This window comes from Odontesthes bonariensis, chromosome 4 (genome assembly GCF_027942865.1).
Source record: "Odontesthes bonariensis isolate fOdoBon6 chromosome 4, fOdoBon6.hap1, whole genome shotgun sequence".
In the NCBI taxonomy this organism is placed as follows: Eukaryota; Metazoa; Chordata; class Actinopteri; order Atheriniformes; family Atherinopsidae; genus Odontesthes; species Odontesthes bonariensis.
The window spans coordinates 34,624,403-34,768,581 of NC_134509.1; the positions used below are offsets into that span (position 1 = coordinate 34,624,403).

The 144,179-nt window shown below is 41.1% G+C and overlaps 3 protein-coding genes and 1 long non-coding RNA gene across 7 annotated transcripts; 3 read left to right on the plus strand and 1 right to left on the minus strand.

Moving 5' to 3' along the window:
* Window positions 1-3,290: 3,290 nt before the first annotated feature.
* Window positions 3,291-6,024, plus strand: LOC142379443 (uncharacterized). The gene is made up of 3 exons (XR_012769688.1): window positions 3,291-3,346; window positions 5,539-5,617; window positions 5,901-6,024. It is a non-coding gene; the product is annotated as an uncharacterized LOC142379443 (long non-coding RNA).
* A 4,911-nt stretch (window positions 6,025-10,935) lies between these two features.
* gtpbp2b (GTP binding protein 2b) lies at window positions 10,936-36,191 on the plus strand. 2 transcript variants are annotated; one of them, XM_075464083.1, is made up of 12 exons: window positions 10,936-11,298; window positions 12,493-12,519; window positions 18,447-18,631; window positions 21,304-21,415; window positions 21,846-22,043; window positions 22,743-22,917; window positions 25,712-25,931; window positions 26,260-26,395; window positions 30,070-30,128; window positions 31,475-31,646; window positions 32,783-32,947; window positions 33,028-36,191. In XM_075464083.1, exons 1-12 carry the CDS (start codon window positions 11,110-11,112, stop codon window positions 33,226-33,228), a joined length of 1,839 nt encoding a protein of 612 aa, XP_075320198.1. In that variant the 5' UTR covers window positions 10,936-11,109; the 3' UTR covers window positions 33,229-36,191. The 2 variants fall into 2 exon arrangements, with proteins under 2 accessions (XP_075320198.1, XP_075320199.1); XM_075464084.1 differs by lacking the exon at window positions 21,846-22,043.
* A 207-nt stretch (window positions 36,192-36,398) lies between these two features.
* LOC142379021 (apoptosis-stimulating of p53 protein 2-like) lies at window positions 36,399-68,297 on the minus strand. Its single transcript, XM_075464082.1, has 18 exons — window positions 67,937-68,297; window positions 56,135-56,282; window positions 55,511-55,624; window positions 54,213-54,289; window positions 53,885-53,986; window positions 48,305-48,479; window positions 46,854-47,044; window positions 46,330-46,494; window positions 45,953-46,172; window positions 45,633-45,755; window positions 45,176-45,282; window positions 44,476-44,872; window positions 42,116-42,894; window positions 41,874-42,011; window positions 40,963-41,096; window positions 40,699-40,865; window positions 38,539-38,738; window positions 36,399-37,617 (listed from the first exon to the last, which is right to left on the minus strand). Exons 1-18 carry the CDS (start codon window positions 67,943-67,945, stop codon window positions 37,576-37,578), a joined length of 3,288 nt encoding a protein of 1,095 aa, XP_075320197.1. The 5' UTR covers window positions 67,946-68,297; the 3' UTR covers window positions 36,399-37,575.
* Window positions 68,298-81,007: 12,710 nt separating this feature from the next.
* Window positions 81,008-96,905, plus strand: rrp36 (ribosomal RNA processing 36). 3 transcript variants are annotated; one of them, XM_075464087.1, is made up of 8 exons: window positions 81,008-81,144; window positions 82,013-82,489; window positions 88,885-89,017; window positions 89,182-89,248; window positions 89,350-89,454; window positions 89,631-89,708; window positions 92,820-92,937; window positions 96,053-96,905. In XM_075464087.1, the coding sequence occupies exons 2-8, from the start codon at window positions 82,087-82,089 to the stop codon at window positions 96,202-96,204; spliced, it is 1,056 nt and encodes a 351-aa protein (XP_075320202.1). In that variant the 5' UTR covers window positions 81,008-81,144; window positions 82,013-82,086; the 3' UTR covers window positions 96,205-96,905. The 3 variants fall into 3 exon arrangements, with proteins under 3 accessions (XP_075320202.1, XP_075320201.1, XP_075320203.1); XM_075464086.1 differs by having other exon boundaries at window positions 81,009-81,144; window positions 82,071-82,489; XM_075464088.1 differs by lacking the exon at window positions 81,008-81,144 and adding an exon at window positions 81,172-81,466 and having other exon boundaries at window positions 82,071-82,489.
* The last annotated feature ends 47,274 nt before the right edge of the window (window positions 96,906-144,179 follow it).

Consider the following 144,179-nt stretch of genomic DNA (forward strand, 5'->3'; position numbering starts at 1 on the left):
AGGTAGTCGACAAAAAAAAAGATTTTTTGTCATATTGTGAATGTTTGACTGAATAAACACTACAGAACATTTGATCATGTTGTGACTTGGTGTGTTTTTTATGTTTTCTCATTGATCCCTTAATAATTTGACTAAGATTATACTGTAGATATCAAGAGTTAGGGTACTATTTAGTGGTACTAAGGTGTTCCAGCAGCACAAAAACATAATTGGCATAGACATAGAACCAAACATGAAATTTATGGTGGTTAAGGATAAAAATACAGAATAATACAACAGAAAAACTAATTGAAAGAAATATATATATATATATATATATATATAAAGAGCAGTGCGATAAAGTCAAAATGAAATGATAATGAAATAGCAGTGACTTACTCTATAGTACACAATAAAATGTACAGTATAGGCCTATGGCATCTTGTGAGATGTTGACTTATGAATATGAGCCTAAGAGAAAATGTGTGCAGTGACTAAACAAAAGCTTACAATACAAATAAAAACAATAGACCGGGAATTGATAGATTTTATGTCGTACTGTTAACTAATTAATTCATTTGTGAGGACCTCTTGAAAAATATAGCGTTTAAAATCGTTTAAAAATACGTGCTTCCGATACACACGCTTTTATTTTGAAAGGCTTCGAATCAACTTCCGGTCCTCACAGTGCACTTCCGGTCCTCACAGTGCAGGTGACGGTCTGCAACAGGGTCCTGACAGTGCAGGTCTGTGGGTCCTGACAGTGCAGGTCTGCAGCCAGACTCTCTTGAAAATCTCAGACGCAGAGGCATTTGTCGTTCAGCACCATCTGCAAAGAGGGGAAGTGCAGCACCTTTTTTCTCTGTAAATGCGCAGAGAAAATGCTCATCTGTGCTTTAAACGCATTTAAAGCACTGATCATGTCGGCAACAGTCTTACCTTTGCCTTGCAGCGCACAGTTCAGATTGTTCAGTTTTCCAGTAATGTCCGTCAGAAATGCCAGGTCAAGTAGCCACGCAACGTCCTCCAGCAGCGATGTGTCTTCGTCTCTAGATTTCATAAAATCTTTGATCTTCCTCAACAGCGACAAAAACCAAAGCAAAATCCGTCCTCTGCTGAGCCATCGGATGTCCGTGTGGAGTAGCAGGTCCCCATATTCAGCCGACAGCACCTCCAACATCACCTTGAAACTTCGGTGTTGTTTAGCTTTGGAACGGATGCTGTTTATGATCCTCACAACAGGAGTCATGACATGCTCGAAGCCGATCACCTTACAAAAAAATAAATAAAATCAGTCTTACTCAAAGCACTTAAAAACAATAACCAAAAAGTGCAGTAGGCCTAGGGTAGGTCTACAAGCAGATGCGGAAAATATGCCCAATAATCATAATTACAAATAGGATAGTAGGCCTACAACAAGGATAAAATAAATCAATAAAATACAAAATGAAAACGCACCTTTGCACATAAGGCGTGCTGGTGAATGATGCAGTGGTACTGTACGAATTTCGGGAACGCTGGGTCGCTTTTACACCGGGCGATGAACCCTGCATGCCGTCCGGTCATCGCAGGAGCCCCATCTGTGGTAATCGACACCAGCTTTTCCAGTGGTATGTTTCTGTTGTTGAAAAACTCCTTCACCGCGTTGTAGATATAAACCCCCCTTGTGCTGGTTTTTAGGGGGAGTAGTGTGAGAAGTTCCTCTTTTGTAGAGAAATCTTGAAACACCATCCGAACAAACATCATCAGCTGCGCCGTGCTGCTGCTGTCGATGGACTCATCACATTGGATGCTGCACCTGCACTCCGCGAGATCCCGGTCCAGCTGATCGGTCAAGTTGTCGGACATTGCTGTCACTCTCCTGACCATTGTGCCTGCCCCCATTTGAACATCAGCTACAGAGGAGAGCACTTCCTTCCCATATTGCTCGTCTTTAAGCACAGTGTTCAGAACTATCATCATAGTTTCCTTGAAAAGGTCTCCATCTGTAAATGCCTTCTTCTTCTTTATCAGGTGTTCTGTTGCTCTGAACGAGGCTTCGGTAGCTTTCTGAGATTTTTTAGCTGGTCTTGTGAAAAAAGACTGTTGCTTGCACAATCCTGCCTTTAGCTCACTTACTTTTCCCACTCGTAGTGCGCTGCCCGGTGGGTAGTTAGCATATAGCTTGCGTGAGAGGTCTTGAAATGTCTCTCAACATTGTGCCGCTTTGGTATCGCCACAGTCGCCCGGCAAATGAGACACACGCAGGCATCTTTTACAGTGGTAAAAAATAACTCTTGCTCACATTCACTGTGAAAATAATACGTTCTCTTTCTTTTTTCTGCCATGTTTTCGATTCACTGGTAATCATCCGTTCATCTTGACTTCGCTTCACTGCACTGGACTACTGACTCGGTCTCCACGCAACGGTTGTCGTGGAGACCAGCTAGGTCCAATCTTCGTAATCTGAAGCATTTTATTTTACACAAATTATGTTTTATAAGTAGGAAAATGTTTATATCCGTGCATACTGCATATTGTTATCTTCTTACACGCAATGCCAGAGATTTAAAAATAATAGAAAGTTTAACAACGAATAAAATAAAGTTGTGTCACGTCACGTGAGAACTATTTCGCGCCTCGCGGGCGACTCGAGTAGTCCTCGAGGACGCCATGGCGCCCGCGGGCGACGCGTTGGTGACTAGTGCCTTTGACATGTTCATTCCTGCCTTAATCATCATCAATGTCGGGATAATCTCTTTTGAGCACTATGGTCAGCCGCAGGTAACGCGTGCTCACACACACCGCTGATGGTGATGAAAGCTCCAGCCTTTTCAGGTTAAGGTATTTCACCCAAATTTTAGATTACAGCTACTACGGGTTCACCCTCCTCCTGATCGGTGAAATGGTGCTGAAGCTGATTGCTTTTGGCTTATCTAAAGAACAGGTAACACATTGGAATGAGGGATAATTGTTGTTCCTCTGCGTCTTTTTTGTTGCATTTTAAGACCCCGACATCATGTGTGTGTGCCCTTATGTATGCCTGCGTTTAGGTGGAACTTGATGGACATGGCTATCGACGATAGCCATGCTGACGAACATGATGGACATGCTGACGACGGAAACTATCACGATAGGCTTCTCGGCATTATGGGGATGAGCCATATGATTCCCTTTAATCCCAGCACCCTGAGAGTCTGCAGAGTCTCCAGAGTTGCACAAGGTAGACAAACAAACACACACAAAAACAAACATTTTGAAATCTTTCATGATAAAGGTGTGTACGCACACAAATGAGAGAATTTTCCTCAACAATCCCTGTCTCTCATCAGTGAGGACCAAGAGGTTAGGACTTCTGATAAATACCATCAGCAAGACACTGTCTCAGGTAAACACACACACACTGTTTGTTAAGGTTACGGCAGTAAAGTGGACATGAATTAATCGCATAGCATTTATCCCATTCAAAGCTCGAGTAAAGCCATAAAAGAACTGTGTTTTAAGTGTGCCACAACTCATAATATACGTTAGCAACCATTCGGTTAAACGGAACTATAAAAAGGATTGCTTAGTATCAAATTAAGTGTTAAAACCTGAGAGAATGAGTTGGGTTCTCTGCTGTTTGTTTGGGCCATTTTCCAGCTGTGGACACATTTATCCAGCACAGTAACCTCTAACAGCACATCTGACATTGAACATGAGTGTGCACTGCAGACAAGTGCAGTACCAGATGTTGGCAGGAGAAAGTGTGAAGAAAGCCACAGTAATGACCCAGTCATCTTGAATTAGTGGATGTGCTTGGTTTGGTCTTTCTGGCCAGCAACACGGTCAAGAAAAAGACAGTTTTATGAAAAAGGCCCAGCACAGCGGCGGCGTTGTAGGGAGACTGAAGGCTGTTCCGTCACTAAAAACTAAACTGCCAGTGGAGATTAAACTTTCACCAAATGGAGACATTTTTAAATCCAGGTTAAAAACATTTCTGTTCTCATGTGTCTATGCATGAAATCTGCACGATATCTTTGAACTTATCTGGACTGTTGCTTGTTTTTAAATTAATTTAAATGATTTTATTTGTTTCTCTTTATATTCTTTTATGTATTTTTAATGCTTCTTCCACTCCCTGCTGCAATGCTTTTATTTTATGTAAAACACTTTGAACTGTTTTGTACATGAAATGTGCTACAAATAAATTTGATTTGATTTGATTTAAAAGAACACAAGTCTGATCCGCAAACTGACAGCGGATCTGGTTCAAATGTTCGTGGTGTCAGTAGTAGACTGACCAACGGATTTTAGACCAAACGTCATGGTTACGCTGAGTAAAAAGGCAGCTAAGGGGGCTGACAGTAGCTCTGCTGTAATTGTCATTGTGGCGTTTTTTTATTGTTTATATGTGGTTATAGATTCCCAGCTGGCAACTGGAGAGCTGTGCGTTCACAAGTCCCCGTCGTCCCCTCGCCCGCCACCCGGGCAAACCTCCAGAAATTCGACCAATCAGACCACACTAAAGCCAGATCCCCTCAGTCTCAGGAGGAACCTTCCCCACAAGAGAGCTTTCTCCCGTTCTAAACTAATTTCAAACTATTTGGAGTTAAGAAGTGTGCGATGCTAATCTAGTGGTAGCCAGGATTAAGAATTAAACTGATGGAAATGATCGTGCCATGTCCGCTTTATTCATTTTGATTGGACAAGATTAGAAGCGTTAAAAATCATGTCCCTTCACATGTTTTCAGACTTTAAGGCAGAAAAAGTGGTAATCATTTTCAGATCCTACTCTGTAGGAGTGGGTGAGTAGTCACAGAATCACATGGCTTATCAAAGTGTCACAGCAGTTACACTGGAAAAAATGCCCCTCCAAAAATAAGTAAGAAAAACAACAAATACGTTTTTGCTTGAAATAAGCAAAAAAATCTACCAATGGAACTAGTGAAAATCGGCTTGTCAAGATTTCTTGAAATAAGATGTGACATTTGGGACTTTTGAGATAAAAGTGATCTTGAAATTAGCTTAAAAACCTCTTCAAATGTCAAAAAAAGCTTGTTTCAAATGAAATCCGACTCAAAACAATTTGTTTTCAAGACTTTTTCATTTAACAAGATATTCAAGATGTATTGTCTTCAAACAAGTCCCTATATCTGGCTGAAATAGTACTTGTTAGGCAGTTGTGTCTTATATCAAGTGTCATGAGATATTCTGACTAGAAATGAGACAAATATACTTGGTAAGATTTTGATTTTTTCCAGTGTATGATCTGCGGCACAAATAAGCACCTAATTCTGCACCCTTAGCGTGGTAGTTGTGGCTCAGTTTCCACAGTTTAGTTGACCCCTACGCATGATCAGACTGAATCCAGACCTCTTTTCCAAAAAAAGGATGCGGATCGTGCTGTTCTATCTGATTTCAGACAGAACTGTTGTCCGTTCCACTCGGTTTCCAGCATCGTTCGGATTTTTCTGTACATAGTAAAGCTGTACATTCAGTGCATTTGTCCTTCTGAACTCTTTGCAACCAAGAATGATAAAATGTAAACGCTGTGACAGAGAATTTACGGAGGATTTAACGCAAGCTTTTTTTTTCCAGGTTGGAAACATCTGTCTGCTCTTCCTGTTCTTCTCTTTCATCTTTTCCGCGCTGGGGGTGGAGCTCTTTGGCAACTTAGGTGAGTCCCAGTAGCATGACAAGCATAAAAACACAAACTTTCTGCAAAGGAACATGGTCGGCTAGATGATTTTGTATTTGCATTGCAAATATTCTCCAGTATTGTGGAGAAGAGCTTTAAAGAGTAGCCAAACACCTTAGTCAAACCAGATCTTCTTTTAAGCAGTTTTGTTGTGCTAAATCATTCATATCATTCAGTGGAGCTGAATTAAAGGCCTGTTCCCGTGGAAGATCACAGTTCTTTCAGATCTAAACTCTGCCTCAAAACTCTCTGTCTCCCTTAGGACAACCATGAGAATCTCCATCAGCAGCAGAGGAGCAGTTAGAATAACTCCAACCGGGGCCACGCCAGGGGATCCATCAACACATCAACACATGTGAAATCAACACATCAATATATATATATATATATATATGTATATATATATATATATATATATATATATATATATATATATATATATATGTCAGTAAGAAATGTACATAAATAAAAACATATATATATATATATATATATATTATCTGTCTTATCTCTTTTGTGCCTCCTTTTTTTTCACTATTATTGTTACATTATTGCTTTTGTTTTACTCTAAATTATAAATGATGCCTCCACACCACAGTGTACTCCAGTTTAAAACATGTATGGAAATATGGTTTTATCATTTCTAACCAATGATACGAATGATTACTGATGATTAGCTGAATCACCATGACTGGATTTAGTTCCATTTATTTTGTATTAATGTGCTGACGTTGTGCTCTTGGATTTTATGATTGTATTTTATTAGGGACCGAAACTGCAAGGACCCTATTGTAACTGAAGGAGTTATTATTATTATCATTATTAATATTATTATTAATAATAAAACTATGATTATATGTGCGTGTTCAGGCTGGGTCCAGCATTCACCGTATGAAGTTTGGGACAGATTGGATAATGTATGTGGGAGTTAGCGACTTCATTTTTTTGTGGCGAGTGATGGCGAGTCATCGAACTTTGAGGCGTCGCCACAACCACGCCCTTTAAGTTGAAAAAAGGTTTCTCCATGATTCTTTCCCCCCATGTCTTAAGAGTAACCTGGCCAAGTTTGAAGTCTGTAGCATTAAATCTGTAGGACGAGTTCGATCTTATGCAAGGCGTGGAATCGGGCAAAAATGGTACCAAAACGCACTTTCCATCCAAAATGGCCGCCTTCCTGTGGACGTGGGACCATGGGACCAAATTTGGGAAACAGTTTGGTTCCAGCAGACGCTGTGTCCTGTTTCCCCTGCAGACAACTTCAGTGCAACAGTGGCTATAAGGATTCTGCTTTTACCAGCAATGGAGTACGAGATGGGAACAATATTTCAGTCAAGTTACAGAAACAGGAACAATCAGGACACTTGTTAGTATTGGAAATTAATTCCACACCGTCACCGTCATGTCCTCCTTTTTGATTTTGAAACAGAATCCTTGTGTTGTTGCTATTAATTATGCTAAATAACTCGTTTTTACGCCATTTTTGGTTAAAAAAATAAATAAAACGTTGATTTCGGTGCATTGCCAAATGTCGGGCTCACCCGCCGCCTATGCAGGTGTACCTGATAAAGTGGCCGGTGAGTGTATAATGAATATATGTGATTAATGGCAGTAGTCCCAGCATTGAGCCCTCAGACAGTCCTCCACTAATAGGTCTGAATAACTTTTAGGATTCACTGTGTCACAAGCTTCATGTAAACCTAGAAAATGGCTGTAAAGTGTTGCTTGTTGTCCAAGGATTCTATTAATTCATTAATTCATTTGTTCCAGTTATGCAAAGATGCTGTTCATGTGCAACCTGGAGTAAAGAGCTGGTAAAAAGCAGCTACAACAGTTTCCATTGCAGTTAAAACAGCACAGCGGCACTAAGGGCGACCGTTTAAGCACTGATTCGAACACCCATTTCCCCTGCATATCAACCTGCTTTGGGAGGAAATGAAGTCTTGTTTTACTCAAGGTGTCCTTTAGTTTGAAATGGAGTTTTAAGGGAAAATGTGACTGATTGTTTTGGATGCTTCCCATGATGAAGAGTGGCTATGCAGTTAGAGTTAATCACAAGCAAAGCTATAGAAATTCTAGAGCCATCTGTCTGACATCTAAAGTTTGGCCAGCATTGTGTTATGCCTGTGTAATTATATGAAGAACCCTGGCAAAGAAATGAATAAATAATGATTAAAAAAAAGATTTGTACAGATGTTATTGCGAGGATCAAGGACCCAAACTCACAAACTTTGAATAAGCTTCCAGTTGCAGAATAGAAAGCTGATGTACTATCAGTTGCCCTATGGAGTCCATGTAATTTAAGAAGAGAAGCAGGCATTAAAAAAACTCTTTAACTAAACACCTTTTTTTGGGAAATGTTCACTTAATATATTGTGTATGAGTTGCAGTTGAAGAAGTTGAAACAAAGAATTGTTTTCAATCCAGAGAAATAATGACTGTGAGAGGACTCAAGCCAAAAAAACCTTGAATAACTTTACAAATCTCTGCTTAGAAATGAAAAATAAAGTTTTATGTTTGCTTCAAGGGCTTTCTTCTTTGTTTTTCTGTCTAGAACACGATCTGTTCAGATATCTCTGCTTGGGTTGTAAAGCGTTGACTCTGACCTCACTTTCTCCTTTTCAAACATGTTAATCAAACAAGCAATCTGAGCTGAATTAAAAGCGTTTGGTGTGGGTTTTTTTTAAAACTCACTCATATGTTTGTTATGAATCTGCATGGCTGCTTTTGCTGGGTTTACAAAGCAGTAACTCTCGTGGGATTCAAACCCACAATCATCTTTCATTTATGAACTGAAAGTCCAACGCAGAGCCTGTTCCTCCTCAGGTAAGCCTCTCAAAATCTCATCTCAAGATACTTTAAAGATACATTCCACTTCAAGCCATTTACAATCCAGTTCTTTATAAAAACAATAATAATAGAACTAAATCAAATTCAATAAATTCCAAATTACTCATGCAGAGCCAATTAAAAAAAAAAAGAAAAATAGCCTAGCAAAAAAAAACAACCAAACAAAAAAAAACATGCGTTAATAATTATCGGCGTTACATAATCAATGCGTTAATCCAATAATAACGGGTTAACTCACCCAGCCCTAATTAATGCACATGAAAAAAGGACACAAATGACATAGATTAGTAATTTTTGAAATGATCTATAAACTCTATGTCAGTCATATCCCATGTTTGAATCCACATCAATGCAAATATTGCTGAAGATAGTGTTGTTCCCCCTCTCTCTGCCCCCTGCTTCCTGTCTCTCTACACTGTCCTATCTAATAGGCATAAAAAGCTCCCCAAAAAAATAATAAAAAAATATATATATTTGTACTAAATTGTCATGAAATGGCAGAGCGCTTACAGAGGTGTTTCCCACAAAGAAAAGCTTAGAGATGCCGTTTGACTTGACTGGTCAGCTCCGGTGGCTTGAGCAGCCATTTCCAACCATTCTGCATCAGCTGTGCTGAAACACTAAAGTTGAAGAAGCATTTTATTGATTGGGAGCCCCAAAGAGCACGGTGAGAAAATGTCAAATAGTAGAATACAGTTAACAATACTTACAAAACAATTTTTTGTCATCATTGCGTACACCAAAAGCGACATGCAGTGCAAGACTTATAATATAGAAACATTTAACCATCAAATTTTTCTATACTCGCTTCATCCAATTCGGGGTCCCTGGGAGGCTCAGGTACACCCATGACGGTTACACTTCATCAGTACTTCGATTTCATGGAGACTCGACACCAATAATGATAATTTGTCTTGACTTTTTTCACTCGCTAGTTTGTGTGGGCTGCATTGGACTGGTGACCTGTAGGTTCCAGCCCACCCGAGACCCTGAACTGGATTAAGAGATTTTCGAAAAATGGATGTTTAGTTTAGCCAAATGTTCCTCTTTATAGCTGTTCATCACAATAAGAATAAAGATTGACAGATCCTGTGTAACCTGTTTGCTGCTCTAACATATTGTATTTACTCTGTAATACCTTACATGATGAGTACAAATGGCTGCTGAACCAAATATCAGGCTTCTGGTCTGTAGAGAAACCTCAAACACACCATCACTTATTGCTTAGTTCCATCAATCATCTGTTCTCCTCTCCTCTCTTTGACAACAAAGTGAATCTTGTTTGGACGCAAAACAATTACGCTGGCTCTGTCACAGATACAGCCGCTGAGTGCCTTCTTTTCTCGGAAAGAAAGCCAAGTTTTTGATGCGTCTCCCTGCTTTGTTCCACTTCCATCGCCTCAGCCGTCTCAGCTATCGCTGTTGGCCAGTCGTCCTGCTATTTGAGATGTGCTCCCCGTGCCTCTGTCTGCAGGGAGTCTGTGACAGGCTTATCTTCCCTGATGCTCACTCACCTGGAATAAAGGAGAAAAAAAAGTAGGGCTGAAGGGTTTTGCAGCTTCTCTGAGCGCCTTCTGCCAGAGCTGAAACCCACACATGAAAAGAAAAAGTCAATTTCATTGAGAATTAAGTCGGTACAGTGAGACATGGGAGGAATCAAAAGCTAAACCAATGAACAATAAATGTAATTATCAGTCTTTTTTTCTTGCTTTCGTTTGCTTTGTTGAAAATATATCTGGAAATATTAGAAAAAGTTACCGCTGAGATGCAACATTTCAGTAATTTTGTTTCTTAAGGTTTTTTTTTGCTGTAAAAGAAGCCAAACAGACTGGAGCTGATTCAGTTTAAAGCATCACACATCAAACAATAAAAAACTGATTCATCTTTTATTTTTCACTTTGTGAAAATGTTCCCTATTCAGCGTTTTTTCTAACAAACTTTTCCATTCCCAGTGTGCCAAATACTGCTGTTTTGTCAATGCCAATGGTGCCAGTGAAACATGCACAAAGTGTCATTGGAGCAGAAGTTGGTTTTGTCCTGGAGACCTCAGTTTCCACTCACAAGCAGTTAATATGACAGCTGACTTGTTGTTTGGCTATGTTGTGTATGATGTGGTTAGTACAGTCTATTTCGGATAAGTGATCAGACTTCATCTGTTGTCTTTTTTTGTCTCTTTATTTCTTTCAAGGCTGAAGAGGGAAACATCGAATATAAGGTAACTGATTATTTCCTCATCCTATTTGGTGCAAGTTAAAAAATAAAGTTTTTAATTTCTTATTTTTAATTTTAATTTAATTTCATTCTATTTTTATTTCTATTCTGTTGCTTTCAAATACTAATTTCTTATTTTATTTTGAAGATAATAGTAATTTCCGTTTAACGCATTTGCTGGTGAAGAATTGTGAAAGTTTCATGCGGAAGCTTGATGATATTAATGGAATCTAACTTAACAGCGTTGGTGATGCTGAGGAGAGAGCATCTTCCGCTGCAGGTCTCCACACAGGCGGGCTGTGTAGTGTAACAATGCCATGTTAAAAGGAGGATAGTGCTCCGTATCGTTACATATTATTTTGATAGAGTTAGATGTCCGGTTTCTTGCTGCAGCTGACACCTGGAACTCAGCAATGGTGGATTTGCACGATAGCGTTGCCGTGTCTCCCGGATGTAGTAGATATGGACAGGGCTCTGGCTCTAGCAATAACGCGAAGAAAACATCGAAAAAGACGCGAAGTAGAAGAGGCAAAAGAGGCAGGAGAAGACGGAACAAAAAGAACAGAAACAACAAAACACCGCCACCGTTTTTACCCCCGGAGGTAGCTATCCCCATTCTGGTCCGCAGATTAACGGGATATCAACAAACCAGCTAGCTAGTGCTGCCGAGCTGCGCCAAGCTAATCGTATATTGTTAATACCCTTACCAATGAATACGTAAAACATTGTGAGGAAACTCTTATACTCTTACTGTGAGCTGTACTGTCAATAATAACGCCAACCTCTGCTCTCTTGTATGGAGAAACTTCATCATTCAAATATCCAGATAAACATAATATCCGCAAGTATAAAGCACAGAGAAACACAGACATTTTTTTTTTTACTGATAATTTCCAGTTATCGGTTTGTCATATTTTCGATCGGTACAACAACTGTATTTTACAGTTTATGACTATAGTTGTTAGTAGTTGTGTTCGGTGGAAGAAACCACGACTGAGGGACATTAAATAAACCGCATCCTCTAATGAAATACCAGATAAATAAGCCGCATTAAATCCTGTCGGCATAGACAAACGTCCTCGCGAAGAGTTGTGCGAGTATATAGACCTTGTCATCCTTTATAAATACTTCATTTACACTTGTATTTCATGAAATGAGGCTAACATTTTCTGGCTCAGCCTGTCAGCACACACATCACATCAGTGAGTAATCAGTTCAGACATATTTACCCCCGAACACCAGAACATTTTGAAATGCGTAACTTCGGAGGAGAGTTTAAAACTGTCTGTCCAACTGAACATTACAGTTTAAAGAGGATCGTGATACATAGTGAGTAACAATTGTGTGCCCTGGTTGATTATTTTTTTTTAGTTTAATACAGAAGATGTACTATATTGAAAAGCTTAGAGATTGAGACATAGTGTCTAGATGTGCCAACTCTTTAAAGTATAAAAGGGCTGATAACTTTTTACTGATATTTCCAAACTTGACCAAGTTTAGTAATTAGTTCGCTCTCTATTTTGTCTAATACAGATAGATCCAAGACATGCAAAAAACTGGACTGCTCCTCCTATGAAAAGTAACAAATCCACTTTTCTTATGAGTAGAGAAGGTTGGAGTTTTAGAAGATTAAAGTTGTATGATATTTATATCTGACTATAGATTGGTATGCATGTTAATATGACAGCTGACTTGTTGTTTGGCTATGTTGTGTATGATGTGGTTAGTACAGTCTATTTCACATAAGTGATCAGACTTCATCTGTTGTCTTTTTTTGTCTCTTTATTTCTTTCAAGGCTGAAGAGGGAAACATCGAATATAAGGTAACTGATTATTTCCTCATCCTATTTGGTGCAAGTTAAAAAAAACTGTTTTTAATTTCTTATTTTTAATTTTGATTTAATTTTATTCTATTTTTATTCATTTTTTTTTTTTTTTAAAAATTAAAAAAATAAATAAATCATGCGTTAATGCGCGATAAAATATTTATCGGCGTTAAACAATTAATGCGTTAACGTGATAATAACGAGTTAACTTGCCCAGCCCTAAAAAGTTTTTTTATGTTGTTTGTGTTAAGTACATACTGTATGACACCTTGACTGAAAGATCTCAGATCAGCTCAAATGAAGATTGTGAATGTTTTTGGTCACTTTCCAGCCTTAAACCAGTTTACCAATATTGTTTCATTGTGTAACTAACTTTCTCATGGTGTATGTATGTCTTGCTGTAGATTCATCAGATATATTGGTAAGTACACTAGCAGGGGAAGAGACAGATGTATCAGTGTGTTGATGAAGATTCTCAGTCATCCAGGTCGTGGTAATCATGAGAGCTTGAATAAGGGCAACTGGACTTCCTTTTGGATCTTGAAGACGTTTCACCTCTCATCCAAAAGGCTCTTCAGTTCTGAACTAGATGGTGGGGAGCATCAGCTTATAAGCAGGGAGGGTCGTTACAGTCACATGTGTCACTGAACCCCCTGACCAATGTGCATGTTGTTAGAGTCATTATCACCCCTGAATTGTCTACCTGCCTGAAAGGGTGAGGTTTGGTCACAGGATCCAAAGTGTGAATGATTGTGAAACTGCCTGAGGAGGAGAGACAATGGTGCTGGGAAGTTGATACCTGAGAGCCCCTCCTCTGTTCAAAGATGGTTGTTCCAGTTTAACATAGATGGCTTCCTTGACTCCTCTCTCAAACCATCTGTCTTCTCTGTCCAGAATGTGTGCATTACTGTCCTTTAAAGAGTGTCCCTTCTCCTTGAAATGTAGGTGCACTGCTGAGTCTTGACCTGAAGAGGTGGCTCTCCTATGTTGTGCCATGTGCTTTTGGAGCTGTTGTTTGGTCTCTTCTACATAGAGGTCTGCACACTCTTCGCTGCACTGCTCTGCATACAGTCAGTTTGTGTTTTGTCCTTTGGGTGAAGCAGTCTCTGTCTGAGGGTGTTCTTGGGTTTGAAGGGCGCTGGAATGTCATGTTTAGAGAAGATCCTTCTAAGTTTCTCTGAGACTCCTGATACATCTGGAATTACAGTATGCTTGCGCCTAGTGATGCTCCGATAAGCATTTTTTGGACTGATCACCGATCACCAAAATCATGATCTGCCCGATTGCCGATCACTGCCGATCACGGAAGGAATCGGACGTTTCCATGCCTTTCATCTAGCAGAGAGTGCACCATTTATAGAAATTAAACCGCCAGAGGTAGCTGGGGACATGTAGAACAAGAATCTGGTGGAGTTTGCAGAAAACAATTGTTTTTTTTATTTTCTATTAATATTTTAATCTGCCCATATACATCATCCATTGGGTATGATTTCAACATCAGATTATTAAACAATGATGCAGTGAAATGACTTGAAAATCACCACAGAGGTAGCTGGGGACATGTAGAACAAGAATCTGGTGGAGTCGGCAGAGAACATTTTGATTTGGTTCTAAATGAAGTTTTCAAATCTGACTATGCAGAAATGAGTTTGATTCTGAATATGCTTCGATAATTTTGTTCTATCATTTCGTTTTAATCATTAAAAAGAATGTAGTAAAAAAACAACCAAGTAATGACAGGTGTATGTATTCCAACAAATGAAAAATCAACTTCGATGTAGATTTCTGAGTTTACGGTGTGCACTGGAATGCACCATAAATCCGCTCACACGCTTTACCGTACGACGTGATGGAAACGGGCACTCGATTTTCAAGTGTAGCTAGCGCGACCGTGCCTCTCTCTGAAGCGCAGATGGCGTGACCGCAGTAAGTTTCACATCTTTCTGACACACTTTGAAGAAATTCCAGACAGGAGAGGTCATGTTGTCGAGATGCACTGTAGAGGTTTTGCCTGTTCGGTCTGTACACACGTCACGTACCACATTAGAAAGTGGTCGCTAGTAATTTACGTCACGTGATCGGTTTTTTGATCGGCATATTTTTCCGATCGCCGATCAGGCTATTTTTGGGCATTATCGGCCCATCGATCGGAGCATCACTACTTGCGCCTGCTCTTCTTAGCTTCTCTAACAGTGGGGTTTGATCCATTTGCTCTTGGCTGATTTGACAAAGGCTCAGTTTGGGTATCCACAGGTTGGAAGAGCTTTCTTGAAGTGCTGATGTCCCTTTTGTTTTCCCTCAGCTTTAGTAGGTACACTCTCAGTCCGGTGATGCAAAGTTCTGATGATAGCCAGTTTGGCTTCTAGTGGATGATGTGAGTCAAAAAGCTGTGTGGGTTTCCTGTAAACCTCAGTGTTAAGAGTTCCATACTCTTCGATTTGCACGGCAAAGTCCAGAAAGGCAACTTGTGGTCTTTTGCATCCTCCCTTGTGAACTTTGCTGTTGCTGTCCACTAAGTTGATGTGCTCCGTGAAAGCTTCAACTTCCTGAGTTTTGATGTTGATCCAGGTGTCATATCTTCACATATCTGAACCAGTAGCTTGGTGTTGTTCCTTTATGTGAGTGCAGTGCTTTGCTTTCCACTTCCTCCATATAAAGATTAGCCACAATGGGGAACACTGGAGATCCCATGGCACAGTCGTGCTTCTGTCTGTAGAAACCTTCATTGTATTTAAAGGAACAGTTCGCCTCTTTTGACATGAAGCTGTATGACATCCCATATTAGCAATATCATTTATTAAATTTGACTTACCCCCCGCTGCGTCCTGTGAGCCGAGTTCCAGCCTCATTTTGGCGTTGACGAAGGTAGTCCAGTAGTTGGCGGGGGCCACAAAATAAAGCGTTTTGCTTCTCAAAACAATATGCGTTCAAAAGAGTAATACATTTGCATCACAAAATCGTTCATCCAGAAAAAGTCAGACCTCACAATTGCTTGGCGCTTGACGATTTTGTGATTCAAATGTATTGCTCTTTTGAACACATATTGTTTTGAGAAGCAAGACGCTTTATTTTTTAAGCCCCAGCCAACTAGCCGGACTACCTTCGTCAACGCCAAAACGAGGCTAGAACTCGGCTCACAGGACGCAGCAGGGGGTAAGTCAAATTTAATAAATGATATTGCTAATATGGGATGTCATACAGCTTCATGTCAAAAGAGCTAGAACTATCCCTTTAAAACAGGTGGTGGCGAGGCAGAGGTTCAACAGGACACTGATCTGATCAGGAGTGAAGTGAGTCATCTTGCAGCAGCTGTTTCTTGACAGTCTGCATTGCTGCTGAAATCGGTATGCAGGTAAGAAGTGAGGTCACATCAAAGGACACCATGATTTCACTTGGGGACAGTTTCTGCCGTTGAATCTTCTTCACAAAGTCTGTGGAGTTCAGTACATGATGCAGAGTGTTTCCTACCAGGGATGCCAAGATGGAGGCAAGGTTTTTAGCAATGTTATAGGTGACCGAGTTGATGCTGCTGATAATGGGTCTGAGTGGGACTCCCTCCTTGTGTATCTTGGGATAGATAGATGCACGGTGTAAGGTCTGTGGAAGAAAGAGCGGTCAATAACTTTGTCCTTTTCCAGGTCAAGTCTGTGACTTTGTTCTTATAGTTGTTTGTGGGGTCCCTCTCCGGGGCCTCATAGGTGATGTTATCACTCAGTAGTTTTGTATTATCAGTGTATCCCTTCATCCCAGTTGTCTCTGGTAAAAGATCATAAAAGTAACGTCAGAAAAATTGAGTGCCCTGTTGTTGGTGATCCTCCACTCCTTATAACAGTGTCTCTGCAAAAATTTGTTCTCTAAAGATTCAATCCTGAAATGAATCCAAAGTGGGTTATTCTAGTGAGTCCAGCCATAACTTGGCTTTTAATTCACTAAGCATCAATTGTATTGGACTGAATTTAATTAACTTTTTTTTTTATTATTTCCACCCAAAATGAAATTTTGGAGTGTACATTTCTGTGAAGAAATAATTGAATTGATAAATAACAAAATAAAATAAGAGAGCAGTTAACAAACTGATGGAACTGAAGCGATTGGGAGTCTATTTTTTGGGCTTCTGCAAGCTCAATTAGGTGCTCCCATTTGTAAATAACTTTACCGTTGGCATGGTTACACATTTTAACTGATGTGAGCAAGTTCCAGATCTCCAGCAGAAATCAGTCTTGCTGAAAAATTAGCACAAAAAAAAATGCTTAAAAATTCAGTGTTCTCACTGAAAAAAGCTCAAAAGTCCAGTAAAGCTCGGGCTGTACAGTTCAGGACATCCCTGATGTACAACTGTCAGTTTCTGTTGAGACTTTTGTTCACATGTGAGAGCTTCTGAAATGTGACTATTCTCATTATATTCTCATATTTATTCATAGGCAAATGATCGCTAAATGTTAAAAAAAAACAATAGCTAATGTGATTTGAAAAGAAGTTCATTTGAATACTGAATCTTATTGATGGGGATTTTTTTCTGTGCCGCTTAATAAATAAATAAAATAGTGTTGCACGATATTGGGGAAAACAAGCAATTTGCAGTATTATGAGTTAAATATTGGAATAACTATGTGACTTGCATAACATAAACAAACACTTCAATATATGATGCTTATCTCAGTTGAACCTGTGCGTGCCAGTTAGCTGTGGAAAATGCACAAATGCAGAACTTCCTCAAAGTGGAATGCTGACCTCCTTAATACACATGTAATTTTTCTATTTCAAGTCAAAATGTCTTTGCAATATTGCAAGTGTAGAAAAAGGGCTAACAAAAATAAAGTCATGGTTTGATAGCAACAAACTTTCACTTAATTTGAACAAAAGAAAATATATTATCTTTGGTAACTGGAAAGTTCAGAATCAAATTGAAATTAAAATAAACTATTTAGAACTTGAAAGAGTGACTGATTACAAATTTCTGGGTATTTATATTGATGGAAAATTAAATTAGTGTGTTTCAAACAAAATTAGCTAAAACTATAGCCATAATGAACAAGATGAAAACTTTATTAAGTCAAAAATCACTTTATCTTCTTTATAACACTTTATTCCTTCCATACTTAAACTACTGTGGGGAAATATGGGGAAACACTTATAAAACAAATATAAATAATATCTACTTACTTCAAAAGAAGGCCATCCTAATTGTTAATAAAGTTAATTATATAACACCAACAAATCCTCTTTTTATTAACCAAAACGCACTAAAATTTCCTGATCTTGTTAAATTGAACACTGCCGTAGTGATGTACAAGGCGTATAATCACATGCTCCCATCACCAGTCCAGGAGCTCTTTGAGCAGCGAGAGAGTCAGTATAAACTCTCTATAAACAGGTATATTCAAAAAGATTAAAACTAGAACGAGTAAAAAAAGGTTTTGTATTTCTATTCAAGGTGTTAGTGTGTGGAATAAGCTAAATGAGTACTTAAAAAGTTCTGAAACAGTAGAAAATTTAAAAAAAAAGGTATAAATCATTATTAATTGAAAATTATAAAACTATAGTATGATTGATGGACATTGTTTAGCTTTAAATCTTCTGTCATGTTCAGATGTTTTCTGTAAAGTTGTAAAATATCGGCTGCAGTTGTGTTTGCTAGTCTTGTTTTCTTGGAATTATATATAACGTGTGTAATAGGGCTAGGCACAATAAGTTTCTTTTTACTTCAGCCTAGACCCTTTTGGTCATTACATAATCAAAGAAATCGATTGATGTTTATATTTTGTTATGTATTATAATGACCAAATAAAATTACCTTACCTTATCATGCATGCTGTTATTGTGACAACTATATATATATATTGTGCAGCCCTTATTTCCAGTGTTTTGTGCTCTGTGGATATTTACCTATTGCACAACTATGCTTATCTCTCATGATGCTGTAGTTGAAGCTAGTCAACCCCACTCAATATCGCTTTGAGCATTTGGCCACGCAGCTGAAGTGGCGTCTACAGGAGGGTCGTGGTGAAGCTGTCTACCAAATTGGAGTGGAAGACAATGGTCTGCTGGTTGGCCTGACCGAAGCCGACATGAAGGCTTCACTCAAAACCTTAAAGAGGATGGCAGAGAAGTAGGTCACCTCATACTTGTCTTTTCATTTGTTTTTATTTAAAAACTGTTTTTACCTCAGTAGAACGTGAGCTCCTATAAATAGTTAACAGCTCACTGGCATCAGGCATTTTTCCCAAGTCACTAAAGACAGCTGCCATTAAGCCACTCCTAAAGAAGAGAACTCTAGATGCCTCTATGATGAACAACTACAGACCTGTCTCTAATCTCTTTTATATCCAAGAGTATTGAGAAAGTTGTATTTAACCAGCTCAACGACTTTCTGAATGAAAGTGTAAGTCTCGATATGTCATGTTGCCTTTAAGTTTTCGGACCCACATGCAGAATCAATACGGAAAACCAGTAGATTTGAATGCTTTTATTGCTGGGACAACAGGGATCCAGAAAACAGGACAAGGGATGTTAAATGGTGGTGAAGTCTGAGGAAGGGAAGCAGACGGATTAGTGGTTGTAGATGGGTCCTTAGCAGATGACTGAAGGATAAGCTTACTTGGTTGTTGAAAGGGGGAGACGTGGACGGGGTGGAAGACAGATGTGGAGGGTCTGCAGAAGGTTCCCTTGGTGTTCCAAGGAGGGGGGAGAGAGGGGTCCGGGAGGATAAAGTCTGCTGGAGGCGTCGCACTGGAGAGTGGGCAGGCAGAGGAAGGAGGTATGAGACAGCCGTTTGCTCGTTGCGTCTTTGAGGGAAGGTTGAGGACAGACTGGGCTCTCGGATTGTTCTGGAGGGAAAAAGTAGATTCCACATGAAAGTACAGAAGTTCGGAATTCACAAGGATGCAAAAATCTTATTTAGACTACTCGATACACGTTCTGGCTGGAAGTACCGTCTGGGTTAATCATCCGGCGGCGCAAGGTGATCTTCCTTCTTCTTTTAAGCACCAGCCAGCTTGATGATGGATTGGCCTCAGGTGTGCAACCACTCAGAACTGGCTCACTCTCCAGTGAAGATCCCCTCTGCAGCCAGATCGCTCACTCACCCAAAAACATCAAATCCTAACACGATAACTTTCAATCAGGCTTCAGACGTCATCACAGCACTGAAACAGCTCTGGTCAAAGTGTTAAACGACATCAGGTTGAATACTGATTCGGGTAATGTTTCAGTCCTGGTTCTGTTGGACCTCAGCACTGCGTTTGATACTGTAGATCACAGAATCTTGTTGCACAGGCTGGAAAACTGGGTTGGACTTTCTGGAGCGGTCCTTAACTGGTTCAGGTCCTACTTAGAGGGCCGGAGTTATTTTGTTACAATTGGCAGCTATGAATCTGAGCGAGTGGCCATGACTTGTGGAGTCCCCAGGGGTCAATTCTTGGACCTCTTTTGTTTAACTTGTATATGCTCCCTTTGGGTCAGATATTGCAGAACTTTATGTGTCTCTGTCACCAGATGTTTGCAGCCCAGCAGATCTTGATAACGGAGTGGCTTTGTCAATCTTTTGAGCTCCAACAAAAATATAAGCATTGATTTGGTGAAGAGAACATTTAATAACGATGACATAAAAAGCTAGAACAAAGTGATATATTACCCTTGATTTGTTCATCTTCCTCTCGTTCAACATTAATAAAAAAGATAGATTGAATAATATTGATTTCATTTAGGCTTTCTTGGTGAAAGAAAAATGCACCACTGCCATATCCAATGTTGGATATTTACCATTACGAATGGCCTGTTTAGTTGGTAAGCAGAGCACTTATGCTGCATATACATAGAGCGTCATCATGGCACTTGCATTCCGTTTTTTCCAGCCTTATACATGTTTGTTTCTCTCCTACTCTTCTCTTTGTGCTCCCATATACAATACATGACCACAGCCAATAAAGCTTCCCTCATTTAAATGTGTTTTTCTGTTTCTTCTGTCACATGTGACAAAACGGGTATGAAATTGAAAAAGAAGCCCATTAAGACTGCATATTAAGTCGTAGTCTCTCCAATAATATATCCAGACTGCTGTTCGGCTCTGATAAAATTAATATATTATGACCACTGCAAATTGAAGAAATATGCCATCCAAAAAAAGGCAACATCTGTGCAGCTATTTTGGCTATATTTACATGTATTCTGATGTCCCAGTGAGAATGTTACAACGACAGAATGCCTCTAAAATCTTTTACTCACTTCACAGACACCTATAGCGTAGTACAATACTGCTGAAGCAGCTGATAGGCACAAAGCATTAGGAGAAAGGCAGAAAGATGTGGGGGGGATATAAAATTTCCAAAATTGGCTCTGTCTTTTTACCCCATAACATCCTAAGTTTTTTTTTTCAGTGTCAGAATAAGGAATTAGTGGCATGACAGTGAGTGAAGTGGGATTTGTGAGTCACATTCGAAGCAGACTTGAAAGCTCTGTGTGTATGTTGCTATTTATTTACAATCACTTATTTTTGTCAGCAACCACAGTCATCGACGGAGAAACTGATAAGCTCAGGGGTGTACGATTCTGATGCTTTGGAAAATTTGGAACTGGTTCTTGAGTGGCACTAATTCTCAATTCTAATCTTTAGTCATGGTTAAGCTACAGCTTTTGACAAGTTCCTAGTTGTATGTTGACGTTTATAATGTGTTGAAATAAACTAAATACTCTTGACTTAAAGGGGTAAAAGATTGAGTATCTGCATTATATTGTCTGTTACTGTACCTGATCAAGCATTGGTCTTCCTGTCTTTCTCTTCAGAGTTGGGGCTGATATCACTCTCCTCCGAGAAAGAGAGGTGGACTACGACCTGGACAGAAACACTAGAAAAATCGCTGAGGTGCTTGTTCGAAAAGTTCCTGATGATCAGCAGGTAAGAGTGTGTCCTGTGAGGTCCAGACAAACACAGCAGTATGTCCTAATGCAAGTGCTCTGAAACCTAGAATTCCTTGTTTTGGTCTGAAATCTGTTGTTGCGTTATTAAGCTCGTTGTGTCTTTTTGCTGGTTAGTAGTGACAACAGACTCTGGGTGGAGCTCTGGAATTCAATATCAGGGTAGTTATCACAGTTCAAGTATGATAGCTGCTTTTAGATCAGCTCAAACAAAAATATTCAAAGAAAAACAGTCCAGTTCAAGTTGCAGTCCTGAAATATTAAAGGCATGTAAAAAAGACACAACAGCACGCAATTTAAGACAACTTTACCTGAAATATAGAAAGCACAAGGCTTTCTTTAATCGTCCCAATCTGATTAAAACGATGACAATTAGTTTTGCCCCATCGTGCTTTTTTGACTGCCAAAAGTTTTTGGACCTGCGGGTGGCAGTGCTGGGAAACGTGGATTCAGGGAAGTCAACCCTGCTGGGTGTCCTGACCCAGGGCGAGCTGGACAACGGGCGAGGGCGAGCACGGCTCAACCTATTCAGACATCTACATGAGATCCAGACTGGACGGACCTCCAGCATTAGCTTCGAGATCCTGGGTTTTAACAGCAAAGGAGAGGTATTTACATGAACACGTCCTACTGATGATACAGTCAACGCAACCGGTAGTTGTATGTGATATAGTTTAATGCTTATCTTGATACAGTTTGATGTACATATGATGTTCATTATGGATTGCTGGATGTTTGTACCTAAATAATTTGTACAGATCCCCATAAGATATAAAGCAAAAGTTGAAATTGCCTAACTAAACCATACAACAACCGAGCTGTTTAGAATTATTATGTAGGCATCTCTAATACCAAAGGGAGGGAGCAGGGCCTTGCCACTGCTCACACCACATATTATTTAGGGTCAGAATGTTCTCTGTCAAGGGGAGAATTTTACCTTTGCAGCCTCTTATGGGGATTTTATTTACAGGAACGACACAGAAACATATTACATGGCAGCATACACAGAATTCCCAATGACAGCAGCTTGTGAGATCATCTTATACTTTCTGATAACATTCTGTGTGTGTGTGACCAAAACCCACCACTGTGTCTGAGATTGCCACAACATCTTCCGTCATCACCTTCACAGAAAACATTCTGACCTCTAGATAATTAGTGGCGTGAGCAGTGGCAAGGCCCTGCTTCTTCCCACATAATGACAACTGATACAGTTGCTGTAGCCTCCTAAATTACACACCTTGTTTTTCACAAGAATTAATGATGCTTGTTCTGTCCTCACTTTCTTGTCATCCTACCACATGCAGGTGGTGAACTACAGCGAGTCTCGAACAGCTGAGGAAATTTGTGAAAGTTCATCCAAGATGATCACTTTCATTGACCTGGCAGGACACCACAAGTACCTGAAGACCACCATCTTTGGCCTCACCAGCTACTGCCCAGACTTTGCCATGCTGGTGGTGAGTGCCAACACTGGCATAGGTGAGCTGCCGCCACACACTGAACCAACAGGGAACAGCAGCATCAGAACAACACTGTGCTAAAATTAGTTCTGGCTACAGGATGCAGTGAGCGACTGGTGAAATCTTCAGTGTTGGCATTTCTAATTTAATATTTGGACATTAGCAGACATTTTTCTTCATTCAGATAAGTTCTTCATTATTGTCAATATGATAAATCCAAATAATTATTATATCTGTTAATTTCCCATTGAATCCTTCAAGTAAACACTGGGTCTATAAAGTATTTTCTAAAAAAGTCTTAAATTGACCATCATATTTACAATTTCTGGTCAAACTGTAGCTGTGATTGTCACTTTTATGTATATGTGACATTATTGTGGTCATTAACTCGTGTTTCCCTGTTCCAACAGATATCCTTTGAATGGTGTTACAGTGCCGCCGCACCCCCCCCCCCTTTCTGTCTTCTCAAACCCCAGCTGGTCGAGGCAGATGGCCACCCTTCCTGAGTCTGGTTCTGCCAGAGGTTTCTTCCTGTTAAAAGGGAGTCGTTTCTCTCCACAGTCGCCTCAGGCACGCTCAGGACGGGAGATTGGACCGAAAAAGAAAAAGTTTTCAGTGCAATCTGTTGGTTTCCTTAGCTAGGAAATTGTTTTTGAATTGGCTCTATATGAACGAATTGGATTATTTTATGAATAATTATGATTACAATGAATTGAATTCCAATTGGCTTGAATTGGACTTACTATCTAAGTGCCTTGAGATGACATTTGTTGTATTTGGCGCTATATAAATAAAAATGAATTGAATTGAATTGAACTTGCAACAGTGGGTCGACGTGATGAGATTAATTCAATTACTGTATAGCTATAGTTGGGTTATGCTCCTTATTAGTTTCAACTATTGCTAATACACTTCCGGTTGACCGCTTCACCACCACCAACAACAGCAACAACAAACTCAGGCATTCGAGAAAAATGGCGAACGAAGGGCAAGATAAGGCTACGTCCCTCTACATTTCGTTTGTGATGAGCTGCTTGTTGCACAAACGCAATGCACAACGGAGCATTCTCCATCGCGTTGTATGTTTCTTTCTGACGGCGACAACAACAGTAATATCTCCTTTGACTTCCGGTTCCCGACCCCGGGAAAAAAATCTCAAGAACGCAAAGTCTAATTCACCACATGCTTCACCGTCTACATGTACGTTTAATTTGACTTTCAACCGAGTTATCTCGGGGTCTTAATCCGATCGCGAGTAATCTGATCCAATTTCTTGTCAGATTAAGGTGTATACATGAACTTAATAACTCAGTCTTGCTGTAATTTTCACCTTTAATTTACAGTGCCATATAACCCCACCGATGCAGCAGTGTGTTTGTTTAGCTTTATTTGACAATGATGACAATGACTTGATGATGTTGCACCTCTATGGTTTGGTGAAGAACAGCTGTCCCTAGTTCCAACTAGCCTAAAGAGCTCATAAGTTTGCACTCTGTTGGAAAAGATTTTTCTTCTGCTGCTGACCATGTCTGTAGAAAAAAAAAAGTAAAAAAAATTGATTGATAATTAAAAGTATTTCAATTCAATTCAGTTTATTTATATAGCGCCAAATTACAACTAATGTCATCTCAAGGCACTTAAATAGTATAGTCCAATTCAATCCAATTGGAGTTCAATTCATTGTAATCATAATTAATTTCAAAATAATCCAATTACGGTAATTCATATAGAGCCAATTCAAAAACAATTTCCTAGCTAAGGAAACCAACAGATTGCACTGAAACTTGTCTTCAGTCCAATCTCCCGTCCTGAGCGTGCCTGAGGCGACTGTGGAGAGGAACGACTCCCTTTTAACAGGAAGAAACTGTAACACCATTCAAAGGATACCTGTTGGAACAGGGAGACACAAGTTAATGACCAAAATAATGTCACATGTACATAATATCATTTGAGAAATTAAACGGTGGGAAAAAGAGAGTAAAGTGAGGAAAGGTGTGACAGATGAGGCCCCCCAGCAGTCTAGGCCTATAGCAGCTTAACTATGGGATGTTTCAGGATCACCTGAGCCATCCCTAACTATAAGCTTTTTGATAAAGCTTATAGTTAGGGAGCTGATGAAGGAATGATGAAGTTTCTCCATACGAGAGAGCAGAGGTTGGCGTTATTATTGACAGTACAGCTCACAGTAAGAGTATACGCGTTTTCTCACAATGTTTTACGTATTCATTGGTAGGGTATTAACAATATACGATTAGCTTGGCGCAGCTTGGCAGCACTAGCTAGCTGGTTTAAAAAAATAAATAAAAATTATCTGGATTGTTGCTTGTTTTTAAATTAATTTAAATTATTTTATTTGTTTCTCTTTATATTCTTTTATGTATTTTTAATGCTTCTTACTCTCCCTGCAATGCTTTTATTTTATGTGAAGCACTTTGAATTGTTTTGTATATGAAATGTACTATACAAATAAATTAGATTTTTTTATTTTTTTTCTCAATTACTGAATTTATTTATATACTGTTTGTTCTGACAGATCAAAATTGAAGGTTTCCTCTCCTCTAACTCCTCTCCTTTCATATCCAGAAGCCGATATTTTATGTAAATTGTTTTGGTGTAGAGAAAAAATTATTGATAAATGATGAAAATATAGTAATTTTGAAATGAATATTTATTTCACAATTGTTCTTATTTTTGATTTTTTTTTTCAATCGCAGCACTCTACAACTAATAACTGACAAAAATAGTTCCATTATACTGTATGATGGATGATATATATGAGCTTTCTCATGGTGTTCCTCCTCTTCTCCATCCAGCTGGTACGACTAAGGAGCACCTAGGCCTGGCCATGGCACTGAAAGTTCCCATCTTCATTGTGGTCAGTAAAGTGGACCTGTGTTCCCGTGGCACTGTGGAGCGAACAGTGCGGCAGCTGGAGCGAGTTCTGAAGCAACCAGGTTGCAACAAGGTGCCCATGTTGGTGTCTAACCCCGATGACGCTGTGACTGCAGCGCAGCAGTTCACTCAGTCCACGTGGTCAGTACAAATACTACTGATGCTACTGTAAACACTGCAGCCGTTCACTCAGTCCACGTGGTCAGTACAAATACTACTGATGCTACTGTAAACACTGCAGCCGGTCACTCAGCTCAGATGATGAAGCTGAGTTTGTACTGTAAATGGCAACGCCACTGAGACTACTGCAGCAGTCTGCATATGTGGGTCATTTTGAATATGAAGACTAACAAACTTTTAATCAACTTCTGCATTCTCAGCAATGTCATTTCTCGATGATCTGTGTCCACAATGGAAGATCTACTTGAAACACTAGTTAGTAGAATTAAACATGTTTGTGTGTGCACAGCATCACGCCAATCTTCACCCTCTCCAGTGTGACTGGAGAAAGCTTAGATCTCCTGAAGGTTTTCCTGAATATCCTCCCTCCATTGAGCAACAGCAAGGAGCAGGAAGAGCTGATGCAGCAGCTCACAGAATTCCAGGTACACACACAGACACACAGCTGCGTGTCCACATCCTCAGAGGACAAAACATTGACTTACATTCATTTCCTGAAGACTTAATCTCTTAATCCTTAGAGTAATCACTTCTTAGCAACCATTACCCAACTTTATTCTAACCCTAAACTGACCTCAACCCAGTGGTTATTTGGTGGCATGCCTTCCTTCACAAGCCAAAATACATTCACTTCCCTCCAGCCAATAGTTTTGTTAACCCATTATGTTTATAGGGGAAGCAGTCAAGAAACATTTTTGAATTTGTATTGTAAGAAGACATCCCAATAAATATAGATTTTTAAATCATATTCATTCAACTTTTACTCCAAAATTTTCCCAGATACCCAGGACATGGTGTGCCTGCATATGTCATGGCAGTGGTTGTGAAACAACTCATCTTTAACCTAACCTCAAAGCTGAATGATGTTTGCCTCCACGTATTTCTACGCTTCTGAGTTAAACTATATCACTGCAACTATGTTACAGGGACCGCCATCCCCCAAAAAGCCAGTCAGTGATTCTGAATTTCAGAAAGTCTTGAACTTAAGAAAATTAATATAAGCACCCGAGTGCCCAGGAAGTAAATTCTAAACTCCAGTCCACTATACCAGTCAACAGGGTTCCAAACTCATTTTCAGTTCCAGTTCTGATACTCAATTTGGAAAATTTGTGGAGCATCAGAACTAAATTTCACTTACTGAATTAACATTTAGCACAACACTTTTGTTTTTATAATTTTCACTGCATTATTAACCTGCATTATACGGAACAGATGTGGCAGTAAGAGTCAGAAAGCGGGTGTGACTCAGGGACAGGAAGTAAAACGACGAGATGGACGAATCAAGTACTACAAAGAAAAAAGCAAGAAGTGAAGTCATCAAAAATATAGGTCAAAGAAATAGAGAAAAGACTAACAAAACAGGGAACAACAGTAATTAACGTATTAAGAAGAGTTCTAATCTTAAAAGGAGACACTAACATAAATGAACATCCATCCAAGAAAAAAAATATACAAAAGGTCCTTTTCTTTTTCTAACAAAGATCATCTCCTGTCAACTCATCTCAGTCTTATCACAACTCAACCACAAGGTCAAAGGACCAAACAAAAGGGGCATAGGACTGAGTTTGTAGCCCAGACTGAAAGCATGCCCTGTTTTATTCTCTATTTTACTTTAAGTGTGGCAATAGTTTTTTACTAAATGAACCTCAAGTTGCACTGAAGACTTCAAACTTGTAATTCTGACCTTAAACTTAACACATAACAAATCAAGTGAGAAGCAAGGTCATTTTTTCATTTACAATCTGCCTACTTTTGTAAACTACGGTGCTGCCATAGAACTGTCCATTAAAGCCCTCACATTGTCTTCAGTGTTTTAAACCTGGAGAGAACATTCATCTTTTATGTACAGAACCCCACAACTGTGTTGGAGGTTGGATCAGAGTGAGCTTCATTTTGCTGACATTTTTATAAATAAACCAAATAAAAAAGAGTTTTCTCAATGTTTTGAGGTTTTGCTGAATAAACTCCCTATTGTGTTCAATGATTGCTCAAAGAAATAACATGCAAGACAGAATATAAAAACCCCTGCACGTGTAATCTCATTTTTAATTTTCACCTCATTGTGGGTATATCAGCCTCTGTCCCCCACACAGTGAGACTGCAACAGGTTTATCATTTCCACAACACACCAAAACCTTTAGATGTTTGGTATTTACCTTTAACAGCAAGCTTTGAGATTTTAGAACTCATGCACTGTGTTTGAAACCGCATACTACATACTTGCATACGGCATACTGCATACTCATCGATCAGACAGTATGCAGAGCGTTTACCCACAATGCATTTTGCTCCTGCCCGAGCCGAAATCAGCCGGCCTGAAGCTGATTTCACTTAAGCTCTAAACTTTGTAAACTTAGGTGCTGTTTACACATACCCGGGTATTTTGATAAACGAAGACCTTTCCCTTCGTTTGTGCCTTTCGTTTATACACAAATGGAGTCTTTTCCTCCGAAAACGAAGCATAAAAAAAACTCCGGCAAAAGTGGAGATTTTTTAAAAACTCCGTTTAGCGTTTGTGTTTAAACTGGTTGAAAGAGACAAAAACGGAGTTTTGGGCAATTGAGAATGAGGAGTTGTCGTCATAGTACAGAGCCCCGCCCCTGTCCGCCATGTTGGCAGGATGCTAGCGTGAAAACGCCATTCTCTCCGTCCATTGTTTATCTGGCAAGCATGGAGGTACTAGCAGCATTTCTGTTGTTGAGAGCTATACTCGCTTGTGTGATTTTGAAAATTACAGTCATACAATTTTCAGGGCTTTAGCAGTTTTATAGTCCAGCGCAACGTTTAAAAGTAACTCAGTCTCGCTGTCAGTCCACACACATGAGCCTGGCGCCATACTTTCTTCTTGAAAAGGATCCGGAAGTTCTTCCTGTCAGCGGCTCTCTATTAGGCTTCTGATTGGCTTGTGTGGAATTCTCATTGTTCTAACACTGCCACCGTCAGGTTTGGTGTAATTTAACAGCTCTTGATAGCGTTTTTATGCTGATCAATGTAGACGTGTTTTTTTTAAAAAAACGGGGCTGTGTGCATCTAGTTATTTTTGCAAACGAAGGTTAGAAAATATGCGTTTATCAAAATACCCGGGTATGTGTAAACAGCACCTTAAGCAACATGAAACATCTTCAGGCGCGAAAGTAGTCGTTTAGATCCCCAACATGTTGAAAATCTGACAAAATACCGGCTATTTACAATTTTGTTCCGACAAATTCGGCGCTACTAAAGCTAGCCGTAGTAAGTAACGCACTTCCGGTTATTTTCACAAAATAAAATACCCGTTGCCTTTTATCATAGGGAAAGCCATTACGATACAATTGGTGCTTTTGTTTTGAAAACAGGAAGTGAACCTACCTTTGTTATATTATATCTATTATATTATATAGTACTGCCGTTTTGACAGGAAATGACGATCGGCGACGTCACGTTACGTTGCATGTTGGGTAGTTTCAGTATGAGTAGTAACCTCATGATGCATACCCAACATTTCTGAGAATCTAGAATGCATCTTGTATGAACTTTTCGCTTACTCAAACTCGCATACTAACTCAAAAAGTTAGTAGGAGTAGTAGGAGAAGTACGCGGTTTCGAACACAGCCATGTTCTATTCGGTGGAGTTAGGTGGCAATGTTGGAGGTCTCCTAAAGCATCCTGGGAATATTTCAAATAGTCTTTGTAACTTTGAAAAATAAACAGGAGAGAAAATAAACAGAGCTGCCCTGAGAAATTCTGAATATTTTGCTAGAGCTGCTCACCCTGGCTCACATCTGCCAGTATATATAAAAAAAAAAAAAAGCTAACCAGCAGCTGAGGATCTTTTATACAACTAGCTATTAATGATTGAAAACATCCTGGAAACTCATCAAAAATGAGTGGCAGTGGTCTGTGATTCTTTGTTTTTTAAGGTTTGAGCAGCAGTTGATTTCTGCTATTCTTACAATTTTTAAATAATCACATACAGATTGACAAATACTGTTTAAGTGAAAACTCTACACATATGAAAGAAAATTCTCAGAGCAATAGTAGGTTTTTGAAGCTGTGAGGAGAAAACCAAATTTGGATACTGATGTTCCATCTTGTCTGTGTGTGCATCTTGTCTTGTCAGGTGGATGAGATCTATTCAGTTCCTGATGTTGGGACTGTGGTGGGAGGAACTCTGTACAGGTGAGAACATTAAGTTAAAATAAGAAAGAGTAAATTGTATTGGTAATGCAAGTGACCCATGAAGTCTAAAAGCATTAAAGGAGACATATATTGGAACAATTTCCTGAGGTCTTACTGAAACGTATCAGATAGGCTTTGGTGAAAATATCTGTTGGATTAAGCACAGTGGCTGTTTGTAGGGGCAAAAGTATGAAACTAAGGAACATAAGAGACCAGAACTCATTGAGAAATGATCTTTTTTGCACTGTCAACTAATCTGACAGGTATCGTTTCCTTAAATAAAGTTACTGTAAAGTAGGAGAATAATTCTTCTACATGAAAAAAGTGTTTGATTTGCATTTATTGTCTCTATTATTACATTAATGTGTACAAGAGGCCCGAGCTTTGGTAAAAATATCTGTTGGATTTTGTAGGGGCAAAAGTATGAAACTAAGGAACATAAGGGACCAGAACTTTTGAATGTTAAAATAATTTAAACCTATGTCAATAAAGGCATGAGTAACAAAATAAAGAAATGCCTGAAGTGTGATTAAGATCAGATTTATTGTCATGCATACACACAGAATTTGTCACATAGAGACAGATGCCATACACTGGCCTTGCTCACGGCACCTCAGCCGTGACAAGAAGGTGGATTGACACCCCTCCAGCTGTCAGTTTCTTTTTGAGTGGCGAGAGTGGGAATTGAACTGCCAACCTTTTGGTTAATGGACAACCCACTCTAACCACTGACCCACAGCCACCCATGTTGATGTAAGGTGGGATAGAAATGGCCAGTGGCAGAATCAGCATATGCCACTACAGCAAGAACTGGCCACTTTTCAATTGGTGCAGAGGAGGCAGGGTGAACCTCAGGACTGTTGTACCAGGGTTATGTCTTTTATGAGCATAAATATATGCTCTCAAGTACAGAAAGGAGATTTTTCCATAACATGTCCCTCTTGAATCAGTCTTTTTGACTAATTCTTTTTTACTTTTATATTGTATGTTCAAACCATTGTCCGATAGCGTGCTAGATCAGATTAAAGCAAAGCCTTCAATTCTGCCGGTAGTTTTTAATCTTGAGACGGTTACATTTTCTAAATAGAAGATGTTCACACATTCAGGATTTCTTTTTTTTACAAATACCACCTTTAAAGTCTGTCTTTTGCTTTACCCATAATGGCTCCCTCAGTAGTCACAATGGTTAGGAATCATTGCTTGGATATCTGTGGTTTCTGTTTGTTTTTGGCTCCAGGAATTAAAAGGACAGCCTCTGAAATCATCCTCTTCTTTGTTCACTGACTGGCTCTCTGTACTGGTTTGAACCACAGTAACTGTAGCAACACTCAATGTGTGGGTTTCAGCGGAGTGTGTAGGGAGGGTGAGCGCCTGGTGGTGGGTCCCACAGACGAGGGCCGTTTCCTGCGTCTGAAGGTGGGGAGTATCCAGAGGAATCGCTCGGCCTGCAGGGTGCTGAGGGCTGGACAGGCAGCCACTCTGGCTCTGGGAAACTTTGACCGCTCACTACTGCGCAAGGTTAGAGGTTGCCTAAACCTAAAGACATACAGGCATTTTGGAGGTGATTTGAAGCTAACGGAGCCACCACAGAACAAATGAAGGGATTGGTTCACATTTGTGTTATCTGTTTTAAGACATGGGTCCCGTTTTCATGTGTACATTAATATTTTTAGTTTTCATAGCTCTTGGTCAACAAATCCCTTCGACATGTGATTAACTGTTCTCAACTTTAGCTAATATGAGACTGAGTTCAAGGAATCCGACAAATCAAGTCTTTATCTTCTAAACTGAAATCCCTACTGGTGTGAAAATTCCCTGTTGAATAAAACCAGACTAATTTTGGAAAATACCAAAGTGATTGAACACTTTTGCCTTTTATTTCTTCCAGTAGATTAACTCTCTCATGACAGGGTCTAGTAAGAATGGATCTCTTCTTTGGGGCCCAATTATAGTTGCTTGCAGATGTGCACAAGGACACTGTAGGCACCACAGAAGAGTAGGGGTCCTTGGTGGTCCATTTTCTATAAACACTATTTCTGAAACTAAAAATAAGAATTTTAGAATGTGACCTGAACTTTAAACTCCTGGAGAGTCCTATCAAGCCATGTTTCATTGAGAAATGATCCTTTTGCACTGTCGACTAATCTGGCAGGTATTGTTTCCTTGAATAAAGTTACTGTAAAGCAGGAAAATAATTCTTGTAAACGAAACAAAGTGTTTGATTTGCATTTATTGTCTCTATTATTACATTAATGTGTACAAGAGGCCCGAGCGTGTGAGTCCAGATGTTCAAAGTTGCCGATATGCTATTTTTTTAACAGCTTGTGCACTCTAACAGTTGCAGTGTGAGAGTCATTTATATGCTTCCTGTGTGACAGTATCATGCACGTTGAAGTTTGTTCTATGGATGTGCATTTCAAGTGAAAATACAATTCAAAATCACTGGGGAATTGTTCATCCATCTTTTGAGTTTTACAAATTTCTCTTTCAAACTTTCCTTTATTTTTTTGATGCAAGAGTGCTGTTGAAATTATTTAAAATGAAAAGTGTGATAATGTGGCAGCTAACACTTTGAAAGAATACAAACGTTCCATTTAGGCTTCATCATGGCCTTCACATCGAAGGCCACTAACATGCAACGTCTAACACTGCAGGGCATGGTGATGGTCAGCCCCAAGATGAACCCGACCATCTGCTGTCAGTTTGAAGCTGCCATTGTTCTCCTCTTTCATGCCAAGACATTCAGACGGGGCTCGCAGGTGACCGTGCATGTGGGTAATGTCAGGCAGACGGCTACCGTGGAATGCCTTCATGGAAAGGTTGGTGTAATTAGGGAATGACTTTCGGTCCTTGTTCTTGTCCATAAACAGAGAATGTGACCGCTTCTCTTCTGCTGCAGGATGAGCTGCGAACGGGTGAGAGGGCTGTTGTTCGCTTCCGCTTCATAAAACACCCAGAATACCTGCGCCTGGGTGCCAAGCTGCTCTTCAGGGAGGGCGTCACAAAAGGTATCGGACACGTCACACGCCTCCTGCCCCCCTCCCAAAACTATGACCAGAACCAGGACCAGAACCATGACCAAAACCTGCAGGAATATTGAGGACTTCATCCTTCGTACTTACCACTGATCAGCTGACCGAGTTCTGGAAAAACTTCAACCAGTTGAAGGTCACCAATGTTCTACTAATCAGTTTGCTCCTCCCACCACGTCAGCACATTGATCTGCCACCTAAACCTATGTTTTTGTCCTCATTAACACCTGTTCAGTAAGTTCATCATCATCATCCTTTTCAGCAGGCATTTGGGTCTTGAGTTACATCTGGATTACCTCAGCGGACTTAATGCTGGAGAGTTAATCTGATGCTGTGCCACAGATGGATATGAGAGGCATCTTTTTTAATCATTGCAGCCACCATAAGAAGACAACAGGATTATTTGGGGGGGGGTAATTGTTTTTAAGGAGTATGGTGCGTGCTTGCCTTCTGGTGAGGTGAGAAGAAGTAAGCAGGTTGTATGCTCCAGAGGTCAGACTGACCTCTCTGGAAGTTTGTGAAGGCAGATTTTCCTCAGAGAGAGATGTGGTTGCTTCCCATTATTCTGAAGTGGCTTTTCTTCCTTCAGTCATGCTGTCAGATATTTCATACCCAACTGCGGGGGAGCTGGAGCCTATCCCAGCCATCAAGGTCAAGGTCACGTTTATTTATAGAGCACTTTTTAACAACCTAGGTTGACCAAAGTGCTTTACATAAAAAAACAAAGAACAACAATCTAATCCAAAGATAAATTACATAAAGACTATTTTTGGCAAAAGATATATATACACACACAAAGACAACTTTCGTCTCACCCAGGCCCCAAAGCCTGAGAGAAAAGGTGAGACGCAGGGTACACCTTGGACAGGTCGCCAGTCCATCACGAGACAAACGACCACACACACGCTCACACTCACTCCGAAGGACAATTTTAGAGACACCAATTAACCTAACATGCATGCTTTTGGATGGTGAGAGGAAGCCGGAGTACCCGGAGAGAACCCACGCATACACGGGGAGAACATGCACACTCCACACAGAAAGGCCCCAGCCGAGAAGTGAACCTGGAACGCTGTGAGGCGACGGTGCTAACCACCACACCACCGTGCAGCCTTATTTCAGATTATTTCCATTTTTTATGTTTTAGCCCATCAACTTCACTTTAGGAACTTTTTATTACTCACATTTTACATGACTCGTCTGCATTTTTGTTGGAGACCCATTGGGGAGTGTTTGATGTCATTTCTTATCAGTTTATGTGGACTAAAAAGTAATTTTCTTTCTAAAATCAGGAACAGTTCACTGTAGAAGCAGTCATCAATTAACTGGTTGTGATAGTTACTCTGATTAGTTGTGGAGGAGCCTTCATACTGTTAGTGACAGAAAGCGGATACTTGATACGAACATTCTTATAAATTCTCCTCTCATGCCCCTGTGTTCATTTTGAGATTTATCCATTCATTTTCTTTTTGTCCTCTGTCCTCTTATCATACCCTTTTTCTCCAAGAAAGTTCCCAGATAGTGTATATTTTAAAGTTTAATAACTGATGAAGAGAAGCAGCCAGTGGGAGCAGCACGTCACATGCAAACCCCCACAGTGCAGCTAGAGGATGAAGAGAACTTCCTCCCCGAGTCAATTTCATATGTAAAACTAGCTGAAGTTACAGCACAACCATTGATTTTACTTTAGTTTGAGTTGATTTTGTTGTGTGCACATTATAAAATCAAGATTTTAGCGCTTAAATGTGGGATAGGGCTCAGTGACGGCAGGTTAACACACAACGGACCATGCTCCTCTAAAGATTTCAGATAGCAAAATCTATAAACAACAACACCATTACTGTAACCTCGTTGTATATGTTAGAACACGAAGTGCAATAGAAGCGTTGCAGTGAAACACAAAACCAACAGGAAACACAATAACCTGCATCTAATGTTTATTTCTTGGATTCAAATCCATTTCCAGGTTTTCACAGTGTCTGATTGTCCTTCAGCTTTACATTTTCAACATAATTCTGGCATAATGGCAAATTATCAAAGCAAATAGTAAAACGACCCATCATAGCTGGACAACTCGCTGCTCCCTGCAGCATGGGTGATGGCACGATGAGATGTCCCCAGCTTCCTGCTGCTTCTTTATTTGAGATCACATATTATTTGTTATTAATTTGTGTGTGGCTGGGGAGGGTGTAAGATGACACTTTTCATATCCCAATCTGACCAAACCACCCGCTGTTTGTATCAGCACGCTCTTGCTTTTTGCACTTTATTCAAATCATTCTGGTGAATCCTCTCTCTCCACTTGGCTCTGAACAGCACATACAGATACAAACCGAGACTTTTTCCCCTCGTTCCTGCTTAGTCATTTACAGTTTGGCCTTGCAGAAAAAGTATCATAAAAGTAAAAGACAAAAGTATCATCATATAAATGTGTTGGTATAAAAGGATGACGTATCCTTCTGTACTTTTTTTTTTTGACTCTTTACAGCCTTACATTCAGTTTGTTGACATTAAACTTTAATTGTTGATGCTTGCATTACAAATGACTGGCACTGAAATCTTTGTATTGTGGTTCCCAGTTTGTTTTAATTATCCATTCAGGTTTCTTGTGGATTTGTAGGTTTGATGCACCAGACAGCTTTGTGCAGCTAAACATAACCTGCATGCTGTTTGACTGACAAAGACTCTTATCCCCCGTTTGAAATATAACAAATGTAAATGATTAAGTGTTGATGCCGTTTTAAACTTTTTTTTTTTTTTTTTTCGAGGTTCTGTGCAATTAAATATTGAATGTAATCTCTGTGATCTTGTGTAGATTACTGTTCAAACGGACTTACTGTTAACGTTGCACTTTGTATTGACAGCATGTGTGTTGGACAGCTGGGATTGCTGATTTTGCAGTACAAAGATCACAGGTCAGTGTGAGACAACCTCACACACAAATATTACAGCAGAACACTGAAATAGTACAGTGGATTAAACAGTTTGCTTTTCCTGACCATCCATGTTGCTCTTAAATAAACAGTTAAAGTGGAAAAAATGTCTGAATTATTTTGTTTTTCCATTGTTAAAAAAGAAAAAAATACTGTTTCCATCTTCTTCATGTTCAGTATGGGGACAGCTTAGCTTAGCACCAAGACAGGAGGCAGGAGAAAGATAAGAATCCATTTTCATTCAAGGGTTCTGTAACAACGATCAATTTCAACACAGCACATACTCGTATGTGATTAGAAATGTAAATTTTCTCATATGACGCATATGCTGGTGTAGACTAATTTCTGCAGGGAATCTAAAGCAGTTTCTGGCTTTACGTGTTCATTTTTAAAAATCAGGAAATCAAAACAGGAATTCTTGTAACCTAAAGATGAATTCAAGTAATTATAGTAACAACAGTAACAAAAAAAAAAAAAAAAAACTTCCATATTATTTCAGAACAAATGCTTTCCTGAACACAAACAGCACATCCTTTCAAGCAACTTTAATGTCAGCCTGTTCACTGAGCTGAGCTGAACCTGCATGTCCTGAGCTGGATTTGGTTAAAGCTTCAAAACAAAATCATGCACAACAATAACTGGGAACTTATTCACATAAATAAGATTAAACAAGGCTGCATGGTGGTGTGGTGATTAGCATTGTCGCCTCAGCGAAAGGGTTCCAGGTTCAACTCCCGGCTGGGGCCTTTCTGCGTGGGGTTTGCATGTTTTAAATATGTATTTTAAACCAATTTCAACAAAATATTATTCTTGCCGTCTGGTTGACTCACAGCACTGTGCTTGTAGACTTTAGAGGATTCTGAGGCTGAGCGACAGCAAGACATAATCATGAACAAAACTGCCAGCTGTTTGACATTTTGCTACATTTCCAAAATCTGCCAGTCTCAAGGATACGTTTGCTGAAAATAACTCGGTTGAGGAATTGCAGTGGCCAGTTAGTTCAGTTGTAAAAATTCCAGCCTGGGCGACATGTGCAGTATGCATCACCCCCAATAGTTCACGTCTTCATCAGTCAACTGTGACTTTACAAACTAAAAGGGAAAGTAAAAAAAAAAAATCTTAAGAAACCAAGGCATAATCCCATTTTTTTGTCAGTTTTTTAGCTCTGCAGAATGGCTTTGTTGGAGAAAATTTAAGTAGAAATCATCAGTACAACTGATACTGTACAGTGTGGCAAACTGATTTTTTTTCATTTAACAAAGGAAACAGGTAAAGTCCTATTTTTTCTGTCTTGCTGTTTCTCCTGCTGTTCTCGTGTGATACATTCTTTGTGCTGAGGTTGAATATTCAATAGATTTCCAGTGGCAGTTCAGAAAACAGTTTCCTCCTCATCAGCAGTCTCACACTCTGAGGGTTTATTCTGCTGCTGCTCCTCCTTTCCAGAAAACATTTTGGCCCTTTGAAGGAGACATCATAGGCCAGTTAAGCCAGGCTCCTCTGCCGCAGCTTGATCCTCAGATACAGCTGGAAGAAAAAGGGAAAAAGTTTCTCATTAACACATTAAGATAAATGTCTTGCATAAGACTGCTGTGTGACAGAATTTTCAGAGCTGCTTTTTATACTTCATGAAAACAAATGTTGTTTGGAGACAACTGGACAAAGCTACACTGCCAATGCTTCATTCAACAGTTAAACAGTTTCAGACTAAAATCTTTTTAAAAAGGTGGTCAATTTAGACATGCCTTCAGAAACTCGTGTGAATGAGTGGCACTGCACAAGAACCAGAGACCGCCAAGGAAACCCAGAGAACTTTATCTTTCAACATGTGCCCCAAAAAGTTGGGCAGCTGTGTACAATATGAATACAAACAGCGTGCAATTATCTGCCAATCAATTAAAGCTTGTGGTTACTCCTAAGATAACAAATCTGAAACTGAAAAAGCTTTTCTTTTTAATATACTTGGCATTTATAGAATGAAAAATGTCACAAAATAATCCCTTAACCGTTAAGCAATATTTGGAAAACATCTTACTTTCCAACCACAGCACGTGTTGTAATGGTAAGTAGACATGAAAGTGTATGTTAAAAATAGCCCCAGCATTATTTTCAGTTATTTGTAAATCATGCATCGCATTTGCTGCAATATGGCTTGTATGCATGTGAAATTAAACTACTAGTTTGTTTTTTTAAGATCGGGAAGCCTGCTGGTGTAGAAACTATTGGCATGACTACATATTGAAAAAATTGCTACTCATTTGATAAAAATGTTTCTGCCTCAATATTTTGGAATTTTCTAATGCTTCTCGTGTTTTAAGGCTTCAATCCAGAAAGTCCTTAGGAATTTGAATATTGAAAACCAATACCTCAGTAATGAGCATTTTCAGTTTACAGTGTTTCTTTGAGATCTAACAGCTACTGGAAGGAAACTTGACTTGGTCAGCTCACCCCCAGCAGGTTGCGGGGGATGTATCCTTCATTATCGCCACATCGCGCCCACCACCATTCCGTCTCGACCTCATCCTGCCTTCTCAGCACAGTCATGCAATCACCCTCACTGAAGCCAAGCTCATCATCATTCTGAGGTTTGTAGTCCCACAGTGCATAAACCACACCGCGGTTCATCACACCCATCTTCTCCTGAACACCTATGGTGACACAAAGAGAGGCAAAAAAAAAAATAATAATAATTAAACCAGCTTGTGAAAATCAAAAAGTCAGAGTCCAACTTTAAATGTCGATATTTTTGATGCATGTAAGAAAAAAATCCTGGTTGAATAGCATCAGTTCCTAATAAATCCTTGAATCTGATCTATGACTCCTGGTAGGTGAGGAAAAAAATATGTGACGAAAATGAGCATCCTCGTCTTTAATTCGATTAGAATTAGCTGAATGAATTGGCATTAAACCTGCCTCACAAATATTTCCTTTGACTTCTTGAATATACCATTTTGTTGAAGAGCCAAGCAATCACTCTTGAGGGCTCAACGGGGAAATCAGGCGAATGAGGGGAACCTCCAGAGCTTCGAGCTGGCCAAGCTAGCTAAGCCAGCTCTCAGTCAAACAAGAGGCTCACAGCTGTAAGGTCCCCATGGCTCCAGAGATCAAGAATCAATTCTCTGGAGCTAGCGCAGCTAGATTCTGAGTTCCCAGCTAGCTTTCTACCATGCAAATCCAGATCTAAGGAGCTACAGAAGCCCAAATGGCCAGCTTACGTCTACCAAGCACTAAGCCAAAAACTCCCAAGCTAGTTGGCAGTGGAGATCTAGATCTGCTTGTTGCCTAATGTACTGAACATTGTTTTCTGTACACTCTCCATTGGTGCCTCACAAACTGCCCCTCCAAATGTTCTGGAGTTTTGCTGTCACTTGGGGCCAGTCAAGTGAGTTGTGAGCTGTTGTTGGCTGTGTTAGCATTGTTGTTGTTGTTCCTTTAGCTTTAATTCAAAGTGGACAAAGATCTACTTTGTGACTGAGTAAAACTCCGTGTTAAATGATGAAGTTTGTTCAATTCATCTGTGGTCATTTTCTACCACTGTGCTTCTTTGCTTAGGTTTTTAGCATTTTATCCTCTTAGTTGTGAGTTTTTGTCAGGGCCTCCTGGATCTAGCTGTCACAATCATGCTTTGTTACAGCACTAGTCTTAACAAAAGCTGACTCAAACTAACTTTCAACCAATAAGGTTTCATCACAGGAGCCTGCGCGTTGTTAACTTTTTAAAGGCCTGCATGTCCATCTGCGTTAAAAAGGAAATGGATACCTCTGTGACGGTATAAAATGACCAGCAATTGGCCAGCAAGCAGTGCCCTTCTAATGTTGTTTAAAGCCATAGAAAGTGATGAACACAATACCATTCTGATACTTGGCATGCAGAGATGTGGGCGGGACCAATTAGCATATTAATAGATTTCAAATTTTTTTTTTGGGGGGGGGGGCAGTTATGAGTTTTCATAACTGCCAGAGCGGGACTCATTGAAAGCATTGAAAGCTTCCTAAAATATCCACTGGGAATCAAAGCGCGGGAAAACCGCTCAAATCCTCTTATTGACTTCTCAACTTCTGAAAAAATTGGAGTTATGTAGTGATTTTCCTTGAAATTACTTTTTTTGAAATTCCTAAAACTGCTTGAACTCGTGTGTCCACCCACGAATCTCTCTCGGTGACATAAAGTCCATGAAAGGTTATGAGAAATTCCTTTAAAGCATGAAGTCCCTAAAAACCATCAAATTTTTCATAAAGCACAGAATGTAAGTAAAGGGCCATGTAGGCAATTACAGGTTAAACCTATTTTCTATCTCTTCTAATCTTCTAATCAACAAACTTATCTCATGAGCTGACAAAGAAAATTGTCCTGTGCTAGGAACTGCTATGGGATTCTCAAGAGTTGTTTTTGAAAAAATAAATAAACAAATAAATGTTGCGCAAACTATTCAAAATGATGAACAACACTACACATCCTCTGCACAATTTACCTATAAATCAACAGCGTCTCAGTCTGAGGCTTCTTCAGCTATGCTGCATTAAGGACCATCCTCTGAATTCGGTTTTCACTCATAATGTTACATATCATGTATATCCGTAATGCAAAGCATTATGATTTAGGTCTCACCGTAGAGGAATTGGGAGCACTGGGCATAGCCATCCTCCATCTCTTCACACTTGTCAGCAGCTGTCTGCATGTCACTATATGTAGTGGCGAAAACAGCTGCCCCCGACTCCACCAGGAACTTACAGACCTGAACGTTGTTGCAGGAAGCAGCACAGTGAAGGGGGGTCCTGGAAATGGACATAGGTCATTTTACACATGGACATGATGGCAGATGTTAACTGCAGGTGATTGTTAATGGCCTGGACTGCTCTGGTTCAGACTCACCAGCCGTCGCTGTCGGCAGCATTAACATTGACGCCAAACTGAACCAAAAACTTTACAATCTCAGTGTGGCCAGCACAGACAGCATTGTGCAGTGCCGTGATGCCCTCATCATTTGGCATACTGGGGTCCTCCACCTGCATGACATACATGGGATTTGTCACAACTACTGTATCCATCTGAAACCAAGAATTTGACACTGATATACCTTTTATGATGGAAAATTTCAGGCTCAAATGTTCTGATGTTATGTAAATATCAGTTACAACTTTCCAACAAAAAGATTCAACATCCACAAAAAATAAATACAACCTTTGACATTTTACAGACATAACAAGTTCTTCACAGTTTCTGTGTTAATAAAAATGTTAGTAGATTTACAAGTGTCTCTAAAGCCGTGTTTCCACAATGCAGTCCGGATCAGAACGGTTCGCTTATTTCAGTGTTTCCACTACCGCGAAAGCGTACCGGTCCCATGGAACCCGTTACCATTTTTGTAAACCTTCTGCTTGGGGTACCGAGCACACAGGACCGGTTCCAGGCTCTGCTCTCCGTTGTTGGTGAGGAGGCTGTGCAGCGGGAGCTCGATGGCTCTGTGCGAAACGAAAAAGTCTTCCAGCTGATTGCCGCAAAAATGGCAGAGAGTGGTTTCAACCGGACCGCGAGACGGTGTGGCATTAAGCTGAAGAAGCTTGGAGGTGGTTCCAAATTATGGATGTTATTTGTTATTTACGCTTCGGCACGCACTCCGCCCACCCCTGAGGGTCCCTTTGTACAGTGGGAACGCAAGCTGACCCCAAAGCGATCCGACCCGACCCGTACCGATACAAAGTGACCTGAACCGTACTGACAGTGGAAGCGAGGCTTATGCCTGGTGGGTCTACAGAGTAGGACCAGACAGCAGTGAGACTCACGTCATAGATGACTCTCTGGACGAGGTCGTACTCGCCCTCCAGGGACGAATCCAGCAGAAGGGCCAGAGGGTTGAACTTCACCCGCATACCGTGGTCAGTCCGCTCTAAGCCTGCTTTATGGAGGATCGACTTCTTTCCCTAAGACATGGAGCCGAGAAACAGCAATTTAAAAAAGCAAATTCTTTTTGATTGTTGTAATTTAGATGAACTGAAAAGTTAGGTACAAATCAAAATCTACACACAGGCAGCACTGTGACCTGTCCCGTGATCTCCGGCGGCCGCAGGTTGAGGCTTTCATCCCCCTGCTCCACCTCCCTACAGCTGGGATACGGTGGGGGCGGGTATGGAGGGAACTCCTCTGGGAACTGGTCCTGGTGAGTTAAGATAGATGAACATTTCTCCTCCTCTTCCTTGCCCTCCTGTGGGGGGGGTAAGGAACAGCAGCTGCTGGTATCAGAGATGGGTGAGCGTGGGGGCAGTGGGGGTGGAGTCACGCTGCCCTCTGGGCTTTCAGCTCGCTGTTGATTGAAGTCAGTTACACTGTTGTCCTCAGTCCTGGAAGTTGCATCTTCACTGACATTCCTATCATCAGCAACTGTGAGCTGAATGTATGTCCCTGCTGGACTAACTGTCTCCATGGGGATTGTTTCCATGGCAGCCAGAGTGGTCTTTTGGTAGAGGAGCTTCTGGATGTTGGGTCCAGCTGGGCCTTCAGGCTCTGTGATAGAGCTGCGTTTCTTCAGGGGCCGGGGAGCGTGATGCAGGCGGCGGCGGAGAGCTTCCAGGTCAACATCGCTGGGGTTCCTGTGAGGGTTGAACAGGAAGGGGAGGAGCTTGGTGGGGCTTAGTGGTCGAGGGGTTAGACGTTCTGTTGTGTCTCCTCCAAGTCCATCGCCTGTACTTGGGAAGTTGTTGTCACCTTCGCTCCCATCAGAGCCACAAAATCCAGAGTTCAAGACAATGTTGTCTGAGCCAACCGACTGCTGCCCCCCACTGGCTTGGAGGACCGGTTTTCCATACACTGTGGAGGTAGAGAAAGTGAGTAGTGACACCGGGAGGAGTTTCGGAAAAAAGGTCAAGTTTACTGTAGCAACAATAACCCTCAAGTCAGCTTATAATCTGTTCAATGTAAGACATCCTTTGATCTTAGACATTCAACAAACAAAACGGAACCTCCCTGCTGGACATAATGTGACACGCGTGGCCATAATCATAATATTATTAATAACCAGGTGCCCCAGTTTCTTCCCACAGTCGAATAACATGCATGTTAGTTGTATTTGTGATTCTAACTTAGACACAGGCATGAGCGTTCATGACTGTCTCTTTTTGCTACAGAACGGGGGGCCCATACAGAGAATGTTGTGGCCATTTATGTTTGTAAATCATAAGTTCTATCAATTTAGTTTTCTTTGGGCAGGTAGAATATACTTTAGTTAGTTTGGAATCATAATCTGTAATTCATTTTTATATTTGAAATTGTTTAGATTATTTTGGTAACTTTTAAACCCACCCATTAATTAGAGAGATTAAAGGGGAATTCCGGGGCATTTGAAGCGCAATCCCATTGCTAGAGGTTGTCAACAATACATACAATACAACAATACATGCCCAGTAATATTGTTGTAATGTTTTAAATACTTGAACGCAGTTTTTCTAGAGAAGATAATTGCTTTGTATATGGGAGTATCGTCCATTGACTCTTTTCGGCTTTCACATGTGCGCGCATACCGACCACCGGTGAGTTACATGCTGTTTATAAAGTTGTTTTGTAACGTCCCCATGCCAGTAATGTGAGAACCATGCATATGGTTTTGATGGTAAGGCTTGTGACTTTATTGTCGGATGGTTTATAAAGTGGTGTGATGTTTCTGCAGTGTGCAAGTTGTTGTTTTACGTGGAAGGTTTATTATTTGCCCCTTGGCCACCACGTATTTGGCTAGCATGACAGGCTGCGCAAACAGCGCAATCTCCGCACAGGGAGCGCCGATTTGCACCAGTCTGTGTCCTACTGTCAGTATTTGACAACCTCTAGCAATGGGATTGCGCTTCAAATGCCCCAGAGTTCCCCTTTAAGAACACACCAGGGGCGTGTTGGAAGAGCTTTTTGATTGTCAAATGTCCGGTGTGAAGATGGGAGGTTTTGGTAAAATGATTTTTTTGAGCCTGTAAAATCAGATTAAGTTAACTTTCGTTTTTCATCTAAGTTGTAAGAGATTTTTAGTTATTGTTTTGCTCATATTTTTTGTTGGAAATATACTACATATATTTTTTTAAACAATCAAGTCAGAAGTGCGTGCAAGAATCAAACCACCTGTTGCCACCCACGGCCTTTCTTAGAAAATATAGTTTGGAAATTTAAAAGGACGCAACAGAAAATATTATCTCATCTTCTCAGCTGTGACTAGCCCCAGCACCCCCACTACCCTGAAAAATATAAAGTAGCTACATGAAATGGATGGATAGGATTTTTGCCATTTTGTCAAAAAGTTTTGTGTTTATGTAATGAGCACGAACATTATGAGTCTTTTGGACTATACTTTTATACTTTTTTTTTTTTTTTAAAACAGTAAAAGTAGCTGCATCTGAATCAGAGCATCACCTCGGGTCTGGCTGCGCGGCAGTGTGCCCTGGCCACCCAGTTGGTAGCCCTTTCCAGGTGTAGCCCGCTGTGTGTACATGGAGTAGATTGATGAAGCCGCTAAAGTTTGAGGCTTCTGCAGCACAGGAGGAGGAGCGTCTGAGAGGTCAGGGGTATAGGGTCGCACAGCAGCAGCTGGAGGACTCTCCTGTTTGTTGGGCAGAGGGAGGGTATTGCTGTGGCTGGAGAGAAGTCCTGGAGGCCGGAGGTGACCCCCAATTGCCTTGACCTTACCAGGGAAGGTCCCAGTGCTGTAGAGGGGCTTAGAGAAGGTTGGTGGGCCAGATGAGGTGAACGGTTTAGTCTTGCTGGGAAGTGGAGGAGGTACTGACATCTTGGACAGACCTTTTCCTGAGGCCTGAATGTGAAACAAAGAACATACATGACAACACAAAGGATTAACGTAAACATTATGTCAATCAAATGTGGAATGATGCACTGAAATACAAAATATCTTGTAGTAAAACTGGATGTATTTTTCCAGATCCCTTGTATCCATCCACTTAATTATCCATCCTTGATATCCATCCCCAAGATGAATTGTTATTGTTAATACCCGCTGTCATACAGAGATGCTGATCAGATTTCAGAACTATCTCTATGTTCATTCTTTTTCACCATCCAGAAGATTAATGAGCATGAGGTGAAAGTCAGCTGATACCTGATTATTCCTTAGTGGGTTCCCAGTGGTGTGACTGGACCGTGAGGGGACAGGGGGTGGGACATCAGACTCAGAGAGGCCCTTGTGGTCTTGGACTGTCTCACCACCTACAAAGAAAAGTGATATTCACCAACGTGTTCTGGGAGCTTTCTTAAACTCAACCTGTCCTTCTTCCAGACAGAAAATAGCTTCACTGCATCCCTTCAGGTCTTCCTTATCTTCTGTTTTATCAAATTAAATACACATGAGAATAGGGCTATCTATGAAAGCAGACCACCCTCAAATTGGTACTGTCACTGTCTGAAATTATGGTGCCACTATGTAACAATGTAGACTAAGAATTTAGCTATCAGAAAAGGACAAAAAAAAAACCATTAAATGCAAAGAAAAGGCGTAGCTTCTCATCAAAGACTGAAACGTGGTGGAGTCTTCCCTTAGCAAAATGACACCAACTGACCTGAGTCGCGGCAGCTAAGGCTGAACATCCGAGGGAGAGTGGAGGCGTGCCCGTTACCTCCCCTGGACTCAGAATACGAGTTGCTCCAGTCAGAGATTTTGTTCATTTTTGAGGTGCTCAAACCTGTTAAAAGCAGAGAAACTCATATATAATTCATTGTGGGTACTAGTTCTGATGTGACTGATACATGGCCAAACAATGCCTCAGGATGTTTGGACCGAGTCAAAGATGTGTAGGTTGCGGTTAAATAACTAACTTCTTATAGAAAAATGTCCTTTTCTCCCTATCCTATCTGAAAAATGTACCAAAAAGTTACATACTTGAGGCAGGTTTGGGTGGTCTGGGTGGTGGCTTCAGGGATGAGTCAGGCATGGGCAAGGTGGCAGTGCCGTCTGGGTATGCCGGCTTCACCAGCATCTCTTGGCGGGCTGGCACCGGAGGCCCCTGGGAGCATGGAGTAGAAGATGACAGGATGTATGGCCCCACTGCTGCCACTTTGGAGCTAACACTATGCTGAAAGGCCACGCCATCTGAAGCCACCTATACAGAAAGGAAGCAAATAATTGCTACAGGTGGAAACTTGTTTTTGTCAGATTCCTTAAGAGAAAAAAGGTGATGGAGATGAGCTATTGTGTTCGTATCAAAGAATGTTGAAAAAGTTTTTGTGCCTAATTGTATTTTGGTTAAGTAAACTCACTGGCAGATTCTCCTTCTGCTGCAGGGCAGCCTTCTTTTTCCAGAGCCGCTGTCGGAGCTCAGCCAGCCGCCGGTCCATTGCAGCCACCTCTTGGTTCCTCTTGTTTAGGTTATCTCTATGCTGCTGTAGCCTGACACTTTGATCCTGGTTCAGCTTGTTCCTCAACTGAGAAGGAGTAGGGTGCCAGGTTAGGGATAGAAATTAAAATAGGATTTCTGCAGGGGTTCACTAAGTCAAATCCAATTTCATTTATGGAATTTCACAGCAGTTGGCAGCGCTGACAGCGTTTGGAAGGGCCATTTCTACCCCCCCCCCCCCTTCGTTATTTGACCTTTGACCTGTAATTTCATCAGTTTCCAATAAGTCTGAGCTCTAACATAATCTCTGTGAAAAACAAATAGAACTGTTACTGCATGAACACTGGCTGCATCACACGTACTCGTCATATATAAAGCCTAAAAACCAAAGCTTTGAAAAAAAATAACAACCTATGCATCATTTTTCTCATGCATCTGAGATCTCACCTGCAGTTCTCTGTAGAGGCGCTCCAGCTCAGCTGTGGATGACATGTCGTGGTGGAGAGGAAAAGGAGGTTCTAGTTTATTGCTCCTCAGTGCCTCCAGCTGGTCACCCAGCTCCTCCACTCTGGCTGCAGCCACCAGCAGCTCCCTCTGCTTCTGGTGGAACAGGCTGGTCATCTGCTCGATCTCCTCCACTGACACAGATGAACGCAGGCAAACAGTCATTTCAGTCAAAAGTGAGTATGACATCAGGGGACAGAATTAATCATTATTTTGAGAAAGGTGTTTTTTTTGTTTTCCCAACTTTTTATAACCGTTTCACAAAAATTCAAAAGCAACAATGCGTTCATCTGCATTTGGTGATGAAATATAAGAAAACTGGGCAAAAGGAAACTGAAGCTGCATATAAAGCACCCTGACTTTTGGCTTAAATGCATTATGAAAGCATGAAAGGCACAGTTACATCTGAAAAGGCCAGTGACTGAATGCAAATCCTGTCATTTTCTTTATGGTGACTCTGACATACGGTCAGATCTATCTGATCTGCTTGGTGCTGTCTGATGGAGAGTTTTCATTAATTCCACTTCATATTCCAGGACATCATCTGCTCTGTCAACACATATGGCTCTGAGAGGATTACCGTTGAAGCTGTACACTTAATACATCTTGCTGTTGCTGATAGTGATTTTGCATTTTGATTACAAACTGCATGTGATACAGTAACTTTCAACTGGGAACCTCATTACCCAAACCCAGACTTTTGTAGCCTAATGGGAGCCAATCTCATTTTTAGAAAATAAAAGTTATTTTTATAAAATACAAAACAGTTGTCCTACTCTTGATGCTTGCCACTTGCTTAACCCAACAAATTTAAGAGCAGTGTTTAATTTGAAATGTTTCAATATTGTCGCTGATATGTAAAGACATTCCTTTACTGATACCAAAACAAGTTTTTCCCAAGAAAACTATTTCTTTCTGTATGAATTATTTTGACAAGCGTCTGTTACATTACTGAATGTATTCACGCAATCAGCCACACAACATTTTACAATCATCCAAAAGTAATGCTTTAGTTTAGTAAAACAAACGCATACAGTATAAGCAAGCTTTGTTTGGTGCTCTTGTATAGTGCAGTCTAACTCACAAGTCTGGCATCGAACAGAACTGAGCCATCATTGAGAAACTTTTCCGCACTTTTAATATTTCTGCCATTACCAGTTAAAATGTCTGCTGGCAAAAATGTGTTTTGGCAGTAACTGATGGCGTCAGGTTTTCATATTATTCCAAACCAAGACACTACATCCATGTCCCGGTTCACAGTCTTGCTACACTGCTGATAGGACAGTACCTGCATCCACAGTTTAGACCAATACAACTTTTAACACAAAATGTTAAGAAACATTGGTACAAAATTTGTGCACACATAACCCCAGCCTTTCACCCAGCCTTCTTACCGAGTTTGCTGTTGCTGAGACGTTTTTGCTCCACCTGGCCCCGGAGCGCCCGGACCCGACGCAGTTTTGCCTCCTGGTTGTGTGCGTTCTCTCTGAGCTGTCTCAGTCGTTCCTGTTCAGACACCTCCTGATGCTGCTGCTGATCCTGCTGCTTCAGGTACCGCAGCTGCTGCTCCTGCAACACACAGACGTACTTTCAATAAATGGACAAATTTAACCAGAGCACTTGCTTGGGGCCAAATCATTTGAAAACTTTATCTGGAGCTTAGACAGGACTACTGAGATCTCAGTTATTTAAATCATCTAGATACATTTAAAAATATAGCTTCACAGCTACACTAAAGTTGCTTTAAGATTAGGTTTAATTCTTTATTTTTGATAGAGCTTATAGATAAGGATGGCTCAGGGATAACCCTAATCCACGCCCTCAGTTGTGAATTTTAACTGACACACGTAAATACGAGCATATTTCGCCCATTTTAGCCTCACTTCACTGGCTGCCCATACATTTTAGGATCGGTTTCAAAATTCTTTTATATACTTTTAAATCCCTCAATGGTCTCGCACCATCCTACCTCTCCGAGCTGCTACAGCCCTATACACCCCCCCCCCCCCGCTCCTGAATGTACCGAAAACAAAGCGCAAGCTCAGAGGTGAGCGTGCCTTTGCTGTGGCAGCTCCTAAACTGTGGAACAATCTGCCTCTCCACGTAAGACAGGCTTCCTCTCTGTCTGTTTTTAAATCCCATCTTAAAACACATCTCTTCTCCATGGCTTTCGACAAGATGGGAGATGTTGAATGTATACTTATTTTTATTTTTTTTATTTAAGTATTATTATTGTTTTAAATTATATAGCTGTTATATAGCTGTGTGAAAGGCTGGGGTCTGTTGTATTTTATACTTTTAATTTTTATTTTTCTGTACAGCACTTTGGTCAACTGAGGTTATTGTAAAGTGCTTTGTAAATAAAATTGGATTGGATTGGATGAATCTCTTGGGTCTATTTTTCTCACTAATACATAGTGAGTAAAAGCACATGTCATTGGTGTAGTTAATAAATTCTTTCAAGCGCCCTCCTTTTTTCCCCCTTGCTTTGTAGGTATCCCTTGCATAGGATTTTGTGTTTGTCTCTCTGTCCTATCCTCTCATCCTCCAGCTGGTCCATGTAGATCAGTGATACTCACTATTTTTTTCACAAGAGCCACATTGGCAGAGCAAAATCAAAGGAAGAGCCACTTTTACAACAACATACTAAAGTCACCTTTTGCAAATATGCATTTCTACATATAAAACATCCCACAAAAAAAAGAAACAACATTTTCAATTAAGACCACATTTACCTTAATACTGGGATGAGCGGAAGCTAGGATGCATGTCCTTGACTTTCTTCGTGTTGTATTTGTAGTTTGTTGTTGTAATCATAGTGAGACATTCAAGATGAGCATGTTTTTGTGCTGGTTTTTGCCCTTTTTTAATTAAAAACCGATCCATTGTGCCTGCATCTCGCGCTGGCTAAAGGAGCTAGCGTGCACTGCGGTCAAGTGTAATCAAGTGTGACCAAGGTTTAAGCGGGCTGCGTTGCCAGGTCTAACAGTGCCCCCTTTAGGAAACACCATTAAGCCTTAATTAATACTTAATGAATACTTAATACTACAAAAAAGAAGACATGCAGGAAAGGGCCGTCCGGTGCGGGACTCGAACCGGGCAAGCTGCAGCGAGGACTGTAGCCTCTGTACATGGGGCGGCTGCTCAACCCACTACGCCACCGACCGCCCCAACTGGATTCTAATTTGATAATAATTCGATTTGATTAATGTCACACTTGTTTAGATACATTTTACATTTACTTTTTTGCATTTAGCAGATGCTTTTATTCAAAGCACCTTACAAGGAAAAAGGAGAATTAACAATAGCATATATTTTAAAGAACAATTTACAATAAACAGTTACAACCTCAAGAGGCAGCTAGATGAAGAGTGCTAATGTTTAGGTTACTTAAGTGCAGGTGAAGAGATGAATTGGAATGGGGGCGGGGGAAGCAGAGTTTTCAAGAGCTTCTTGAAGATAGAGGCGCCCCTGCTCTGGTAACACTTGGCAGGTCGTTCCACCAATGGGGGACTATGGATGTGAATAGTTTGTAGTGCTGCGCACGTGGGGGTGGCAGCGCCAGACGATGTTCCTTGGAGGGGTAACATGGGTCTGTATGAGAGCGTTGAAGTAGGTGGGAACAGACCCAGAAATTGCTTTGTGGGCTAGCATTATGGATTTGAATCTGATGCGAGCAGCTACAGTTAGCCAGTGTAGCTCAATGAACAGAGGGGTGACATATGTCCTTTTAGGGAGATCGAAAGCCAAACACGCCGCCGCGTTCTGGACCATCTGTTGCGGTTTTATTACACAAGCTGGGAGGTCCGTTAGAAGGTTGTTGCAGTAGTAAAGGCGAGTAATTACCATGGTTTGTACCAGGGGCTGGATTTTTGTTATGTTGAATAGTGCAAAGCAGTAAAACCTGGCAACAGAGGCCAGATGTTCAGAGATAGTCAATTGGTCATCAATCATGACACCCAAGTTCCTTGCAACCTGAGAAGGAACAAGCGATAAAAAGTTGATTTTGACAGAGATATTGGGTTGTATGGTTCGCTTGGCCGGTAAGACCAGCAGTTCTGCTTTGGAGAGGTTGAGTTGGAGGGAGGTGCTCTCTCATCCATGTGGATCCAGTTTGAAATTCACACAGAGACCATGGACTAGCTCCCATCAAATGACATATAGAGTTGGGTATTATCTGCTTAGAAGTGATACGAGAACCCATATGAGTGGATGATCAGGCCTAACGAGGCGTTGTAGATGTCATAGAGAAAGGTCCCCGAGCACCGAGCTTTGGGGTACCCCTGTGTTGAGACAGTGAGATGCCAGTGTTTGTCCCAACTAGGACACTTTGAACGATCGTCCAGTGAGCTAGGATTCAAACCAAGGGAGTGCTTTGCCCATCATGCCCATGTTCGAGAGTATAGATAAAAGGATACGGTGTTTGACTGAGTCAAATGCTGCTGATCCATCAAGCAGGATGAGCACCGAGGATTGACCTGAAGCTCTGGTTTCTTTTAAGACTTCCATCACAGCACAGTGCAGGAGAAAGCTTTTTTAGCAGCGTTGCTACTCGTGCCCGTTTGAAGGCCGAAGGAAATATTCCAAAGGGCAGTGCGGCGTTAAGCACATGTGTGACTGTTGGTATGGCTTGGAAGAAGTTGGTTGGAACAGGAACTAGAATGAACGTAGTAGGTCGGCTACATGTTAGGAGTTTTAAAACCTTGCTCTCAGAAAGAAGGGTGAAAAAGTGAAATGATGCAGTAGGACATCTGCATTTGGAGTTTGTTGCACCCTTAACCAGGGAATACAGAGAGCAGGATAGTGCAGTAGGAATTCTGCATGTGGAGTTTGTTGCACCTGAGCCGGTAGACATGTTGGAGGTTCTTAAGGCCCTTGACCGAAGGAGACAGTTTGTGCCCACGCAGGTCAGTGATGGACGTGAAGTATGAATGAATGTGAAGTTGGGGGAGAGCAAATCTGGAGTAGCATTATTTTCTGTTTTGATCCAGGTCTCAGTGGGAGCCAGGATGTCCAGAGACCGGTGGTTAGAATAAGCAGCAATGAAATCTGCTTTGTTCACTGCGGATTGGCAGTTCCACAGCCACGACAGAGAGGAAGGCTCCCGTGAGTGTGGTTTGTCATATTTGGTGGATGTTAGCCAGGTTATGATGCATGTTGGCAGTTCTATGCCATCTGAACAAACCGGAGATAACAGGAATTGGACAGTGGCACATCGCTTTGACAATAGGACAGCTTTCACTGATGCTTCAGCAGTCAGTGTTATAGATACCTTTATCATACACGGCTGTTCTCGCATTTCAGTGATTGCGCCCAGCTGAAACCGCCCACCGAACACAGACAAAGGTATCGGCCATTAAAGGGAGTGACTCGGCAGTTCACAGCCCTGATTGCTTTTGGATGGCACAACCGTAGAAACAAGTGCTCCCAATAATGGGTTTCACGTGAATTCAAATCAGGTAATTTGATGCAAGGACAAGTCAGAAACTCACAATAGAAAAGAATAGCACACAGAGCAAAGCTTGAAAAAAGTTACACAGACTCTCCTTCAAGCCTCTATGTAGCTTACATTCTGTCTAAAGTCTCTTTAGATTACATATGTTGTGAGTTGGTGCTTTAAAGGATAAGACCGGTTTTTTGACATTGGGCCCTTGATTTCACATTATAACATGATGTTCTACTCACCCCTGCTTGTTGTTTGTCATTTGGAGCTGTTCCGAAGATATTCGCGAGGCGTCTGGCTGCTCTCTTGAGATATTCGGCCATGAAACGGTTTCCTATGGGCAAGTTCATACAGGCACAAACTATGCTGTTTATAATTTATTAATTACTCTACACCAGCACTGATAACGTGGAGGTGCGTCGCTTACTTAAAAAAATCCGGGTTACTAATTTTGAATTTTAGCCGAATGAATAAATAGGCAGCAGGTCTGTGGGCTGTCTGTGGTAGTAGCACGACGAGGACGTCAGTAACACCCACTTTACGACAAAAAAATCAAAATTACAATAACCCGGATTTTTTTAAGTAAGCGACGCACCTCCACGTTATCAGTTCTAGTGTAGAGTAATTAATAAATTATAAACAGCATAGTTTGTGCCTGTATGAGCTTGCCCATAGGAAACCGTTTCATGGCCGAATATCTCAAGAGAGCAGCCAGACGCCTCGCGAATATCTTCGGAACAGCTCCAAATGACAAACAACAAGCAGGGGTGAGTAGAACATCATGCTATAATGTGAAATCAAGGGCCCAATGTCAAAAAACCGGTCTTATCCTTTAACAATAAACCGAGTTGTTACTAGAAACAGAAGCAATGTACAGTAGTAATGATATGCTGAACAGCAGAATGAATATGAGCAGAAAGCAGCAGGAAAAGCAACATTAGCGTAATTTTACTTGTTCTTTCAGGTGACTTAAACACGAGATGTTTATCCTACGGGTTTTTTATATGGTAAAATAGTTAATAATGATAAATATTTACAAAGTACATTTTAAGTAGAATAGTAGCCAAATGGCGTGCTTCCACTATGCAGTCCGGTACGGGTCGGGTCGGAACGGTTCGCTTATTTCAGTGTTTCCATTACCACGAAAGCGTACCGATCCGTACCGTTACCATGTCTGTAACCCTTCTGCTTGGGGTACCTAGCACACAGGACCGGCTCCAGGCTCTGCTCTCCGTTGTTGGTGAGGAGGCTGTGCAGCAGGAGCTCGATGGCGCTGTGCAAAATGAAAAGGTTTTCCAGCTGATTGCCTCAAAAATGGCAGAGTGGTTTCAACCGGACCGCGAGCCAGTGTCGCATTAAGCTGAAGAAGCTTGGAGTTGGATGTTATTTACTATTATTTGCTATTTACGCTTCAGCACGCACTTGAGGGTCCCCTTTGTACAGGGGGAACGCAAACTGACCCCAAAGCGACCCGACCCGTACCGCATAGTGGAAACAAGGCTTTAGTAGTAGCATGCTGCGTGTGTTGTACCTTGGATGCCAGCAGCTGCTGCTGGGCTGTGATCTGCTGCTGCTGTCGGGCAGCCAGATCCTGCAGCTCATTCAGCGTAACGTCCAGACGAGAAGCTGTCAGCTGCAACACACAGTCAGTCAGAGATCACCTTCACATGACCGCTAACTTCTGAGGCACATTGTCCAGTGCAACCCTCACATCAGCGCAAGTAGTAGTAGTAGCCGTGATGTGCAACTTCCAGCAATGTTCGCGGTTTTACCCCGCTTCCAGCCATTACACTAAGCCAAACCAATCTGGCTGTACCGGAAGCTATACACCTATCGGACATTGATTAAAAGTCTCTCACCCCATTCTCTAGACATCTCTCCACAGAAGCCTTCACCTGGTTCCTCTTCATCATCTGATCTGCAGCTCTGGATCCATCTGGACACAAACACATGGTGCTTGATAGTATGTTTTGGGAGAAGTCAGACCTGATTGATGCTGCATGAACTTGGAAGGGTCAGTCTTGTGCTATATGGTACCAGTGGGTTCAGAGAAAACATAGGAGATCTCAACATGGCACCAGTATGTCCACCAGTTTCCTTACAGGAACCATATAAAGAAAATAACACCTTAAAACCGACATGTTGTTTTGCACGTAGCTTAGGGTATGAATAGGACCTGGTTTCTTTGTTTGAGGTCTTTACATTTTGAACCACCCCACTGGCATGACCCTGAGGATACTGACATGGGTCTGTCACTTCAGCACCTCAGTACAAAATATACCAATAAGGACTTAATAAATCACAGTGAAATTTCATGCAGATGGTTATGGTACAGGAAAGATAATTCCTAATTAATCTTATCATTATCTAGTATCACCAGCATGACAAAGTTTCCACTTATCCAGTGAAGTAATCTGGTTTTGGTCTGCATACAAAATTGACTGTACTGTACTGTTTAGCAGCTTGAGTCAGGGCGGCAAAAAAAATTGCAATCTACATGCACACAGACGTGTGCACACACACACACTGTCACGCAATTGCACACTTGATTCCTTTCAGTCATAAGCTGATTACAGTCTGTGATTTACTGTAGTTATACGCAGGAGCTCCTCAGTCTGAGCTGCAGACCTTCCTGCTTATCTGCACCATCAGTACCGCGAAATACACACAAATAACTGAGCTTTAAATGCTCAAAAGATGGTAGCTGTGTGATGAAAGTATTTACACATCCCCCTTTTTATTGATCTGAGCTCAAAATCAGTCACAGTTTAACTTTGAGTTGTTTTCACCATCTTTCTAAAGAGAAATTTCCACATTTCTAACAGAGTTTGGTGCTTATGTACAAGTCTACCACATTCCTTACCACGATGGCTCCTGTCGTGTTAGCTCTTTTACAAACACACTAACAAACAGATAATATGCAACAACTTTACACGTAGGGATAAAACCACTACAGTTATTAGGACTTTTAATTCAAAGGTAAGTGTTAGAGCTTGATTGTTGGAAAATAACACGACAACAAGGACAAGATCTCAAACTGGCTTATCACCAACAACTACTTCCCTATACATTTTCTGAAACACACTAAGAATTAGTGTGTTTAATCATTTTTTAAATTAATTTCCACCGCCTGTGGTAGTGGAAAAGTGTTTCCTACCCGACTCTCGTCCGGGAGCTCTTTGGTGGCGCAGGATGTAACGTTCCTCCCCTCTCTGCTGCCCCCATCGCTGCAACACCTCCAACATACGCTCTCCTTCTCCAACAACACGCTCTATGGTTAGAAAAGAACATATTCTGTGACATATAGAATTCACACAACTATATTATGACGTAATTTCATCATTAGACTAAAAATATATGGAAAATAGTTGAATGATGTATCTGTTTTTTGATGTGTAATCCCTCTGACCAACAAGTTCAACTTGTCTGTGTCATATTTGGTGTCTATGATATACGAACCTCACATTGTGTCTACTGTTAGTACCACAAACCTTTAAAACCAATCTTACCAGTCTTTAACTAGTAAGCGCATATTATTTGGTCATCTCTGTTTCTGTTTTATTTAGCTGTTGTTTTTTGACATGATTATTCAAAATTTTACCTTTACTAATTTGAACTGGTTCTTAATCATACATACAGTGAGTGTCACTTTGACCATTGTACCTAGTTTGGGTATTTACTTATTATAGAATGTTATAATCAATATAACGGCCCTTCCCTGATCTTGTGAAAAGTTAAGACTTTTTAAAAAAAACTGTAGTTGAGGCCGTAGGAAACTCACCTGAGCCTCTCCACATCTCAGCCAGATAGCAGTCGGCCTCGCCAGGCTCCTTACAGAGCTCAACCACATCTCTGCACAGTGTCTCTGGCATGATGGGAACCTCAGTGAAGTGCTGCTCATTGTTGCTGAGGTACACAGTGAGGAACATCTTCAAACAGAGAGCAGATGACCCCGTTAGAAAAAAAAGAGCGAGGTCAAGTAAGGAGTCCAGGGTTCCTAAAATAAGATCTAAATTACAGATTAGTGATGCTTTAACATATTAAACATGAAAGAATTTCTCCGGTTGACCCAAATATTCTGGATCAGAACGTTTTTCTAAAAATCCTGTAGCATGGGTTAAAAAGCAGTTGGCATTGTTGTCGGTTTTCTAACTATCTGTGTTGAAACAATGTCGTAATAGTCCTTTAACAGATTGTATTGATAAGCAAACTGGTACGTAAAGCGATTAGCTCAATCCAAAGACGAGTTAAAAACAAAAACCTGCCTTCTTCACCTTTATGGCAGCTTTGAGTACTATTTAAGACTATAACAGATATTTGTGGACTTTATTCCCATGATGCATTAGGCCATCTGTTTCTCCAGCAGGGTACTGATAGGCCCATAGCCAGACTGCCTCTCACAGCCCGCCAACCTTCATGGAGGGAGTGTTCAGCATTTTCCAGCCTATTTTTATTCTGTGAAGAAGAACAAATACCGAGTGGCAGTGTCATCGGAGGCTGCTGAGCTTCATTTACTGTTCCCAGTGTATCTAAAGAACCAGGGCCAGCTGCAGCGAGGACTATAGCCTCTGGTACATGGGGCGCCTGCTCAACCCACTACGCCACGACCACCCTTAAGCTGCCTTCTTTAACCTTTCTGTTGTTTTTTTTCCTAACAGCTCTCAAAGAGTACAGTCTTATTGTGCTGTCCTTCGCATGCAGATTCAGTTGGTTTTTACTCCAGCTGAAATTAAGCTCAAATAAGAGGGAAGAAATAATACTTCTTATGCATGGGTGAAGAAATAGAAAAGAAAAACAAAGTGAATTTAAAGAGGAGGGGTAGAGCTTTTTTTCTTTAAACTAAATCATAAAGTTGACACACTAATGTGCTCACAAAGATAATTTGTGGTGATGTTTTTCATGTGTAATGTTGATAATTTTCATAAAGTTTTTAATTTATTCAGTTACCATATATGTTACATCCGATTCAGAGTCTAACTTAAAGGGGAAGTTCGTTTTTCTTAATCCTGGACCTTATTTCTGGCATAAAATACATTCATCTACTCAACAGTTTAGTGAAAGTCGGCGTCCTTCGGAAGATATTTAGATTACTTGTGTGTTGTTGTTAAGCGGGGCTATCGTGGAGCTTATAGTCAAGTCAAGTCAAATTTATTTGTATAGCACATTACATGTACAAAACAATTGCCTACATAAGTGCCTACATAAAATAAAAGCATTGCAGCGGGGAGTGTAAGAAGCATTAAAAATATGCAAAAAAATATGAAGAGAAATAAATAAAATAATTAAAATGAATAAAAACAAGCAGTAGTCTAGATAAGTTAAAACATACCGTGCAGATTTCATGCATAGACACACAAAAATGTTTTTAACCTGGATTTAAAAATGTCTACATTTGGTGAAAGTTTAATCTCCACTGGCAGTTTGTGTGTTTATGTGAAACAGATATCATACCTCAAAGATAAACTCCGATGATTGTGCTACTAGGAAAAGATGTTACAACTATCTCTGACGATGGTAATCCATCCAGAAGTACGTCTGTCAAAAGTTCAACTTGTTGAACTCCTAAATGTATTTTAGTAAGAGAGAGTTTTGAGAGCAAAGAGTCTGTTATACAGATGTCATTGAATCCGTTGCAAAAATTCTCAGCTGCAACAAGACAAAATTCAATTAAAATAAAATGAAACGCGTCCCTTTTCAATCATGACTGCACATGCCACCTCCACATTACATCCACCATGTTCTGCAACGTCAAAAAGTTCTGTTTACGACCAGAAACACCTTTTTCCAGGTACTATCTTCCAAAACCAAACTGATACACTGTCAACATAAACATATGTATCTTTATTTATCTGACACAAAGCAGCATTTTGTCAGGCTTTGGAAAAACATTACATTATGGTCATTTTGCAGACGCTTTTATCCAACGCGACTTACAATAAGTGTGTTCCACATCGGTAGGCAAAAGAACTTCAGGTCACAAGAAATCATAAGTGCTTCCAAAAACCAAACAGCTAAGAGCATAACTAGTGCTAGCGTAAGTGCGGTAAGTTAGGTACCTAGACAAAAAACACTATAGTCACCACCAAAGAGCTTAAAGAGGTTTTTGATCTCTTTCATCAAAGCCCTTTAATGCTAGTTTTTACACACTCGTGAAGTCATGGATGGGTTGTGCTGCAGCTTAATCTCTACAGTGTTTCCCTTTGTGACTCCTAATTACTCTGAGAGAGTTTTTTCAAGGTAAAACTCACTTTGTCAGCTCTTTCCAAGTTCAGTCAAACTAAAAGGTTACCAGACGGCCACAGAGGACGCCATGCTGTTCAGCTGCAAAATTAGGTGCCACATCCAAAATAGCATTGTTAAATGCTTCAGCCCATTAGTTCTTAAAAGGTGGCTCATGGGAGATTATTCTTGCTACTGTCAGCAACCAATGTCCTTGTCAACAGAAAATCCAAATAAACATATCTTTAAATCTCTCTTTATTCAAAATATTCAGTAGATGCTATAAGTGAAGCAGCGACAATCCTTGACAAAGATGAATTAGTCTGTGCGAGATGTAGCCACCCAGCCAGCGTGCTGTCCCACATACAGCAGAACGAAAAGTGGAGCAGCACCGTCTTCCTTCAGGTTCATGCAGACGAAGTGGGTCACTGCCGTCAGTCACTGCACCAAGGTCAACCAAGAAATACCTCAGCCAATCAGAGACTGGGGAGGTGAGGTATGTCCCTCAGGACGCCAAACACGCACGAGGAGTGAGACAAATGAGGCTGCTCATCGAACCCCAATGAGTAAAATCAGAAGGGCTCTAAAAAAAAAAAAGAAGGGTTTACTTGGCACAGTGGGCTTATAAATGAATCCTGAAACAAAATGAATCCTGAAATGATGTCAGTGATAAAACTACACTACTGATAAAAAATAAAAATACAGCTCACACCAGGAAAAAAGGTGTCTGAAATGCATCCCTTACATGCACTTGTGATTAAGGCTGAAATCACTGATTGCTGATATGCTGTTAAGGTAACTGAGGATATTCCTTTTTTTCCCAGGCAGGAAAAAAAAAAGTAGTTTCAGCCATGAGAATGAACAAACACAGACTCAAGCACACAGACGCTGTGTGAAGGATATTTAACATTAAACAATGATCAAACATAAAGGCAAGTTTAAAGATTTTATGTCTCATCTATGTATGTAGGGTATTCAAAAAGTTGGTAAGTGATAGTCTCTGATACTAGCTCTGCTGGGTTTATATTCTCTGAACATATCACAGATGTATTTTGGGCCTAAACCGTTCTGGGATTTGTAAACCATCAGCAGGCTTTTAAAATCTATTCTGTGACTGACTGGAAGCCAGAGTAAAGATTTTAAAACTGGTGTGATGTGTTCAGATCTCTTAGTCCGGGTTAAAACTCTAGCAGCAGCGTTCTGGATGAGCTGCAGATGTTTAATGCTCTTTTTGGGAAGTCCAGTTAGAAGAGCATTACAGTAATCGAGTCTACTGGAGATGAATGCATGGATGAGTTTCTCCTGGTCTTTTTGGGAGAGGAAACCTTTAATTCTGTTGATATTTCTGAGGTGGTAAAAAGCTGCCTTGGTGACAGCTTTGATGTGGCTGCTGAAAGTCAGATCTGAGTCTATCAACACTCCGAGGTTACGAACCTGGTCAGTGATTGTAAGGGCCCGAGTCTCAAGATATTTACCAACGCTGACCCTCTTCTCTTTGCTCCCAAACAGAATGATCTCAGTTTTGTCTTCATTTAATTGTAGAAAATTCTCTCTCATCCAGGTGTTTACTTCCTCCAGACACTGACACAATACGTCTGCTGGGCTGCAGTCGTCCGGTGACACATAAAGTTGTGTATCTTCTGCATAACTGTGATAATTGATGTTAAAGTTCTGCAATAGCTGACCCAAAAGGGAGCATATACAAGTTAAACAGAAGAGGTCCAAGAATTGACCTGATACACCGTCTGGGATACTGTCTGATTGGGATAGTTCGCCTCTTTTGACATGAAGCTGTATGACATCCCATATTAGCAATATCATTTATTAAATTTGACTTACGTTTGACGCTATTTTCTTTCCCTTCATATCACTGCGTGCTGCCGACAGCTGCACCTGTTACGGTGTTTACTGCTCGGTCTGCACTTCAGTCTGCACGGTTTACACAGCACGCAGTGATACGAAGGGAGAGAAAATAGGGCCAAGCGATTGTGAGGTCTGACTTTTTCTGTTGAACGATTTTGTGATGCAAATATATTACTCTTTTGAACGCATATTGTTTTGAGAAGCAAAACGCTTTATTTTTGTGGCCCCAGCCGACTACCTTTGTCAACAAAAAACGAGGCTGGAACTCGGCTCACAGGACGCAGCAGGGGGCAAGTCAAATTTAATAAATGATACTGCTAATATGGGATGTCATACAACGTCTTGTCATAAGAGGCGAACTATCCCTTTAAGACTCACAAAGCACCTGAGGGTGGTCCAGTGCACCAATCTGTCAGCAAGTCAGCAGACCAGGGCCTTGTTAAAGTCCTGAGACTGCAGCCCTTAATCCAGCCAGGAATTAGCACAGCATTACACTGCTTAATACCACCAAGCAGCCCCCCCACCCCCTCGCCATGAAAGAGGAAACGACTGATCCAGCCACAGTCTAACAGACAATAGTAGCTCCTTTTAAACCAGGAGACTCATCAACATGGAGCCGTCACCTAAACCTGTTACTGATCAGTCAGGTACTGGGACATCACATCTATCACATGTATTAGTACAGACCGCTCAGTGGGTCCACCTTAACCAAAAATAAAATACATCTCTCATATATATACATATATACATATATTTCACATTAGAATAAGTCTGTAAGTGTTCTTGCATTTGAACAAATGAATACTCCTTATGCCTGCTTGTTGCCTGTCAGAGCTGCAACCTCAACGCTTCCAGATGATGACTCAAAAAGCTTCACAGTAGCAAGTGTCAAATAAAGTCAAACACTGGGAGCTGACATTCAATGTCTGATCAGATTGAGAATTATATTTCAGCACTTCTGGAATACAATTCTGATTATCATTTTAGAAGCTATGTGTTTTATCTGAAAAGGGTTTTGTGTAGAACAATGTTTATATGTTTCACTCAACACGGTTACATGCAAGGTTCTGTTACAGCTGAAGTGGGCCATTTTACTGGACTGCTGTTCTTGTTCCAGCAGGGGAGCAGAATGGAGTTTGGGGTTTAAATGCTGTGGACCGTGTGAAAAATGTTTAAGACATTCTGCTGCTTATGAGGGAGATCATGGTACATGTGAGTACAGCTGAACTCACTGCACAGAAGTTGTCTTTATTTTACAAGAATGATGATTTTATCGATGACACTGTGGTTAATAAAATCTAGATTTTATTAGAGCTGAGCGACAGTCTGGAAATGCTTTATGTGAATGGTAGTTGACACAGTCTTAATGGGCTGATTTGCAGTTTCCGACACATTTAGCCGTATAATGCGAGACAAAAAATGGATGTGAAGCTGCTTTATTAGGGATTCAGCTGTATTCATTTGCACTTTATTAAATGAAGTGTGAAAATTGAAAAGATTGAATTTTAGAGCATGTGCAGAAAGCCTAAGCCCATTTGAATTAAGTCATGTATGTATGTGCAGGAGCGATGCAATACCCAGCCACATTATCTGGGTGTGTTGAGAAGCTTGACCGTGTACAATTTCAGGTGGACATGTTTACATACAGTTTAAAAGTCTGGTGTTGGTCGGACTAACACAATCATTTGTTTTTCTCCGGTATCAAATAAGGGCTGCACTGGGGTGTAGTTGTTAGCACTGTTGCTTCACAGCAAGAAGGTTCCTGGTTTAAACACTGCCCTATCTGTGCATATGGGGGTTGTCTCTAGGTACTCCATCTTCCCACTGTCCAAAAACATGCCTCTTAGGTTTCGTGGTGATTCTAAATTGACCGCAGGAGTGATTGTGTGTGGTTGTCCGACTCTGTGTTGGCCCTGTGATGGACTGACGACCTGTCCAGGTTGTATCCCACCAACTGGGATAGCCCTGCAGCCCCCCTGCGACCCTGAATTTGATTAAGTTGGTATAGAAAACCATCTTGTAAGCATGCTTTGTAATAATGATAAAAAAGATAACTAATTCAATTTTAGATGTAAAACAACAAAGCTGCAAGTTTGAGAGATAGAGACTGTTCAGACCTGCAAATACCTGGGGGTGGTGCTGGATAATAGACTGGAGTGGTCTGCCAACATAGAAGCAGTGTACAGGAGGGGCCAGAGCCGTCTCTTTTTCCTGAGAAGTCCTATCTGCAGTGATATGATATGCATGTTTTATCACACTATCGTTGAGAGTGAACTGTTCTATGCTGTTGTCTGCTGGGGGAGTTGCACTACAGACAAAAACTGTAGGCGCCTGGACAAACTTGTGAAAAAGGCTGGTTCTGTTGTAGGCAGAAGGCTGGACCCTCTCAGTGCTGTGGTGGAGAAACGGATGAGGAGGAAATTGTATTCTGTTTTGGAGAATAATAAAACATCCACTCCACAGCAGGACAGAGGAGCAGCTGCAGTGAGAGGCTCATCTCTCTGCGCTGCAGGACTGAGAGGTTCAGGAGGTCCTTTGTCTCCACAGCCATAAGGCTTTTTAACAGTGACTGCTGACATGTTCTTCTCAAATTTATTAATTAAGTCATTTATTATTATTATTAGTGTTATTATTATTGTAAATATTTTTTTTTTTAGCTACTTGACTAATTTGAATTTGGATTAATAAAGTATTTTTCTAATCTATTCCATTCTATTCTATTTAAATAAGAGGACGCATCATAAATTCAAATTGTGATCTGTAAACAACAGAATTTAAAAGAGAAGGAAAAAAACTGAATGGAAATTGCTTTTGGAGTCAGAAAGCCTCACGTAAAACTGAACATATATTTTACGGTTTGTCCAGTGAATGATTTCTGTTTTCATTTGGTCCTCGTGTCTGTTCTATTTCTGCTTGGGGAAACATGGTGGCAGCTGGCACGCTGCAGGTCACATCCCATGTGTTTTGTAGGCAGCGTGGACAACTGGAGCCATATGGCCGACATCTCCACGTGATGCACCAATACTAGATTAACCACACACACACGCACACACACACACACACACACACACACACACACACACACGCACTCACACTCAATACACACACACTAAACCCTGCCTGCTGATCAGAATTCTACCACAGTCAACAACATAAACACAGGATATTTTCAAGCTTTTGTTGTTGAAAGGACATCAGATTGGCAGTCAGCTTCATGTTTTAATCCTTCATCGGGATTATTGTCACATAATTAGAAGTCACTGCTTAGCTCAGCTTTTTGTCAAAGCCTGGCATGTTACTGTGATGTTGGTGTTATTCACCAACAATGGATAAAACAATCTGGCCTTCCGCCCTAGTTTATATTGGACACCATCTAAACTTTGAAGAGTACTTAGCATCATCAGCATGTTGCACGGTGCCCGAAACAACTTCTCAGGTAAATATGCTTATACGACTTCGTACTAATTCATCCATTTACATTTCAGAGAGAAATATTCACAGCTTTAATCAGATATTTTATAATAAATCATAGCTTCCAGTCACACCACGCCTTCTTATCAAGTTAAATGCTTTGTTAAAGGCTTGTTTGCCCTTTCTTGAAATTGAAGTATATTTAAACTCCTCAGATGATTTTATTTAAATAACTGTTCGAGGCCCTGTACTTTTCAAAGAAAAAAATGTGCAAAAAGACTAAATTACTCTTTTTTTTTTTCCCTTTCGTAAACATCTCACATCTCACAGGTGAGAAATCTGGCCACATGACTGGGAACTGATGCATCAAACCAGCCATGGCAAGATTTAAATGCAGGGCTTTTACTTTAGTAGGAGTCTGAGTACACTGGTATACTTCTACCAGCAGTAGTAAGAGATGTTGGCACTTATTCTGTCGCTGGTCATCAAAAGAATAATCTCATTTCAAATGTTCAAACATTACCATCCACAATGTTGAGAGACAGACAATACTTTGAAGTGTGCACACATGCTTCCAAAACGCTTTGCAGCTTGTAGTCAGACTGTATGAATAGACAGTAAATCTAAAGTATGCACCGTTTAGTCATGTTACAAACTTGTACACCCTGTCTGGTAATACTTTGATTGTCCTTGTTATGTATCATCGTGGTTTTAATATTCAGATTACAAATACTATTTTCAAAAGGATTTTCTTAAAAGCCATCTGTAATTTGTTCATTTCTTTGAACTTTGATTTTAAAGACAAAAGTACAACATTTTTGACAACATGAACTTATCGAATTTGATGCAGCAGCACACTAAAAGTTGTGATAAAAGTGTGTAGATATATGGCTTCCTCCTTTTTAATACGGTTTCAGGTTACATTTCTGGATGCAGCCGTGGACTGTGTCAAGTGAAGATAGTTTTCCAGGGTCCTCCTGAGCCCATGTGACTACACAGATCATGGACGCAGTTACTCATGCAGTGTTGCCTGAGGGCTCAAAGGTCACACTCATCCAATGGTGGTTTCTGTCCTTGGTCTGTACACAATGAGGTTGCCCCAGACTCCCTGAATCTTTTCACAATATTTTGCTCTGTAGATGCATATAAGCTAAAGTTCTTTGAGAAATCTGATTGAGATATTGTTATTTGTTTATTCATCTGTTTTGAGCTGATGGCACATCCTTGCTGGTAAAGATGAAAGCCTTTAGCTTTGGTGGATGCTCCTTTTAAACCCAACCCTGACAAATCACCTGTCACACCGTTACTTGTATATTCTTCAAGGTTCTTGTCTTTTAGTCTTACTTTGCCATATTTTTTAGTGTTGCTTGAATATAATTCTCATTTATATTTTCCTAATACAATAACGCTGATCAGAGAACTCACTGAAAATCACTCCCTTTGTACTGTTTTAATAAGTAAAGTTTGCAATGTGTGTAATATGACATACCTGGTTATTTGCATCCCTTTACGATTCCAACATTATCCAGAACTGTTAATCTGTGCTGGAGTGTTTTTGATACCTCTGCTAAGTCTTTATCACTTCTGTTTTAAGGAGTATCATGTTACCACTCCCCTAGCCACTCATAGCACACAAATCAGGCTATAAAGGCTCCTAAAATATCAGTATGAATGAGCTTTGGCAGAAAAGCTGGGAAGACAGTTGTGTAACACAGCTGCAGATTTAATTAAATACTGAGGCATTCAACCAACTGCCGTACTTTAGGGATGAGTTCCCCGGAATGGCACTGAAACATGCCACACTGAGCACAGTTTGGTTCAACTTATCCAGACCAGGAATAAAAAGCAGATTATCATTTGTCAGCTTTGGCCTTGTGCCTTTTTACAAACCAACCAAAACCAATCAACAGGAGTAAGAAGTTTCTGGGGCTGGTAATCAACTTTTGGAGCTACACACAGGGAAATCAGACTCTGTTGATTTGAAAGCAGGTCACTGCAATTTACTGAAAGTCATGTGCTGAACTTACACATACTAAAGTCATGTGATTTATCTTCTCTGATCTCATAAAAAGCTCACCAACAAATTAGCTGTGAGTTCCTGTTGGCCAGTGTTACAAAAATATTACCACAGGTGCAGGTTTGATGTTTCTTGCATTCATGTGGTCACACTCAACATTCACACTCTGCTGCGCTCAACAGGAAAACACAGCAGGATTCACGTGTAACAAACCACTGAGAAGACCACAGAGTGAAAAAGCGAAACCGCTTGCAGTTTTTGGTTGTACGGTGAACGTTAAAGCCTTGCGGTGCTGCCTGTATGAAAACAATGCAATTTAAATGTGACCAATGAAAGAGAATGGGAATAAAGTCAGCGTGAAAAATGTCAGCACCGGGGGGAGAGTTTGAATTAACATGAAGGTTACAAATGCTTCAGTCGTTTTACGCCTGAGGAATGCTAAACTAATAGTCTATCTGTATGACCTTGGGCATTGTGTTCGTGTGTGTGTGTGTGTGTGTGTGTGTGTGTGTGTGTGTGTGTGTGTGTGTGTGTGTGTGTGTGTGTGTGTGTGTTTCTGGTCACTGTGGCAACAGTTACCAAGCAGCACAGTGAGCTCCACTGAGCCCTACCTGCAAGATGATGAGGACACAGTATAATAAGCAGGGTGTGCTTTCTTTTGCCAGAAGCAGCTGTGAAACATATCACCATCCTTTCAATGCCTGTGTCACTCTCAGACAAATCTGGAGTCCACACGCACGGAGAGATCTGCAACAAATTCTCCCTCAGCTGAGAGATACAAAGAGGTCTGCTCACAAAAACTTCCTCTACTTGTGCTGTAAAGAAATCACGATGCAGAAAGTAAAATGTACTATATCGAGAACAATGAAAAAGCCTGTAAATGGTGACACTGGTAAGAGAAGCTCAGCTCACGGTTTCCTCATTGATCAGCTCTTTATTTCCTCAAACACACCTCGTCAAGTTCCTCTGCCATTTATCTTTTAACAAGCAGCAACGGGGGAAAAGAAGCAGCTTAAAAACAAACACACATCATTCCTCATTCCTCTGGACAGTTCCCACCTCTGCAGATCTGCAGGAGACGCAGACCAAAACAAGAGAAGTGTGACATTACAAAGGTCCAGAAGGAAACCACGACATCACTCTTAAATCAAACCTGCCACTGCAGTGAGAATGAAAAAAAAAAAATAATAATAAAATCAACTCTTTATAGGAGTAGCTATGCAGAATGAGCACAATGGTACAACTGGAGTTGTCTGCTAATAGTAATGATGTATATATGAAGCTGATCTCAGAGGATCAGATATTGTTTGTTGTGGGCAGTTTCAGTGACAAACAGAAAACTGCTTTATCGCCTCTCAAAACCAAATGTTTTATGTCACCAGAACAACATTGCTGCTGGATGCCCCGACCTGCACTGCCCGAGGTCGTATTATCATTTATTAAATCATTTCAAATCTCGTCCAGACTCTTTTCTTTGTTATACGTAACGGTTGAAATGTCTACCACCAGACTCACTCACTGGTATGGTATCTTGGTATCTTATTTACATGATTAGTTTTGGTCTACTTTTTATTGCTTCATTTCAGCAGATTTATACCACAAAAAACAAGTAGTTACTATGTTAGCTTCCAGGCTACCTGTTCTCACAGCCTCACTGGACTAGGATAAGCAGCATTAAAGTACACAGATCAGTTGCAAAAATACTGATCCCAGAAAAACTAATTTAAGGTAATTCGTTGTGACTTTGTGTGAAATTCGTCACAATGAATATGTTTTCCCTGAATTACACTCCCTCTAAGCAATCATTTCCAATAATGTTGGCGTGACAAATGTCTTGTAAATTTGGCGTATAAACTGCTCCATGAATATCTCTGTAACCTGTTAAACTGTACAGGAGAGTTATTTTTATTTAATTTTTTTAACTTAGATATTCCCCAGTTAAAATGTTCAATCGGTTCTGGTCAGGTACTGACCTGATTTAAAGTTGTGGAAAATAATCAAATCTGCGGCTTACTGCTTCTGATGATGGGGGTGAGTGGATATTAACAGTAGAATATGTGATTTTACACTCACCGGCATCATGTTGGTTTATCTCCGCTCTGTCGCATCCACACTGCAGCTGAGAGCATCAAACCAGCCTCCTCAGCGGTTCGGTTCTTTCTGTCCGACCCACTGCCATCACATCTATGACTATCTCTAAAAATTTCAGCTCCTTTTGGACCTGTTGCAGTAAGCCAGCGGGCCTCTTCACCTGTCCGCTGTCCGGATCCACCACTGGGGCGGCGAGAAAAAAGGATGATTTCAGAGAGAAGCTGATAGAAACGGCGTCTGTGGCGGATGGGATGAGCAGAGCCGAAAACAAAGCGCGGCGGGTGGAGCTGAACCTGCCGCCCTGCTGAGCTCTAATCCTGCTCTGCATCCGAGATCAGTCCGCCTGAGCGCGTGTCTGGAGCGTTCAATCAAGACGGGTCGTGAACAGGAACATCACCGGTAAGAACAAACTTCCGGTACATTTCTTTCAAAATAAAAAGAATCAGATCCAGTACACTGGAAAAAATGCCCCTCCAAAAATAAGTTAAAAAAACAACAAATACGAGACGTTTTTGCTTGAAATAAGCAAAAAAATCTGCCAATGGAACTAGTGAAAATCGGCTTGTCAAGATTTCTTCAAATAAAATGTGATATTTTGGACTTTTGAGTTAAAAGTGATATTGAAATTAGCTTAAAAACCTCTTCAAATGAAAAAAAAGCTTGTTTCATGTGAAATGACTCAAAACAAGATGTTTTCAAGACTTTTTCACTTAACAAGATATTCAAGATGTATTGTGTTAAAACAAGTCCCTATCTCTTGCTGAAATGGTACTTGTTAGGCAATTGTGTCTTATATCAAGTGTAATGAGATACTCAATGAGACAAATATACTTGGTAAGATTTAGATTTTTTCCAGTGTAGCTTGATTAGTCAAAGTCACAAGTATAGGCCGTAAGGTGAACCTCGAAAACTCCTTCAGAACACCAGGCTTGTTCCGCGCTCTCCGAACCAAACACGCTTCAGCTCATAAAAAGATTTGAGTTATGTTGAGGTTTAAAAAAAAGTTTCGCCGCTCAGAACACAGTACTTTTTTAGTTCGCAACGTTTAAAGGAAACACCCAGCTGGGGCCTTTCTGTGTGGAGTTTGCATGTTCTCCCCGTGTATATTCTATTCCATTTGTATCATTTCTTTTATTATGGTTATGTATATAAGTTTATGCCGGTTGATGTGTATGCCCTACTTGTTTTGATTTTGTTATGTGTTGTATAGTTATTAGTGAATAAATCAGTAAATGAATACCTGAATGGTAAATGGCTAAATTGGCTCAATTCAGAAATACATGAATGAGCATTATCGTTGATAATTATTATTTTATGTTCACTTTAAAATTATATTTTGCGAGATTCCTTTCTGTAGGTTAGTTTTGACAGCACCAGGCAGGTTGTCATTTTTCCAATTTGTTGTCGTAAATCGGCAACGTGATTGGTCCAGCGCGGTCACGTGGTGTCTTGTGACGTCAAAATCGTCATTCAGCCTTGCGGAAAATATCTTCAGAAAACGTCTCGGTTTAAAAAAAGTACAGGATTCTGTGACGCGAAACTTTTTTTATATGTGCAAAATAAGTTGGTCATTTTTATCAGCTAACGGGCATGTAGTTCGGAGAGCACGGAGCGAGCCTAAACGAAAACGGGGTTCACCTTACGGCCTAGTTTTTATATAGCACATTTCATGTACAAAACAATTCAAAGTGCTTTACATAAAATAAAAGCATTGCAGCAGGGAGTGGAAGAAGCATTTAAAATACATGAATGAATATAAAGAGAAACAAATAAAATAATTCAAATTAATTTAAATACAAGCAACAGTCTAGATAAATTAAAAGATACAGTGCAGATTTCATGCGAGAAAATAAATAAACATGAGAAAATAAATGTTTTTAACCTGGATTTAAAAATGTCTACATTTGGTGAAAGTTTAATCTCCACTGGCAGTTTGTTCCACTTGTTTGCAGCATAAAAGCTAAATGCTGCTTCTCCGTGTTTAGTCTGGACTGGACCAGCTGACTAGCCTAGCAAGCCAGACCCATACAGCAAAAGGCTGTACAGGGGTCTAGTGCAGCTGGATAGCAGTGTGGGCGGGATAAACGGTTGTCTGTCAAGTTGCCTCTGCACTCAACGCCACGCAATAGGATGGCGCAACAACCAATCAGAGCGATGAAGAAGGATTACGTAGTCAGCGCGACGGACCAACGGAGCAAGCTGGTAAATTAAACTTTTACCGTACCCGGTGGGCAAAACTCCGAAAACGTCCTTTTTTTTCCAAAAAAACTTAAGTGCAGTTATCTGTTCGTCTCGCAAAGAAAACTGTATATCTAAATTTTCTAGAGTCGCTGCCAAAGCCAAATCAAAAGACTGTTCGCAGGGCGCAGCCATTGTTTACCTCTCTCTGGAACTACACACTGAAACGTCGCACCTCTGTCGTCACTAGGTAGCCCGGCCTCCGACCCCGCTCCTCACGATTTGATTGGCCCGATTAAGTTTCGATTTGCAGCCTCGCAAAACGACCACCCCGGAGCAAATTCAATTTGCGGTCGCTAGGGGCGTCTAGATTTCTAGGCTACCAGCTGACCTGAGTCCTTGGATCTAAGAGCTCTGCTAGGTTTATATTCTTTGAACATACCACAGATGTATTTTGGGCCTAAACCGTTCTGGGATTTGTAAACCATCAGCAGGCTTTTATCTAAATAAATCTATTCTGTGACTGACTGGAAGCCAGTGTAAAGATTTTAAAACTGGTGTGATGTGTTCAGATCTCTAGCAGCAAGGTTTAGGATATTCTACATCTACATGTGCAAAATACTCAGTGACCAAAGTTGTTCAATAACAATAATAAAATAAAATACAATAGTGATAGAACATGCAGCAATTACAAACAAACTAAATATATATCTAAAAAAAATCTACTCTGGAATGAAATATATCTGTAATTGTATATGTTATGGAATCAGCAGAAAGAATGAAAAGAGCTGAACATTTTTTTCAACAAGGTTTTTCATGCTCAGTCAGTTAAAAAATGTTCTGATTCACTGCACAAAATACCACATAAATCATGACAGACTTAAACTCTATTCATTTCTTGATTATTCTACGAACTAGCTTTTTGCTATTCCAGCCACGTTAAGACCAACATCGATCAGCCATAACATTATGACCACTCAGTGAATAATGAGCGGGTCCTCTTCATGCTGCAGAAAAGAGCCCTGACCAATCAGGGTTTGGATGAAGAGCATCTGAGCAACAGGATCTGAGGGAGCCCTGACCAATCAGCCTACAACAGAGAAACAGAGAAATACAGAATTCATCTTTTATTATATATTTATTGATTAATTCATCTATTTTGTAACTAATTAACTATCATGTCAAAATACACTGTAGCAAATTCAGGTGTGGATTTAATATGGAAGCTAATCTTTGGGAGGCCCCATTAACATTCTTGTGGGGGAATGGTGACTCAAAGACACAGATGTGGGACATCCACACCAGGAAGAGACAGACGCTATACCTTATTTACAATAACCGTTGTCCTTCTGAGACGATTTGAGGGACTCTGTCCCACCAGACCTGTGCCATAACTTATTCAGTTGTTCAACTATTAAAAATGATAAATCACTCCAAATTTGTAAGCCTTTAAACCTTTATATAGTGACTAAAACTAAGACCCAAATTTAGCAACTTTAGTACATTTCTCCATTGTCTTGTCCCTTTCCCAAACCATGAGGTGTTCCCTATATCGCCATACATAGTCGATACATTTCTCCTGTTTGTACTTTAAGGTTCATGTTCTGGTTAAATCTTTCAATAAATAGTTAATATATATTTAACAATTGTCGTTGAATGCTTCTTTACGTAATTTTGTTCAATTCAAACAAGAACTCATGAAGTAGCACTGTGAGACTGATTAAGATGAATGAAAATGTTCATTTTAGAAAGAAGAAGCTTTCTCCTGCAACCCTTCCAAACAAGCCATACTTCTTCAGTCTTTTTCTAATTGTACTGTCATGAACTTTAACATTTAACATGCCAACTGAGGCCTGTAAGTCTGAGATGTAGCCCTTGGGTTCTTTGCAGTTTTTCTGAGCATTTCATGGTCTGACCTTGGGGTGAACTTGCTGGGAAGTCGGCTCCTGGTAAGTTTGGCAGTTGTCTTGAATGATTTCTACTTGCGAATAATATTTCTCTCTGTAGAATGATGAGCTCCAAATAGTTTGGAAATGCTCTTATAAAACCTTCCTAGATTGATGTTTGGCAACGGCTGCTTCTCTGACATAATTGCTGATGTCTTTCCTTATTGGCACATCTGACAGCTCCAAACCAGCAAACTAACAAAACTTCTCTTTTGTAGAAGTTCTCACATTTGCTGATGATCAATCAATCAAGTCTGTTTAATTAGCAGCTCCCAGCTGCTACTTACCTTCCTAATTCCGATGGGGGCATTAAGAGTGCACTGCAGAAGCATGGTTTTCCATCACCTGGTTCTGCATTTTGACTTACCTCTAGATCAGTAAGTAATTACACAGTGCATTTTGTAATCATTTGTACTTAATCTGTGATGGTATTTACCTTATGAGCTGAAAGGGGGTGTACTTCCTCTTTCACTGCATCATTTAAAATGCTGTAAAACAACTGTGTATAAAACATAACATATCATGACAGATGAATTTGTTATATATCTAAATGTTAGTGTTCTGTTTGGTTATAGTTTTTTGTATTTGAAAAAAATGTTGCTCTGCTCAGAGGCACATGCATAAGAAAAGACAACGCCCACAGTGCCAGTGTTCTCATCATAGTTTGCAGCACAATTGTTGTTTTGTTTTTATTTATAATAGTGCTTGAAAGGAGAAATTAAAAAAGAGGGGGAGTGAAGAGAGAGGAAAGGGGGGAACTTGAAAAGATAGAAACCAACAGCCAAAAACCAGGAAACAAACTGCAGCATTTGTGGAGAGAAAAGAAAGCACACTGCGGCCATGCACAGGATCATCAGGAGCACCTGCAGAAACATAAATGGAGAGAAACGCACAAAAAACAGCAACAATATCACCAGCAGCAAGTATATAAGACGGGAAGTAACTGTAGTTACTGATTATTATTAAAGCCACAAAGTCACATTGTCACAGTGGGGTGGGCATGCGAGTGAATGAATGCTTGTGTGTGTGTGTCAATTATGTGCAAAAGGCTTTACATTAATTGTGTACAGTAATGGGGGAAGGGGGCCACACCCCACTCCAGAGATTAGGAGCAGACAGGAAAGGCCCCTGTACCCGGGCAACCAGTAACCCCCTTAGAGCAAGGAAGAGAGCTTGAATGCTTTTAATTTGAAGGGCTATGATTCACTTTCATATGTTAAACTTGATGGAACAACCGACTCCAGACCCTTCTTTTCTCACAGCTCTTCATTCAATTCAATTCAATTCAATTCAATTCAATTTATATAGCGCCAAATTACAACAAATGTCATCTCAAGACTCTTAAATAATATAGTCCAATTCAACTATATTCTATATTCAATTGGAGTTCAATTCATTGTAATGATAATCCAATCCATAATTCATACAGAACCAATTCAATTAATTTCCTAGCTAAGGAAACCAACAGATTGCACCGAAACTTCTCTTCAATCCAATCTACCGTCCTGAGTGTGCCTGAGGCGACTGTGGAAAGGAACGACTCTCCTTCATTGACAGTAAATAAATTATTTAGAAATGACTGAATCTCAGTTTATGAATTAAAAAGTGCAATTATTTAGAAAATACTGAAATATATATACACATAGACGCTGCATTGACAAATGCTGCCGCTCACTTGAGGGGCGTGCCTACAGGGTGGGCATCTTGGTACAGACCGTACAGTACATTACATCTATGTAGGAATGGTGTTTCTACACAATAAAAGTGATCATAATTCACTCAGTTGTCAAGCTATTTTCACGAGGTTTGTTTGTCAAACGTCAGACATGACAGACAGATATAGATAGAACGAAAAGAACCCAGAAAACGATCAGATGTATTCAGGTCTTTATATAAAGAACCTATATAGAATATTCAAATTAGTATTTCCATTTTACCCGAGTAGCATTCAAGCCTGTTTTTCAGCTCTTCATTTATGAGGTTTTTGTCCCTCAGATCCTCGAGAAGAGCGTACACATTTTTCTTCGCCCTTCGCTCCCGGAGCATGCTATTCCTCTTCCCGCACTCCAGACTCTCAACTCCAACCAGAGCTTCACTAGTCAGGCCTTTAGAACAGTGGGAGAAGCAGGCAAAGCATAATTGTGGTCCTAGAGGAAAGAGGGATGGAAATATATAGTGATATTTATAACTCATCACTCACTGATGTAGCTGGCCCACATTCTTAATTTCGTCCCTCAGTCCCACTCTTTGCATCCTGGATATGAGCTAAGCTGTCTAAGTGACAGGAACAAAACACACTACTGTATGTTTTAATGTGTACTCATGTGTATTTCAGTGTGTCTAAAATGAGTGGCAGAGAGCAAATGCGACACAGGTTTTAATATGACCAGGGCCTTGATGCTCTCAATATTACATGCAGATACTCACAACATTAGAATGAGGTTCAGCTTCAGGGAAATGCTGAGGCAAGTCCACTGGAAGAAAACCAGCATTTTTAAAATATCCAAGCACCCTGTATCATAGCTGCACGTGTGACGTTTTTAACAAATCAACACGTTTGGAAATCGGTCCAAAATTCAGCGAATAATTCTACTCTAAGATTCAGGAGTACCTCTTTCCTTCATAGTTCATTTGAAGTTCATTCACCGCTGCCTCTGCTAGCCCTGTACCAAGATGGCGGCGCTTTAGGCACGACCTTCCACAGTCGATGCAGCGCTTTTTGAAACCGGTGTAGGCATAGATATGTATAGAATGGCTAGATGTGTTACGTCTGAGTTTAGAACGTCCGCACAAGTCGGCCATCTTACCACAGGGTGAGATGTCCGGGAGATAGTCAAACCTGAGATAAACTGAGTTACGGAAAGTGATCTGCTCTGACGCTATTACTCTTATCTCGCAGAAATCTCGACGATTTTACACTATTTTACATACTAAAAGACCCTGTGCGATATGTTATTTATTCGGTCATCTGTGCAATAATTCACGTCACTACTGTGCAATATCTTATCTATTTATGGTCAGACTATGTGCATACAATGTGTAATTAACACAAGTGTAGTGCAATATGGGTAATAACTCAACCATAGTGCTATAACTTATTTTTTATTTAACTCTCTTTTCTTAGTATATCTTGTATAGCCTATATTCTTTTTTACACTTTGTTTTAGATTATTCTATATTAATTATATTTTGATTATAGTTAGTTTTAGTTATTGCCTACCGCCCAACTTTGGGCATAGGCCACGAACAAGTGCTCTCCAGTCATCGCGATCCTGGGCCTTCTTTTCTAGTTGTCTGCATGTATAGCCAGACCTCTTCACATCTGCATCTAAGTCACGGCGCCAGCTGTTTCTTGGTCTGCCCCGCTTCCTTCTCCCTTGTGGATTCCAGAAGAGGGCCTGTCTTTCTGTGTTTGTTGCAGGTTTGCGAAGGGTATGACCAACCCACTTCCATCGCCTTTGGAGGATCTCATGTTCTACAGGCTGTTGTCTTGTTTGGTGCCACAGCTCCAGGTTGTTGATGGTGTTTGGCCAAAATACTCTTAGGATCCGCCTTAGACAGGTATTGATGAAGGTCTGGATTTAAAAAAAAAAAAAAAAAAAAAAAATTTTGATTATATTTTATATTAATTATTCTATATTATACTGTATTTTAGATTTATAGAGATCCTATGTGTGTGTTTGGAGCTACTGGTGACTTGAATTTCCCTTAGGGAGTCATCCCAAGAGATAAATAAAGTTGAGTCATGGGGCAAATAAACGTGAAATATTTACGTTTTTATTTTAAAAAATAAATATGGACTTCGTCTGTAGTGTGATAATTAGCTTACTACTTTGATGTTTATTATAACCTAAACGTTTGAGAATTAAGCAAGTTATGTCTTGAATGTTTGAATGTTTCACCATCAACACAATGTTGTCGGCGAGAGAGCTGCCTGTGGTAAGATGGCGGCCATCTGCGGACGTCCGACTCCTTTGACCAGCAACGCGGACAAGACATCTAGCCATTCTATACATATCTATTGCCCCTTTTCCACTGAACATTTTCATAACGGTACGGCTCGGCACGGTACAACTCTACCCTGATTGGGAGCTTTTCCATTGCGGGTTGAAGGTGGGACCCGTTACGATTTTTAGTACCGGCTAGTACCTGCTTCAGAGGTGGGTCTAGTCGGGCCGAGCCGAGACTAAAACGTCACGTGATCAGTGCTCTCCACTGATTGGTTAGGTGAAATTACGTCATACATGCGACGAAGCTCGGGGAGCTTTAAATAATCACCCGCCATGTATGAAAACACACCTGCGAGAGCAACAGAGAATAAACAGAATTGCGAAGATGGAAGACCAGAGAAGGAAAGCCAACCCATGGACGATGAGCGAGGTGCACACCTTTCTGTGTGTGGTGGCCGAGGACCGCATACAGAAGGAACTGGACGGAGCAACACAAAATGAGAAGGTGTTCCAGGATATAGCCAAGCTGATGGCTAGCCATGGCTATCACCGGAATTCTCAGCAGTGCCGAGACAAACTGAAGAAGCTGAAGAGTGATTACCGGCAGGTAAAGGACCACAACAGCCGGAGTGGGTCAAACAGAAAATCATGGAAGTGGTTCGACCAAATGGACGGCATTTTTTTTTTTTCCACTCAAGACTCGGTTATATATATATAACCGTATAAGTGTATACGCACTTATTGTAAGTCGCTTTGGTTAAAAGCGTCTGCAAAATGACCGTAATGTAATGTAATGTAATGTAGTAATAATAATAATAATAATGTGACAATGTATTTATTTTTATTCAAGGGCGTTGCCTAGTGGCAGAGCGTCACACGAAACACATAAAATGCTGGGCGTGTACAATGACGTAGGCACGAGCCATGCGTCGGAGGTAGGGTTAAATACACCTTAAAGCGATACTCCGGAATTTTCGACAGTGGACCTCATTTCCGAGTGAACCAGAGTGTAAGAACTGTGTACAGATGTTTTTTTTTTTTTTTTTTTTTTTAATTCCATGCAGCCCTTGTGAAACCACTGGTCACTGTTGCTAAGCTAGCGCAAGTGATCGACTTTTGGTAGCCTGCCACAAGAAAACAGTCTTGCCCAATTCAATAAACACTCAAAGCACATCAATTGTCTTGCCAGGCTATCGATGCAAATATTTACGTTGATAGAGAGATTTAGGGAGTAAAACCAACCTTACAATTATATGTTATAAACCCGCAGCCATTCGTGCTTCCTGGTTTGAAAGTTTGGCAGCCGCGGACTAATATCTAGCACCAATCTTACCGGCTCTCGCTGCCAATAGTTTGTTTTGTGAAGAATGATGCTGTCACAACTACTTGAGCATACAAAAACTTGATCAAAGAATGGCAATGTTCGGAGAACCCGGTGCTTTTGATGACGAGGACGAGCCATTTAATTTTTCCAATGAAGCATACCTGTACGAGCCGGAATATACTGAGGAAGAGTTGAGAGAGATGGAACGAGAAAGTCTGTCTGTAGCAGACAGCCGCAGCTAGAATAACCGGGGATTGGTGGTGTCGGTGCCGAAATTGCAAAGCAATGGAGACGGAGGAAGAATGCTTTTGCTGCCGAGAGTGGGACTTAGTTATCCCACAGATGGAAGAGCTGGAGCTTGATACATCGTTCCATAGTCTAGATTTGTCTGGCCATAGCACATCTCGAGATGTGTTTAGAGGAGAATTGGTTTCCAAGATGGAAGATGAGAGAGGCAAACTGGGGGATGTACAATTTTAAAGCGAGTGGTAAGTTGATGGAAATAATATCAGAAAGGAATTGTGATGTTGATGAACTAAATTAAAAAATTACAAATATATTGTGTGAGGCAGCGGAGGAGGTTATTGGTAAATCCTCTGGCATGAGGAAAAGGAAAATGGTACCTTGGTGGTCAGATGACTGTAAGGAAGCAGTAAAATACAGAAATAAAGCTTTCAGGAATGTCAAATCAAACCATTCATATAATAATTTCATGGAGTTTAAAAAAGCACAATCAAAGGTAAAGCAAGTCGTAAAAAAGGCTAAAAGGAAGTATTGGCGTGACTTTTGTGGTAAGATAGGAGCAGAAGTTAAAGTGGGAGAGGTCTGGGGCATGATTAAAAAGATGGGAGGCATTAGAAGGGAATTCTCCATTCCTGTGATTAAAAATAATGAGGTAGAGTCAGTGACCAATCAAGAGAAAGCTGAGATGCTTGCAAAAGATTTTGTAAAGGTTCATAGCTAAAAAAAACTTAACAGATGAAGAATTATCGTGGAGAGTTAAAGTAATAGAGAAAAACAAAGGATCACTAGGGATAAAGGCGAACAGTGAGAGCGTACTTGACAAGGAGTTTACATTATTTGAACTTAAAAGAGCATTAAATGGGGTCAAAAACACTTTGCCAGGGAAAGATGGTTTGTGCTACAAAATGATAAAAGAGATAGACGATGTAGCTAAGCATGAAATTTTAAAACTGTACAACGAGATATGGGAGCAGGGGAAATTACCTTTGTGTTGGAAGCACTCAGTCATAATCCCTATTGGGAAGCCAGGAAAAGATAAAACTTATGTAAAAAGCTATAGGCCAATTGCATTGACATCAAATTTATGCAAACTGATGGAAAGAATGGTGGTTAAAAGGCTTATGTATGAAGGTGAGAAGAAAGGACTATTTTCTAACCACCAGAGTGGGTTTCGTAGTGGACGAACTACAATGGACCCTGTGGTATGCATGGAGAATCAAATAAGGAAAGCACAAAATAACATAGATATAGTTCTTGCTACTTTATTTGACATAGAAAAGGCATATGATATGGTCTGGAAGGAGGGGTTACTGATTAAGCTGAATAGGATGAACATTGGTGGGAGGATGTTTAATTGGATCAGGGACTTTTTAAAAGACAGAACAATTGAAGTCAGAGTTGGGGTTCAATTTTCTAGGATGTATACTATAGAAAATGGGACACCACAGGGCAGTGTATGCAGCCCTGTGTTTTTTAATCTGATGATTAGTGACATTTTTTACTCAATTGTAGATGCAAGAATTAAAAGAGCATTATATGCTGATGATGGAGCTCTGTGGACAAGAGGGCGTAATATTGGTAAAGTTACAGCTAAGATGCAATTAGCCATAAATAAGGTGGAAAAATGGGCATTTGAGTGGGGTTTTCATTTGTCGGTGGAAAAAACACAAGTAATCTGTTTCTCAAAGAAAAGGAAGAATCCTACCGTAGAGCTTAGGCTATATGGACAAACATTAAAACAAGTCGATACTATTAGGTACCTGGGAGTGTGGCTGGATGTGAAGCTTATGTTTAATGAACATATTCAGAAAATGATGGAAAAATGCAAAAAAGGTATAAACGTCCTGAAATGTTTAGCAGGGTACAACTGGGGAGCTTCAGGAACGTCCCATAAAAGAATTTACATCGTCTTGATTAAGTCAGTTTTTGACTATGGATGTATTGTGTACAGATCAACATCAAAGACACAACTCAAAGAAATTGACAAAATGCAGGCGAAATGTATGAGAATATGTTGAGGGGCATTCAGAACCTCTCCTGTACCAGCGCTGCAAGTAGAGACAGGAGAAATGCCATTAAACCTCAGGCGCCTGAAATTGAGCATGGCTTATTGGGTCAATTTAAAAGGACATAGTGCATCACATCCTACTAAGGAAGTCCTTAATGACTGCTGGGAATATGGGAGAACTAAGATATGTAGCTTTGGCTGGGATGCTAACAGATTAGCAAGTCAGATGGAAATAAAGGATTTACCTTGTAGCCAGACTTTGCCTCTGGCAACAACCCCACCCTGGTTGTTTTGTTCCCCTAGAGTAATCATAGAAACTAAAGACAAGGTAGGGCAGTACCTAGAGTATATTTGCTATGATTCAGCAAAAATCTATACAGATGCATCCAAGGATTCTGAGGGGAAGACCGGAATTGGGGTGTATATTCCTGAGTAAAAAATATCAAAAAACGAACAACTGATCATTTATCCATTTTTTCTGCCAAGATGGCAGCAATTATCATTGCATTACAATGGTTAGAAGAGGCTAGGCTCCCTAGCACTGTTATTTGCTCTGACTCTATGTCGTCACTCACAGCTATTCAAAGTGGTGATTCAACATGCAGACAGGATCTATTGAATGAAATTTATCAAATCATGTTTACAATTAAACAACAAGGAAGGACAGTGCAGTTTGTGTGGGTTCCCGCACATAAAGGTGTAGAAGGGAATGAGAAAGCAGACAAGCTTGCAAAAGAGGCAACAAAAGAAGAGGAGGTTCAAGTAAACATTCCACTCTGTAAGTCAGAGATCAAGGTTATAATCAAACAAAAAGTTAATACAATGTGGCAGTCTGAGTGGGATAAGGAGAGGAAGGGCAGACATTTATATAATTTACAACAAGGAATTTCAAGGAAAAGAAACAGTGATATAAATAGACAGGAGGAGGTGTGGTTTTACAGAATGTGAATAGGTCACACTGGTCTGAATAATAATTTGTTTATCATAAACAAACATCCATCTGGAAATTGTGAGTTATGTGGAGTCAGAGAGGACGTGGAACATGTTCTGTTAAGATGTGAAAGGTTCTCGAGTCAAAGAGAAAAACTGAAAAGGGCAGTTAGTGCAGTAAAGAAGGTTTTCTCCTTGGAAACATTATTGGGTGAGCCCAGGTCAGGAAGTATCACGAGTTCCATGATATCCTTTATCAAAGAGACACAGTTAGCAAACAGGATTTAGAATTATAGTTTTGTTTTGATTATTTTATTTATTTATTTGGTTTCTTATATATTATTTTATTTTATTATTTTTATTATTTATTTTATTAAGTTTTCTTTGAATTACCCAATGAACTGCACCTCAGTCCAGTAGATGGCGGTAATACACCTAGTGTGTAAACTGCCATAAAACATAACAGAAGAAGAAGAAGACGACGACGGAACCACAGCCGATCTGGTACCTACACCGGAATTTCTTTACTTAACTTCCTGGAGTGGCACTTGTGAGCGACATGGACACACGTGGATAATACAACTAAAAATAGACTTTAAAAGGATATCCAGGTACAGTTACTTTTAATTTAGTTCAACTACGTATTCACGTGGACAAAGAAAGCTACATAAACAAACAACAAAAGGATTTCTGGTTTTGAGAGAACGTCACCCACAGCAATCTATTTAAAATATTTCGATTATTATTATTTTTTTTTACTGAACTGGTTGTGTTTATAAAACTCGTAATCGGAGTTTTTACAATTTGAAGAGATGGTAGTTAATTCGGCATGGTTTAAATTGGCAAATAATGACCAGTGAAACACTGTAAAGGAGAACTATTTACATGGATAAACGCCGCTTTCAATTTGTGAACACTGTTGATGAAACTATGGTAAGCAGAATTTAGGCTTAAGAATCAGCGTCATCACGCGATATAAACCGAATGCAAGTTTGTTAATATGTATCCTCAATACATGTCTTGTCTTAAAGTGCCGTTATACCAAGATTTCACAAAATTATATATATTTTTTATCTATGAAGTGAGAGGTTACCCATCGCTCGTAGAGTTTCGCTAACTATTTTGAATCAGAAAGTGTCAGTTTAGTGTTAAATGTCCAGGGTGATTACTGTGGGTAACCCAGTAATAGTTTTACAAAAGAGAACACGGTGTGTGTCTTTCTTGTTTCTTCTTACTTAAGTCATACATTTCAAGTCGGTGATCAGGTAGCATAGGCTACTAGCTAGTTAGCAGGCTAAGTAGTTAGCAGACATTATACCAGACGTGTATATCAGACAAAGTTGCTTAATTATTGACATACTGAACCTATTGTGTGTTGTGCCGCTGACAGTGATGGGCTTCTTTATTCTAACGCATTGCACGTCTGTAGTGATTTTTTTTTTTTTTTTTTTTTTTTTTTTTTTTTTTTTTCATTCTTAGAATTGACTGTTTCTTTGCGCTAAAGAAAGGTCTCAACAGTTCCTCCTTACTTCTTCAGAAGCAGAAAACTGAAGATGAAGGGTAGAGAGAAGCAGCAGCATAAACTGACAGTCTCAAAGCAGAAGAAAAAGGCGAGCAGCAGTGATGATGAAGGCTCAGATGTTGAGAAGAACTTTGCCCTATTAACCAAAAGGGGAGAAGCAAGTGGAGGGACTGAGGAGTGGTACCACAGAGGACCAGAAGAGGAGGAAGTTGAGGAGGTATCAGATGGAAGGGAAGAGGATGACTCTGATGGTGAGGAAGAAGAAGATGATGAGGAAGGATCTGATGGTGGAGAGGAGGAGGATTCTGATGATGGTGAGGAAGATGAGGAGGGAGAAACCAGTGAGGACTCTGAGGAGGATGTAAATGATGATGAGGACCCAGATCTAGATGGTGGGAACAATGAGATCCAGACAAAAGAAGACATCAGAAAAGGTGAGAATATCCCCAGTATCTGGACGTTACCACTTAAAGCAACACTAGAGAATCTGGCTTTTTTTTGTTTTGTTTTGTTTTTTTCACTGACTTTTCACACACTTCTTTTTTGTTGCTTTGATAAAGTGGTTTGTCTAGGAAACTGCCATCCTGTATAAAGATGCTGAGCTGGTCAAACTGAATCAGTGCACCCAAAATAAGAACACTACTCCTTTGTTTGTCTGTTTGTCCCTCAGTGAGGAAATAAGGTGGCTAAGAGCAGACTGATTGGGTATAGCAGAAACTAGCTCTGCAGATGGTGGGACTTCCAGCAAAGTTGACAAGGCTACTGGAGGAGCGAGCACCTGATTAAAACTGTTGAAGTTCCGGTTCAGATCATTCACCCACCTCTGGTCACCCTCAGCCTGGAATTAGGGCTCCATGGCTACATTCAGATTGCAGGCCTTAAAGGCCGTAATACTCAATTTCGATATACTGCTCAGATCCTTTTTTTTTTTTTGTTGGCCTGTCCGCATTACTGTTTTTAATACAGCCAATTTAGAGTTCACAATTCATCATACTGAACTGTGAACTGTTACCAGAAACAACAAAGACGTCATGACCAAAAATATAGACAAGGGCTGGGCGAGTTAACTCGTTATTATCGCGTTAACTCGTTAATTATTTAACGTCGATAAATATTTTATCGAGCATTAACGTGTGTTTTATTATTGTAAAAGTCTGTTGCTCACAGGCTTTTATTTTGTAAAAGTCTGTTGCTGTCTGCTGCGGAACCGGAAAAGAAAGTAATTGGCGGATCCACCAAACATGGAGAAGGGTACGGAACTTTTACTAAGCCATTTTCATTTTAAAGTTCTTCCAGACGGCGGACTCCACAGAACCAAAGTCATCTGTAAACACTGCCAAGTTGAATTGTTTTCTCACCATAGTAGTTCCAGTCTAAAATATCACTTAAAGGCAAAACACACAACTGATAGCAGCAAGTCATTCAAGGAAACAGACAGTGGAGCGAGGCTTCTACATAAAAACTACATAAAGATGCTGATGTTAAAAGTGTGTTTGCACAACAAATGTTATGGCACTTTCATTTATATGGCAGCACATTTAAAATAAAACTAAATGCTAAAAGCTATACACTACTTTTGAGTTCATTTTTGGATTTTGCGTACAAATGCGATTAATCGTGATTAATCAGGGAAATCATGTGATTAAATAGATTAAAAATTTTAATCCTTGCCTAGCCCTAATATAGACTCAAATTTAGATACAGGAATCAAATGCTTATTAAGTCCATCACCTCACTGGTCTTCCACTGACTAACGTCTGTTCTCTCGTCCATCATGGGGTAGAAAAGACGGGTACAGATGTGTGATGACGTCTGCCTGCGCAGAATTGTGGCAAACATCGAGAGTAGAAGTCATGAAAAAAGTCTGTTCTGAGTCACAAGCAAAATAATCGGATTTGGGCCACATTTGACATTCTGAACGTAGCTCTTGGGTTGAGATGGTTTTAAGGCTTTTCCAGACTCAAGATGTTTTAAGATATTAACAAAGAATATAATATTAAGGGATATTGAAGGGATCCTCACATTGTTATTATAGTTCATTAATCAGAAGTTATGTTGGTGCAAATATCAACTACATTCTGAAGTTCAGAGCCAAGTCAAAAAGCATTTTTGTCTGTTTGGGAAGGTTTCTACCTGAGCAAGGTAGACGTTTGTAAGAGGTGCTGACATGCATTCAGGGTGATCAGATCACATGTGAACAGCATGAAATATTGCTTTGCACACACTGAGAACGCACTGAAGACACATTCAGAGGTGGACTGGGGCCCTGCTCACACTTGGTGCTTACATGCTGATCAGATTACAAATGGACAGCCCCATGTACATGTGTTCACACCTGGCATTAGAATATGTCCTCTGAGTGATCACAAACAGGACATCAGCAGGTCTACTGATGTTTCTGTAAAACTCTGAACACAGTCAGCGACCTGAACTTTATCATTACTGTTAGGCTACAAAAATGCTTGAGGTTTGCCTGATACACAATTGTTCTCGTTTGATTTTCTTTGAACAAACGCCAATAAGTTATATAACAGGTGCAATATGAGTAAAAAATATTGATTAGTGACATTGCAGTGCTACATCACTAATCAGGTCAGCATACCTCTGCTGACTAAGGATTCACAAAGTGAAGCTTTTGAACAATCTGCATTTTATATTCTGAACGAGTGTCTGAATACAAAGCCTGAAAAACTTTTTTCTTTAGGGCAGATTTTTGATCCCTTTAATTGCTTTTTACTGTGCAACACTTTTGTAGGTAAACAGTTGTTTTTAAATGTGATTCATGAATGAATTTTACTTTGAAAAACAATCTGATCACAATATGAAACACCAGGGGCCTCATGTGCAAAGACTTGCGTGGATTTCCTACTGAAACATGGCGTACGCTCAAACCCAAATGCCCTCCAACATACAAAAATATCCGGATGTATGAATCTGTGCGCACGCATCAATCCAAGCACATTTCCTTTGTACATCCCAATCAACGTGGAGTTGAGCGCACATGTCGGAGTACCCGACTCCTCCCTTTCCACGCCCCCTACTTAAATATGCAAATCATATTTAAATGAGCCCTACACCTGTGATTCCCCTCTCTGCACGATCAGTAAATAAAGAAAAAAGAAGAACTTCACGGAAAGCGAGATGTCGGTGCTACTTTCTGAAGTGTAGGCGTGCAAAAATGGGTTCTTTGGCACGCTGTCCTTCGGCATAAGCAGCAAACGTAAGATGAGTGGGTGGGAGAGCCTGTGCGAGGCTGTCAATGCTGTGGGGTCTGAGAAGCGGTGAGAGAGTGGTCCGACATTAAGGTGGATGTGAAGCGGAGACTGGCTGCCCACCGCCGCAGAGTGGCCAAAACAGGCGGGTGGGCGACTCTGTTTGAACAGAGAGTCGGCGCAACTATGGGTGACACTGCTCTCTCATGGGGTGGTGGGAGCTCATGTGGGGGACTCTGATTACCCCCAAGGTAAATACTGATGTTTTTGTGTAACTCACAACAACGTGTTCATACAGTAACGTGCAGAAGTGCGCCGGGGAAAAGGTCAGGCTGATTAAGACATTTCACACTTTATGCACAGGGTTATTAACATTTTCCCACAGAGACGATCAGGGGCTTGTTAGAAAGATCTTGAGCTGAAGTTTAACCAGCAAAAAACAGCAAGAAACTAACTTTAACCACCGACTGTGATGCTGTGAAGACGCGATAGAAATTGGGGGCGCACATACTCAATGCACGTCACAGGGAATAATATTAGGAAGAAGCCAAGCATCGCGCACAGTGCCACCCTGTAGTCTGTTCCCAACAGTGCTGTTACTCAGAATGTATGAATCGTGCGTTGAACCACGGCACCTCGCCACAATGTTGGTTAATTGCATTTACGCATCACATATGATCTGTACATCGATCAAATGAAAATTTTTCCTGTTAACATACAAATTCATTATGCGATTGAGCTTTTATGGCAATGTGTGTGAAGTCGATAGCTCTGATTACAAAATCGGCTCTCGCTTCAAATTGAGGTTTAAAGGGATACGCCACCCCCAGGCCAAATTAAGTGTATCCCCGCATTCCCGAGACATAAATAAGTGTGTGGGAGCGTTTTCCTGGCGACCCAGGCATTGTCCAAATCTCACAGCACTGACCACTGCTTGGTTTCGCGTAATACCTCCATGCTAGCGTCGCCAATCGAAATATTTCGCCCAACGTGAATTAATTTACTTGATTTACCTTCTAATTACTGTGTGAGTGGTGTACTTTCACATCGAGTGCAAATGACTGTGTAAATCAACACGGAAGGCTTGGTTTGCTCATGTCGGTTTGGGAACTAGTTTCCTGTGCGGACAACACAGCCGACGCACACTCCCCGCTACGTCATTGGGAATCCCCACCCCCACTGTCCCATCTGTGTTCGAAACAGAGGTTGAGCGGAGTAATATTTCGATCGGCGACGCAAGCATGGAGGTATTACGCGAAACCAAGCAGTGGTCAGTGCTGTGAGATTCGGACAATGCCTGGGTCGCCAGGAAAACGCTCCCACACACTTATTTATGTCTCGGGAATGCGGGGATACACTTAATTTGGCCTGGGGGTGGCGTATCCCTTTAATGTTGGCCTGTTAAACTTCATTGTATGGGAATTTGATATACCTGGCTGAGATGTGGATAATTCTGTCCCACACAGCTGGCATGGCTCGGGTCAGGGTCAGACTGGCACAGTCCCAATCGGTTGGCCAGCTCCCTCTGGAATGCCCCGGTTGGAACCCCAGTGTGCACATAACCTGTGGGCACAGGCAGCGCATGGCTCCTCGCTGTGTTGCGCTCCAACGCCGGCCGCTGCTCTGCGCATAGTTCCAGGAGGATTTCCCTCAAAACGGCTAATGAGTCAGTCGCCATCATGTGCCAGCAAATCCTCTCTGTCTAGTGAACACATGCACTCTTCGAATCGCACCATTTGCAAAGTCTTCTAATACTTTTAAAGCAGCCATTGTTTTTAATGGTATGCATTGCACCACTTTGCGCATGCTTTTATATCCACTCGTGTAACTGCAGACACATGGGTGCGTTCATTGTTTATCAGTATTAATTGTTCATCTGTCTCAAATGTGCACATCACTGTCTGAGGACTAATTGTTTTCACATTTATTTATTATAACAGTTTCCCAACATCACCTTAGGTGTCGCCAAAGAATCAACAGCTGTAGAAAAGTGCGTACGCCAGCCCTGAAGCTGCCGTGAGGCACCGCACATTTCCACGATCATTTCGCTCTTGATACATCTGATTGTTGACGTGAAAACGTGCGTACCCCACTTTTTTGTACATTAGGCCCCAGATCTGTGCAACAAAAAAGATTTACATCTTGCTGAATATTTAGGGTAAGGTCCTTTAAGAACTGACCATTTACAGCTACTTAGTTGACTTGCTGAGTATTGGTGTGTCTGAGCTTGCTGAAATGGACAAACTGACTCTTCTGAAGTCCTAGCTGCTTTCATTCTTATCCATTCTCTGAAGAAAACGGCTAAACATCTGCTTTCAGGAAAGAGCAACTTAACTACATGCATTATATCAAAGGGATTTGTGCACATTCAAACCACTCTTGTACTGAGGGGAAAACTAACCTGATGCCACACAGACAAGCAGTGGAGTCTCCATTTGGATGTTTTCCTGCTCTTGATTCCAGAGAAACACGAACATCTTGTATAAAGCTGACAGTCAATAAAGTGACTGACTTATGCATAGCAGCAAAGCTTCGGAGCTGTCCCGTAAATGTCTTGTAGCAGCTTTTTAACATTGACAATGCAATATTATTTGAATGTAATATTTAGAACTGAGTTGTGTTGTCTGTTCTGTCTGTGTTTTAAGGAGTATAGCACCATTTAATCTGCAGTGAGAGGGAGGGGGATTCTTTGTTGTGTAGCACTGTAACGTCGTCATAGGGCTGAACGATTTTAAGAAAAAATTGAAATTGCGATTTTTCTGGCAGAGATTGTGATTTCGATTTCAACCACGATTTATTTTCTTTAAATCAAGTTTCAGTGTAAATTAATTCAATGCGGCTGGCCCCGGTTTAAAAAAAAAAAAAAAAGTAAATTATGCACCAAAAAAACCCGCAGCTTTGACGATCGCAAAATCGTGTTGTCTGAGATCGCGATTTTCGGTCGAAAACGATAGATCGTTCAGCCCTACGTCGTCATGAAAAGTGCTGTACATATAATGTTTTATTGTGTCATGCAAGGTACACAGTTTGTGGATATATTATGGGCAGTAAAGTTACTTTTTATTGTTAGTTGTATGGCTTGTTGTTGATCAGCTTTTTCTTTCGGGTCAGAATGAAAAACTTCAGGTAGTTTAAAAGCCTCAGTTTGATTGTCTTTAGTCAGCTGAGGCATGCTGACACTGAGCTCTGCAACATCAGGTATTTTGTGCTTCGTTTTCTTCTCTCATATTGTGTCTGATACATAATTGTGCTTATGGAAAGCTTGTAGAAACATTCTGCGCTAAATGTCTCTCTGATAAACCAGAAACATGTTGGCGTCTGAATATATGGGGACCTTGAATTATTCATGTTGTTTATCAAGGTTAAGAAAAAGTGTTCAGGTATTTTCTAAAGTTATTCCCTTCACCCAGCTTAATTTGAGCCACAGCAGAAATAAGGTGGGTGCTAAACATTATCTCAAAGGTCCATGAGCCGAGCTGCAAAAGGTCTTTATAAGGTTGGAAGCTGCGGCCTGTTTGGAGACAGTTGCATAGTAAAAATGCTGCGTGCTGATCTTCAGTAGAGCTGCAATAGTTTGTTAATAAACTGTTCCACATTTTGCTGTCTTACCTGCCCAGAACTATCCAACATGTCCTTTGAGGATATCATGAAGCTGCAGAACAAAGTGGGAAGCAAAGTTTACAACGAGGCCGCCTACGGCAGCAACAAGAACCAAGAGACCTGCAAGAAGAAACGACTAAACAAGAACAGGTGAATGTGTTTGTGTGGCTTCTGTCATTCTAAATCTTTCATGAACCAAGAAGAAGCCCAGTTTACATATTCAAGTAGATGCACTTCCTCAGTCTGCACAGACAGCTGCTGGGACTTTACAGTCGACATGTTCCAGGTTATTGAGTGTGTGTTTGTGATCTTAGGCCAATGGAGATCTCGGCTAAGAGGCCAGCTCCCTTCCTCCGTCAGGTCGTTCCAGTAAAGAAACCAGTGAGTGAAGAGATCCTGTGGCTTAAGGGTCGTGTTTGCACCATAAATCCTCTTATTTCAGAACGACTTTGAAATGATGGTGTTTCTAATTTGTGCTGCAGACATTAAGAGATCCTCGATTTGATGACCTGTCCGGGGAATACAAACCTGAAATTTTTGAGAAGACTTACAAGTTCATTGATGACATCAAGCATAGAGAGAAAGAGGTGAGACAACTAGAATGGGAGCTTACTGGCTGAATGTAGAAAACAAACAAAAATAACTGCTTGTCCTTGAAGGCATCTGAGTTTACCAACAGCTCTAAACTGCAGAAGCTGATTCAATGAGAATACTGGACTTGAGAACATGAGAGTGGAACTGTTAACATGTAGTTTGTTTGCAGATCATCCAGAAGCAGCTGATGAAGACCAAGAAGAGCAACCAGAGGAAGGAAAAGCTCCAGTTCTTGCTGAAGAGATTGGTAAGGCTCAGTGTTAATTCTGGCACCTTCAGTAGTGTTACTCTCCTGAGGACGGAGCAAATTATTGGGCCTCATGCAAGAACATTTTCTTATTTTTATTCTAAATTTCTCGTACGAACACGCCACGTCAGATTCAACAAACGCTCTTAACTTGGGAAAAAGTGTGTAAACGACCTTCGTAAAGTATGAATGCCACCCGTGCGTATTTAAGTGCACGTGCACGAGGATAGTAGATTTGCATACTCCACACCCAAAATAATACCAAATAAGGCTACGCTTCCTCGCTCCTGTGCCAGGAAGTGTTGAGTGTTGAGTCAAGGCGCAAAAAGAACAACTTTACGGGCTCTGAGATTGAAATTCTGCTTTCAGAGATCAAAAAGGAAAATCTGTCATTTTTAGCAGTGTCAGCAGTGGGATTACGGGACCCGCTAAAGCGAAGAAATGGGAAGCAATTAGGAGTGCTGTTAATTCCGTGTCACCTGTAGTTCGTAATGTCACCAAAATGAAGAAGAAATGGTTTAATATGAAAATGGCTTTAAAAAAAAAACGTCTCGCCATGGCCAGGCGCTCGATGACTGCAGCTAAAGCCGTACAATCAGTAGTTGCCTCATCATGATGGCTCTTTGATGGGGCGGTCCATGAGGGGGGTCTTCTGGCACCACACCTTCTGGTTTGCCTGGGCTGGTTCAGGTGGAGACCCTCGTTCATGGCAATATTGTGCAAATCTGGCATGCCTTCTCTGGGCTATAGAGCAGTTTGCCCCCCCCCCCCCCCCCCCCCCGCTGTATCGAGACACACCCACCTGGCCTTCAGCTCAGTGCGCTCCACAACGCCACGGGTGCTTTGATGCATATATGTGTGCAGTCTATTGCTCCGATTAGGTTTGGCAGTCCAGCCAAGGCATGAAAGTCCCTCTTAATTTGTACTTGTTGGACAGCGGTGTATGGGAGTTTGATGTACCATGGGTGATAACCTGATGAGAGCTTTGATGACCAAGGGGAGCGCACGACTCACAGAGGACTGGGACACCCCCGATCTGTCTCCCTCTGAAAAGTTCCAGTGGTCAAAAATGAATGGTGGTGAGGACCTGGACGTGTGGTGGAATTGGGTATGATCGGCGTGTTTCTCTGGGGTTGTGGCTCTAGCAAGCTGCATATTTGTAGCAGCACAGTCCTTGATAGTCTTAATCGCGATGTCAGCCATTCGTCTGTCTCTGCAGGAAATCTACACAGGCTCTTGAAGAGACGACGCGCTAAGGCATCCAAAAGTAGCAAGTCAGCCGCTGGTTGACATTGACATTGTTATATACAGATTCAAATTAACCTTCAATTAGTGCATAATTTAAGTCAAACAGAATAATGTCAGCATCATTATGGGGTATAATGCATATATTTATTTATTTATGTTTGCTTCAAAGTAATTAAATATACAATCCATTAGTCAAGCAAACTTGATTGGCATAACAGCGGACTATTTTAGGAAACTCCTACGTCAGGTCTGGATCACTCAAATTCTGTTCGTACCTGAAAGAAAACGTAAAATACTAAAAGATTGGTGAATGCGCAAATTCTCTTAAATCACTCGTACGCACGACTTAAGAACAAATCTGTGCGTACGAACGGTTGTTGCATGAGGCCCATTGTTAGTACTTTGAGGATGCAGCTGTTCCCATCTCTATTGTACGTGGTAACCAAGGTTAGAGGTGTTAATTTCTGGAAAAGTGGAAAAAGAAACTGTTAATTTGTTCTCACAAAAAAATCCATGTCCCGCTGTTCTGTAGTTATACCTCAGGATATCCAGTAAACATTGATCTTGGCATATATATCTTTTTTTAAACACGATAATGTCAGGTAACTATCTCAGATGCAAATTTGAGATGTATTCCCATAGCAGGTATCCCCAGGTTTCCACCCTTCTGCCAGTCAAGGCAGATGACCCCCCCACGCTGAGTGGTTTTGCTGGAAGGTTAGGAATAGTTTTCTTGTCCATTGTCATCATACAAAATTATATAATTATATCATTTATAACAATTATGAACAAAGAGCAGCCCTGACAGAGTCCAACCCTCACCGGAAACACATCCGACTTACTGACGGCAATACGGACCAGACTCTGACACCGGTCATACAGAGACCAAACAGCCCCTATCAAGAGGTCCGGCACTCCATACTCCCGGAGCACCTCCACAGGACTCCCAGAGGGACACGGGCGAACGCCTTCTCCAAGTCCACAAAACACATGTAGACCGACCGGTTGGGCGAACTTCCATGCACCCCCTAAGACCCTGCTGAGGGTATAGAGCTGGTCCACTGTTCCATGGCCAGGACAAAAACCACACTGCACCTCCTGAATCCGAGATTCGACTATCTGACGGATCCTCCTCTACAGTACCCCCGAATAGACCTTACCAGGTAGGCTGAGGAGTGTGTTCCCCCTGTAGTTGGAACACACCCTCCAGTCCCCCTTTTTAAAGAGGGGGACCACCACCCTGATCTGCCAGTCCAGAGGCACTGTCCCCAATGTCCACGCAATGTTGTAGTCAACCAAGACAGCCCTACAACATCCAGAGCCTTGAGGAACTCCGGACGGACCGCATCCACCCCTGGGGGCTTGCCACCAAGGAGTTTTTCGACCATCTTGGCAACCTTAGCCCCAGAAATGGGAGGCCCCACACCCAAGCTCCCCGACTCTGCTTCCTCATCGGAAGCCGTGTCAGTGGGATTGCGGAGGTCCTCGAAGTATTCCCTCCACCGACTCACAACGTCCCTAGTTGAAGTCAGCAGCGCCCCATCCCCACCATACACAGTGTTAACGGTGGTTGGATTCAATTGGAGCCATAGAAATGAGTGAAATAAGCACTTGAACAAGAGATATTATCAGCAATTATCAGCTGTTGGATGTAATTACACTTGCACTGCAGCCAGAGAGCCACGTGTGAGAACACAAATGTCAGATTACCCGGTCAGCTCTGGCTTGAACAGTGGTTCGATGGGTGGTGTATGTCTTAGGTCCACTTGAATGTGGAACACATTATTATAAAGAGATGTTTTTCCACTTCAGCTGTCAGTGGTTTTAATGTTGTTCAGTTTTAAATGTGCCATCTTTCTGCAGGAGAACCAGGAGCGAGCCAGAGAGAGCCGAGAGCAGCAGAGAGAGAGAGAGCTGCAGTTTAAGAGGCAGCAGAGAGAGCGAGCCAATCAGGGCGATCGGCCGTTCTTCCTCAAGAAATGTAAGAACAAGTTTAACAACACGACTGGTATCTGTCTATGCAACGATTTCCCTCAGAATACAGCTTACAAACGCTCAACAGAAGTTCAGGATCATCAATTTTTCACAATATTTTTTATTTATTTTTTAAATTTGGCCCCATATCATGAAAATGCATTTATTCACTTTTGTATTGTTAATTAATTTATTTTTAAAATAAATTGTGACGTTGAAAACAGCCATTCTGTTAGGCTCCTGTAAAGACCCCCACTTGACTTGTGTCAGTCTCAATCAGGGTTGGGGAGTAACGGATTACATGTAACGGCGTTACGGTAAAAGGATACAAAATAAAAGTAACTGTAATCCGTTACAGTACAAGCAAAAAAGATGTACTCAGATTACAGTTACATTCAGTGAGAATGGGGGTTACTTAACAGGATTACAATTTGTGCGAGGTTGCAGTGACAGAAGTACAGAGCGGCAGGGTCGGACTGGGGAAAAAAAAATCGGCCCTGGCAATTTTCCCCGGGACCAGCCCCCCCCTCAGTATTAATTAGTATCTCCAATCTAATTAAATAAAAATAAAAAAACGAGCACAGACCGCTCATACAGTCACTGGCATGTACCCATAGAAAAAATACACACTCACACACACATCACACAACCTGACTATCGACTGCTAACAACCATGATCAGTAACCTACACAAACCCAGACACATAATGGCTCGGCGGCCAGCAATCGGATAAACCAATGAAGTGAATCAATCCTGTGAAAGAATGAAAACAAGTGAATGAAACCTGCACTCACCCATTATGAAGTTAACTCTGCCAGCCCCACTCTTGCCCCTGCTCAGCCAACTCCTTGACGTCGGGTATGGTTGGTAACGTTACGGCGGCTAGCATTAGCAACGAGGCTGCTAGGCTTGCTAAATCGGTAAGCATTAAGCATCAAGGCTACTGAAGAAAGCTAGTCTTTTTAGCTACGTTATATTATTATCTTTCTTCTCGGCTATAAGTTAACCTTTGTTTACGGCCACTGGCCCTAACCTGACGCGCTAGCTGTCAAATCACCTGGAAGTTTTCACCGGAAGTACTGGCGCACACACACAAGCAAGGGTGTGCAAAGAAAAATAAAATTTTATGTAAAAGTCTTTCTTTGCTTATTTATTACTAAAGTAGAGCACTTCATTGTCATTGCACATGTATTAATGAAATGCAGTTTGGCATCTTATCAAGTGTAACGCGTGCAGATTGTATAGCATGCAGTATTTAGAGATAAAATGCAGTTATTTACAGCTAGTGTAAGGAAAGATGGTTAATAGATATGTGCAGAATAGATCAATTACCTAGGGAAATGCATGTATGTGCAGAGAATGTATAATGTAGTTATGGCAGTACAATGAAAAGAAAAATAGCATGGTATAAATAAATGTGATAAATACAGATGGAATCATACAGATAATAGGCTACCATAAATAGGTCAAAGTAATCCAAAAGTAATTAGTTACATTACTTTTTTAAAGTAATCCAAAAAGTTACACTACAATTACATTTTAAACAAGGTAACTTGTAACTGTAACGGATTACATTTTTAAAGTAACTTACCCAACACTGGTCTCAATTTTATCACACTGGCCTGATTTGCAGAGCCCTGCCCCTTACTGGAAGTTTCTGCTGGAGTTTCTGAAGTGTCGTGATGCGCGAGAAGAGTCGTTTGTGTTTACGGCACTTAGCTAAGTACTGTATGCTAGTTGTAGTTGTAGCTATGTGTTCGCTTGCGTTGAAGAGCCAACACCAAGCGTTTCATATTCTGCCTTTCACAGACTGAATATGAAACGTTCGATGTTGGCACTTCCCATCTTTGTGAAATTTCTCCAAGCGTGATCTTGTTCATCTACCTTAGTGATCTGCGTTTTAGATCGTAAAGAGACAGGTGATGACGGTGCTCTAATTCCTCCTGAGTTCGAGACGTAGCCTAGCTTCAGAAATACACGGACTGACCTGATTAGAATAAGAATAGCGTTTTGATCCGAACAAGAATTGTTATCTACAAATGAAAATTGATTAATTTGTGATTGTAATTGGAATAGTGTAGAGCTAGTCTGCGTTTATTGCGGCGTGTATGTTGGTAGTGCCTGCGCACATCTGTCTAAGATGTAACTTTTGTAAGTGTCTGCTAATACAAAGGAATCACTCCACGAATACACCATGATGAGGGAAGAATCCCATTCAAGATCAGCAACAGTCCATCCATACATCCATTATCTTCCGCTTGTCCGGGGATCGGGTCGCGGGGACAGCAGCCTGAGCAGAGAAACCCAGACGTCCCTGTCCCCGGCCACTTCCTCCAGCAACAGTATTATAGCATATTATCTTGAGTTCTCTCTTCAGAAAATCTCTGATTATAGTATCTTACGTGGGCAGTCTACACTTGTGAATCAGATGACCTAACTGCACTGACTAAATAACACAACGGCAGCATTCGCCACGATGTTTAGTTAGTGGGTGTGTACAGGTGGGCATTTTTACGACAGTGTAGAATTTCAGTTTGACCAATAGAGATCGCTATACTGCCGCTAAACTACCTTGTATCCCTTTAAGATTAGATTTACACATAAATAAAACATAATAAAGTAAATGAGTGAAGTGACCACAGATCAGTGGTGACTTGCTGTATTTTTCTGTTTCAGTTGTTATTGGAACAAATCAATTGATTGAAATTGAATGTGTTCACAATTGCAAAAACTGTCACTACTGTAATATTTTTATTCCTTTTTCTCATCATTGACATCACTGGAAGTGCTCAACATATGCATACAAAAGATCAGATGTTAAAAACAAAATAATCGATGAGTTGATAGCAAATCTTGATATGAAAGATTTATTTAAAAAAAAATGCTCACAAGAATTATTTAAAAAATCTTAGATTTCAAATGGTGATTATTTGATTGAAATTAATTAAAAATAATTAAACCCAATTGAATTCTTCCAATAATTGTGTTAGAACTATAATTTAACCAGATATGTCTTGATGCAGTTGGAAATCGAAATAAAAACACACTAAAAGTCCAATTTGAAAGTACATTATTCAGTTTTTGTGTTTTTTATTTAGTTTCCTTTTTTTTCCCTTTTGTAGCTGAGAAGAAGAAACTCCAACTGGCTGAAAAATACCAGGAGCTGAAGAAGAGTGGCAAATTGGAGAACTTCCTGAGCAAGAAGAGGAAGAGGAACGCTGGGAAGGACCGCAGGAAGCTGCCAAAACAGATGCAGAACAAAAAGGCTACCTGACGCACCCCATGACCAAAACGTCTGAAGAACCAGCTGAGAAATAGATAGAACAAATCTGTCAGAGCAGCTGGATGGTCTGGCTGTAATGAAGCAACTCAGCCTGCTGATAGCGCTGTTTAAATTAATCTCACAGTCAGGGTTGTATTGTCTTCTTCTGAATACTGATTGGAGCATTTTGGACTGTTTGGACAGATTAGTATCGTCTAAAATGTTCCAAAGCTTTCCTGAGCTTTAAACTGAAAGCATAATGACAAGTTGCCATTATGATTTTTTTTTTTTTTTTTTTTTTTGTTTTAACTATTGAAACCTAAAGATTGAACCAAGCGGACATACTAAAACCAAACATTTTCCTGTTTGTAAATGATAAATAGAACTTGCTGAATGGTATTATCTGACATTTTGAACTGTCCATGAACACAATTAGTGAAGTTTGCTTAGGCAGGACACTTCGGAGGTGAAACATTTTACCAGAGTTTGATGGATTATTCTTGTACAAACTGAAGTTATGGGTATAAAGCCCACATTATCTCAAGTTGTTCATCAGCATCCGTTCATCAGTTTAGCTACAGCTGCACAGATGTTACGTTGCTCTGAATGTGATCTCAGTAAAAATGCAAATAATATAGTCTGAGTGAAACTGTACATTAAAAAAATGCTTCTATAAAGCTGTTTTTGTTGAATAAAATATTTGTATTTTTCTATCTGTGCATTTGCATTTAAAATACATAAAGGAAACAAAAAATATAATATAAAACAAGGATTATTGATAAGACTTTGTAAGTATCAAACTATGTTCAAATCTCATTTGTTCAAATTATTGTTGTGTCCTTCAAATTATGGAGTCAAGCCTGTAGGAATTATATAACAGCAACAACCAAGATGGTACATAATTATAATACACAGTATGACAAACACAAAATAGCATTTCAACAGCACATGACATTCTTGTAATATTAGGAAAGTTTATAGTGTCTTAGTTGCCGTGCATTTTCTGTAAATCTTGACTAATGCCATGACATGTAGAGCTCCTCAAGTCACTGCATGTGTGACTGAAACATAAAATGAAAGAATGCAAGCAAGATCACAAAATACTACTGATATGTTTATACAAGGTAGCAGTTCCAGACCAAGCATGCATCAGACAGAGATTTTGGTGGCACAAAGGGAACCAACTGCTCTTGGGCCTGTGGTTATGTTTTTCTGTTTATCTGTGTGCATTGTCCCCAAGTTTTCTTAAGCTGCTTTACTTTACATCACATAGACAATCACAATTTAAGCTAAAGGCCCATTTATGCCCTACGGAACCGGACGAAATTCGTCTGTCCGGTCCATACGTTGCTCCCGGAGCTTCTGTTTATGCCTCCGTCCGTATTGCGCACGTCCGTAAGAAATCCTCTAGAGGGAGGTATTATATTGAGTCATTGTCGGCCGCGGGTTTGAGAAACATGGCGTCAATTGAGGAAGTTGCAGTCATACAAATGTATATACCCCCTGACCATCTCACAAATCCTCTCCTCCATTACCTGGCATTTTTAAATCTTAAAATGTTTTAATCTCCTACTCTTCGTTCTTCTTCTTCCTCCATAACTTCCGGAGCCAACACGCTCCTGACTCTCTACTGCCCCCACGAATTCCTCTGGTATTGCTCCGTTTCGCCCGGAGCTCACCGGATTGCTAAGCTCTTGACCTACGGACAAACTGACGGATGAAACGCCCCCCGGAACCGGGTGAAAGCGTCCGTTTCCGTAGTTAACGTAGGGCATAAATGGGCCTTTAAGGTTGATAACAAATAACTCATCTAAATGATTAGAGACTTTTACTTGATGTTCAGACATCTTGGGGAGGAGTCATGACAGCAGAGGTAGCTGGTTTAAACTAAGACACTGGACCAAGTATCATAGCTCAGATACAAGCTGGTAACATTTCCATTTACAGTCTTTCACTTTAGTCAGTCTTTCTTATTATGATCAAGATCTCAAGGTGACTGATAACACTTTCTCTTTGTTTCTGTGGGCCACAGACAATGATTTCAGTTTAGTCTGAGTATAGCTGGAGAAAATTGTTTTGCATCCAAACACTGATCTGTTCAATGCAGAGACACAAGGCTGCTGGCCGTGTCATCAAGCGGCGGCTCAAGGCCTCTGGACTGACAGTTCACAAACAGGCATATAGAGAGCACAGGAAGGCCTATGCAGAAGCTCTGAGGTATGCACAGTCCAGGTTTTATTCCACCATCATCAACAACAGCCCCGGTAACTCCAAACAACTTTTCTCGACTATAAATCATCTCAAACTGCCTTCACTTGTCCGCTCACACCTCTCCCCCGCTGCTGTCCTGCCTCTCACAACCATTGACCCGCCATCTGAGATTGTCCAGCCTCTTTGCTCCTTCTCTTATGTCACACAGGAGGAAGTGGAGGATATGATGAAAGACACAAAGCCAACCACCTGTGCTCTGGACCCTTTTCCATCAGCTCTGCTGAAGGCAAACACCTCTGCCATCCCTTTCCACTTTTAAGACTAAGCTTAAAACTTTCCTTTTTGATAAAGCTTATAGTTAGGGATGGCTCAGGTGTTCCTGAAACATCTCATAGTTAAGCTGCTATAGGCCTAGACTGCTCGGGGGCCTCATCTGTCTCACTTTTCCTCACTTTACTCTTTTTCCCCCCGTTTAATTTCTCAAATGATATTATGTACATGTGAAATTATTTTGGTCATTAACTTGTGTTTCCCTGTTCCAACAGGTATCCTTTGAATAGTGTTACAGTGTTTTTTCCCCCCTCTTTTCTGTCTTCTCAAACCCCAGCTGGTCGAGGCGGATGGCCACCCTTCCTGAGTCTGGTTCTACCAGAGGTTTCTTCCTGTTAAAAGAGAGTCGTTCCTTTCCACAGGCACGCTCAGGATGGGAGATTGGACTGAAGACAAGTTTCTGTGCAATCTGTTGGTTTCCTTTGCTAGGAAATTGATTTTGAATTGGCTCTATATGAATGAATTGGATTATTTTTAAATTAATTATGATTACAATGAATTGAACTCCAATTGGCTTGAATTGGACTATACTATTTAAGTGCCTTGAGATTACATTTTTTGTAATTTGGCGCTATATAAATAAAACTGAATTGAATTGAAATTCATCACCAAGATCATAAACCACTCTCTCCTGGCCGGCCATATCCCATCTGCGTTAAAAACTGCTGTCATCAGACCACTACTTGAAAAAACCCACCCTGGATACAGAGGTTTTCTCCAACTACAGACCCATTTCAAATCTTCCATTTCTGTCCAAAGTTCTGGAAATACAGTTGCTGCACAACTTCAGAATCACCTCAAACACAATAAACGTTTTGATAAGTTTCAGTCTGGTTTCCGCCCTGGCCATTGCAATGAAACAGCCTTGGTCAGGGTCACCAATGACGTCCTGATGGCAGCAGATACCGGTTCCCCATCTCTACTCATCCTCCTGGACCTAACAGCTGCTTTCGACACAGTTGACCATAACATCCTCCTTGACCATCTGAAATACACCATTGTATTTCAGATAATCTGACTCAGACTGCAGATGATCTCTTCGACTGTTTTGTCAGTAACAGGTGTGTAATGTGTCAGCTCTAGGTGTCCAGCTGGCTGCAGAGTAGTTATTTGTGTTGTGGAATTATTGCATTTTTAATGCCTTGAACTTTGTCATTAAAGAATATTGCAAACTCATTACACTTGGATGTAGAAATGAGTTCTAAAGGCAGTGAAACTGGAGGGTTTGTTAATTTGTTTACTGTAGCAAACAGGACACGAGAGTTGTTACTGCAGTTTTTGATGATTTCAGAAGAATAACTTTTCCTCGTTCTATGCAAAGTCTGGTTGAACACACATAGCTTTTCTTTGCAAGTCTCATAATGAACCTGGAGCTTTGACTTGCATCATTTCCGTTCGGCTCTCCGGCACTCCCTTTTCTGTACCCTGATCGACTCTTCTTTTCTCCATGGCGCCCTTTGCCTACTTTTAACCATTCTAACCTTGACAGGAGCAATGGTATCCAAAACATTTAAGAGACTTGATGTGTGAGAGTTCAACAGATCATCAACATTAGAACACAGGGTGTTCTCAAACCTAATCATTTCCATAAACTGTGTCCCTGTTCTGTCATTTATGAGTCTTCCCTGAACAACTGCAGACCCAGCTGCTGGTTTGGGTGTAACAGACAGGTCAGAAAACACAGAAATGATCAGATAAAGCAACATCAATGACATCCACATTTGAAATAACACCCTTTGAAATAAGCACATCTAGTGTGCCCTCTGCTGTGAGTGGGCTCAGTCACATGCTGAGTTAGAGCAAACATTTCAAGGACAGCAGTGAGCTCTTTAGCTTGCTTGTGATGGGCTACATCCACATGTACATTCAAGTCCCCTGTTATGACTAAACAGTCAAAAGCAGTGTACACAATTTAATGTAATTCAGTAAAATCATCAATAAAACAATTCTGTGGTGGTTTGTAAATGGTGATATAAAGTATGGAAGATTGTTTTATCTCCATTTTGAATGACACATACTTAAATGATGAAAAAAAAACAAATGACAACTTGTGGGTGGGTAAATTGACCTTGAACATGGCACCAACACCCCCACCCCTCTGGTTGTCTCGTGTTTCAGACACAAAATTGAAGTGAGGTGGACTAGACTCAGTCAGGACTGCATTTGCTGTGTTTTTGTCGAGCCATGTCTCAGTTAAAAACATAAAATCAAGATTGTGAGAGGACATAAAACTATTAATTAAGAATGATTTGTCTTAAAGATCTGACATTGAGTACTGCGTGTTTGAGATTAGCTAAAGTTTAACTGTACGCTATGTTCTTGCAAGGGATATGGTTAAGGTTTCTCTGATTGGACAGTCTGTATGTCCCTCTCTTCACTCCATCCCTGGACCTCGGGTTGAGATGGTGTTTACCAACCGCTAAATAACAGCTGTGGGCACCGATGGTGGGGGCCGAGCTGGAGGGGCTTTGGTCGGTGGAGTAGGCTGAGGAGGGAGAGGGGCTCGATGCTTCTTTGAGGAGAGAATTCTTGATCTTGCCATATTTGGCGTGAGAGGAACCATTTTAATCCCTGATTTCACCAAGCTTTCAAGGTGATCAGGAAGTCTCATGGGTGACGATGGAGAACAGAACGATAGTGAAACATCTCTGGTAGTCCAGGCAAAGTAGCATTTTACGACGGACTAATTGTAAAATAAGTTTTTTCAGCTTATATAATTTCTATGAGGTGTCCAGAACAACATACTAAAAGTCCTAAGAAATCCTAGTTGGGGAAATATGTTATATTCTCATGAATCTGAGATGTATGCCAATACGGCCAGGCAACAATACACCTCAATGGGGCCATTTTTGGAGCGTCTACATGCAGGTGGGTCCCAGGCCTGTGGTGGGGGCCGTGGTGGGGGCCGTGGTGGGGGCCGTGGTGAAGGCGATGGAGGAGCTGCTGAATCCTGTGTTTGGGATGCTGGAGGTGCTGCTGTGGCTGCTGTGGCTGAATCCTTTGCTGGGTCCTTGGGTGGCGAGGCAGGAGCTCTTCTCTCGCTCCTCTTCTCTCTCGGCGGCAGCACAGGACCCAGTCCTGGCCCAGGCCCATTCTGATGCCTCAGAGCGTGGAGGAGATGATCTGTCAGTCGTCTCACTCCACCTCTGTTCAGGTGTGGGCCTTTTCCTTAAAACAGATTATCTCTTTGCCAGAAAAGATTAAAGTTCTCAATGAAATGAGGTCCTCTGGACTCAAAGACTTTGGACAGCCATGTGTTCAATTGAAGCAGCCGGCTGAATTTGTTGATCCTCCTGTCGATGTTTGGGAGAGGTCCACTAATGAACGTTGGTATCGCCACTTTATCAAATAGATTATTAAAGTCTTTTTTTAAGATTTCAGACTGATTCTCTCTGATGTCCACTGCACCCACGTGCACAATCAGCTGTTTCACCCCTTGGTTTGTTGCCAGTACTTCAGATTGTAATTTTGTGATATCAGAGACAGTGGCACTTGGATAGCAGCTGCAATTAACTGTTCTGTTTATGTTTATATTAGATATGGCTCCGTCTCCAAACAGAAGAGTATCTTTGACCTTGGCACATGGCACAGTTATTCTGTCCATCTGCTGCTTTGTACTGTCTCTCTGTTTGTTACACTCAGTCACATTTGGCTCTGACAGTGGTAAAAATCTGTTTGTTAACTTTATTCCGGGTGATGTTAAATATCCTCCATTGACAATAACAGTTTGACGTTGCTTCGGCTTTACACCAAGTCCATTATAAGTGTCTTTACAGAGTCTTGGAAAAGACACAGTATCATTTAGCTTTAAGTAGCAGTTTTTTCACCCTTTCCTTTGGAAGTAAATGGGGACTTCTTACCACTAGATTCCACTGGGAGTGTTTCATGAAGTCCCATTTCAGTTTCTAAGGCAAAAATCCTTTCTTGTAGCACACAAATTTCTTGTTGATATATCCGACAGCTTTCACAGGGCATGTTGAAAGGATTGTACTCGCTGGCTCGTCAGATAAGTTGCAAAAAGAATAAAAAACATTAAAAAAAAGTCTTGGTTCACTTAAAAGAAAAAAAAATTATATCCAACACTTGTGGAAAGAAGTAAAATTATTTAAAGGTGAATAAAGCAATAAGCAGCAGGAGGAAGCAGAGACACGTTTACACTCTTCAGAAGCAGGAAGCAGACTGAAGAAGTAGACCTGCAGAGCAAAGCCATCTGTTTGAGAAAATATTATACAATAAGATCTTTAAGATATGATGGACCTTGGTCATTAAGTTACAGTAACAGTATGCAGTGGAAAGAAAACCTGTCCTGCTCTACAGTGTTAAAGGTGCAGTGTGTTTAGCTAACAGCAGGGGGAGCTACAGGGCAGAAGATTTGCCACTGGTGAATTCCAGCCTCTCCCCTCAGGTCGTAGGTTCCTAATGCCTGCCTGCAAAACCAAGAGGTATAGATGCAGTTTTATCCTCTCTGCTATTAAAACACTGAACAGAACATGAGTCCTACTTTTAGGGTTTAGCCGGGTTTTTATAGATATATTCATATATTTATTTGTCTATTGATTACTTTTTTCTATATCCTTGTTTGGAGCACTTGTCTGCTTGTCATGTTCTGTTTTTGTTGTCCTTGTTTTGCTTTGTTATTGTCCTTTGTCACTGTCATTAGTATTGTGTTGTTTGTGCAAGCTTTTATTGTTACTGATGTCAGTACTGTGTTGTCTGTCTGTGTAAGCTTTTGCTACTTTTACCTGCAACCAAATCTACCTTCGGGTATAAATAAAGTCACTTTACCTTACAGTCAGGGCATGTTTTTTTTTGGGAGGGTTAATTCTTTTTTTGTTTTCTAGCTTTGTTTAAAATAATAACAATCACAATTCTTCTTTTAGAAAAAAATAGAAGAAAATAAAATATGTATCGAAAAACCCGAAAGGAGGAAAAATCCACATCAATGTCGTTGGATCTTAAGGTCCACAGGTGTCCACTGCTCAGACTGTTCTCTATTTTATGACTCCCAAACATCTCTGGAACATCTCTCTACTGAGAACTATTTTACTCATATAGCTGACTCAAGTGTGGTCACAGTCAATTAAATCAAATAAGATTCATGAGATCATGTTGACACAATAATGTACCAAATATAGAGGTGACTTTACAAATTGGGTGTCCGGGCTCTCCCTTAGAGAAAGGGTGAGAAGCTCGGTTATCCGGGAGGGGCTCGGAGTAGAACCGTTGCTCCTCCGCATCAAGAGGAGTCAGATGAGGTGGCTCGGGCATCTGGTTAGGATGCCTCCTGGACGCCTCCCTGGTGAGGTGTTCCGGGCCCGTCCTACTGGGAGGAGGCCCCGGGGAAGACCCAGGACACGTTGGAGAGACTATGTCTCTCGGCTGGCCTGGGAACGCCTCGGGGTCCCCGGTCCCCCCAGAAGAGCTGGAGGAAGTGGCCGGGGACAGGGACGTCTGGGTTTCTCTGCTTAAGCTGCTGCCCCCGCAACCCGACCCCCGGAGAAGCGGTAAATGATGGATGGATGGATGGACTTTACAAATTGCTACAAACATGTTCATGTCAAACACAGTCTGTTCTACCCACTGCTAATAAACACTTTGATACCACACTCCCAAAAACTCACGTCTTTGTTAAAATCGGGGGCAATGTGGGGTTCAATGTCTTGCTGATGGTAATTTAAACACGTGAAGGCATATTGAGCCACCAGCCCCCTAACTTGGAGAGAACCACTCCACTACCTGAGCTACAGACTGCTCAGACAGCTACAGAGTACATGCAGCACTCTTACATTTGACTCTCTTAAGACATGATCTCAATGAGGCAATATTAATGGGCCTTTTGGTATGTTTAGCTTAACTGAGTTTGTGGATCAAATGTTAGCTGCAGGTTTTGAGCAGCAATATGGCTTCGAGGGCAGTCTGTCTTCTCGTCATAAAACTAATGGGATCATATGGCATTTTATGGCATTGTTTATTATTATCAAAATAGATCTCCAGTTTTGGAAGTGGTACACATGGCATGTTTGTAGCTTTGTTGATAAGTTCTCTTATATGGTAGGTCAACTTGTTTAATGGGTGTCCCATATAGGGTACAGAGGCTAAAGGTCATCTTCAGTGTTCACCTTGGTTTGAGTCCCTACCTGTGGACCTTTGCTGCATATTGTTCCCATCTCTTCCCACTTCCAACTTGAAAGAAATCTTCCAAGGAGAAAAGACAGTGAGGTAGGAGCCTAGAGTACAAATCTGAGTTAAAGCTGTGCTGAGAGAAATATGAATGACAGGACTCTTACTATCCATCAAATACAAACATTGCCTCAGAGTCAACAGTTGTTATTGGTGAAACAGTGCTGGTGATAAATACCAATGACAAGTAAACACAAAGTTCACCTGAGGCTTTTGGAAATGTCCGCTGTTTTGCTGATACTCCATGACATGCAATGAAGAACTATCCATCCATTCAACTCAGGGTTGTTGGGGGACTGGAGGCCATCCCAGCTGCCTCAGCCAAGAGAGGCTACAACCTGAACAGGTTGCCAGTCCATCAAAGGGCATCAATTAAGAATCACACAATGCAATTCAATGCACATATCATACACATGAATGAAATGTAAGTCACAGAATTACAAGAAGATCTGTAATTGATGGATACTGACATCAGCTTATCAAATGCATTTTCTTAATTGAAGCATAAAATCCTTTATTTTATCAATTTTTTTTTTTAACTTGCCCATACTATCAAATCAGTGTTATATACAGTATGTCTGGCAAGTAAATTGACTGCAGTTGTAAGATTGCTTGGTTTTTAGTAAGTACTGGGCACCTGCACAGAATGTAACTCGCTCTTGCCCTTGGCTCAAGCTTCCACAACCCCAAACAGGCTAAAACAGGTATAGAAAATGGAGGGGTGGATAGAAGTAACTTTCATTTTCCTTATAGTCAAGTGTGTGAGGAACAAAATGTGCACTTAGTCTTTCCATTCTTCCTCTTTTATCACGCTCTTATTTCTGGGGGCCCCTGGGGTCCATAAAAATCAATTAGCAGTGTCTAACAAGAACACAGAGCTAAATGCTTTTCTCCATGCTGGCTGAATCCTGTTTTCTTTGCTCTCTGACAGGTGGCATTCATCCCATCAGTACACAGCTTGTCTCAGAGCCCCACTGCACTACAACACAAGACAAGGTTGGGGCCCACAAATAATGAGGCAGTGTTGTGGGGGAGGGTGGGGGATTGTGCAGTAATACAGGGTCATATATTCATGAGCTAATGGAACCTATACAATACCCACCACTCCCCAAACCTTCCACCAGATCATCAACTTTGCTTTTGTGTGGCTGCTGTCGTTAGTTTTAAAAGACTGCTCATTGTTGCTTATTCAAATGGTGGTTACATTAATGAAAATTAAGCAATGCCATCTCACATACACACAGTACACAAGAGTTCAAAAGTACTGGAAAAAATGTAACGTCAAGTTTTTGTAAATTTCTGCAATGTAAATAAAATTGAATAACTACTGAATCAACAGGATTTTCCAAACTTTTAGAATTTACATTATAATGTATAATTGTCCAGTTACTGATGAAGACTTAAAATCAACTGCTATCATTGGATCAGTTAAGGTTCAAATATATTTGTAAAGCCCCTTTCTTATAAGTGGATGCTTTACAAGTGACAGACAAGCTGATTTCTTGCAAGCAGACTCAGTTGAAGTCCTCAAAAACTAAATTTTAGGTTATTTTTGGTCTCAGATTTATTGAACCTATATCTAAAATGTCAGCTTGCTCCTATAAAGTTTTCAGAAAGTTCACCACCCTGGACAACTAGAATGACATATTATCCTCTTAATTCAGCCCATATAACACTGGTATGTTTCACTTCTGTTTGGTTGGCTTTATGGGAAAATCCATCTAAGCCCAATTAGCCGATCTATTGTGTAATCCAAAAAAGAAGTGAGCTTTTACTTCTGCAGCTTTATTAACAAATAATGCTTTCAACCAGTATTATTGTTAGCTGACTCGTCTGGAGAAGTGAATTATGTGACATGGTGAAATGGGGATTTCAGACACAAACTTGACTCTAATGTTCTACCTCCTGAGTCTAATTGTGAGTGCTCACAGAGGATGGGTCACTGGGGGTATTTGGGATAAACAATAACATTGCTCTTGACTTAAAAATGGCCAGCAACAGACAGTGCTCTGGCTCTTTGGCCTCTCCTGCACCTCCCCAGGTGAACACGCTCTGCAAGGTTTTTATTCTCTTCAGTTATAACAGACATTTCACCGGTATCAAATCCACATCTCCTGTCTCATTCCGATTCATAGCCGCTCCAGTCAACCATTGTTCCCACTTGGACTCCAAGCGTCATGAATAGCTTATAAAAATCCCATTGCTCCACGCTGAATCTTAGAAGAAGAAAAGGTAGTGATGGCCTCCATAAAGCTCTCAACGTGGAAACCATCTGTTCACTCGGACCCCGCTTCCAATGTGAAAAGGATAATTGAGTGTTTTAGAGAGTGGAGAATAGATCCCTCTGTTGCTGGTTTGTATTCTTTAGAAAGAGCCAGGGGTTTCACACCACATCTGCCCCTCAGCTCCATGCAGCTCCATTCACCGTGCCATCAATTACCACACTCAATTAACCCCTCATAATCCTTTTATCAACACTAAAGGACTTGATCGAACACCACGCCTGCCATGGAGAAGTGGAAACAAATGAGACTTTAGTGACTGTTGTCTTTGGGAAGAGGGAGGGGAAACAGTACAGAGTAATGGCAGCAAGGGTTCCTCAACACTTCATATGAAGAATTGATGGTTGAAAAGCTGAGTGCTGCTGCAGCTGGCATTGAGCACAAACTCTCTGCTCTGTTTGTTGGGCATTGTTGTAGAGATTACGAGCTGCCTTTTCACTGGAGTGTTACGATTAATGAAAGGAGGGTTGAATGAACAGGCAGTCAGAAAGGCACATGCAGGCTGGAGGTCTGCATGAACAGGAGCTGTGAAAACAGACTGAATGCAAGCTGTATCCCTGTTGATGAAAAATAGTTACACAGGAACATAGAAACAAGTATCTGGTCCTGACAAACTGCTTCTAATGAAATGTTTCACTGAAGGACAAAATATTTCAGATTTTGCACTTCTTTAGGTATAAAATTTTTCATTTTCTTTTTTTTAATAAAACTCAGCAGATGGGATACTCTATTCCCTTTACTAACTCATGTTTGTATGAGTCACTCACTAAAATGAAGGGGGTTTTTGAGTCACTCGAGTATGGTGGCCCTGAAGTGCAAATCACAACGACAACAACATTAACCAAACCAAAAAAGGTAGCTACCCTTGGGCGAAATTAATTGTCGCTAATATTAAAAAATATTTGGATGCGAATATCCAGTCTTACATGCTGCTTTATCTCTCAAGGTTAATAAAAAGGTTTTTTTTTCATTATTATTTCTATTTTGAATATTGTCCTGTCTATTCTGTGTAGCACAGCCGGGGAATATTTCTGGAAAAAAGCTCACCTGACTTTGGATCAAATAGTCCAAATAGTACGTAATAACAGTCAGTGACACCTACTGACCACTATTTTCACGACAACAGGACCCTCACTGGCAGCAACAAGCACTTAGCAGTGTTTCATCATTGAGCTGTTTTAACAGCATTTCAGTTCATGAAAGTTTTTTGGCTGTGCATAGAAGCTTTATTGTGTTGTTACGCTGACCATATTTATGACGTGATTACAGTTATGTTTTTTTTATAGGGCTGGGCTATTTAACTCGTTATTTTTGCATTTAATTAAAAATAAATAAAAAAAATAAAAATTTTAAATAAAAATTTTGGCAGAGAGAGGGGAAACGACACGGAGCACAGGGCCGTCCGATGCGGAACTCGAACTGGGGCCAGCTGCAGCGAGGACTATAGCCTCTTGTACATGGGGCGCCTGCTCAACCCATTACGCCACGGACCACCCTTGTTTTATTATTATTTTATCATTGTAAAAGTCTGTTGCTCACAGGGGAAATCATGTGATTAATTAGATTAAAAATTTTAATCGTTCAATTCAATTAAATTCATTTTTATTTATATAGCTCCAAATACAACAAATGTCATCTCAAGGTACTTAGATAATAAAGTCCAATTCAAGCGAATTGGAATTCAATTAATTGTAATCATAATTATTCATAAAATAATCCAATTTGTTCATATAGAGCCAATTCAAAAACGATTTCCTTGCAAAGGAAACCAACAGATTGCACTGAAACTTTGTTTTCGGTCCAATCTCCCGGCCTGAGCGTGCCTGAGGCGACTGTGGAGAGAAACGACTCCCTTTTAACAGGATAAAACCTCTGGCAGAACCAGACTCAGGAAGGGTGGCCATCCGCCTCGACCAGCTGGGGTTTGAGAAGACAAAAAAGAGGGGAAAAAACACTGTAACACCAGTCAAAGGATACCTGTTGGAACAGGGAAACACGAGTTAATGACCAAAATAACGTCACATGTGTCATTTGAGAAATTGAACAGGGGAAAAAGAGAGTAAAGTGAGGAAAGGTGTGACAGATGAGCTCCCCCAGCAGTCTAGGCCTATAGCAGCTTAACTATGGGATGTTTCAGGGTCACGTGAGCTTCCCGGACATTTACTGGCAGCTTATTCCACAAGAGAGGGGCCTGATAACTGAAGGCTCTGCCTCCCATTCTACTTTTAGAAACTCGGGGAACCTCAAGTAAACCTGCAGTTTGGGAACGAAGTGCTCTGTTAGGAAAATATCTTACAATGAGATCTTTAAGATATGATGGAGCTCGGTCATTAAGAGCTTTATATGTGAGGAGAAGAATCTTAAATTCTATTCTGAATTTAACAGGGAGCCAATGAAGAGAAGCTAAAACTGGAGAAATATGATCTCTCCTGTTAGTTCTCATCAGACCTCTGGCTGCAGCATTTTGGATCAACTGAAGGCTTTTCAGAGAATATTTGGGACAGCTCAATAATAAAGAATTACAGTAGTCCAATCTTGAAGTAACAAATGCATGGACTAGTTTTTCTGCATCACTCTGAGACAAGATGTTCCTGATTTTAACAATATTACGAAGATGAAAGAAGGCAGTCCTAGAAACCTGTTTTATATGCGAGTCAAATGATAAATTCTGGTCAAAAATAACTCCAAGATTCCTCACTGTAGAACTAGAAGCCAAGGAAATACCATCTAAAGTAACTATATAGCTAGACAATTTCTCCCTGAAGCGCTCAGGTCCAAAGATAATGACTTCAGTTTTGTCTGAATTTAGAAGCAGACAGTTCTGAGTCATCCAGGTCTTTATGTCTTTAAGACATGCTTGTAGTCTGACCAACCTATTGGGTTCATCTGGTTTTATAGATAAGTACAACTGGGTATCATCAGCATAGCAATGGAAATCTATGCCATGCTGTCTAATAATGTTACCTAATGGAAGCATGTATAAAGTGAAAAGAATCGGTCCAAGCACAGAACCCTGAGGAACTCCATGACTTACTCTGGTGTTTGAGGAAGTCGTTGCCCAGCCCTAGTTTTTTAGTTAAATTTAATTGAGAATTATTTTTTAAAAACTAGTCTTACTGAAGGTTGCATTCAAAAGGAGAAGTATTACATGTGAAACCGGCTCAGGAGTCCACATAGTCCTACAACATGAAGCTTAGGCTTAGGAGGAAGAGCTATTATCTACCAATCACAAGTTTGGTAGTTTCATGTCTGGCTTCTTAGGTCCCTATGTGGAAGTGTCCTTGGGCAAGACACTGAGCCTGACGTATTCATCAGTGTGAAAAAAAGGAACAATTCTGTTTCAATCAAAAGTTACAAATGAAAAAAACTTCAAAATGCAAAGAAATGCAGGTGTGCAAAATCATTTCAGGGGTTGGAGAGAAAGATAGAAGGCAGAGTTTCTGTCTGTCTGTTGTTATCCATTATGTGCTGTGGTTGAGAGGTCTAATCCAGTTTTAGCTTCTCTTCATTGGCTCCCTGTTAAATTCAGAATAGAATTTAAGATTCTTCTCCTTACATATAAAGCTCTTAATGACCGAGCTCCATCATATCTTAAAGATCTCATTGTAAGATATTTTCCTAACAGAGCACTTCGTTCCCAAACTGCAGATTTACTTGAGGTTCCCAGAGTTTCTAAAAGTAGAATGGGAGGCAGAGCCTTCAGTTATCAGGCCCCTCTATTGTGGAATAAGCTGCCAGTAAATGTCCGGGAAGCAGACACCCTTTCCACTTTTAAGACCAGGCTTAAAACTTTCCTTTTTGATAAAGCTTATAGTTAGGGATGGCTCAGGTGATCCTGAAACATCCCATAGTTAAGCTGCTATAGGCCTAGACTGCTGGGGGGCCTCATCTGACACACCTTTCCTCACTTTACTCTCTTTATGTATATGTGATATTATTATGGTCATTAACTCGTGTTTCACTGTTCCAACAGATATCCTCTGAATGGTGTTACAGTGCCGCCGTCGCGGTGGCCCCCTGCCCCCCCCCCCCTTTCTGTCTTCTCAAACCCCAGCTGGTCGAGGCGGATGGCCACCCTTCCCGAGTCTGGTTCTGCCAGAGGTTTCTTCCTGTTAAAAGGGAGTCGTTTCTCTCCACAGTCGCCTCAGGCACGCTCAGGCCGGGATATTGGACCGAAAAACAAAAGTTTTCAGTGCAATCTGTTGGTTTTCTTAGCTAGGAAATTGTTTTTGAATTGGCTCTATATCAACGAATTGGATTATTTTTAATGAATTATGATTATTATTAATTAATTGAATTCCAATTGGCTTGAATTGGACTTACTATCTAAGTGCCTTGAGATGACATTTGTTGTATTTGGCGCTATATAAATAAAAATGAATTGAATTGAATTAATCGCTTGTGTATAAAAACTTTTATCGTTTCTAAGCTGCAGAGGTGTCTCTCTGACCTCAGCCGCCTGAATAGTTTGTGTGCAGGATAGCTGGAGTCTCTTGTGATTCTGAGGGGCCAGGTTCTGCACCTTTAAGCATATATATCCAGCAAGTTCTAATAGAGGAGATCTGATGGTGTGTGATCAAGAGATAGATTACAGTTTACAAAGAAAGATCCAAAGCTGAAGTTTATTTCAAACTTAGAAATATCCTGCAGGGCTGGTAGAGGAGAACTGATGGTATGTTCAGTGCACCACCCTCTGCAGATCTCTCTGCTACTGTACAGTGCAGTTTCCAAACCACGCTGTGATGTTTCAGGATATTCTTGATGATTCCTGTGTAAAATAATTTCTGGATGATGGTGGAGATCCTGAACCTTTTTAACCTCCTCAGATGGTAGAGGCATTGTCTGGCTCAGGCAGTGAGAATAGGCGTATTCCCACTGTAGGAACCTTTGACAGTTCCTATAACCTTTTCAGGAACAGGGCCTTTTTTTCCCGCATTCGGACATACAGGAACTCGGGACCATCGCCCTCAGTTCCTATAACCATTTTAGTTCCTTCTCCGAGGCTGGGTCTTTTCTGGGTTCTATAGGAACACATATGACGTAGGAGTTTGATGGTTGGTAGCTACGCCCCATGTCAGATTTCCCCTTCTTCATGTTCCTGATGTGCTCAACGCAAACAGTAGAATAACGGCTGAAATGTTTACTCATACGACACGGACACAACCGGCGCATGTTTAATAAGTTAAACTTACACGTTGTCTCCTTTGTCTGCGGTGCGTTGCTCTACTTCCTTCCTTCATGAAACGAAGAAGTATCGCCTGCGCTCACTGACTCTCTCTGTGTGCTCTTCCAGCCTCGATGTTAGATGCCCGATGTGATCGTCCATGATTAATAATACCATCATGCAGACCATGAACACAGTGGCCTCGCCGTTCCCCATATTAGCTTCTTGGTGGTGGTTTTTTATTCTCTCCTTACTTTTCGCAGGTTTTATTTCGTTGTTGAATGTGGCGCTAAAGTAACACGTCACTGTTACAGATGGTTGCGTCGCATCAGTCCCTATTAAGGTCCCGACTCATGTGCGAATGCAAAATGAAACAGTTCCCCTGGGGAAGGGCAGTCATTAGAAAGAAATTCGAGGTGGACCGTTCTTAGAACGGCATTCTTAGAACTGCTCTGTCTGAATGTGTGCTCCAGGTGAGGTCCTCAGTGATGTGGACACCAAGGTACTTGAAGCCACTGACTCCCTTTACTGGGGTTCCATTGATCTGGAGTGAGGTGTGATCTCCCTGGTTTTGTTAATGTTCAAGGAGAGGAGATTTTCCTCACAACACTTTCTCCCCCACTACTCTGAGACCACTGCACCGCTGCACGCCCTTCTCAAGCAGGACATGCCCTGGGCTTGGACCGCCGCATGCCGTGCTGCTGTCCGCCGCCTCAAGACCCAGCTCACCTCTCCACCGGTGCTTGCCCACTTTGACCTGCTGAGTCCTACATTCGTGACTTGTGACGCATCCAACACAGCAGTCGGCGCCATCCTGTCCCAACTCCAGCAAGGGACAGAGCGGCCAGTGGTGTTTGCTTCGAGATCTCTCACTCCGGCTCAGCGCAAGTACTCGGTGGGAGAAAGGGAAGCGCTGGCCTGAGTCTGGGCCTGTGAACGTTGGCACATGTAACTATACGGACGGGACTTCATCCTGCGGACCGACCACCAGGCCCCTCTCCGCCCTGCTGGCCATAACTGGATCTGGCCACAAGCCACTGCGCCTTTATCGGTGGTCTGAGAGGCTGCAGGCTTACAACTTCACCACACAGTTTACGCCAGGCAGAGAGAACATCACGGCAGATCTGCTCTCCAGAGCCACGCCCGTTTCTGTGCCTGACACTGTCCAGGACCCCTCAGAGCCAGAACTTATTCTCATGCTGCACACACCCCTTCAGGCAGCCGTTTGTCTGCAGGAGCTCCAGGCTGCTTCCGAACAGGATCCTGTGTTCGCCCAGCTCCACACGTTTATCCAAAAGACCAGGGGCCTCATGTACAAAGACTTGTGTGGATTTCCTACTGAAACATGGCGTACGCTCAAACATCGAGCGCACATGTCGGAGCACCCGACTCCTCCCTGTCCACACCCCTACTTAAATATGCAAATCATATTTAAATGAGCCCTGCACCTGCGATTCCCCTCTGTGTACGATCAGAAAATAAAGACAAAAGAATGAATACGACGGGAAAAAAAAGAAGAACATCGCGGAAAGCGAGATGTTGGTGCTACTTTCTGAAGTGGAGGCCCGCAAAAATGTGTTCTTTGGCACACTGTCCTTCGGCATAAGCAGCAAACGCAAGAGGAGTGGGTGAGAGAGCCTGTGCGAGGCTGTTAATGTTGTGGGGTCAGAGAAGCGCATACAAGCAGAGGTGAAGAAGAAGTGGCCCGACATTAAGGTGGATGTGAAGCGGAGACTGGCTGCCCACCGCCGCAGTGTTGCCAAAACAGACGGTTGGGGGGGTGACCGACTCTGTTTGAACAAAGAGTCGGCGCAACTATGGGTGACACTGCTCTCTCTGGGGTGGTGGGAGCACATGTGGGGGACTCTGATTACCCCCAAGGTAAATACCTTTGTATTTATGTAACTCACAACAACGTGTTCATACAATAACGTGAAGAAGTGCGCCAGGGAAAAGGTGAGGCTGATTAAGACATTTCACACTTTACGCACAGGGTTATTAACATTTACCCACAGAGACAATCAGGGGCTTGTTAGAAAGATCTTAAGCTGAAGTTTAACCAGCAAAAAACAGCAAGAAACTAACTGATGCTTTGAAGACGGGATAGAAATTGGGGGCGCACATACTCAATGCACATCACGGGGAATAATATTAGGACAATTATACAAATAAAGTTACTCACCAAAAAGCCAACCATCACGCACAGTGCCACCTTGTAGTCTGCTCCCAACAGTGCTGTTACTCAGAATGTATGAATCGTGCGTTGAACCAGGGCACCTCGCCCCAATGTCGGTTAATTGCATTTACGCATCACATATGATCTGTACATCGATCGAATGAAAATGTTTCCTGTCAACATGCAAATTCATCATGTCATTGCGCTTTTATAGCAATGTGTGTGCAGTCGATAGCTCTGATTACAAAACCGGCTCTCGCTTCAAATTGAGCTTTAATGTTGGCCTGTTTAACTTCATTGTAGGACTTTTAGATACGTGGCTGAGATGCGGATAATTCCGTCCCACACAGCTGGCATGGCTCGGCTCATAGTCGACTGGTACAATCCCAATCGGTTGGACAGCTCCCTCTGGAATGCCCCGGTTGGAACCCCAGTGTGCACATCACCTGTGAGCACAGGCAGCACATGGCTCCTCGCTGTGATGCGCTCCAACGCCGGCCGCTGCTCTACGCACAGTTCCAGGAGGATTTCCCTCAAAACGGCTAACGAGTCAGTCACCATCATGTGCCAGCAAATCCTCTCTGTCTAGTGAAAACACGCTCTCTTCGAATTGCACTGTTTGCAAAGTCTTCTAATACCGCTAAACCAGCCATTGTTTTTAATGGTATGCATCGCACCATTAATGCTTTTATATCCACTCGTGTAACTGCAGACACATGGGTGTGTTCATTGTTTATCAGTATTAATTGTTCATCTATCTCAAATGTGCACATCACTGTCTGAGGACTAATTGTTTTCACATTTATTTATTATAACAGTTTCCCAACATCACCTTAGGTGTCGCCAAAGAATCAACAGCTGTAGACAAGTGCGTACACCTGCCCTGAAGTTGGCATGAGTTACCGCACATTTCAACGGTCATTTCACTCTTGATACATCTGATCAAGGGTGAGCTCTCTTGCTGGAATGATGTCTGCGACGCACGGGGATTGTGTACGGTGGTTCCAGGCGCCTTACGTGCATGCGTCGTAACCATGATGCATGAAGGTCACCTGGGCATTATGAAGGTTAAGCAGCGCAGCAGGGGCTCGGTCTGGTGACCGGGCATCGACAGAGACATGGAGGTGATGGTGAAAGACTGTACAGCCTGCCTCACCAGCGGTAAGACTAGTCTGCCCCCACCTCCGCCTTTACAGCTCCTGCCGTGGCCACAAACACATGCACCCACAACTGAATATCTGCGGTGAGCTCCATGCCGTCCCCCAGGACCAACGCTTTCTGCTGGTCGCCTACAATCTCCACTCCAAATGGCCTGAGGTCCTTCCCGCCGGTTCCGTCACCATCAAGGTGGTCACTGATTTCCTCTCCTCCCTGTTTGCACGCTGGGGTGTTCCAGATAACATCACCACCAATAACGAGCCCCAGTTCATCTCAGCCGACATCGCTTCCTTCACGGAGGGGAGAGGAATCAAGCACATAAGAACAGCCATCTACCACCTGCAGGCTGCATAAAAAGGTTCAACCAGACACTCAAGAATGGGCTCAGAGCACATCTTTGATGAAAGAGCAACAGGAGACATGGCAATGAGAAATTCCACAGCTGATGCTGTACTGGAGGTGAGGTCCTACCTTCAGGAGCCCCTCATCCAGAGAGCTGAAGACCCACTGAAATGGTGGGAGGCCAAGGCTTCATGCTACCCACGCCTGGTTAAGGTGTGCGACATCGATCCCCTCAGAGAGAGTCTTCTCAAAAACAGGACAAATAAAAACAGAGAGGAGAAATCAGATCAATCCATCCAAGCTGAGGCATCTGGCTTTCCTGAATACCAATCTACAATATAGACTTTTATGCAAAGTGTCATAATGTCATGTTAAGACATTGGCCTTTGTTTATTTGATTTTTACGTTTGAATTGTTTGATTGTTGTGGTTGTGTTCAGTTGTTCAAAGGTTTTAAAGGTTTGATACATAAAAATAAAGCTTTTATGAAAACACTGAATGAAAAATTGATTACCAATACACTAACTATTCATAAATTCTAAATTAGGCTAAAATACCATGCTCAGGGTGATACTAAATGAAGAGCCATTTGGGAGCCGTAAGAGCCGGCTCTTCTAAGAGAGCCGAGCCAAAGGAGACGAATCTTTGAGAAGAGCCGGATTGCCCATTACTAGCAACTAGTGTTGTGATAACCAGGAACACAAGAAAATGGCTGCCTGAAGGAACCGTCACTAGATTTAGCTCACTTGGGAAGTGCCTGACCAAATTCACTCAAGCGCAGTGGTGTAAAGTAGCTAACATTTGATAACTTTAGCTACTAGTTACTTTGTAGATATATCATGAAACATATTAACCACTACAGCCCTATATACACACTTCAGCCATTTGAAAATAGCCGATATACAAGCTCACTGCTCAAGAGGCATGGTGACCAGTTCCAGCCCATGCCCACTTTGCCTATATAAAACTCTTACTGAACCCAGATGTGGTTGACCAGTTGTAACCCATGCCCACTGAGCCCACACATAACCCATATGGCACCTATATATGGTTGACCAGTTGTAACCCATGCCCACTTAGCCCATACCTAACCCTAATGGGACCCAGCCATGGTTGCCCAATTCTAACCCATGCCCACTCAGGCCATATGGAACCTATATGGAATCCAGAACAATTGGCCACTTCTAGCCCATGCCCACTTAGTACCCAGACATGTTGTCTGGGAGAAGACCATCATGATGAGGCAACAACTGATTGCACGGCATTAGTTGCAGTCAACGAGCGCCTGGCCATGGCAAGACGTTTTTTTTTAAGCCATTTTCATATCAAACCATTTCTTCTTTATTTTTGGTGACATAACGTACTACAGGCGACACAAGATTAACAGCACTTGTATTTGCTTCCCATTTCTTCGCTTTAGTAGGTCCCGTAATTCCACTGCTGACACTGCTAAAAATGACAGATTTTCCTTTTTGGATCTCTGAAAGCAGAACTTCAATCTCAGAGCCCGTTAAGTTGTTATTTTTGCGCCTTGATGCCATTCTCATGACTCAACACTTCCTGGCACAGGAGAGAGGAAGCACAGCTTTATATGGTATTATTTTGGGCGTGGAGTATGCAAATTTACTATCCTCATGCACTCAAATATGCACGGATGGCATTAATCATTTACACAGGTCGTTTTCACACTTTTCTGAAGTTAAGAGCGTTTGTTGAATCTGACGTGGCGAGTTCGTATGAGACCTTTATACGAAAAAAGTGAGAGAAATTTAGAATGAGAATACGAAAATGTTCTTGCATGAGGCCCATTGTGTTGAAACAACAGGGTCTAATCAGTTTGAGGGTTCTTCAGCTCCGCTACATCAAAGAAAACTTCTTGCCAGCAGCAATAGCTGTTTCTTATGAAAGCTTGTAGTGATTGCTTGAAAAAAATTATAATAATTACTGCATGTCATGTCATGTGTTAGTTTTGTTATGTTTTATGTTCCTGGGTAGTCTTTAGTTTTTGCCATGTTTTCCTCAGTTTCTTCTGCCCTGCCATCAGTATCGCACCTGTGTTTCTCCCCTTAGCTGCATTCAATCACTCCTCAGTCTCATTGCCAGATCCTCACCGTCACTGATGTCATCTTACAGCATTTCATGTCAAGTCAGGTTTGTCCATGTGTTTTTTCATAGTCATAGTTGGCTTTTGTTTTGTCACTTTTTTCATAGTTAAGTTTTTTTAGGCGAATTCCGGCTTTGCTTTCCGCCTTTTGTTTGGATTGTTTAAAGTAAATCAAGTATATTCATTTGGAATATCTGCATTCGGGTCCTTCCTTCACCACCACGCCACTCACCGTTCTGACACTGCAACTGTATCATTTGCTTTTGGGATAAATAAAGTATATTTCATATATACCATAGTGGTTTATTCAGGCCTGCATGGTACTGTTATGAAGTAGTGGAAACGAGGAGATCTATTAAAGTTAACCTCAGATAAAAGGTGAAGCTTTTCAGGTGAAAGCAGGAAGAAACACTAATTTCCCTCTTTACAAACAGACATTATGCATCCTGGCTAGAAAAATAATTTGCCAAATCTGTAAACTTCCTTCATTCAATTAAAACTGTTTGGACAGCAGCAAGATAAAAGTCTTACGAATAATCCTAAAGGCAGACAGTCACAAGGTTCATTAGCTGTTCACTGGAGAAATATTTCAGATATGTTTGGTATTTGCCTTGAAGTTATGGGTGTTTTATTTGCCTATTAGTTAACTTGGTTTCACAGAAACACATTAATTGTGCATGACTTACCACAGCATTACATAGTTGGGTTAAAAGGTTGTGCTGATATCACATAAAGTGTAAGCTTCTCCCCCATTGACTTCAGTACATTGAAACAACACACCTGCTTCATTACAACAAAAAGTGTATTCAGTTATTTTGAAATTGAACAGAAATTAGGTTTTATAGTTGTTCTGAATGAGGTCAGGTTGCCCAAACAAGATCTGACCTTTGTTTGTTATTACCTAAACCTAACTACAATGGAGCAATGGAATGAAGTTCAAATAAGTCTTCACATCTATATGACCTTACAAGTTGTTTATACATACATAGTGTTCTTATACTTAGGGTTGTCATGGGTGTATAAGAAAATTTTGTTTTGGAGAACAATAAATATCCCCTCAACAGCATCCTGGGAGGACTGAAAGGTTCAGGAGGTCCTTTGTCCCCACAGCCATATGGCTTTTTAACAGTGACTGCTGAGATGTTTTTCTCAAATGTTTTTATTATACCATACCATACCAACTTTATTCATAAAGCACTTTATACACCCACAGGACCAAAGTGCTATACACTATCATAAAATACAATATAATCATAAAATAGAAGGGTCAAGTATTAAAGCAGTACTAAAGTAATTAAAATGTAACACAATAAAACGAAGTCAAACATCTCAGATTGTGCCAAAAGCCAAAGAAAAAAGATGGGTCTTAAGAAGGGATTTAAAAACAACAAGTGAAGAGGCCTGTCTTGTGTCCAAAGGAAGGTCATTCAATTGCTTGGGAGCTGCCACAGAAAAAGCACGGTCCCCTCTGAGCTTGCGCTTTGTCTTCGGGACCCTCAGAAACAACTGGTCAGCTGACCTGAGGGAACGGGAGGGTGTGTAAGAATGTAGCAGCTCAGACAGGTAGGGAGGGGCAAGGCCATTAAGAGCTTTAAAAGCAAATAAAAGGGTTTTAAAATGAATCCTAAAATATACTGGCAACCAGTGTAAAGAAGCTAAAACAGGGGAAATATGGTCAAATTTTTGTGTACCTGTTAAAAGTCGTGCAGCAGCATTTTGAACCCTCTGAAGCTGGGAAATGCATGAATCACTGACACCTATATACAGTGCATTACAGTAGTCCAGCCGTGAGGTCACAAATGCATGGATTGCTGTTTCAAAGTGCTGTCTAGGAAGAATGGGTTTTACTTTGGCTAGCTGCCTTAAGTGAAAAAAGCTGGATTTTACAACAGCTCTAATGTGAGCTTCCAGCTTAAGACCATCATCCATCTTGACCCCTAAATTTGTAACAACCGGCTTGACATACTGAGCCAAGGAGCAAGCATCAGACAGAGAGTCTTCATTGGAACTGCCAAAAATTACTACCTCTGTCTTATCTTCATTAAGTTTCAAGAAATTTAGAGCCATCCAGGCCTTCAAATCTTCCAGACATAAGAACACAGACCGAAGAGAGGTGGAGTCTGCTTTCTTTAATGGTATGTAAATCTGTGTGCCATCCGCATAACAATGAAAAGCAATGCCATATTTCCTAAAAACAGAACCAAGAGGAAGGAGGTACAACAAGAAGAGAAGAGGGCCTAGAACTGAGCCCTGTGGGACACCACACGACAGTGGAGCAGAGGAGGACCTATGGCCATCAAGACAGACACAAAAAGTATGCTTGGCCAAATAAGATTTAAACCAATCTAGGACTATATGACCAATGCCCATCCACTGTTCCAAACGGGAAAGTAAAATTCTGTGATCAACTTATTATTACCCCTTCTACTGCACTTTATCTTTCTGTACTTCCTTTCTGTAACGGCCTGCTCACTGGGCTCTTTAAACGGGCTATAAGACAGCTACAGTACAATCAGAACGCTGCTGCTCGAGTCCTGACTAGAACCAGGAAATACGACCATATTAGTCCAGGTCTCTGCACTGGCTTCCTGTCGCTCAGAGAATAGACTTTAAAACAGCTCTGCTTGTGTACATGTCTCTTCATGGTCAAGCGCCAAAGTACATCTTTGACATGTTAAAGCCATATGAACCAACTCGGACTCTGAGAACCTCAGGGAAGGGTCTCCTGCTGGTGCCCAGAGTCAGGACTAAACAAGGTGAGGCTGCGTTTCAGTTTTATGCTCCTAAAATCTGGAACAGTCTTCCAGAAGATGTGAGACAGGCCTCAACTCTGACAATGTTTAAATCCAGGCTGAAAACAGTTCTATTTAGCTGTGCATATGACACCTGAAAGTATTTTATCTGGACTCTTCACTTTTTAATTCATTAATGATTATTTTTAATGTTTTTTTTTTATTTAAAAAAATATATATATTATTTCTTTTTTTTAATTAAAAAACAAAAATTTAATTTCTCTTTAATTGCATTTTATGTAGCTGTGAAGCACTTTGAATTACTTTGTGTATGAATTGTGCTCTATAAATAAAATTGCCTTGCCTTGCCTTGCCTTGCCTTGCCTTGCCTTGCCTTGCCTTGCCTTGCCTTGCCTTGCCTTGCCTTCCCTCTATGCCTGCATTCTATCGCTACACTGTCCCCCTGTCACCTCTGACAGAGTCTGACTCGTGGTTTCCTTCTATGTAGCTTATTGTTAGCTTTGATATTAGCTGTAATGTTATATATTTTTTCAATTGTAAGTCGCTTTGGATAAAAGCGTCTGCTAAATGCATAAACATAAACTTATTATTATAATTATTATTATTATAATTATATACAATCATTGTAGATATTTAAAAAAAAATTGAGCTTCTTTTATTTGAATTTCCCCCACAGGGAGATAAATAAAACATTTTTCTAATCCATTCTTCTATTTTATAAGAGTCCTGATAAGACTCATAGGGTTGTTCTCTAAACTAGCTCCCACTAAAAGCTGCAGGAGGTATTGTACATCTCAGAACCAATGCCTCAAACACAAATGATCAATGCTTAGCATAAACATTCAGAAGATGGCATATGCGAATTCAGAGTAGCAAAAAGAGAACTCATTAAATATTCATTCTGTCAGGAGGCTTTTGAGCATGCTTTGATCTGCACACTGATCCAGTAGTCACCGCAGGTGATGGTGTTTTGGGCAGATCTACTGATGTGGTCACAAGAGGGGTCTGTGTGTCCGTGGGCAGCTCTCTATCCTCTGCAGGTGGCACAGACAGTTCACTGGTGAATGTCAGACCATTATTTGTGACCAAGGTGTCAGGACTGCAAACACTTGTCTGAGCTTTTCTATGGTTGAGGGAGGGTTATGTTGCTCATGGTGGGACATTCTATTCATTTAGAAATGATGAATGGCAAGAGAGTGACTGATAAGACGAGGACCATATGCAAGCACTGTATGAAAATATAGCCATACACCGCGGCTAATATGAGCTTGATGCAGAGACATTTACAGAACCACCACAGCTCAGTACTCAAATCAACAATGGCACCAACAGGCCAGACAACGCTGACAAACACATTCGGACCTCAACTTCCACAGTCAAGCGCCAGAGCCACGGCAATAACAAGAGACATAGGTGTTTTCATCGCAGCAGATATGAGGCCATTTTCTGTGGTAGAAAATCAAGGATTTCGGCGACTCCTTCACACACTGGAACCTAAGTACACCATCCCATCACGCACGCATTTTACCCGTACAGTGATCCCGAACCTCTATGAAGAGTCCAAGAGCAAGGTGGTGCAGATCCTGAAAGACGCAGTAAACAACAGACATCGAGAAGTACACAAAGCTACATCACAATTACAGCCCACACAATCAACAATGACTGGAAAATGGAAAGTGTTGTACTCCAGACTCGCCCACTTTTTGAGTCCCACACAGGGGCAAACATAGCTGAAGTTTTGCAAACAGCTGTTACTGACTAGGAGCTTGAAAAACCCAACCACGGCATCGCTATTGTTAGTGACAATGCACGTAATATGGATGTAGCCGTGCGTGAGGCGGGATTGAAGCCGCACATTAAGTGCTTTGCGCACACTATAAATCTTGCAACCCAAGCTGGTCTCGGTGTTCCCCGCGTCGCTCGTTTGCTCGGGCGGGTGAGACGTGTGGCTGCTTTTTTTCACCGGAGTTCAACGGCTACCGCGGTGTTAATTTCCAAGCAGAAACAGCTAAACTTGCCATCACACAAGTTAATCATGGACGTTACAACGCGATGGAACAGCTCTTTGGATATGCTGGCTCGTTACATCAAGCAGCAAGTTGCCATAACAGCAGCGCTCACCAGCCCAGAGTTAAAACAAAACGCCCGAAGCATTGACACACTTGACAGCTGCGATGTCAGAGATGCGGAAGACCTCCTGAAGCTGTTGCATCCTTTGAAGACAGCTACCACAGTGTTGTGTGAGGAGAAGAGTCCCACAGTGTCTCTCATTGTGCCACTGAAGAGAATGATTGAACAGAACATGACACCAAATGATGGAGATTCCACCACTGTGGCCAACACAAAGACTGCAATCCTCACGAATATTGCAAACAGATACAAAGGGGATGCCTTCAACTATCTGCTGGAGTGCACTGTACTGGACCCAAGGTTCCGGACCCTACCTCAGCTAGACCATGACCAGTGTGAGGCCGTCTTCCTGAGGGTACAGAACAAGGCAGAACAGTTGCTGCAAAAACAGGTAGGCCTATATATCACTTTAAGTTGTATTGTGTATGTTTGTCAACATTTTTAAGACATTCATTAAGAGTGTGTGTGTGTGTGTGTGTGTGTGTGTCCTAGCTGCTTATGAAATTTAACACCAGTGTTTCCTCTGTTTAAAGGCCACAGCTGAGGAGAGGGAAGAAGGGGCATCAGGTGGAGCTCACTGTCCCCCACACAGTAGAGAGGAGGCTGTGAGAGATGATGAGCCCGAAGTGGCAGGACCTGCTCCCAAAAAGACAGCACTTGAGGACCTGTTAGGGAACTCTTTCTCTACTGAGCCAGAGTGGTCCAACAGTTCAAAACAGGCAGAGAGGGAAGTTGAAAACTACAGAAAAGAGGCGCCCATCCCTCTCAGTGGCTGCCCTTTGAAGTGGTGGCAACAACACTGCTCCCAATATCCTTTGCTGTCTCAACTTGCCAAAGCGTGCCTTTCTGTCCCTGCTACCTCTGTTCCAAGTGAGCGCATCTTTTCAACAGCAGGAGACATAATCAATGCGCAAAGATCCCAACTACTGCCAGAGAATGTAGACATGCTAATATTCTTAAAAAAGAACATGGCTGTGTAGTTGCAGCAAATTGTCAGTGACATACTTGGTCAGGCTCTGTTTGCACTATTTTCACTCTGTATTGACAGAGAATAACATTTTGTTTTGCATATAATATTGTTTGCACTTGAAAAAAGGAGAAATATTTAATTTTATTTATTTTATTTTAACTTTTATACATTTTTATTTTTATTTCAATTTGAGGAAGAAGTTTCAAAGTTCATGCTTACATCATGCATGTTGTTAAGAGTTATAAATGCATGTGCAACTCAGTTAAATAAAAGTCTGTTATCCAGTCATAATTTGTCATTTTAGTTTTCTTAAAATATCGTATCGATCTCGTGAACCCAATATCGTATCGTCTCGTGAGATGAGTGTATCGTCACACCCCTATCAACCAGGGGTGGTCTGGCCCACTCCCATGGATGTGTTCAAATAAGGATGTATGTGCAAACACAACGGCTAGACCTTCTTTGTCTAACTGCGAGTAACCCTTTTCTGCGGCTGTCAGTGTACGTGAAGCAAAGCCGATAGGCTTCTCTGAACCATCCTCCATGACGTGATATAAATGATCCCACGGCATAGGGTGAGGCATCACAGGAGAGGGTAATCTCTTTGTCTGGATCATAATGCACAAGCAGATTTGTCATGCTTGGTGCCATGAACATGCATTTGTCGCATTCCGGTCTTGGTTCCTGCATGCAAGAGTCTTTTTAACACCTGCTCTGCTACATGTAGAATCCCTTGAAACAGAATTTCCATTGTCCTTTGAAAATGGCAGCGCTATGAAAAAAAACACATGCGTTTTGAAGAGACATTTCCGCAAAACTCCGAGATCAGAACAACAAAATTAAATGCTCTTAAAGCATCATATCAAACATCCAACCGAATCCTCCACACATTAAGCTGAGAAAAGTGAAATAGTTCTTGACACAGCGATGCATAGTTTGTTAAACAAAGCACAAGAAATGGGCTGCCTGAAGACTATTTGTTTTGGATCTCTAACAGGGTTATTCTTGGTTTTATTTAGTTATTAATTTATGCCCAAATGCAAATTATATTTTTATTTTAGGTAATATTTTTGTTTTGAATAAAAAGGAAATGTTATGTTATAAAATATGTTATAAATGTTATACATACGTTATGTTATATTGTTATGATACTTTATCATACACGGTCCATATAAATGGCCCCTTGAGTCATTGAAAAAAATTTGTGGCCCCTCATCATTTCTATTTGAGTACCCCTGGTCTATGGTGTTGCTGCTGTTTGTGTTTTGCTTTGTTTTTCTTTGTTTGTCTTCCTGCAGGTGTTCCTGGTGATTCTTTGCCTCGTTTCGTCACAGAGATCATGGGATTTTTCTTTCTTCATCCTCACTATATGAATCTTTCGTTACCACTCGGAATGAGTCGTGCACCCAAGCAGCTTCACGCATTTCCCTGATCATTTACACATTACCTCAGGCAACATCTGATTAACACACACATTCACGGCATTGCCAGAGCTCGTATATACAGCTGAACTTGCGTCCATTAATTTTGTGATCTTCCTCACTTTCGGCTTTTTCCGTCTTTAGCATTCAGTATTTAATCGTATACTTATGAAATCCTATACGGATTCTATCAAATTATCTTCATCAACTGCCCATACAACCCTCTCGCTCGTGGGGACCTGAGAATATTTAACGATTCCGGTCAGTTTTCCAACCATCTTGCTTAACAAAATAAATCTCCTGAACAGGTGTTATTATGTTAATCGGTTTCTCACCCAGGTGAGCCACATGTTGAATTACAGTATGTCTCTGTCTGATCTTCTTAGCTTATGTTAAAATTGGCTTTGTTCTTAGACATTATGAATGAAATAGTCTCTGTACTTTTCCATGATTACCTAAAGTGATCCAGGAATGGGAAGACAAAACAATTAGCCTGGGAAAGCAGGTGCAGATTCACACACACACATTATTTCGCTGATCCAGAGAATATGACAAAGCATGTTGAACCTACTCATGTCCAATCATACTCGGTCGAGTGTGAGTCCAACCTATGAGGCTATAAATGCAAATGATACCCGGAAATCGAGGCTCAGTCTGACGGATTTCCTGCGGGAGCTCTGTTCCACTGAGCCCAGCGCTGATATGCTTGACGTGTGACTACCAATAAACACTTTATTTAATTTGAGATTCCTCCGGCTTGTTCTTGAGCTTCCATTCAAAGAATCGATCTAACTGTACGGTTTTATTAGATTATCTACTTTAGCCTAATAACTCCCACCGTAAAGGGTGTTCTGAACTGATGAAACAGTGTCACACTCAAGCTCAGACCTCCGATCACTGTATTTTCCGTGGTTTATTTTGTATAAGCATTTATGCTTTACATGCTAAACTGACTAGCACCTATACAGTAACCGTGCCGTTCGCCAGGTAATCAAGTGAAAATGACACAAATATAAACAAAACCACAACATTAATTACACGGACATATTATTCACTGTATAATCCGCATACATAAACATATTTATGGTATTTAACGGTATATTTTAAAGTTTCAATCACTTTTTATACATATCTCTTAACTCACCAGCTCAGCTTCACCAGTCAAAACAACGACATCCATAAAAAAGAAGATCCGGCAAGTTACTACATCCGCCCCAAATAAAAACGGGAGTAAATTCTAACACAAGAGGTCACCATGAAATCACCACAAATATAACAAATGGTAGAAAATAAACCAACATGTTTGAAAAACCGGGAGAACTTCACACACTAACACTTCTTTACCAGTGTGGTTTAGTCCATTTGTCTTTGTTGATTTGACAAAGGCCTAGTTTGGGTACACACAGGTTTGATGGGCTTTATTGGAGTGCTGATGTTCCTTTCATTTTCCCTCAGCCTTGGTAGGTACACTCTCCGCCACTCTCTGCCCAGTGGTGTAGCAGGATCTTCTAACACAATAGTGTCGCGTCAAAACTCTTAAATAAAATCCCTAACAATGTAGGTAAAAGGTAGTGATTTATACCTGTTGAGGAGCGGTGGCTTCTAATCTAGGTGAGAGTTGTGGGTATGTGTTGAGCATGAATGAGCCAATAACAGGTGTGGGGAGGAGGAATGTTCAGCCAATGAAGAATTTGCTATTGTACTCTAAAATTGCTGTGCCATGCTTGCAGCAATAGTGGGGCGCTGCTGCACCATGGCTTGGTGTCTGAGGGTGAATTTGCATGAAGAAAGGATGCATATTCCAGGCTAGCTGGGCGCGGTTTTGAACCACAGGATGTGTCTGGGAGGGAGTTGCAGATATGGATTTGAGATAGCTCTCACAGCTGGATTTTGCCAGCAAGCTGCAGGGGTTTTAGTTTAATTTTTCATTTACATAGCGCCAAACACCCAAAGGTGTTCTGTCGGGTTGAGGTAAGGACTCTGTGCAGGCCAGTCAAGTTCTTCCACACCAAACTCGTAGAGCTGTAACAAAATCCGGGTTATCCGGTTTTCAACCCGGATAAATACGTCACCCGGGCAGACCGGATGGTGGCATGCATTTGATCCGCCTTAAAAAAAAATAATTAAAAAAAAGATTAAACCGGAATATATATATATATATATATATATATGTGTGTGTGTTCCCTCTTTAGTTGCCTACTAGGCTACAGTCTTTCTCTAGCACGGTGTTCAGTCACGAACACAGTCACAGACACACACTGAGTGAAACGAAACCTAACTGTCACCTGAGTCACCCAGAGCCAGCGATTCAGCGGTCAGACGGGCAAGTAGCGGATCCATGCCAACTCGGATCTTTTTAAGTTTCGATTCTGCCGGCAGCAAGGATTGTCGACTCGTCAACCCATCTGACTGCTGAAGCCTTTGTAGCTCGCTACAGGCTCGGTCAGTGTGGCTTCATGCATCTTGTACAGTCGTTGAAAAATAATCATTTAGTGATATAGGGAGGGCAAGATCATTCCATGTTGTTTACTTGTAGGTCTAAACTCAGCATTGCCTCACCTAATGCTACCACATTTGTCGCTGTGTAAATGCACACACTAGCTGTTGTGTCTGGCTTTCAGATAAAATGGCATTGAATTATTACTTGACAAAAATAAATTAATGAAATTGTAGCCGTAGGCTGCTCTTTGATTTATCAAAATGAATTGATAAATGGGACAAAAAAAGGCGAGGCGTATAGCCACTAAACGGCAGAAAGTTTTTTGTTTTTTTTTTAATAAGTGACTCAAGTGATTCAAGTGATCCGTATAACTCGAATCCCCTCCTCGAAATGATCCGATCAGCCCGGATCACCCAAAAGATTCGAGTTAAGCATCTCTACAAACTCGCTCATACATGTCTTTATGGACCTTGCTTTGTGCACTGGTGCGCAGTCATGTTGGAACAGGAAGGGGCCATCCCAAAACTGTTTCCAGCATTTTTTTTTTTATTAGCTGATTTGAATTTAATGACATTCAAAGACCACTGCAGAGTCGTCTTGGTCTAGATGTCAATTTTTTCCTATTGGCTGCATCCGAGCCACAGAAATTGACTATTGGTCCCAGCAACAAAGTTGTCAGAGGGGAGCCAATAGACCATCAGAATGCAACTGTGAAACAATGTCATAATTTGCTGTACTTTGTGTTGGTTTTATACTTTTAGTCATATAAATGACTGAAAATGATCAGCATTGTGAGAGGAGATTTGATCCGACTCTGAGACAGCCCCCAAAAAAGACCAAGTCAGCAGCTTTATCTCTATGCTCCACTTATTTACCTTATTCCAGAAGGTATCTGTAGTGATCAAAAAGGTTTTAAAGGCAGCAGAGCTTTATAATTACATTGCTGGTTGACCAGGCTCTTTGAAACCCATGGTCCGTTATTATCCTTATTGTTACCCTCAGGGTATCATGAGAGGACTGTAAACTTCAGCTCAACATTTTAATAGGGTTTTGCTCTGAAATGACACAATTATCCAGGCAGGAGGCAGATGGTATGAGTTAGAACTGCCAGGTTTAAAGAAAAAAAAAAGTTTCTTAAGTACATATTTACTTAAATACTTGAAATATAAAACGCTAAAACTTTTGTCATTTCTCTTCAGTCCCTCTATGTTGACCCTAAGGTGGACTGGCAACCTGTCCACAGCAGGGGGGCAAAAAAGTGGCCCGGGAATTTACTACCTGACTGGCCCACTCAGGGGCTGGGGCGGCAGATGATGGTGGCGAATACTGCAGGCGGATGATGGCAGGTGGATGATGGCGGTGGAACAAATATGTTGATTGTGGGAGACAAAAAAATATGCATGTAAACATTATTGAAGAGATAATGACACATAATTTCATCTGAGGCCTTGATTAGAATTAATATATAATAGTTTTCATAGTTACTTAGAATAGTCTGGAATAGTTGCTTAATAGTGTGAAGACTCTGGTGAACATGTAATGGTGCTACTTTCGAATCTTGCTTGCTCTCCAGGATTACCAACCATGCAGTATTGAACATTCTCCTACATCATGTTGTTTGATATCTATGTTTCACGTCTGGGCCCAGTCCACACACGATAATGACATTTTTACAGCCAAACTATCCTAAATGCTAATAGTTAGCAAGCTAGAAAAATAATGTCATCACATTACAGCCACCTACCTGACTAGGTAACTCCCTATGGCCAGTCCACCCTTGGTCCACATTGTACCCTGCCTCTCACCCAATGACAGCTGGGACCCTGAATTTTATTAAGTAGTTATAAAAAATGGATGGATGGAAATGTAGATTAAATGTTTCAGGTATGTCTTCTTTGTCAAAAGCAATTAAAGCTGTTAAATGACAGCAATAGATGGCGCTGCATGAGTAGCACCCTGTTGCAGCAACTTCCACTCATATTTGAGTATTTCTCTTAAGTTTTCTTTATTAGTGTTTCTTCTCTTTTCCACCTTCGCAATGGATCAAAGAAGTGTTGTTTTTAGTGTAGCCTTGCTTCTCTTTTACACACATTGCGACCACATCTGGGGACACAGCGTGCAGGTCCATTGTTTAAAACAGGAACTAGTTGTCAATGCTGCAAAAGGTGCCACAAGATGGGAAGGATGGGTGTGCTGAGCCGGAGTACAGCGACATGCCAGGTGGAAATGATTCAGATCAACATGAGGATGGGTTCATGAAGACACTTATTAGAAATCCCCTTACAAGTCTCTGTTAGTGAATGACTTGATTTGTGATCATCATATTGATATATTTTGTCTTACAGAAACCTGGCTGCAGCTGGAGGATCATGTTAGCATTAATGAATCAACTCCCTCTGACTGTTTAAATTTTCACATTCCTTAAATCACAGGCAGAGGAGGAGGAGTGGCAGCTATCTTTAGATCAGGGTTACTAATCAGTCCCAGACCCAAGATTAGTTTTAGCTCTTTTGAATCTCTGACTCTCAGTTTTTCCCACCCAAAGTGGAAATTAAAAAAAAACTCTATTTGTTGTTGTGTATCATCCACCTGGCCCTTATTCTGAGTTTGTCTGAATTCTCAGAGTTTTTAACCCAGTTAGTGCTGAGTACAGACAACGTCATTGTAGTGGTTGACTTTAATATTCATGTAATGTTGAAATTGACAGCCTAAATATTAAATGTGGGATGTTTTCTGGAGCATTTTTTATCATATTGTCTGAAAACCTCCTCACGACCCCATTGCACCCACTAAAATAAAATGTTTGGGAAAAAAATGTATATTTTAGTCCATTGTAGAGGGTGTAGCAAGAGGAAATGTCTGACCAATAGAAGTAATGTTGAGAGTTACTTCTATTGGATTCTGACATGCCAATCAACAGTCAGCCCCCCTCCCACCGTCAGCCCCCCCCCCCGCGCGTTCACAGACTCGTGACTCGTTCATGTGTTTTTGAAGGCGTGGTTTTGAGGGGTGGGCTGAAGGGAGAGGCAAGGTTGTGTATTTTCAAAAATATAGCTTGCAGAAACCGTTTTCCAAGATCTCAGACCCCACCATTAACTTTAATTCTATATTAGATTCAATTTTCTCAAAGTGTTCACAGACCTACTCACTGCCTTAATCATACCCTTGATCTTGTGCTGACTTATGGCATTGAGAATGAACAGTTAAAAGTATTTCCTCATATCTCTATCTTATCTGAGTTTACATTACCCATTACAGTACTTGACTATACAGCATCTGAGAGGAAATCTATTTATAGTAGGCATCTATCAGAGAATGCCGTAACCAAATTTAAATAATTAATTCCATTATAATTTTCTTCACTGCCATGTGCATCAACTACCTAAACTTTACTCCCACAGAAATTGATTGCATTGTTAACAGCATCGTACAATTTCCATGCGTACAACATTGGGCAATGTTGCCCCTCTGAAAATTAAGGCATTCAGTCAGAAGAGGTTGGCTCCTTTGGTATAATTCACAGCTGCGTGCTTTAAAGCAGACTGCAAGGAAGTTGGAAAGAACATGGTGTTCCTCAAATTTAGTAGAGTTTCAGTTAGTCTGGAAAGATAGTCTAATAACATAAGAAAGCCCTTCGTAAAGCTAGAACTGCTTATTATTCATCATTGATAGACGAGAATAAGAACAATCCCAGGTTTCTTTTCAGCACTGTAGCCAGTCTGACAAAGAGTCCAAGCTCTGTTGAGCCAGGTATTCCTTTAACTCTCAGCAGTGATGATTTCATCAGCTTCTTCACCAATAAAATAGTTTTTATTAGATTGAAGATTCATGGAATCCTTCCCACCATTACGACTGATGTATCATCAAGTACAGCAGCTTTAGAAGTATCTTTAGAACCTGATTTGTATTTAGACGGCTTCTGTCCAGTTGATCTCTCTGAGCTAACAACAGCAATAGTCTCTTCTAAACCATCAAACCGTCATGTATTTTAGACCCAATGTCAACCATACTGTTCAGGGAGATTTATCCCTTAATCAATACTACAATATTGGATTTGATCGATCTGTCTTGGTTGGCAGGCTATATAGCACAAAGGTTTAAAGTTCCCATGGCATGGTATAGTAGCGGCGCTTTAAATGGGCTTGTGGAGGCTTCAGGATGTTATACCCGCAGGCGTTCTCAAAATTAACCCGGAACACGCAGATTTGGCCTCTTAGAAGAAAGCAGCATTTCAGCGCTTTCTCCAGTGCCCTGTTTTCCTAATGAGAAGCAAGGAGGAGCGCGAGGGGTGTGTCATGGCTGAATGGGGGCGTGTCTGATTCATCTGTTTTGGCTACGCGCATGTTAGCTGCTAGTAGAAAAAAAATAGAAATGGCAGGTGAGCAAACCATCGTAGCCTACCGTTCCCCTTCGACCCGGAATCGGACCCTGAAGCCGAGGCTCAGTAGCCTGGGCGAAAGCCGACTGTTGACTCCATCAAACAGTCTGGGAAAACCCAAGAGGAATCCGTTTCCATGGAGGGTGGGACCTTACTCAGCAACTTAAATTCATTGGAGTTCCCTTAACCAATCAGTAATGTTTAGAAAGGACGTAGGTTATGCGCCGAGGTTCATGCTTACTCTCGCGATGCTCTAGCTCGGGAATCAGGCTTCCCACATCCGCTTTCATTATCAAACTTTTCCCAAAGCCAGTTGGAAGGAGAGCTACGACATCCTTGCCACTAACAAAGTTGACGAGGCATTCCTCTTGCTCTTGTTTTATTTGTGTAATGCTCTACAAAGTTGAGACAACTTCATGGATAGCTTCTAGCGTATCTTCTTCCGTCGCCATGTTTATTTCCGCTGCGGTTGAACTACAATTACATGGACTACGTGCGTGAGTTCTGCGTCACCACTCCCAACTGTTTGCTGATTGGCAAAACACTGAGCGAACTGAGGATTTGGCCGGACTATGTGCGGAGCCAAAATCTTTGGGCGGAAGTACGTAGGATGGCATCGCCAGGCTAGAGGCTCAGGCAGTTCAGCAACAAACTGCAGATCAGCAGCGCCTTCAGCAAAACGTCTCAGAATGGTGAGTTTGAAATGTTATGTCTGGAAACGTTTATAGTTGGGTTGGTCCGAACCACTGAGGTGCGCAGATACTAGCAGTCGCTTAGCCTACGGGAGCCTAATTAGAGCAGAAATTGTAGTCACTACATCAGGACTACCTAAAATATTATTTTTGCTTACAAAACGTATAAGTTCCCAACTTATTTTGCAATGTGGGCACGTATTTGCAGTGCTAACATTAATGAGTATGGCTGCTGGCATCTCCAGTCTCTACACCAAGTAATTTTCTCAATGTCGCCTTGCATTGTACAACAGTAACACTGCCAAAGTATTTCCCATAGTACATATTGCCAACATGTTATGAAAAACAACTGTAATAAACGCCGGTGGGTAATTTCATGAAAATTGCAATGGACTTTTTACCCCAACAAACACTGTCCTGTTTGGCAAATGATTCTCCACCCGCTTATGATCAACCCGGTGTTGACATAAGGGGAGCGATTTATAACCAAGTTTTCTAGACAAAAAGGTTTACATGCTACAAAAAAAACATACCTCATCATATCCTGACCATGTGCTGGATCCAAAGTGTAACTACACAAAGTGAAACTTATGCTACATATTTCTGTGTACACCTTTTTAGTAGCCTGTCTTCACTGGGAACAGCCAGCTGTTCGTTGCCAATGTAGTTATACAGTAGCCTATGGCATGCAAAAAACATGATAGTATTCTGACCAGCATGTAATTATTCTTCATGCTCACCTGTTAACTCATTTACTTGCCACTAAAGATGTTTCATTGTTATATTTGCCGGGATTACCTGAAAACAGAATTTCATTACACTGCCTTTTTTTTTTTTTTTATAATAGGTGTCAATGTGGAATTTACGAGACAATGCCCACAGAAAGGGAGAATAGATGCTGCATGGAGATCCCTCAGGTAACACTGTAAACATGTGGATCTACCTGTTCCTGAAATGACACTTACCATGTCTAGTTCTAATCTTTATTAGGTCACAGCACTACTAGGAGAAGTGGCGGGAGAGCCAGCATGCATGCTGGATCATCCAGGGTTTGAGCCGGTCTGTCTCAATGTATATTCACTACAAACCGCTGGGCGAGTCTACAGGCACCATTTTGGCAATTTACGCCTGAGAAGAACGCATCGGTAAGCGTTGTAAAATAATTACTCATAGCCACATACATAGAGTTTACAGTATACCCACCCAATAGAGCCTGATAATTCAACTATGCAGAAAGTATGAAGAGTGTTTGTAGATTTATTTACAAGACATTATTAAAACACAATCAAGAATAATCCATAGGAATATGTAAATATGTACAACATAGCAATAACAGAAGAACAACAACATTCTCTTCAAGTGTAATTTTTTCTATCTGTTCTTCCAGGCGCTTCAGGTATTTGGCCTACAGGCAGTTCGTGGCGTGGTGCTGGGGCTTTTTGGGTCGCCGGATCAGAGTGGTCATTCCTGCCTGTGTGGTCCTGCGTATCCGTGCCGAGTACCCCGATGATGAAGGACACTGCACCGGGTTTAGACTGCCTCATGTGTGAACCTTGACAGGAAGCTGGCGATGACCTCCTCCTTGTCTTGCCTGTTGAACTGCGCCGACAGGTCTTCAGGGACACGGATGGCCAACATTGCATTGGTGTACAGCGCAGGATTCACAAAGACTTCGTCCAAAATTAGGTCCATCAGGACATCCACGTACCCTTTTCACACAGAACATTCATACATTCACGCACACGCACGCACGCACACGCACGCACACGCACGCACACGCACGCACACGCACAACATTTGTATATTTCAGTTAGTCATTTGTACATTTCAATGTTTATATTTATATATATTTATATTTGTTCTATATATTTATGTTTGTTTAGCTCACATTTTTTGTATTCCTATTTGTTGGAATTAACCTCAGTAAATTTGATAAAGGCAAAAGTAGTTGGACTTGAATTCTTGAACTTTTGAGTTCTTACCAAAGGTTGGCTTAGTCTTTTGACGTTTGACTGCACTCTCCCTTCTTGGATTTGGGAAAGGAGATTTTGAAGAGAGGTACACTGTCTGCTATCTGGGCCTGTCGTCGGTTTGTATTTTCATTAAAGTGTATCGCCGCCAAGTACAGTCTGAAAGTACAAGAAACAATGTATAAACAGTGTTTCCTACAGAATTTTCATTTGTCATGGTGGTGGGGGTTAGCTGGTAGAGACACATGCATCATCATGGGAAAGCATATGAAAAGCTCTTTTCCAAAATGCTATAAAAGCCGTTCTCATTACTTTTTTTAAATCTGATTTCAAGACAGCATCAGGAAAAGTGATATTAGCTGAGATTTACATAACATGTTGAAACATTTAAATGCTGCTTTTAATGGTAGTAACAAATAAAACAACATTTTTGAAAGTAGGTATAAAGCATTTTGGAAAAAGCTTTTCATGTATTGTGAAGTTTCATAGGAACTATGATCTGAAAACCCCCTAAAAGTATAATTTTTTTTGGTAAATCAAATATAAATTACATTCACAAGACAATCTTTTCAGGGGACCTGGTCTAGGTGTTTCGTGCCTTATAGTGCTGGAGAAACCTGGCTCAATAATGACATTTCAGACTACAAGAACTACAAGGTCAAACATTTCACCTGCAAAGCATCCCAATATAGGGAAAGACAACATTCTTCGGTGCAAATCGGAGGATGACAGAATGGAAAGCCTCCAACAACGAGGTTTGGAGGTGGGGGCTGAGCTTTGCCACGTCATTCAGCGTTCTTGTGCTGGTCATCACCTTATCCACCTTGTCGAAGACTGGAGTTTCTGTAGACGAGAATTGTTTAGTCATTAGGAAAAAAAAACAGTACATAACTGTACATCAATGATCCCCAATAACTGTCTGAAACTGTAGCCTATAACAAAAATGGGAAAGTCTTTATAGAATAAGCTCTGTCTGTGGCCCAGTGATGGGCCAGGATACAGAAATAGCATGGAAACACATAGTAAACCCCATGTTACATACAAGATGCAGTTTTCGGAGAGAGAAGTCCGCACACTTAAAATCCTTTTTTGTTGTCTTTTATTATTTCATGGCTGGATTACATTTTTCCTCAGAAGACTGTTGAACTTGAAACGTAATCCAGCCATGAAATAATAAAAGACAACAAAAAAAGATTTTAATTGTGCCGACTTCTCACTCCGAAAACTACAGTCAGCCTTTGTCAGATATTTTAGACATTTTAGTAAGGAAAGTAATGAAACATTACACAAAGGATAAGAGAAATACCAATTTTGAAACTACACTACAGTAACTATACTGAAAGTGACAAGTACATACATTCACTCTTGAAGAGGGGCTTCTTCAAAGATTTCTGAGTGGCTGCAGTCCTAGTGACAATGGGGTCAGTCTGGCAGGCAGCATCCCTGGTCCGGGATGTCTGGACGTGAGCACTTGATGTGCTGGCCAGTGAAGAGTGAACCTGATGCAGACAGAGAGCACACATCTCATGGTTCGAAAGCCGAGCATTACACTCGTGATAAACTGACGAGTCACGACAGATTTGAAGTCAAAACTGTGTTCGAATTGACAGATACATAATGGTGTATGTTCGAGGGTAGTCAGCAAACGTTTGCTAAACATCCCTACCCTTCACCTAGCCACAACACCCGATCGCGTATCCCACACGAAAGACGCAGAAACGACTCTACGTAAACAAAAAATAAAAATACTAAAAGGTCACCAAACCGTAACAAAGGCTTACAAAATATAAAGTCACCAATCGAAAGAAAGGCTTACAAAATATGAATTGTTTTCGTCGGGCGTCATTTTCCGTGTAACAGACAAGTATCTAGCCGCAGAACATGCCAATAACTAGACTTGCTTACCTAAGTATTCATGCTTTATGTAGTCCCCTACACGTAAGATACTTGGTCAAAAGACAAATGTCTTGTTTTACAACCAATTTTCCAAATCTAATCAGTTTAACAGAGTATTGGTTTTGTAGCGCAGTGTAGGTTTCATGGATAAATACCTCCACAGCTAATGTTGGCTAGTTAGCTGGCACCCATAAATTAGCTAGCGGCTAGCAAATAATTATGACTTACTTGATCGGTGTGGGTAGCTGATGGACCGGCAAGGCTTGGCACTGATCCAGGCTTCAACTTCAGGTGTAGGGCAAAACCTGCCCTGTACTGTCCCAAGTTGTGAAAGCATTCCTCTGTGAAATGTTTCGCGCAAACATTGACGCTCTTTTGGACATGCATGGGCACCTGTCCCACGTAAATGAAATTAAGCCATTCCGTTTTCAAAGGGACAGAGGATGGAAGCGCAAACAGACTCTTCTGTTCATCTTCACATCCTGGCACAGTACATTTCGCATGGTAAACTCGTTTGGAAGCCATTGCTGTATCTTCTGTCTTCAGTCGTAACTGGTGAGTCTTCTTCTTCTTTGGCGAGTCTAGGTCTACTCCACATGAGTTGGGCGGGTAAGGTAATACAGGTAGTTTACCAGCAGTGGGTGGAGACAGAGGGCGTGGCGGAGAGAGGGCGTGGGGAATTTTGATCAGCTCATCCTGGCATGACGTCAAACCAGGGGCCGTGAATCACTGAGATACTTGGACGCGCTCTTTTCAAAACATGGAGGAAATGCTGTACTGCTTAGTGAATACATTTCGCAATTTCTACCCACTGGGGTGACTTAAGGAGGCTAGAGGAACTCATTTTAAGGCTAAAAAACCTCTGAGAGTGAAATTTTCATGCCACGGGACCTTTAAGGTTGCTGTACTTTAAACCTTTACATCCAGTGTTAACTTTAGAATATAATTTAAAATTCTTAAGGTCTTAATGAAAAAACTCCATCATACCTTAAAGATCTCATAGTGCAATATTTTCCCAATAGAGCACTGTCAGACTGCAGGTCTACTTATGGTTCAGAGGGTTTCTAAAAGTAAAATGGGAGGCAGAGCCTTCAGTTATGAGGCCCCACTCTTGTGGAACCTGCAGCTCCCACTATACATCTGGAAAGCAGATACCCTCTCTGCCTTTAAGATTAGATTTTTTTTTTTTTAAAAAGCTTATAGTTAGGGGTGGCTCAGGTGACCCCATAGTTATGCTGGTATAGTTCTAGATTTCTGAGGGAACTGCTATGATACACATTCCCTCACTCTGTTCTCTTTTTTCCTCCATGTACCTATAACACAATTGTTGTTAACTTGCGTTTCTCTTTCTCAGCAGGTGTCCCTGTGGGGTGTTCCACGAAGCTGGATTGAGGGAAAGCCTGGTTTATCTTGATAATTCTGGCTCATTTAAAGGAACATTCCACCAGTGGAGACATGAATATGTATTGAAAGTGGGCCATATATGTAGTAGAATAGTAGCATAAATTTCTAATTTGGTGCCTTCTTGACCGAGAAAAGGCACAAAATGACTTTTTTGTGCTTGTGGATTGAAGACAACAATCCCCATAATGCATTGCAATGCTCAAGATCTGCAGGCCACGCCCCCGAGAGTGTACGAGCTCCACCCGACTACGCTACCTGGAAATCATGTCACTGCCTTACCTGTTTGCACTTCCATCGAGCACCTTACTGTATACTCAATCACAGGGTCAATACCTCTTTTTTTATAGTGTGGATAGTTTTGTTTGTGTGTCTTTATGTTCATGACAATTCTTATTTTTTTAATTAAAAAACAAAATGTCACTCCTTCTCTCCTGTCTGCCTTCAGCAAAGTTTAGAATAGCATCATAAACTTGGAAGGAGGTAACTGATTTGCAACAAACTTATAATGCAATGTATACTTGTAATGCTTCATAATTTATAGTAATTATAGGTAGGCTATGATCACAATTCTGTCGTTTTGTCATCTGAGGTAACAGTAGCTAGGTAGTTCCCGTTCTGAAATGTTGGTCGTTCAATAACTCGAATACACTTGGAGCAACATTACTAAGAAAGAACCACAACAACGTACATTTTAACCATTTAATTAAATAACTATACAAACAATACAACTGTTGAATGAATATAAAACAAGGAAACTATAGCTCCTCCTGAGCTTCTTGGTGCCCGCAGTACTGGCCGTCTGGAGCTGGGTAGTTCTGGCGGATAGCCTGCACGACAGATGCCCTCTGCCCAATCTCTCTACTTGCAGGACCCACTCAAGAAAGTGCCGGTAGGCTGTTAGACGAAATTGTCTAGACAAAACATTGATCACAAAGTGAGTGATGGCATTTGAGCCTAGCGTGCCACAGTAGCTTGCATAACTGCAAGCTATTTGTGCAATGAACATGCCACGTTAGCGTGTTAGCAAGAGTACTCCTTGACATAGTAACAAAGAAAACAAACTTACTTTACAGAAAGACGTCCATTTGGCCCTGTAGGCTTTGGCTGTCGTTTCCAGTTGACTTTAGGTATTCTGAAGTAGGTCTCCAGGACGCCACCAATTTCGCCCCAGCTCGAGCCATATCTTCTCCAGTTCTCCGTGTTAGCTGCAGCTCTATCTCTCTCTCTATTTCGTTTTTTTTATTGGCGGTTGGCAAACAACTTAAAGCAGCATTACCGCCACCAACTGGTAAGGAGTGTGGATCTCATGACAATAATATATACTTATATCTATATATACCCATATAGATATATATATATGTTAGCTGCAGCTCTCTGCCAGTCTAAAGCACTGGCACTGATCTGTGATAGGTCTGTTAGCGCATTAGGTCCAACCCCCCTATGGGCGGTGTTGAAGGGTGGGAACTAGCGCTTGTAGTCTCAACAGAAATCCACCCCTCTTACACTTCCTCCTACAATGACGCAAAAATCGTCATTTTGCGTCATTGTAGGAGGAAGTCTAAAGAGGTGAATACGGATTTCTCCCGTCTCAGGGGGAAATGAGAGAGTGTTGCATGACCATTCAAAAGTATGACTGGGTTTCTAACAATGCAAAGCCTAATGCAAATGGGTGGAGTGTCCCTTTAAGAGAGAGTTCCGTTCCACCAACGTGGCTTATTTGAATGCCCGCTGAGTAACCATGGTAACTTATGCCGCAGAACTAGACTGCTCTTGGGCAGGCTAACGTTCAAGCTTAGCAGCATCTCAAAGAATATCTGACCAGCTGAAACAGACTCCTGAAAGAAAGTTCCACCTGGTAGAATTCCACGCTCCGGCAACTCATGTCTTATATAAAAAAAACAAAAAAAAGTGGTTATTATAATCACCACTTTAAAAAAAAAAACAAGTAAAGCAATCGGTTAGTGCCAGTGCAATTAACCCATTGACGCCGGATGTTGCGTAGCGCAACATTGTGCCTAACGCCGGTTGTTGCGTTGCGCAACATGGTCCCTAACGCCGGTTGTTGCGTAGCGCAACATTGTTCATTTATCATTATTTTCAAGGCGCATGTAATGCACAATGATTGGTATTTGTTTGGAGAGGATGAGGACGAGGACGAGGAATTTTTTGGCTTTCAAGTAGACTGGCAGTCCGCTGGATTTCGCCCCCGACGTCAACAAAAGTTTACTCGTACACCGGGGCTGAAGGTGCCAATATCTGAAGATGCAAGTCCTTTAGATGTGTTCTCGCATATTTTCACTGATGAAGTTTGGGATATGTTGGTGACACAGACAAACTTATATGCGGATCAGGCGCGCGGCCACACACCACCCAACTCGAAGTGGAGCCCTGTGTCAAAGCAGGAGATGAAATCTTTCATCGGTCTCTGCCTAACTTTTGGAATAATCAAACTACTAACTCGCCGGGATTACTGGAGGCAGAGCAAGTGGCTGTATCAGACAAATGTCGCCCGAGTAATGGCACGAGATCGTTTTGACATGATCTGGAGGTAATTATTTATTCTTGCGCTTCATTCTGACGACTTCTCATTCTTATTTGAGTGACGTTGCCCTTATGTAAAAAAAAAAGAGAGAGCCCGGTGCGAATTACTGCAGTATAACTATGATGTTTTAGAAGTCGTGTCACTGAAGTTTACAGTATAACTGCACAATGCAAGATATATTGCAGTTTCTTTTTATCATTCATTATTATTGCTGATATTATAATTTTGCAATGACGTCTCTATCATGGCCAGAAATGTAGCTGAAGTGGTGCCTACATTTACTACTAATACTAATAATAATAATGATGATAATAATAGTAATGATGATTAGTTATAGTATAGTAATAGTAGTATAATAAATAGCAGCATTGGGTATTATCCTGAATCATGTGTGTGTCTGTGTGTGTGTTTGTGTGTGTATTGACTCATCTTTTTCATTTTTTTTTAATGAAAATGTGTTGGTGTTAATGCTGAATGAACATGACGGAATAAAAGCAGAGAATTTAACCTTTAAAATGCAACTTATTTCATGTCTTTATGTGTTTCAGAGGCTGAGACTATTGAATTGTTCTTAAGTGTTTTCAATTAATTGTTTTTAGTTAAAAAAAACCTCAGGCATTGGGGACCTTTTCTAAAAACTGGCTTAGGCATTGAGCAGCTTTTTTTGCAGGTGCTTTAGGCGCCAATGGGTTAAAGATATGCAACTATACAAGTACTGAACATGAAATTAAATGAAAAAGAACATGGAATTCATTAAAACCAATTGATACCTCATTACATCTCCGCCCCACATTTCACAAACACCCAACCTAAACCCACCCAGGACCAAACTCAGAAAAATGGGGGACAGGTCCTTTCAGGCTGCTGCTCCACATTTACAACAGCCGATAATGTAAAACAACCTACTGGCTGACGTATTTGCATAAAGTGCATCATCTCCCTTAAGCTTTCACAATGTTATCGGTACACTAGACTGTACCCATTTAGGCCCCTGCTGGACCTGTGGAGGCCGACTACGTAAACCGAATTTTTTTTCCATAGCCTAAATGTACAGGTACGTATTGGGGATAATTGTCCATAGACTGAACTGGATTTCTCATTTTGAAAAACACCACATCAACCACTTTGAGTAATGCTGAGCAATGTTACATTTATGCCCTGTGAAACCAAGTACCTCTTCATTGACTCCTATCCTCCGTGCATACAGATGATCTGTGATGGAGGTCATTTAATTTCCAACATTGAGGCTAAATGGCCGGGATCAGTTCATGATTCTACGATCTTCCAAGCATCCTCACTGGCACAGAGGTTTGCACAAGGCGCAAGAATTTTACTTACCCGAAGGAATGTACTTTTGAAGTAAGGTGTATATAGCATAGTCATAATTTTTGTAATCTAATGAGAGGTCAGGTGTAGAGGTCATCTTAAGAAATTTAAAGTGCTTGTCATACTTTATTATAGATAGCCATATAAGGCACATACTGCCAAGTCTTAACATATGTCCATCCAACATTTGTCTTATTCTGCAGGACAGTTCAATGGTGTCCTGCTTGGGGACAGAGGCTATGCATGCTTGCCGTACCTCCTCATGCCATATCCTGATCCAGGAACGAGGGCGAATAGGGCATTTCACCATGCACATGCTTAATGGGCACTGATAGAAATGACTTTTGGCCAAATTAAATCCAGGTTCCTTGCTTAAAGTTCTCAGGCACCATGGCTGACTTCTGACAGAGCCATCTTAAATTAATAATATACTTCATATTTTGTACATTTTGTCTTGTGGACAACTTTTCAGGCTCAAGTATTTTCTTGCTTGATTCCCTGCAGGTTCCAGTGCCTGAAAGGACTCAGTTTCTCCTGACTGAGTGAGAGACCTATACAGGGACACATATTTCCGTTGATCCTTATCGTTGTGACCTTTGAGTTAGCATTAACACCGTAGCAGTTTAAGTTAGAGCAAGTGTAAGAAGGTTAAATGGACAGAGATAATTTATAATTTTGCAAACGTTAGGTCATGGCACCCCATTGTAAATATAAATGCATAAGCAAATTTGTAAGACTTTGCACGAACCGTACAATAATGACAAGTTTCGAGTTAAAGTTGTGTTGAATTATTTATGTTTTTCCAAGCTGTGGAGAGAAAACAGAATTAAATACAGTTCACGCCATGACCTTCTCCTTTATCTGAATTTATACTTACATCCCTGCCCAGTTTCATAATGATCTTTTTTATTTTCAGTTTCTTGTATTCCATATCTAGTTTGCTGCTCTCCATACCCAACAGAAGTTTCCGTTTGTACAGAGTTCGGACATCCTGTGATAGAGGAAATGTGCCTGTGAGCAATGAAGTATGTAGGTGGTGATAGTAATGTGAAGAGTTACTTACTTCACTCTTTACTGCTGGAGTTTGTGTTCCTGTTGCAACCTGCAGTAAAGTGCATTGGTGATAATTAGGCCTATTGGTATAGAATATGTAGACTGCAGACCCATCCGAATCGTTTCACATTTTTAACAATAGCCCACCTGTGGCATTTTTGTGTCTACAGTTTTATCATTGAATGCCCGAGATGTGTTGGGGCCATCAAACTGCAAACAGAGAAACACTGCAGTTGTTGAAGTAGGAGATCACAGGGATGAATAGTATTTTCATCTAAATAAAAATTGAATGCAACTTCTCACATGGGTTAGGGATGTCCTTTGTGGTCTGGGGATCAAGCAGGCAGATGGTGTCTCCCACCACTGACAGATATAGGCACACCATCAGTTATTATAATTGAGAGACTGACAATTTGAGGGAAAGTGATCAATACATCAATACATACTGATTCCGCACACTTTTGGGAACATATCCCGAGGAGGTCCCTCCCTCTATTCCTTCCACCAGTGGCCGCCCTCAATTGCTGGTTAGAGCAAGTTTTTTTGCTGGTGCGAGATTTTCGGGTGGTGGACCCCGACCAGTGGCCTCTGCCTTTTTTTTTTGGGAGCTACAGTGCAACATTTACAGCTCACATTTTTGGTCAAACACATTTCTTTAAAGGCTACTTAACACTCTGAAATATTTTCTTGTATTTTACTTTCACCTGCTGCCAGGTACGCTTTTGGCTGTTAAGATTGCTCCTGTTGAGATGTAACAGTGAATGAACAATTAATATGTAGGTCACACACGATAATATAGTCAGAAAGTATGATGATGCGTGTTGATTATTCGGTTATTAATAGGGATGGGAATCGAAAACCAGTTCTTGTTGAGAACCGGTTCCCAGTGTTTCAATTCCTTGGAATCGTTTGGCGATTTTGCAAACGATTCCCTTATCGACTCCAGTGGGCACAAATGACGTCACCACGCAACATTGCATGGCAAATCCAGTGCAACCAGCAGTCAACAGTAAACATGGCGCCCAAGCGGTACAAACGCTCGAAAGTTTGATTACACATCCCTAAA

What these genes read in the sequence shown, in the direction of transcription:
- gtpbp2b (XM_075464083.1), top strand. Translation starts at nt 11,110, where the DNA reads ATGGTGGATTTGCACGATAGCGTTGCCGTGTCTCCCGGATGTAGTAGA. An exon ending in GAGTGCCAACACTGGCATAG is followed by an intron (nt 22,918 to 25,711) that starts GTGAGCTGCCGC and finishes TTCTCCATCCAG; the next exon opens with CTGGTACGACTAAGGAGCAC. An exon ending in AGCAGCTCACAGAATTCCAG is followed by an intron (nt 26,396 to 30,069) that starts GTACACACACAG and finishes TTGTCTTGTCAG; the next exon opens with GTGGATGAGATCTATTCAGT.
- LOC142379021 (XM_075464082.1), bottom strand. An exon ending in TGAGATGTGGAGAGGCTCAG is followed by an intron (nt 55,625 to 56,134) that starts GTGAGTTTCCTA and finishes TTCTAACCATAG; the next exon opens with AGCGTGTTGTTGGAGAAGGA. An exon ending in ACCACCCAAACCTGCCTCAA is followed by an intron (nt 45,756 to 45,952) that starts GTATGTAACTTT and finishes TGCTTTTAACAG; the next exon opens with GTTTGAGCACCTCAAAAATG.
- rrp36 (XM_075464087.1), top strand. Translation starts at nt 82,087, where the DNA reads ATGAAGGGTAGAGAGAAGCAGCAGCATAAACTGACAGTCTCAAAGCAG. An exon ending in AGTTCTTGCTGAAGAGATTG is followed by an intron (nt 89,709 to 92,819) that starts GTAAGGCTCAGT and finishes ATCTTTCTGCAG; the next exon opens with GAGAACCAGGAGCGAGCCAG. An exon ending in GCCGTTCTTCCTCAAGAAAT is followed by an intron (nt 92,938 to 96,052) that starts GTAAGAACAAGT and finishes TCCCTTTTGTAG; the next exon opens with CTGAGAAGAAGAAACTCCAA.